We start from the raw sequence: 140,458 nt of genomic DNA, 5'->3' as shown, positions 1-140,458 counted from the left end.
GTGCAGGACGGGAGGCGCTCGTGCCTGTGTCCTGAGAGGGAGGGTTGGATCTGAGTAGCAGGTTGGGGCACAGGGGGAGAGGCAGTGGTGCGACCCGGAGGCGGTGAACGGCCTTCGTCCCACCTTGTGGGGTGCTTGGCCATCATATGTCTGCACATGCTGCTGGTGGTGAGTCTGGTACTGGTGGCTCCGTGCTCTAACTGAAAAACATCCACACCTTTGAAGACCTAGGCCTCTGCAGGGTGGCTTGGCGCGAGGGGGTGCTTTGGGAAACAGTTGGGGGAGTCTTCGCTCTGGCCCTGCCTCTACCCCTGGCCACCCCACTGCTCTTCCAACCTGTCCGGCTGCTGCACTTGCCTCCCCCTCTAAAGGTCTGTCCTCAGTTGGCTTAGCGAACCAGGTGGGGCTCTTCCTCTGAATCCTCTGTGCGCTCCTCCCTCAGATTTACTGCCCTTACTGCTACCTCCCAGATAGACAACTGTGTCTCATCATCATCATCATCGTCCTCCTCACCCACTGAAAGCTCTTGAGACAGTTGCCGGAAGTCCCCAGCCTCATCACCCGGACACCGGGAACTTTTCAAAGGTTGGGCACGACAAACTCCTCAGGTGAGAGAGGAACCATTTTTTCCCAATCAAGGCAGGGGCCCGAGAACAGTTCCTGGGAGTCTGTCTGCTCATCAGAATGTGTCATTTTCATGGAATGAGGAGGCTGGGAGGAAGGAGGAGCAGCAGCCAGAGGATTCAGAGTTGCAGCAGTGGACGGCAGAAGACTGGGTGGTAGATACATTGCTGGATGCATTTTCTGCCATGCATGACAGGACCTGCTCACACTGCTCTGTTTGTAATAAAGGTGTACCACGTGGACCAAAAAATTGTGATATAAAGCTGGGGACCCCAGAAACCTGCATCTCTCCTAATCCTGCAGCAGCCAGCTGCGATTCACCTGGACCAGGAACTTGGCCTGTGCCCACACACTCACTTGTACCTCCGCGTCCATGCCCGCGTCCACGTCCACGTCCTCTAGCCCTACCCCTCAGCATTGTGTATTACGAATAGAGCAGACACTGAGTGGTGTGAATAATTATGGAATTATTGGCGTACACTTTCACGCTGACAGCGGTTATGTAACGCTAACTCCAGGCAGAAACAAAGAATAAGGAAGGCTGCAAACAGGCCTAACCGTGCAGTAGTGATTCACTACAACTCCCAGCAGCCAGGCAGTAAAATGCAAACGGTCACAGGTAGCCCAAAGAAGGAGTTTTTAAAAAAATGTTTTTGAAGAAGAATACAGGCTATATAGCATGTATATGACTTTCCCTGTATCAGGGGCTGTCCCCGTACGCTGTGCGTGAAGTTGACGGCAGACATAGAGCGGTGGGAATAATTATGGAATTATTGGCGTACACTTTCACGCTGACAGCGGTTATGTAACGCTAACTCCAGGCAGAAACAAAGAATAAGGAAAGCTGCAAACAGGCCTAGCCATGCAATAGTGATTCACTACAACTCCCAGCAGCCAGGCAGTAAAATGCACTCGGTCACAGGTAGCCCAACGAAGGAACTTTTATTTAAATTTTTTGAAAAAGAATACAGGCTATATAGTGTGTATATGACTTTTCCTATATCAGGGGCTGTCGCCGCACGCTGTGCGTGAAGTTGACGGCACACACAGAGCGGTGTAAAAAAATTATGGAAATATTGGCATCCAGTTGGAGGCTGACAGCGGTTATGTAACGCAAACTGCAGTCAGAAATAAATTATACGCAAGGCTGCAGAAAGGCCTAGCTGGGTAATAGTGAGGCACTACAACTCCCAGCAGCCAGGCAGTAAAATGCACATGGTCACAGGTAGCCCTAAGAAGGAGCTTTTTTAAAGATTTTTTTAAAAAAAGAATACATTCTATATAGCGTGTATATGACTTTCCCTATATCAGGGGCTGTCGCCGCACGCTGTGCGTGAAGTTGACGACTCACACAGAGCGGTGTAAAAAATTATGGAATTATTGGCGTACAGTTGGAGGCTGACAGCGGTTATGTAACGCAAACTGCAGTCAGAAAAAAATTATACGCAATGCTGCAGAAAGGCCTAGCTGGGTAATAGTGAGGCGCTACAACTCCCAGCAGCCAGGCAGTAAAATGCACACGGTCACAGGTAGCCCTAAGAAGGAGCTTTTTTGGGGGTTCTTGTAGACAGGATTCTACACTACCACTGTCCCTGCCTCACCAGTACTGTCCCTATACTCTGTATAATTGACTGCAGACTGAGAACGCTATAGCTGTAATAGCCTGCACAGCCCGAGATGAAAAAAAATTTTTTTGGTGCAAAACTGCTCCCAGCAGCCACAACAGTAATGCACACGGTCAGATGTGGCCCTAATAAGGACCGTTGGGGTTCTTGTAGACAGGATTCTACATTACCACTGTCCCTGCCTCACAAGTACTGCCACTATACTCTGTATAATTGACTGCAGACTGAGAACGCTATAGCCTGCACAGCCCGAGATGAAAAAAAAAATTTGTGCAAAACTGCTCCCAGCAGCCACAACAGTAAAGCACACAGTCAGATGTGGCACTAAGAAGGACCGTTGGGGTTCTTGAGGACGCCAACACTCTCACTATAGCACCAAGCAGCACCCTCCCTAATCTCTGCCAGCATGTGTCTGAGGCGAGCCGCGGGTGGGACTCCTTTAAATACTCGGTGGTCACTTGATCTCACCAGCCACTCACTGCAGGGGGGTGGGATAGGGTTGGCACATCACAGGAGGAAGTTGTAATGCCTTCCCTGCATGTCTATTGGCCAGAAAATGGCACTAAACATGCAGGGAAGGAAATGGAATTCACTCGAGTACCGCGTGGTGCTCGTCTCGACTAATGAGCATCTCAAACACCCTAATACTCGAGCGAGCATCAAGCTCGGACGAGTACGTTCGCTCATCTCTATCCATAACCTCTCACGTCTACTTTGTCTAATTTCAGATCTTTAAAAGGGTTTGCCACATGTGATTTTTATCACCCATTCTATGAATAAATGAAAAAAATCTTTTCAGTGGGGGTCTCACCAATGAGACCCTGCCAATCCTGAGAACAGGGTTCCAGTACTACCGTCTTCTTCTCAGTGCAGGGTCACTGCTACCCCTATAGTGAGGAGATTGAAGGGAGGGGCAGTCGCGCATCCATTGTCATTCCATTTATCTTCATCAGGACTGCTGGAAATAGTTGAGTTCTTGTACTTGACTGTCATTCCCATAGAAATTAATGGAGCTGTTGTGCTGCACATGTGTGATCATTACTAAATTCACGGTGGGTGGGTGTGGTTAGCCCATAGTGAGGAAAAGAGGGGGACACAGGACCTCAGGAGTGGTTGGAGTCTCAGCAGTGTTATCCCCACTGATCAGGCGTTTATCACCTATCCAGTGGATAGGTGGTAAAATTCAATAGGGGTACAACTCTTAAAGGGGCTTTACCCCAATAAAAAGTTATCCCCTATCCACAGAATATCCACAGGACTGGTAATAACCTGCTGATTGGTTCTCACTGCTGAAACCCCTGGTGATCTCGAGAATAGGACTCCCATGTCCCATTCTCCTGTCATTGCATTGGTTGTATCTTCCCCAGAAGTGACATGACTTCGAAAGGAGTGTTGGCAGAATATGTGCCATCAGTGCTCCATTCACTTCAGTGGGCGTTATGGAAATACCTAAGTGATGTTGCAAGAAAGAAAAAACTGTAGCATGTTCTATTTTTGGGGAAGGTGCAACCCCCTTCAGTGACAGGAGAAGGGGATATAAGAGTGCCATTCTCGAGATGGGGGGGGGGGTCTCAGCAGTGAGACCACCACCAATCAACAAGTTATCTCCAATACTATGGATAGCGGATAACTTATTGTTGGTAAAACCCCTTCAAGTATTGTTCACAAGGAGATGGCTAAAGAGAAAAAGGCTACTTCCTTCGACAAACATACAACTAGACATCATTTAATACAGCAATAATGTTTTATGAAGTCTTCTTGAATGGTTCTGATAATTGTAGTATCAGATTTGTTCTCAGTATTTCTATTTTGCTGCAGTATTATTTTCTGATCATGTATTTTCTTCTCCAGATTCAGGGGATAGTACAAGGATGATCTTCACTAGTGCTACCCTGGATAAAACAACTAAATTAAAAAACCAATATTTGTGGTCCAGAAATTAAACACATCTGTGAACGTATCAATATTTAATACATTTCAAATATAATTCCAAAGACAATAATGTCTATTTTTTCCCAAAAATATTTCCATATCCGCCTCCATTTTGTGCACATCTTGAGCATCGTCCTTCACATCCGCCCCCAAAACACTCTCCGCATCCGTCACATGAAAATAGATCTGTAAAGAAATCGAAGAACCCTGGTGGGACAAATAAATTATTTTTATTTTATACCTCAAAAAGAGAAATAAAGTTGATCTATTACTGCTAAAAGGATTTTTTTTCCAGAAATGAACATGCCCATAAGACAGAGTTCAACTTCATGGTAACCCAATACTAATGGCCTCCAACCAAGAAAATGACTATGGTAAAAAATGTTGCAACCCAACAACAGCTATGTTGCAATGCATAACCCTTTCGGTAGACAAAACAATGTTTTTGCTTTTAGAGGTATGGCTGATCATCAGGTTAGCCCTCTTCCACATAAGATAACACCAGTAATATAAATAACTTTAAGTAGGCAGGGCACAGCTACAGATTTTGCATTGGGGCCTAGGAACTACAATTTTCACCTCTGTCCATATATAAAATGGTTATAGGTGTATTCTGGGCTTTTAATATCGATGCCCTATCCTCAGGATAGGTCATCAATAGCTGACCAGCAGTGGTCCTCCAGCCCACTGTCAGTACAGTGGGACTAAATGTTGGCATCAGTAATCAGGGCCAGAAGTGAAAATCAATTAGAGCGATGCGTCCTATCACATTTTTGTCTCCTTATTTCAGTCAGAGTTGAAAGTATAATAGGAGGCATTGCTCTCATTGATTTAAATAAGAGTGAAGTCAACTACTACGTTTCTGGCCCTGACGAGGACATCCTGCTGCACTGATAAAAGGCCAGAGGCTGAGAGGAGATCCTGAGCAGTAACCAACTATTAATGACATCAATAGTTAAAGCCTATAATATCACTTTATATAGTCAATAGATTCTTTGAATTGTCCCCTTCGTATTATGTATGGAGAGACAAATGTTACTAAAACCTGTTATTACTCCTAAACTGTTGTATACAGTATCTTACAATCTCTCTTTAGTCGATATTACCACCCTTTGCCACAGAAAGTAACAAACCAAGAAGATATTAGCACATGCTCACTCTTGGCTTTGTAGTGACCTGGATTAGGGTCAACACTTACATGGTCACTTCATGGTCAAATGTGTTTATTGCTGTAGGTGTTAAATAAGTGTTAAAAGTTATGTTTTTGCCATTCATATTCTACTTCACCACTGTTCTAATGATAAATAGCTCCCCTATTCTCATTGAATTTCAATCACTTAGCAACAGCCTGAGGAGGGGTTAGTCAGGTGGTAGGAAGAAAGAGGTCCTGTGATTGGAGGATAATCTCTTCACACAGGTTGGGTGAGAGGATGGAGATAAAAGGTTAGAGAGAGTGGGGTTAAAAGAGAAGAGAGTGAAGTCTAGTTGAAGTCAAGACTAGTCAGACAAGAAAGAACATCAAGAGAAAGCCAGTGCAGTGAGAAGAAGGAAAGAAAGGCTTGTTCATTTTATTTTATTTTTATATTTTATTTATTATATTTTTATTTTGTCTGGAGTAGCTTTTGGCCTACATAGGGACTGACGTCACGAATTTTACAAACCACCATCTTACACTGCCCAACTTTACAGGTAGCACCCAACGCCAAACGCAGAACACTGTTCATACTGTGGCATTTCTCCATAAGTTGCGTTTTTGTCGCATATGTGAGAGAGAGAGTAGCGGAGCCAATGCTGCTGCCGTTTGCTGTCACCCACACCCCTCCGCGGCCTATGGGTGCCACATCTTGATTGCGAAAAGAATGGAGTTGATGTGGTATGAGCATGGTACGAGCATGATATGCTATTACTTGAAGACAATAGTCGAATGGATTTAGTAACCTGATACTGCCAAAGCCCCAATCCTTCTTACCGTGACTGTACGCGAGATATTGCAAGTCAAAACACCCAACAACCCTAACCATAACCCAATTCCTAACCCCAACTCCTTAATCTATACAAATGCTATACCAATATAATCCAAGACATTTATAAATGAATGTGAGAGAAACATGTCAACATGTGGAGTAATAATCTTTGAGAAGAAGGCACTTACCCCTAATGGAATAGCAAATGGAACCGCATCCACTATCACAACAACTCTGACTGCTTAAACAATCAGTATTTATCCGGCATGGACGAACCCGAACTGATGGACAGTTAGTACGAGATACAACTGAAGGACATTCTACAAAAAAAGAGAGAAAGCTGTTTTTTATGTGACACTTACAATTAAGGTGCCTGAAAGAAGAAATGTTGGATTTACTAGCTCTACGACCCTTCACATTCCCACTCATTCCCATCCATGCTCAGTGACTTCCATTGGTGAGGGGTCACGATCACGAATTTACAAAACAGTCTTTTACTTAGTGACGGATCATGTATTCTTTGGACTACTTTGATGTCTGCCCGTATAATAATGTTGGAGTCTTTTCCCTGTAAAGAAACAGTTGCAGACCAAAATAGGTTAAAACAGAAGACTCAGATTCTTAAAGGGGTTGTCTCGCGGCAGCAAGTGGAGTTATACACTTCTGTATGGCCATATTAATGCACTTTGTAATGTACATCGTGCATTAAATATGAGCCATACAGAAGTTATTCACTTACCTGCTCCGTTGCTGGCGTCCCCGTCGCCATGGATCCGTCTAATTCTAATGTCTTCTTGCTTTTTTAGACGCGCTTGCGCTGTGCGGTCTTCTTCCTGGTGAATGGGGCTGCTCGTGCCGGAGAGCTGGTCCTCGTAGCTCCGCCCCGTCACGTGTGCCGATTCCAGCCAATCAGGAGGCTGGAATCAGCAATGGACCGCACAGAGCCCACAGTGCACCATGGGAGAAGACCCGCGGTGCATCGTGGGTGAAGATCCCGGCGGCCATCTTGGTGAAGGAAGAAGGAAGACGTCGCAGAGCGGGGATTCGGGTAAGTAATACATTTTTTTTTTTTTTAACACATCCTTTGGGGTTGTCCTGCGCCGAACGGGGGGCCTATGGAAAAAAAAAACCCGTTTCGGCGCGAGACAACCCCTTTAAGCTTCAGCCCTGTTGCACTGAATGCACTACCCTCCGCATCCAGAACTGGATGCATTACTGCTACACCAGTTAGAGGCTGTACAGCTAATGATGCAGAATGAAAATGCCTGGGGTCCCTCTGGCATCTGCGGGCAGCATATTTTGTAAGGGCAGCTTCAGAGAGATGTACTTGCACACATTTTTATGTGTGCAAACTATACGAACGCAATACGCAGAGAATATAACCCATTTATGTCAATGGGTTCTTTCCTGGGTATTTGGGCACCAGGACCCCATAGAAATTTATGGGAGGTGCGCAAATATGTACGAAATATGCAAGGACATGTGCAATACGCTACGCAAAACAGTGGAAAAAAATAACATATATAGAACACAACAGACTAAATAGCCTTTTAAATTAGAGCGAGAACGTGTTGTGTGCATATGAACCTGCCCTGTTTAAGCAAAAACTTACAGTACTATGCGCAGACACCTGAGCAAATCAACCTCATTCACTGTGCAAATAAATTGCACTGAAATGTGCGTATTTGTGGAAACTCCCATATAAAGCAGCCCTAAGGGCGGCTTTACACGGGCGTATGCACTTTTGCATATGATTTAACGCTTTTTTGTGGGTGTGTCTGCATACTTTACTGTCTTGCGTGCGGGACACGGCCACACCTCAATTTACATTCATTTAATGATGTGTTCTTTTTCCAGTGCAATTGTGCAGTATTTCATGCATACCCTTGCGTACCGCGTGCGCATTTGTGCATCCCCCCCCTTGATTTTTATTGGGAGCTTTGGTGCACAAAAGTAGAGCAAGCTGCGTTTTTTCTGCACATGCAAAATAGGTTAATTTGTACAAACCCAATTGTAATCAAAGGGTTCTATTCTCTGCATATTGCGCATGCAGATACACCCATGTGAAGACTCCGTTAGGGTGCACTTACACGGGCAATTTTCACTCGTGATTTCTGTGCGATGCTGTGGGAGCAAAGAAAAAAAATCGCAATGCTTCTGTATGTAAATGTTATATTCTTGCGAGTGCAATGCAGTTTTCTCTAGTCTTACTACTGGAAAAACGTGCGAATTACAGTTGCATTTTTAAGCATCTGAATATCACAAATGCAGTGATGCGATGCGTTTTTCTTGCAAAATGCGTCGCCATCGCACAACAGATTACTGGTTTACTGTGGTATCAGCCCAAGTTTCTTGGATCGATACTGCACTCATCGTATGTGCAAATGTGAGTGTGATTTTAAATTTTTTTGCTCCCATAGAGAAGAATGGGCGATCCTAAAACAGACCTGCCCAAAAATAGGGCGTGCAACATCACGAACGGGTGCATTTATGTGGGTTCTTTCCCCTTGTGATTTCTGTGCATTTCTCGTGTAAGTGCACCAAAAAAGCGTCTTCTCACAAGCATATTCACAAAAATGCAATGTATTTGTGCAGCGAATGAGGTTGATTTGCACGTGTATCTGTGCATAGTACTGTACTTTTCTGCACACGTAAGACATGTTCATATGCACATTTGACACCCTCACCCTGATTTAAAATGCTATTTTGCTTAATGAGGTCCAGATGTGTTATTTTCCTTGCAATTTTGCGCAGCGTATTGTGCATCTCATTACGTATTGAGTGTCCATTTGCACATCTCACGTAGACTTCTATGGGGCCCTTTGGTGCACAAATACATAGAAGAATAGAAAAGGTCCTATTGTTTTGCGGAGACCAAAATGCACACAAAAAAATCATTAATGTGAATGTGTGATTCTCTGCATATCCCGCTCATACATATATATTGCTAGAGCTAAAACGCACACAAATCCATATTTCTGAAGCCGCCCAAAGGCGGCATCACATGGGTGTATTTGTGCACGCAAAATTTGCGGATGCTATATTGATAATAGCGCCCAGTGCTCTCAATAGTTTCCTTCACATGTGTGTATCTTTTACTTGCCCATTTTGGTCATGCAAAAAAAACTGCAGCATGCTCCATTTTCACTTATTTACCCATAGACCCCATAGAAGTCAATGGGGATGCACGAATGCACACAAAATACGTTAGGAGATACGTGAAACACGGCGTAATTGTGCAGGAAAAAGAACACATCTGGAACTCATTAGACTAATTAGTAATTTGAAGCATATTTTTTTGACATGCCCTATGGGTGCAAAAAGTACAGTAAATATGGTGCTACACGTACAAAAAACCTTGTTCATTCTGCATATACGCATGCGATCGTTTGAAGGGGGTTAATACAAAGTGAAAAGCAACTTTTCCCTATACACATCTTATTCAGAAGCCTTCGCTCCTCTCTAACCCTCGAAATACAGTATATAAATTCAGCTTATCAGCAAACTTTAGAGACTTCATGTGGAAATACAAAACTAAATATGGATTATGCAATTGATATATTATTAGAATATGGAAACTATACAATCTCTCTACTACTATGCATCGAATAAACTAAAGAAAAAAATTACACAGCAAATTACTATAATAAGAAATATAATAAGCTATGCAATAAGTTACAAATATTCTTATAAGCATATTAGTAATCCTTTACTGCAGACCTCCCCTATTAACCATATGACATATACAGCACATCGGCACTATACATTAATGCCGGATCTGTACAGACATGCAGTTATTAAAGTAATTGCTGTTAGTTCTAAGTTACAGACAGATCAGTGACGCGCTGGGTCAGGTCTCTTGATTCTTACTTGGTCTTTGCATATAATATCCCGATGCTGGGGATAATAGTGTGACGACCAGGAAAAAAAGCAGCAGGTATCCCAGAGATGGCATCTTGTGTCTTTGATGCACTGCCACCACCCTGCCACCTTTATACCATTGTTTATGCAAGGATCTAGGGTGTAGTCTGATGACTAAGATATGGCCTTATCTTGATAACATATGATTTCATTGAATAATGCATTATTGCAATAATCTGCATGATAAGATAGTAGCGATATGATGGGAAAGTCTTTTGCACTAGTGCTAGACAAGGGATAGGTAGGAAAGGCAGCTGCGTAAAAGGGAACCTGTCACCAGGTTTGAGCTCCTTCAACGAAGTTTTGGTGCTTGTACAGTAGATTCCCTGGAGTTCAGGGAGGTATTTCTTACCCAGCTCCCCCATCCAGTGCTGTCACTCACGAAGATCATCACATGGCCCGTTGGACTCCACACATTGACCGCAGTGGTAGCATACAGCTTCCAGTCTGGCTGCATGGTCCACGCTTACTTTTGAGGACAACAGCGCTAAATACCAATAGTGCAAACAAAACCAGTGAAATCTTATTGAAATATGTGGTTTTGCTTTGTCCCATTGTGATTATCATGGCCGTATAAAGGGAGAAAAACACGCGCATCTGTTTTTGCCCTTAAAGTACAGATATGCTCCAATTTCCCACCCTAACTGGTTAAAGCGGCCATCTGGTCCTGGACAAACAAAGATAAGGCTTTTTTGACTACCTGATGCCCTGTGCATTACTATGCATCATTAGTCTAAGTCATGTGAGCAGTACGGGCCAGCTAGAGCGGCATGTAGTCTTTGACTACTGATGCATTCCAGGTGCTGTCATCTTTGTTTGTCCAGAAATAGAGGGTCACTATAACCAAAGAGCTGGTGAGAGTGCCACTGGCCGCTCACCTACAACTTCGAGTGTGTCAGGGCCCATAAGCAAGGTGAGAGCAAGCAGCAACTCTTGCAGCTTGAGCTCATGACCACTGTGGCTAGCAGTAAGGAGAACCTTCTGGCTAGTATTCATGGAGGCATGGGTCTTGAACTAGGGTTGGTACACAAAGAGGACACTGAAGCTGGCACTAACAGGGGGGATAGCATTTGGCATTGAGTGGGCACTGAAACAAGCAGTTATGGGGCACTATACTTAGTACTCATGGGGACAATATGACATATCACTAAGATTGCTACTGGTGCACTTTGAGCAAGCATTATGGCTAATACTTATGTGGGGCACTTGCAACTTACACTTATTGGTGTGGCACTGCTATGTGAATTCTGCACCATAACACTGCTTTTCAAGCTATGATACTGAAATTGTTATAGAGGCACTGTGGCTGCTACTCTTATGGGGGCCCCATATAGTGCTTTTAGGAGTAGGTTGCAATGTTACAAAACAACTTTAGCTTGCACAAAATTGTCACTCCTTGTAGGCATAGAAGGTGGCATTCTTATGGGGTTATTCTTATTAATATTTTGCTGGTCACTATAGCTGGTATTACTGGGGGGAGCACTATGACTTGCCATTATATTGAAGCAAGGCATTGTGGCATGAGCATATAAGCCCTGTTACTTGCTCTCTTAGGTAGCTAGTGGCTAGTTGTTACGGCACTCTGCCCCCCCGAGCGCCAGATGGGGTGCCCTGATCTTCCCGCACCCCACTGTCCCTGCCTACTTGCCTCGGCCCTGGCTAACCCCAGGCGGACAACTGGGCGGCGGTCCCTGCGCTGACTAGGGACCTGGCGACTACCTAGATGGAACTACTAACAGGGGACAGAGTGCCGACAGAAGAGGCAGGTGGAACAAACCAACAAAACTTACAAGTACAAGCAGGGCTGGAGATGGAGCGCACAGGCAGATAGACAGGACCTGAATAGCAACTAGTGCTGACTGGGACAGACCAGACTAGGGGCTAACAGGACCAACCGAAACAGGCTGAGAAAGGATAGCAGGGCTGACAGACAACTAGGGACTGGCTGAGATAAACTGCAGACAGACTGACCAGATGAAAGCAGAACCAATAACTGGCAGTGAGCTCACATCACTGCCAGTCTCTTAACCACAAGGTTCCGCCCCCGGGCGGAGAGTGGGAGGAGGCAACTCCACCCACTGCTGTACAAGAAGAACGGAGGAGTGCGGGCGGCACCCTATGGGCGGACACGCCCACGCCGCCGCCCACCGGCCGTCCCAAGCTGCTGGGATAACCTCGACACAGGGCTCCAGGCTGCTGGAGCCGACGCCGGAGCGACGCGCGCCGACCGCGGGACCCCGTGCCGCGCTGTATGGTAACACTAGTAGTCTTACAGGGGCAGTTTATGATGTTTATCGGGATACGTTGCATTCTTGTAGAGGCATTGTGACTAACAGTCTTGAAGGACACTGTGGGTAGTAGTGATAAGTAATTAGTGGAATAATTGGTTCGTGTTGGTATTAGGGCCATTTTATGAAAATCATCATGAATTGGGACAGTTGATTTTAAGTCCCATTAATGTCAACAGGAGTAAAAATCAGCTTCACTAATTCTCCCTTTAGAAGGTTCCTAATAAAGCCAACCCTCCCCCACATTGCATGGAAATACAGCCACATATCTGGAGAACACAGTTCTTCTCCCAAAAATTGGGCAAAATAGTGTACAGTGGTGTAGCGGTTAATTGTAGCACATGGGTGTCACTGAAAACAAAAGAAAGCTCACATAGGGTCTCTCTCCAAAAATTGTGCCACATAAGTCAGCATATGTGCTACTTGTTTAAAAAGCAATGTCAAAGGTGAACAGAACAGCCAAGCACGGATCTCCTCCAAGGAACAGCTGTAAAGCTACAGTTGTTTCTTCTGTTTCAGCCAATTTTCATTTTGAGAGAAGGAGAATGAGGAGGAAACACGGCAGAAGCAGGAGAAGAAGAGCAGTAGAACTTCCACCACCACCAGCAACAGCACCTTGAGGGCAGAGTGTGCTCTTCATGGAAGATGAGAGCTGTGGCTCCGTATTTCCATATTGACATATCTTTAATTTTGGGGTAAATAGGAGAAGAAAAAATGGCAAAAGCAGAAGTAGGAGAAAGAGAGCAGCATCACCAGCAGCAACAGCACCTTGAGGCCATAGTGTGGTATTTGATAGAGATCTATGCTCAGTCATATGAGAGTAAAAATATGCAGCGTACTAACTAATCAGTGGAATCTGCCATGGGAGTGTCAGGTGATCCACATTGTCTGTGGACAGGTGGATGTGTCTGTCAGTTATCACACCCCCAGCTGTGCTGAGCACCCTTTCTGATAACACACTGGCAGTGGGGCAGGCAAGCACCTCTAAAGCATGTTGTAGAAGCTCTGGTCACTTGTCCAGCTTAGACATCCAGAAGTCAAAATGTGCGGGGAATTTTACATGAGATGAAGTAGAGCATTGATGCTCAAGGCCAACTGGTGCAGACTGATTGCTGAGTGCCTGCGACTGGGAGGAAGAGGAGGTGATGGTACTTGAGGCATGTTGTGTCATCTATTCTGTGTGCTGCAGATGTAATACATGGTCAGAATCAATTCTAAGGAATGGCAGCAGACATGCCTCGCCCCCTGCAGAACGTGGAGTTATTGTTTTAGTGGGAGCTGCTTGAAGTGCCAACTTGGCCTGTCCTCTGCTGTATCGATCGACAATCACAACTGACACGTCCCCTATGCCTTGCTTTTTTCATGTTTGCATGTCGTTTTTTATTCAGATTTTACTGTTCAGTGTAGTTTTATGTTACTTATCAGCCAACTTTGTAGCTTGCAGAAAACCACTGCTAGCTGTGAAAGGTCTGCAAAAAATTTTGGGTAGCTGGACTGGCGGTTTTGACCGACGCCTAAGACTGGTGACGCCCACTGTGTGTATTTGCTGTTTTCCTATTTGCTTTTATTTTTATTTTTTAATATTAACAAAAAAAAAACTACCTCCAACTAAATAATCTGCAACGCCTGGGAGACATGATATGTGAGAACAGAAGGCCACTGAATACAGCTTGCATCTTTGTAATTAACTGCTAGCTATGTGTGGCCTAAGATAATTTGTAATGGATGGACTGGTGACCTTGAATGACAGCTGGAGTTACAGAGAATCGAAGAGAACAGAGACCTGCAGTTTTTTTTTAACAACAGACAACAGATTATTTAGGCATATAGCTTCTGTGTCTTGTGCTCAACTGTAAAATAAATGTTGGTTACATTGTGCCTACGTTATCTATGGCTAGGTCATGAAGCATTATAGTTGGGGGTCCTATCACAGAGTGACACTGAAGAGTGGCAGCTTCAAGTTACACCTCTGAGCCATAGTGGCATCAACACCAGTTCCATTAACCCCTTAGTGACCACCCTATAGTGTTTTTACATCCTGCAGCTGCAGGACGTGTATGGAGGGAGGTAGCGCCGCTATCTCCCTCCATACAGCACGGGCATCAGCTGTTTATTACAGCTGACACCCGCGGGCAACAGCTGTGCTCGGCCGTTCGGCCGATCGCGGCTATTAACCCTTTAAATGCCATTGTCAATTCTGATAGCGGCATTTAAATTCCCCGAACGCTTTTTGGGGGTCCCGCACGGCCCCCCCCCCCCCCCGCGGTGAGATTGGGGGATCCGTGCAGGTGTCAGGCTTGCCATCTACACAGGGTGGCTTCATAGACTGCCTGTAAAAAAGCAGTATGACGTAATGCTATAGCATTACGTCATACTGCAGGAGTGATCAAAGCATCACATGTTAAAGATCCCTAGGGGGACTTCAAAGTAAAGTAAAAAAAAAGATCAATAAAGTTTTTTAAATTGTAAAAAAAAAAAAGTTCTAAAAGTTTAAATCACCCCCCTTTAGCCATATCTATTATTTAAAAATCTAAATCATAAAATAAAAATATGTATTTGATATCGCCGCGTCCATAAAAGTCCGATCTATCAAAGTAGTGCATTATTTTTTCTGCACGGTGAACGTCGTCTGAAAAAAAAAAAAAGAACGCCAGAAATGTATTTTTTTAGTTACCCTGTCTCCCAGAAAAAACGCAATAAAAAGCGATCAAAAATTCGTATGTATTCCAAATTGATACTAGCGGAAACTTCAGGACATCCCGCAAAAAATGAGCCCTTGCTCAACTACGTCAACGGAAAAATAAAAAAGTTATCGTGCGCACAATATGACCACAGAAAATAATTGAAAAAAATTAAATATCTTAAAAAAAAAATACAAGTACTACAGCAAAAACAATACTATAAAAGTTTGGTATCGTAGTAATCATACTGACCCATAGAATAAAAATATTAGGTCGTTTTTGTTGCAGTTTGTGCGCCGTAGAAACAGGACGCACCGAAAGATGGTGGAATGTTGTTTTTTTTCCATTTCTCTCCGCTAAGAATTTTTAAAAGGTTTTTCAGTACATTATATGGTACAATAAATAGTGCCATTGAAAAATACAACTCGTCCCGCAAAAAGCAAGCCCTCATACAGTGACGTCGATGGATAAATAAAGGAGCTACGATTTTTTAAAAGGGAGGAGGAAAAAACAAAAATGGAAAAAAAGCAAAAAAGCCTAGTCACTAAGGGGTTAATCCCAATGAGCTTGTGGTGACATACAAATGTTTTTTATCTTAGCGTTGCCTTGATCTGTAACCACAGTTTGCTAAAAATACTATGATGAACATCCCTATTACAGGCTAATTTGACTGACAATATTTTTTTAGTTTAGTTATTTTCCCCACTTAGGCCTTAGTTAGACGGGCGTTCTTTCGCACAATTTGCGCATGCGCATGCGTCCGGCGATTTTTTAAAACCATTGCTTTGCAATGGTATCGGACACATGAGCGCTTTTTATGCGCTCGTCCGATAAATTATAGAACTGAAATCGCAGATCGCACCTGTCTGCGATCTGCGATTCCTGTTCTCTTCTCTATATGCGCTCAATGGGGCCGGCGGCAGCAGCGCCGACCCCATTGAGAACATATAGAAGACAAATCATTCTCCTCTGCCACAGCTGTAACACCTGTGGCAGAGAAGAACGATGTTTGCCCATTGAATTCAATGGAGCCGGCAATACAGCCGGCTCCATTGAAAGCAATGTGCAGCAAAGACTAGGCAGCATCAGATGGATCTTCAAAACAATGGAAAATTGTTTTGAAGATCCATCTGATGCTGCCTAGTCTTTGCTGCATATTTCTACTGATTAGTTGGTCGTGATCCTGACTAAGCTGGGCTGCTGCATCCACCTGCTCCTCACCTGCATTGTTTGCAGTGGAATGAATGAGACTGGTCTGGAGTGAATCCATGTGAGTGCTGCTGTTGCCTTTATTATTCACTTCCATTGAAAGCAATGAATTCATGAATGGGTGTGAGTCAGACCTGCCTCTGATTGGCTCAGCGCTGAGCCAATCAGGGGGCAGGTCTGACTCACACCCCCTTCACACCCACTGCAGGCCGGCCGCGCGGAACTCCGGCTGCCGGGAGCAGGTGAGTATATATATTTTTTTATTTTAACACTTTTCTGGATGAATTGCAGGGAAGGGCTTATATATTTAAGCCCTTCCCGACAATTCATCCCACACTCGCCCGCAGCGCATTGCTTTCAATGGAGCCGTCTGTATTGCCGGCTCCATTGAATGCAATGCGCTGGACACCTCCGGCCCGTTTCTAATGAAACGTGGCTAGGAGCAGATTTTCGTGCACCGGTCACGCGATTTGCGGCTGCGCATCCGTCATGCAATCCGCAAATCGCGCGAAAAAACGCCCGTCTGACTAAGGCCTTAAAGTGACCCTTTGGTTTCCAAACAAAATTTTATCCTGGAGCCAGAAGGGGAGGAGAGTATATTACTTGCAGTTGTTCTTCTCTGCCATCTATGTGAATTGTCTTTGCTTTAAGTATAAGAATAGACTTGATTTGGCTAATGGACTGTTTGTTTTCTGGGCAGTATCTTCTTCAACCAGTATTAGGACTTGAATACTTTTCAAGTCTACATTACTGTTAAATTCCTATTCAATAAGCACAAAATGACCATAGCCTGGACAATCCTAAGTGTGCGAAGGTTCTTTCTGGCTGTTCCCGTTGATGTTCTATCTAGTGGAAACCTATATAACTGGTAATGATGGCTAGTTTGTTGTCTTTATTGTGTGAAGTGAATTAATTTCTTCCATCCTTCCAATGATACAGATACTTAGCCATCTGCCTATTGAAAGGGTTAAAAAAAGTTAATGGATTAAAGTTTTAGTAAACTATCAGAATTTAAAGCATTTCATGTATGTTTGTGGTTATAGTGGGACAGTTATTTTATGACAGAAGGTGGATTCTTATACATCAAGGACATATATACCATAGAGGTAGCCAATGAAGCTGCTATGGGGCTCATAAAACTAGTGAGCCGTCTGTAGCTCAGGCTAGCCTCATCCATTTTACCTAAATGCAACGTACTCTCCAGTTACCACAATTTAGCTAACACATTAGATGTAACTGACCAGTGGCCCATACGACCCTTCTCTACTTCAAGGTATGGCACACGGTAAAGGGGGAACCAGTATCTGGTCTTCCTTTCCCAAAATTTCGCATCAGCTGCTCTTATGCAAGTCTATAGCATGATACTATGTTAGCGCCTTTCATTTACTTCCTATCATACTATATGCAGGTTCAAAAGAAATTGATAGCAGAGAGAATGGGGTAACATTTGACTACAGGATAAAACTACATACAGTGCATATTTATTTATTGTTTGTACATGGGAACACATATCCCAGTGTAGTAGCTGAGTAGACAACACAGTATTATATTTTTTAATCCAGGATTAAAATCATTGCCTCAACACAATGGATATGTTATGGATTTAGCTGCCATTTTCTCTAAATTAAAGGGGTTGTCTCGCGAAACCAAGTGGGGTTATACACTTCTGTATGGCCATATTAATGCACTTTGTAATATACATCGTGCATTAAATATGAGCCATACAGAAGTTATTCACTTACCTGCTCCGTTGCTAGCGTCCTCATCTCCATGGTTCCGTCTAAATTCGCTGGCGGCTTGCTTTTTTAGACGCGCTTGTGCAGTCCGGTCTTCTGTTCTGAGCACGAGCCGCTTCAGTGTGCTCGCCGCTACAGCTCTTCTGTGCATGCGCAGACGAGCTGTAACTTCTCGGGAGCGCGCTGGAGCGGCCATTCTGCTACCATCCTCTCTTAGAGGAAGGTGCAGAGCCGCCCAGCAGAGCCGCCCAGCCGCCCAGCAGAGCCGCCCAGGTAAGTGATGGGTGACGGACTGACTGCCGCTGTGGCCCCGGAGCCTAACGCTGTGGCTCCAGGGCCTACCGCTGTGGCCCCGGAGCCTACCGCTGGGCCCCGGAGCCTACCGCTGGGCCCCGGGGCCTACTGCTGGGCCCTGGAGCCTACCGCTGGGCCCCGGAGCCTACCGCTGGGCCCCGGAGCCTACCGCTGGGCCCCGGAGCCTACCGCTGGGCCCCGGGGCCTACCGCTGTGGCCCCGGAGCCTAGCGCTGGGGAGCCGGGGCGTAGCGCTGGGGAGCCGGGGCGTAGCGCTGGGGAGCCAGGGCGTAGCGCGGGGGAGCCGGGGCGTAGCGCTGGGGAGCCGGGGCCTAGCGCGGGGGAGCCGGGGCCTAGCGCGGGGGAGCCGGGGCCTAGCGCCGGTTACCTGCTGCCTGGCGGTGGGTGACTGTGGCCCAAGAGTGTGTGCCGTGGTCGGCGGCCACGGTGGGTCCGGTCGGCGGCTGCGGGGCGTCTGGTTGTCAGGGAGACACAGCTGGTAGCGTCTCGGGAGCGTGCACGTCGGGCTACAGCAAGCGACGGGAAAAGAGCCGGCGGCCATCTTGGAGAAACTTTTTATAAGTTGCTGAAACGCTGCAACTGTAAGTAGAAACCGGCTAGAAAAGTAATTTACAGGGGGGCTTAGTAATGTATGCTTACTAAGGGGGACTGGGCAAAAAAAAATACTTCACTGCTTCCTCGAGACAACCCCTTTAAATAGTTTTGCAGCGAGCCAGAGGTAGCTCGAGTTGGTGGTGCCAGTTTACACTTGGTCACAGTGGCAGCTACTCTGACAGATATGGCGACCCATGCAGCAGGCGGCTGGTAAGAGTCTCTGCGTAGTTTAGGTATTGACTGCTGATATCTGTATGTGACGCCAATGCCTTTATATGAGAAAAACCTTACTTGTAGTGAAATAACGAGACCAGTCTAATTGGATGCCAGTATTCTGGAGGCATACAATTTACTCTGTAATGGGCCTCATGTGGTAGAGTTTGTTAAGGCAGCAGTATGCAGTCCTAAGCTCTTGCTCCTGACCTGAAGGTTGTGAGTTCAATCCCTGCATGGTTCAGGTAGCTGACTCATGGTTGACCCAGCCTTCCATCCTTCCAAGGTCAGTAAAATGAGTACCCAGTTTTTTTTACTTAGAAAAACCCTTTAAGAATTCATGTGGATTGCTGTTTAAACTGCAATTTAGCCTTTGGTTTCAATGCATATGTTTAAAATTATTTTAGCATTGTGTTGATTTGTTTTTTATTTTTCGTTTGTGTTCTCAAAATGTACTGTAATTATAGTAATAAAAGTTCTTTAGAGCATTTCAGCAATTTTATTTATACAAATGGATGCAGACTAAGCATTTGTTTTTGTAAATGTACACATATTACATCTGCCTATTTTAGTATAAAGATTCTGCCTGTATATTTCAATTTCAGGAACTTTTCTAGAGTCAAAGGATGTTACAAAAGCAAAAATAATCTACGGAAGTGCTAAACCCTTGGTCAAAATGTCTATTGAGATAGACAAAGCTATTTTAGCAGTAATATTTGAACTTCTAGGCATTTAATACAATTTTTAAATTGTTCAAAAGAAACGAATGTCTATTTTTTCTTCCCCCAAGCTCCTGGTCCGAATCCTCCTTGTCCGAATCCTCCTTGTCCGAATCCTCCTGGTCCGTATCCTCCTTGTCCGACTCCTCCTGGTCCGTATCCTCCTGGTCCGTATCCTCCTGGTCTGTATCCTCCTTGTCCGTATCCTCCTCCTCCTCCACTACTTTGTCCACATCTGCTGCCACCTGAACATCCTGAACATCCTCCTCCACCACTCAAGCACGGAAATAAATTTTTAAAAAAGTCAAGAAATCCTTGTGGAAAAAAGAAAAAGAACATTAAAATAAAGCAAAATTCAATTGGTCTACCTCTATTAGTCCATAAAATGCTGGATTAGTATAAATTTGCGATGTATAATTTTTAAAATAGTCTATATAATATACTAATCAGCATACAGTAGGTGAAATATTAATAAAGGGGTTTCTAAGATTCCAAACCGCCATTTATTACACTCTTTATGGTATATTTACAATTTAGTCCCATTTACAAAAATGTCCTTTTTTATAAATCACAACTATTGTCACACGATTCCACTGTGCAAATTCCACTGACATCATGTACACAGACCACCAAGTGCCTTTAGGTATAGATATCTTAGTAACTACATCAATCTTTGCGGATTGTCGGCTCATTTGCATGTACCCTGCAAGCACTGATGTCCTTCAGTCTAAAAGCTGGGCATGCGCAGTACATGCAAATGAAAGGAAGGCCCACAGAGTCTGATGTAGTCATTGCTGTACCTGTATTCTGAGCTGTGAAAGCTTTTGGGTTCTGTGTATGCGACATCAGCAACATTTATTTAGAATGCATAGCAGTATCACAATTGGGAAAATGGAATACTTTTGCAAAAGCGAGTAAATTGCAAATATACTCAGAGTAAGGCTGCATTCCCACGAACGTATATCGGCTCGGTTTTCACGCCGAGCCGATATACGTCCTCCTCATCTGCAGGGGGGGGGGTGGAAGAGCCAGGAGCAGGAACTGAGCTCCCGCACCCTCTCTGCCTCCTCTCCGCCCCTCTGCACTATTTGCAATGAGGAGAGGCGGAACGGGGGTGGGGCTAATTAGCAGAACTTAGCCCCGCCCCCGTCCCACCTCTTCCCATTCCAAATAGTGCAGAGGGGTGGAGAGGAGGCGGAGAGGCGGGCGGAAGCTCAGTTCCTGCTCCTGGCTCTTCCATCCTCCCCCCCTGTACACGAGGACAACGTATATCGGCTCGGCGTGAAAACCGAGCCGATATATGTTCGTGTGACTTCACCCTAATATAAAGAGTATGATAAACATCCGAACAACTCCTTTAAATATGATGAATTGTTCAGTATGGAATTCTCAAGATTCAAACTTTTATCTATGGGAAATAATTGCCTATTTTATATGTTTTAGCAAGGGTTTCCAGAATTTTACAAAATTGTATGTAATAATATGTTTTTCTTTGGGGGTGGAGGTATTTTCTGATATTAACATAATAATATGTAAAATCCCTTGCCAGGTTAATGCTGATTAATAATAATAACAATAGGCCATTAATAGTAGACTGGAACCCCTACTGATAAGCTGAGAAGAAGCTGCTACAGAGGGATGAAAAGCTTATAGTATTTATTTGGGAATGTCCTGGTTTGATATTGCAGCTCATTTTCATTGAAGTGAATGGAACAGAACAGCACAATCAAAGTGGGCCTTTGTGGTATGGATAATGTTATGAGCTTTCCAGCCTTCTGCAGCAACTTCATATCAGCTTAAGGGTTCGCCTGGAAAACCTGTCTAAGTATTGTGAGTATCTGCACCTCAAAAAGAAAAAAATATTGATCTATTACTGCAAATTAAAAATCAAATAGGAGCTTGAAATTCCCAATATTCACTTCATAACATTTCAATTCAAGCATGACCCAACTCTAAAATTGGCCACGATACTCTAAGGCAACTAGTGCTACTGTGACAGAGGGCTACCTGGAGAAGCGTCTCAACAGCTCAGTGATGGGTAACATTTTGATAATGTTTTCTTTTTGAGGTGTGTTTATTTCTAGGATTAACATCATAGGTCAGAATTTTAGTGTAAAAGATTAAAAAAGGCAAAAATCCAACAAATAGTTATGAACATCGAGTGTCGATTACAAGTTTTAAGCAGTTTAGTCCTTCCTGTACAGTCGCAGTAGTGGATAATTCCACCACCGTAAGTAAAAAGAACCACAAATGATACCACAAAATAATCAGACATTTACAAATTACAAAAAGATTTAAGTAGAGAGCGAACACTTACCAGTACCGACGCACCGTAGACCACATGGACTACTACAACAACTCTGCCCCGATGAGCAGTCTCGCTGCGTTCCACATTTTTTCATAGACTGGCAACGACTAACAGTTTGAGGACATTCTATAACAGAGAGAGAATTGTTACACTCCAGGGTTGTATGTGTTCTTTCTACATGTGTTTGCCCCTATGTGGGTGAGCTATCAAGTGGGTAGTACTCTGCTTTTTTACTTATCTATGCTGTTGACTGAATCAGATTGTTTGATTTCCAAAGTCAATAACTAACGTTTTGTCTTTCAAAGAAAAGTTTTGGACTTGCTGTACATGTTCCTTCAGAATTCTGAAACTGGTTGGACTATAAAGCAGTGTACAACCAAAGTTTAAGACTTGCAGTGATTGGAATTGGCGAGGGTTCATTAGGTGGAAAAACAGCTTCCCATTACTGACTTCATAGAGGTTGATAAGTTTTTAAAGGTCTTTTCATATATTCTCACTGCACATACAGTATTTGCAAACTCTTTACCATGGTCGGGCATTTAGGGGGGAGATTTATGAAACTGTCTAAAAGAAAAACTATCTTAGTTGCCCATAGCAATCAATCACAACACAGCTTCATTTTGTATACTGCGCTGGTAAAATGAAAGCTCAGCTCTGATTGGTTGCTGTGGGCAACAAAAATAGTTTTTCTTTTAGTTGTATAAATCTGCCCCTTTACATCTTGGAGAACCCCTATAGCTGTCTTTTGCCTATTGCAATAGTGATGGGTCTTGCTGTCTTTAGTGGATCGTTTTAGGTCAAGTATATTACACATTTTATTATTCTTCAAAATAGGGAATATCCAAGATTTTTTTAAACTGCACTTTTAATGTCGTTTGAACCAGCATTAACTTTTAACACCTATCTATAGGATAGGTAATAAAAGTCAGATTGGTGGGGATATCACTGCAGAGACTTGCACTGATCACGAGAACAGTGATCTGTGCCCCCCTCCTCCTTACTGTGGGCAGACTGCACCCCCCACATTCAGGAAGAAATTAAATGGACCAATGTCTGTGCATGCATAGTGCCGTTCCATTAATTTTCAACGGGACTAAGTATAAGCACTCAGCTATTTCCATCAGCCCCATTGAAATAAATGAAGCAGCAGCTGCACATGCGTGGCCATCACTCCATTCAATGTGACATCATTCCAAGTGGAAGAAGCATAGCTGCAGTGACGGAAGTGGGGGACAAGGGACCCTCATTCTCGGAATCGGTGGGGCTCTCAGCGGCGAAACCTCCACTAATCAGACTTTTATCACGCCCTTTAGATAACCCCTTTGGAATATTTTAGAATTGTATTTCCCTTATCTCTACTGTATTGCTATGTCATACATGTTATGTGCCGATAATATGTCATACAACTTAATCAGTTTTTGTTGGAAACATCAGAACAACATAAACAAAGTTACAATTGCTTTATGTCCATGGAGCATAGCAAGGAACATTAGGAATTATAAGTTATCCATCCCTAACTTTTTTTTTTGATAGTTTCCAACAGTCTAGAGATATGGCCCATGTCCCATAAGAAGATTATAACATGCAGTGAGCTCCATAAGCAGCCATAGAATATAAAGAATATACAGATGTAGCAAACATTAACTTGACACTTCATACATTCTGATAACTTAACCACAATGTACTGTAAATCAAGTAATCAAGATGTGCAGGCATAAAGGATTGCCACATCAATACGTTAGAGAGTTGCACATGACTGGCAACTAGAGATGAGCGAACGTACTCGGTAAGGGCGATTTCGCAATCGAGCACCATGATTTTCGAGTACTTCACTACTCGGGTGAAAAGTACTCGGGTGCGCTGGGGGTGAGCGGGGGGTTGCAGAGGGGAGTGGGGGGAAAGGGAGAGAGAGAGGGCTCCCCCCTGTTCCCCGCTGCTACCCCCCGCGCTGCCACGCCTCCCCTGCCCCCCGGCGCACCCGAGTACTTTTCACCCGAGTAGTGAAGTACTCGAAAATCGCGGTGCTCGATTGCGAAATCGCCCTTACCGAGTACGTTCGCTCATCTCTACTGGCAACCTTAAAATCTGAATTATCCTAATGCAGCTGATGTCTCCTACAATACATAAAAACTCTAGACCTTGGACTTAACATATTCCAATGTCTTTACTATTCTTGAATCCAACAAAATATACAATAAAATGCATGACATAGTAAAACAACGTAGGGAAATATTTTAAATAATACAATACCTTTACAAAACTTGCTTCTTATAAGCAGATTAGTAATCATTTACCATACAGATACTACACTTGATCTTAGCCAAAAGGCCGAGAAGCGATCATTTACCAGACAGATGACAACATCCCCATATTAAACATGCTATATGTAATACTAGCCTGATATATGCAGTACATGATCAGACACTGAGCATATTTAATTGTATTAGTTCTAAGTTACAGACAGAACTGTGAAGTTGTTTGTCTGGTCTCTTGATTCTTACGTGATGTCGGGGATACTAGTGCAGCGACCAGACAGAACAGCAGCAGGTAGCTTAGAGACGGCATCTTGTGACTTTGTTGTACTAGCACCACCCTGCAGCTTTTATACCCTTCTTTATTCAAGAAACTAGGGTGTTGTCCATTAAAAAAAGATACAGCTTTATTTTTTTTCTCATATAACTCCCTTGATTATTGCATAATAACATGTATCTGTAAAATAACATGGTAGAAATATAATGAGAAGCAGTCTTTCCCAATGTGAAAAAGTAGTTAATATATGCATCTATTATTCTGATAGTAGAGTTTAACATAATTGCTTGTTGCAGTACAGTAGGAAACTATGACAAATTAGGTTAAACAAATCCTCCAACAGCCATGCCCTATTCTCAGCAAGGAGTTGCATCTAATAGGTTACAGTGACAAAAACATTCAGTGCTCTTGCTCAATCTTGGGTCATATTTTGCCATTTTTCCTTTTTGTTCCAAGTGCCGAAGGTCTGAAATTACTTCCATGAATGATGACATTTAGTCGTGTCAAGATCATTCAAATACCTTATGTGCACTGAACTTCCTAATCATTCCCAAATGGCAGATGATAGAGAAAATGAGGACTGGACTGGATTAAAAGATGTCTGAACCATTATATCAAATAGGCCGCCGCTAGCGGTGTCTTATTTCCCCTCCCCTATTGAGATACAAAGGGAGGCTGAAAAGTTCTCGACCCAATCCTTTTTTCTGAGATGCATGCAAAATTTTGTCACTGTTGCTACAGTGTGTTCTTTTATAGACTTACCTACATAGTATGTTAGACTGAAAAATGACAAATTTCCATTTAGTTCAGCCTGTTTCCGCCTGTTGTCGATGTAGAGGAAGGAAAAAAAATTCAATGAGGCAGAAGCCAATTTAACCCATTTTTGGGGAAAAAAATTCCTTCTCAACTCCATAATAGCAGTCAGAATAATCCCTGGATCAACATTTGAAAAGTTCCTACTTGACTCCAAGACCGTCAATCGGAAGATACCTGATAATTTTCATGATAGTAGCACTCATCTTTCCTTTTTTACACTACCATAAGCCTGGCAAAAAAATGTGGAATTCTCCAGCACTGAACTGTGAGGCATCATGATGTTCCTGTTCGTGCAAAATAAACCACCAAAGGAAATTCATGAGTGAATGATGGAAAATTGGGTGACCAGTGCCCATCATACTTAACTATGAAGAAATAGTGTGCCCATTTTCAGCAGGGTGATTTTTTTAACCCAAGATACTGAAAGATCTAGACCCATCACATTGTCAACACCTGAAATTATTGAATGTGTTCATGACAAGGTTTTGGAAGGAAGGTGAATCTCGCTGTAAACAATGGCTGAAGCACTACACATATCTAAGCAACATGTGTGGAGTGCAATTCATGTACAAGTGGGCGTCAAAATGTTTGGATGCTGATTAGAAGCAGAGTGAGCACTTCCAAGGTGATTTTGTAGCATTTTTTCAGGGAATCCAGTGCTAATTTGTTGGAATGGTTGGTGAATGTTTATGAAACTAAGTTACACCACCACGATCATGGGACCAAACAACAGTCCTCACAATGGTGGCACTCTGAGTCTCCATAGCTAAAGAAATACAAGACACAGAGGTCACCGGGAAAGGACATGGTTACAGGTATTTTATTAACAGTCTATTTTCAGAAAGGCGAAGCCATCAATGTAGAATACTACTGTCATGTGCTGGGCAAACTAAAGGCCACACTTAACGAAAAAAGATGTAGAAAGCTGCAAAAAAGGTGTGCCTCTTCATCAGGACATGCTCCTTCACAAAAGGTGCCAAGACAATGGATCTTTTGAAGGATTTGGGGATTCAGGGTGTGGACCATTCACCCTTCTTATCAGATCTTGCACCATCAGTCTACTACCTATTTTTAAACCTCTAAAAACTTGAAGAGATGTGAAATTTTGAATGATTCACAGGTGATGGCAGGTACATAGCAGTTTTTCAAGCATCTGATTTCTTTTTGGAAGAGTTATAGAAACTACAGAAATGATGTATCAAGTGTGAGGAACTTCCAGGGTAATAGCATTAAAGGGGTGGTCTCGCGAAACCAAGTGGGGGTATACACTTCCGTATGGCCATATTAATGCACTTTGTAATATACATCGTGCATTAAATATGAGCCATACAGAAGTTATTCCACTTACCTGCTCCGTTGCTAGCGTCCTCGTCTCCATGGTTCCGTCTAAATTCGCTGGCAGCTTGCTTTTTTAGACGCGCTTGCGCAGTCCGGTCTTCTCCTTTCAGCACGAGCCGCTTCAGTGTGCTCCCCGCTACAGCTCTTCTGCGCATGCGCAGATGAGCTGTCACTGCTCGGGAGCGCGCTGGAGCGGCCATTCTGTACCTTCCTCTGTTAGAGGAAGGTGCAGAGCCGCCCAGCTGTCCGGAGAAGCCGCCCAGCTGTCCTGCCGTCCAGCTGTCCTGCCGTCCAGGTAAGTGATGGGCCGGGGGGGGGGCTGCCGTCGCTGCCGCTGCGATGGGGGGGCTGTCGCTAGGCCGGGGGGGGGGGCTGCCGCTGCGATGGGGGGGCTGCCACTGCGATGGGGGGGGCTGTCGCTAGGCCGGGGGGGGGGCTGCCGCTGCGATGGGGGGGCTGTCGCTAGGCCGGGGGGGCTGTCGCTGCGATGGGGGGGCTGTCGCTAGGCCGGGGGGGCTGTCGCTGCGATGGGGGGGCTGTCGCTAGGCCGGGGGGGGCTGTCGCTAGGCCGGGGGAACTAGCGCTGGGCCAGGGGGGTAAGTGATGGGTCGGGGGTGATGTTCACTGACAGGTGAAGGCCCCGGAGCCCAGCGCTGGGCTCCGGGGCCTTCACCTGGGCTCCGGAACCTAGCGCTGGGCTCCGGGGCCTTCACCTGGGCTGAGGGTCTAGCGCTGGGGAGCCGGGAGCGTAGCGCTGGGGAGCCGGGGGCTAGCGCCGGTTACCTGCTGCCTGGCGGTGGGTGACTGGTCGGCGGCTGCGGGGCGTCTGGTCGGCGGCTGCGCGGCGTCTGGTCGGCGGCTGCGCGGCGTCCGGTTGCCATGGAGACACAGCTGGCAGCGTCTCGGGAGCGCGCACGTCGGGCTGCAGCGAGCGACGGGGAAAGAGCCGGCGGCCATCTTGGGGAAACTTTTATAAGTTGCTGGAACGGTAAGTACAAACCAGCTAGGAAAGTCATTTACTGGGGTAATTAGTAATGTATGTTTAATTAGGGGGACTGGGCAAAAAAAAAAAATCACTGCTTCCTCGAGACATCTCCTTTAAGGTTTCATGTCCCTAGCTCATTTCCTTCTTGTTCAGGCTGAGAACTTTTCAGCCCCCCCACCCCCTTCCAAATTTGCATGCTTGGATAGGTATATATCTTTATGGTGGAGTCAACTGAAATAGCTGCTGGGCAAATGAGCACTCTGTCAACAGCAATTGCATTTTTATGGTCAGATTTACTTTTACTGTAGAAGTCAGTCAAAATCTGACTTTGTAGGAGCTGAAAATGAGTATTCATATCAGGCAGTGGGAAAGTATTTTGTGAATATGGTCACTTAGCTTATACAGGGCTGCTTGGAGGAGGGTACTGGTTCCCATTAAGGAGACCTATCCTATCTGTGGTATTGAGTCTGGCAACGCTTCATGGGAAAAAAAAGTGTACAAATAGACTTCTGGATTGGCTAATAGCCCTGGTCATGTTTCAAGGCTTGTTAAAGAGTTGACCGTTGCCTTACAGGGTAATGAGTACCAAAAGGCAGCATTACCAAGCAAGGCAGTTTTCTTCCTTCTTGAAGAAAATATGTGCATACTTTTACAGGACCAAAATATTTTAATTATCTTAATATTGATACTAAGATATCATGTATATCTTTGTATATTTAACCCCAGCACTGATTGTATAAGGGTACATTCATTACAGCAGCAGTGACATGGAAGGAAGCCAAAAAAGCATGCTAATTCCTATGGATTTTGCCAAAACTTTGGCCCAATGAGTGACTGCAAGGGACAATAATGTCATGCTAGATCTTATTAAAGGGGTTGTTTGTCCTCTTTTCCAATGATGACGTATTCTCTGTATTGGTTATCAGTAGTTGATGGACAGGGGTCCGTCACTCAGATGTTGTCATGAGTGGTTAGCACAGGAAGCGTTGGCACCAGCTTAATTCTCATTGAAATCAATGAGAGAGCTGCGCTTCTCCTTCACTTCCTGCTTCTCCGCTGGTCAGGATGTCACATCCAGTCCTGACCAGGAGAGGAGCAGGATGTGGAGTAGCAGTGCAGTGCTCCCATTGGATTTAATGGGAATAAACCCTCCAACCAAACTTCCTTCCCTGTCCATTGATGACTGCACTGAGCAATGGGCTGGACTTACAGCTAATTAACAAGGATACCGAGCGGTGGACCCCTGTCCATCAACTACTGATGACCTATCTAAAGCATAGATCATTAGTGGAAAAGAGGGCAGACAACCCCTTTATGCAGAAATATTTTACAGAAAATGCATACTACATTTTTCCTGCAGCAGACGTTGCAGAGGACATAGGACATGTGTGGCTGGTTGCAGCTTTCCCCAACAAAATCATCTGTTTGCTAGGGATATTGGGAACGAGACACAGAAAAATCTGCTTTTTGCCCAGGGTGCCACATTCAAGGGGTCGTGTTAGATGGCATATCCCCTTTAATGCATCTAGCTCAGGGCTGTGACCAGAGACATAAATTGAAGCTCCTGGGCCCCAATGCAAAACTTGTAACAGGGCTCTTCAGCTATAATGCTTTATTCATAATATGGGGCTTCCTATATGGAGAAGAGAGGCCTTATGGGCCCCCTAAGGATACTGGGCCCGGGTACAACTGCATTCCCTGCATCCCCTATAGTTACACTCCTGGCTGTGACCCCTCTTTGGCTATGAAGCCTTGGACATTGCCCTGTTGCCCACATGATCAATTTATTTGTGAACTTTGCCTAGATACAATGGCAAATTGCTAAAATATGCCTGTGATTTGTGACTAGTGGAATTCCAAGCTCTAGGATCCCCAGCAATCCTGAAAATCAGGGAGTCACAGTGTTAATTCAGTGCGATGGCCACTTCAGGCTTGGACAAGCCCAGAGGAAACATCCTACATTCATTTGAATGGGGCCATGCTGCATTACTCTTCACCATTGGATGGCCAAGGGCCACTGTCTAAGCAAAAAGCAGTCAAGGGGATGCAGAACTACATCTTCATTCTTAGCATCGATAGAGCTCCAAGTTGGTAGATCTGTACCGATCATAAAATGATGGCATTTACTATTGATATGCCTTCACTTTATGAGAGAGGAAAAGGCCTTTTGAGAAGCTGTTCCTCTCTAAAGGAACTAGAAAGCCATTTTCTTAAGATGATTGTGTTCCCGGTAGTTGGAATAAAGTACTTTATGTATTACATGAACCCTCTTTATTATAGCTATAGAAAACTATTCAGAATTCGATGTCGGCTGAAATGTAGTGCTGCATATGTCCTTTCATCTACGAATATAGTTGTCAAAGCATTTCTCAGCTGAAAAGATTTTAAAAAATGTCCATTTTAGTAAGACTTATTTGTTAACTCCTTAAGCACATGGTTCCTTTTTTATTTTTGCTTTAGTTTTTTCCTCCCCACTTTCAAAAAATTATAACTCTTTTATATATCCATCAAAATAGCTGTCTGAGGCTAGTTTCAGACGACCGAGAAACTCATGTGAGATTTGTGCATTGCAAGAAGTGTGAATATAAATGTCATATAATAATAATCTTTATTTAAATAGCGTCAACATATTCTGCAGTGCTTACAAGACAGGGGATATAAAAACAAGACCATGGTTACATGAAGTAATCAATGGATGGAAACAGTAGGGGTGAGGGTCCTGCTCCAACGAGCTTAAATACTACAGATAATGGGGTAATACAGAAGGTAAAGGGGCTGGAGATGTGCCCGGTATGGCGAAGTGGAGAGTGAGGGATGCTATACACACAGAAAATGGTCAGGCCGTATAGTGGCTGAATCGGTATGACTGCAGGTCCCGGTTGATTACGGCTAGCAGGAATTGCAGTCGGTAGGACAGGGAGCATGTTATCTATTAGGGGTTGATCCAGGGAACAGTCTGATTGCCATTAGGGAGTCGGGAAGGAATTTTTCCCCCAAAAGGGCTAATTGGCTTCTGGCCTTGGGGTTTTTTGCCTTCCTCTGGATCAACACAGTAGGATAGACAGGCTGGACTAGATGGACAATGTCTTCATTCGGCCTTACATACTATGTATCAGGCAGAGTACAGAGGGATATGGTTTAGGGGATATAGTATGCCTCCCTGAAGAGGTGCGTTTTTAGAGCATGCCTGAAGTTTAGTGTGTCAGTGATTGCTCGGATAGCTTTTGGAAATACATTCCAGAGGACTGGTGCTACTGTAGAGAAGTCTTGAAGGCAAGAATGAGATGTTTAAATTAAACCTTGTCTTGCACTTAGTCTGATTTTGTTAGTGGAGCTGAGGGCATGGGCTGGGTGGTAAATTGAAATGAGGGAAGCAATGTAGGGTGGTGCTGTGCTGTGGAGAGCTTTGTGAATGAGGTTAGTGAGTTTAAATTGTATTCTGTATTTGACGGGTAGCCAATGCAGTGACTGGCACAGGGCAGAGGTATCTGAGTAGCGCCTGGACAGGAAGATGAGCCTGGCTGCCGCATTCAGGATGGTCTGGAGAGGGTAGAGTCTGGCGCGGGGGAGGCCAATCAGCAACGAGTTGCAATAATCATGGCAGGAGTGGATGAGGGCAACAGTGAGCATTTTTAGCGTGTTCACAGTGAGAAAAAGGCATATTTTGTGATGTTCGTGAGGTGCAGCTGACATATTCGGGCAAGAGATTGGATATAGGGTATAAAGGAGAGATTGAAGTCGAATATAATCCCAAGGCAGCGGACGTGCTGTCTGGGAGTAATGGAGGTGCCACACACTAAGATGGAGATGTCAGGATGAGGTCGGTTAGTAGACGGCGAAAACAGGAGAAGGTCAGTTTTTGAGAGGTTCAGTTTTAGGTAGAGAGAGGACATAGTGTTAGAGACAGTGGAAAGAAAGTCAGTGGCGTTCTGCAGGAATGTTGCTGTGATGTCCCGGGAAGAGGTGTATAACTAGGTATCGTCAGAATAGAGATGGTACTGAAAGCTAAATCTCCTAATGGTCTGTCCAATAGGGGCTGTGTAGATGGAGAAGAGGAAGGGGCTGAGAACCAAGCCCTGGGGGACCTCAACAGCAAGGGTAAGAGGAGGGGAGGTAGAGCCAGCAAAGCAGACACTGAAGAAGCAGTCAGATAGATAGGAGGAGATCCAGGAGAGGGCAGTGTCCTTTAGTCCAATGCAGGGAAGCATACTGAGAAGATTGTGGTCAACAGTGTCAAATGCTGCAGAGAGATCAAGGAGGATCAGTAGGGAGTAATCATCCCTCGATTTGGCTATCAGGAGATCGTTTGACACTTTAGTCAGGGTGGTTTCTGTCGAGTGTAGAGGGTGTAGGTGTTAAAGGAGAGAGTTTTCTGAGAGATAGTTTATAATACGGCAGTAAACCAGGCATTCTAGTAATTTGGAGATGAAGGGGAGGTTAGAGATGGGTCGGTAGTTGGCAGCATTGGCCAAGTCAATAGTTGGTTTCTTTAGCAGTAGGGATATGATAGCGTATTTGAATTAGGAGGGGAAAATGTCAGAGGTCAGAGATAGTGGTGAGTTGGGGATGACCACCGGAAAGAGGGACTGGAGGAGGTGTGAGGGAAGAGGGTCACTAGCGCAAGCGGTGGGGCGAGCAGAGGAAAGCAGTCTGGAGACTTCTTCCTCTGTTGTTGGTGTAAGTACAGAGAATGAACAGGAGCTTGATGCAGTACTGACTAGGGCCTGGACTAGTTTGGTATTGGGAGGTTATTTCCTGACGGATGTGGTCAATTTTCTTTTTGAAGTAAGTAGCCAGCTCTTCAGCACTGAGATCCGTCACTAGGGGCTGCCATTTTGGGCTGAGAAGGGAGTGGAAAGTATCAAAGAGTAGTTTAGAGTTATGGGATAGTGAGGAGATGAGAGAGGTGAAGTAGACTTGTTTGGCGTGGTGGAGGGTGAGGTTGTATGTTCTGAGCATGAATTTAAAGTGGAGAAAGTCTGCAGACTTTTGAGACTTCCTCCACAGCCGTTCAGCACACCTAGAGTACCGCCGGATGAATCGCGTTTGAGGCATGAGCCAGGGTTGCCGCGGTTTATATTGGATGGCTTGGGTTATGGGGGGCGCTGCTTCATCCAGGGCATGTTTAGAGTTGTGTTGTAATGTGTGGCAGCCAGGTTGGGGCAGGAGAGGAGAGAGATAGGGGACGGAGAAGAATGTAGAGACTCAGCAAAGTTTTGGGTGTGAATGGCCTGAAGGTTCCTGTACATATGGAAGATAGGAGAGGCTGGGGAGATACTCGGAAGCTTGACAGAGAGAGAGAGAGGAGGTTATGGTCTGTGAGTGGGAGAGGGGAGTTAGTAAAGTTGGAAGCAGAGCAGAGACGTAGGAAGACCAGATCAAGAGTATTGCCATCCCTGTGAGTGGGAGAGGCTGTGAGTTGTGAGAGACCAAGGGAGGAGGTAAGCAATAGAAACTGAGAGGCAGATGGGGAGATGGGGCTATTAGTGGGAATGTTAAAGTCTCCTAGGATGAGGGTTGGGATTTTACAGGATAGGAAGTGGGGATCCAGGCAGCAAAGTGGTCCAGAAACAGGCGAGGAGCACCTGGGTGGCAGTAGATAACTGCTAGTTGCATGGACAGTGGACGGAAAAGTACCCTCAAACGATGGGAAAGTAAGTGAGGGTACTGGGGGGATGACCTGGAAGGTGCATCGTGGGAGGAGAAGATCACCTACTTGTCCCCCTCACCTGTCTCCCCATCTCAGGGTATGGGAGAACTGCAGGCCATTTTAAGACAGTGCAGCAGAGAAGGCCGTGTCAGACTGCTGCATCCACGTTTCTGTTACAGCTAGAAGGTTTAGGGATTTAGCAGTGAAAAAGTCATAGATGGTGGGGAGTTTGTTGCATGCTGACTGGCAGTTCCAGAGCAAACATTGGAAGGAAACCGAGGAGGGTATGCATGGACTAGTGGTTGGGCTAGAAGGGTGCCTCAGTGGGGCAGGTGGGGAGTAATAGTTAGGAGCACTAGAGGGTGGGCCAGGATTGGGAGACATGTTCCCTGCTGCTAGTAACAGCAGGAAAGCGAGGGTGAGCAGGTGGGTAGGGGATTTATGAGGGCAATAGTTATGTTTCACTGTGGCTTCTGGGGGATTGAGGTGTTTTAGGAAAGTGAAGAGTACGTTCGAACTGTTCATGGGTAACTAAAGTAGAGAGGGGCTGATATGGATAGAGTGCACCACAGGAGGGTGCTGGACGTAGGTTTAATAGAAAACAGTAAGGATAAGAATAGAGAATACAGTAGTAGTGATGGTCAGGAAGTGCAGGGTTTTAAGACAATTTATGCGGCACACATGTCACTTGCCCTGTTGAACTGCCATGTTAAATTGCATAAAAGTTACACTTGATCACGGTCACACTTCATCATAGGGAACAGCCACATGCGTACACTGCCACATGTGTGTCATGAACGGATACTACATTTAAAACCAAGCAACAGCTCATGTACATATCAGTTTAATACTACCAGCCTACCATCAAGTCTGTTGGTCTGCCGCTCCACCATTTTCCTTATTTTTTTGATTTGATTTCTTTTCTCTTATTATTACTGCTGAGCTATCTACAATTAGGAGGCAATCTGAGGGAATTAGAAATTAAAAGTATCAGACAGGAAAATCATTAGACAGTATTAAAAAACTGAAGGGTGAACAACAATTGGGTGTAGCAGTCTCCATTATCACAAAGGAGACTGAGCTGCTGGCAGACAGCGATTGCTTTCAAAAACATAGGCAATTTAATTGAGTATCTAAGAAAATATTGAGTACAAGATATTAGAGCATTGCAGTAGAAAGAAGGGCTCCTAGCAGATTAATGAGGGTAGTGATAAGATATGCTATTTATTTTACAACATTATTCTTGCTTTTATTCACCCTAGCAAGAACAAGATAATACGATATCCCTTTATCATTAGGGGGATATATGGTTTATTATCCATTATCCAACCCTCACCATCAAAGCTGCATGTGAGCTTTTCTTAACCAATTATTGTATTGCTGATATGCAATTGTTTTTTGAAAGTCACCAATTCATGTTTTATTGAGGCACATCGGGGTCCCTGAAGAGCTCCCTGGCGAGCAAAATGCATCGGACCAGGACCAATTTACTGTTAAGAGTATCATTTTCTCTTCTTCACCTTTTGGGGCGTGATCCGATTTATGCCCCCTGTGGCCTCAAGGGGGCGGGGGGGGGGGGGGGGCATATAAAAAACCATATCTTTGGTACAGTGACACCAAACACAACCACATACTTAGATTCTGACTTCATCACTCACTATAAGTGAGAAGTGTTCTAAGGTTTTAATAACTCATCACTATGAGATGTTTGCTTGTTTGTGAGTTTTGTGAGAATTTTTTTTTAACAATAATTCTGTGCCCTGCTTTTAAAGAGTTATAATAAAATGCAGTATAATGTAATACTATGGTATTACATTATACTGTGATCTGCAGTCTATCAAGCTATCAGCCATGGCAGTACTAGGGGCTTTCAGAAGGCCCCAAGCTGCCATGGCAACTAAGCGGCACCTCGTGATCTCAGCACAGAGTGTATGCACGCACATGGGTTTTTTATTAACTTGGACAGAAAGTAAAAAAAATGCAGCATGTCCTATTTTTGTCTCATTCTCGGACGGAAATTACACATTTACATGTGCCTGATCCTGTACATCAGACAGCACATGGATGGGATGTCCGTCTGATGCACAAGCTGAGTTGTGCTGGAAAAACGTGGGTTCAACTTTTTAACAGTCTGTGTGCATGTACCCTAAAAGAGTGAACATATTCAGCTTTACAGGTTATGGACACCTTTGGGTGACAATACCTTTTCATTTATATGCATGTGTTTTGGGTTGACAATCATTATTGGGATACTGTTTGGGTAAAACATTTTACACCATTCGTCTTCTGCAGTTTCTACATACCAGTGTACATAGAAACTGCAGAATAATTTCCAATAGGAGATCTGTCAGTATGCAGACGGATGGCTTAGGGTTCTTATTAGGGATGAGCGAGTACACTCGCTAAAGCACTACTCGCTCGAGTAATGTGCTTTAGCCGAGTATCTCCCTGCTCGTCCCGGAAGATTCGGGGGCCGGGGCGGGGAGCTGCCGGGGAGAGTGGGGTGGAACGGATGGGAGATCTCTCTCTCCCTCTCTCCCGCCCGCTCTCCCCCGCTCCCCGCCGCAAATCACCTGTCAGTTGCAGCAGCTCCCAAATCTTCAGGGACGAGCAGGGAGAAACTCGGCTAAAGCACATTACTCGAGCGAGTAGTGCCTTAGCGAGTATACTCGCTCATCCCTAGTTCTTATACATGGAGCGAAAAATTGTTTGAAGACTGAACGATCGAACGATGACAGTTGTTTGCTTTAAAATTCTGTCATTTTATACATGTAGAGAATTGTTTACATTTTTTGCTCATTCATTGGTCGTTCAGAGCACTGTACCAGTGCATGTCAATGACTGAAGATGGCTTTTTACACCGAATAACTTGCGAATGACTGAAAGATGATTTTTACGTCTGCATAAAATGAACGATGATGAATTATCGCTCATTCTTCAATTGTTGGCTGTTTTTACACTGAACGGTTTTGGTTCTAATTTGCGCGATCCATTAATTTTCTTTTGAACCATAACTGTTCAGTATAAGTTGATCTTTTTGTGCTGCAGTTTCTATATTGAAACTAAATTCTATATGGAGAATCTACAGAAGACTTATCGTGCAACATTTTGAATTAAACCATATTGCAAAAATATCTGTCAGCCCAAAATACATACATTCAATTGAAAAAAAAATTGGTACCCCAAAGGTACCCATAGCCTCGAAGACCTGAGAGAACTTCACACACTAAAATGCTCAATCTGTTTTATACATGCAGAGTTGGACCAATTTTAGGAATACAAAGTTATAAGCCTATGTAGTAACTTTATTGTTATTATAACAAGCAGCATGCATTACATAGGTGGTGGTTACTATCTGGGTGTCTACTGATTATGATAATAGGTGTGAACAGGACTGTTGAGCTATACACCTACTTTTTTGGCACGGCAGATAAAAGTGTGTGACAAAATACTTTACAACTATGGAAACTTTGTAATTATGTATTCCTTCTAACAAGTTAAGACAAGCAAAGGTGGATAGAACTGGGAATCCTAGAATATAATATAGATGTTTAATCTGTTCGTAAATCTACTGTGCCCATAATTGCTGCTGTGTCATTAGGCCCGAGACTTTAATAAAGTACTAAAAGATTTCATTAACAATCTTGCTTTAGAAACCAATATCAAGGCTTATATATTCAGAGTTGTTCTGGAAAATGTATAGTTGATTAACATTTTTGAAATAGGGTTTTTATTAAGCATTTTGCAGTGTTTGGCTTCTGCAGCTTCTGTATATCACAGTACACAGCAAGCTGCAGAATGTTTTCCCATATGGCATCGTGATAAGATGCTATGCAGGAAACAAACCGCAGCATTTTCTATCTGACTGTGTGATCTCGCATTACAGCCCCATTGCCTTCAATGGGGCCGGCGGTAGCAGCGCTAGCCCCATTGAAATCAATGGGAGAATTCCACCATCCCCGAAGTGATGTGAGTCTGTTTTCAAATGAAAACGCCTTGCATCCCTATAGAGACCCTGCGCAGGTCCAAAAGCTCGCTATAACATCATGTATTTTTGTTGGTGATTAAAAGGTATCAAAATTACAAGATTGCTTTATTTCTTTTACTGAGAACAGTAAATTTCTAAGAGATGCTATCCTGGTGTACCTCAAGGAAAGTAGCTATATAACTCTGTATCAGCATGGGTTTATGAGAGACCGCTCCTGTCAAACCAGTCTGATCAGCTTCTATGAGGAGGTAAGTTCTAGACTGGAATGGGGAAAGTCACTAGATCTTGTGCATCTGGACTTTTCCAAAGTGTTTGATACTGTGCCGCATAAGGCCTCATGTCCGCGGGGAAAATCAGGGCCGCCGCGGATTCTTCATGGAGAATCCGTAGTGGGTCCCTCCTGCCCCGCGGACATGAGGCCAAAAAATAAGAATAAACTCACCTCTCCTGACGCTGCGGTTCTTCCTTCCTTCCCGCCTGGATCTTCTTTCTTCGGGCCGGCGGATGTGCTCGGCACGCTGACAGGTTCTTTCCGGACGCTGCGGTTCTTCCTTCCTTCCCGCCTGGATCTTCTTTCTTCGGCCCGGCGGATGTGCTCGGCACGCTGACAGCATGCCGCGCGCATGCGCCGGGCACATCCGCTGGACCGAAGAAAGAAGATCCAGCCGGGAAGCAAGGGAGACCTGCAGCGTCCAGGACAGGTGAGTTTTAATTATGGTACGGGTGTTACGCGGATCCGCACGGCTTCCATAGGCATCAATAGAAGCCTGCGGGAGCCGTCCCCACGGGAGACCCGCACTAAAATGGAGCATGTCCGGAGTTTTTCCCGCACGCGGATCCGCGCCTGGGGGGAAAAAATGACATCCGCAGGTATTTAACTACCTGCGGGTGTCCAATGCATCCCTATAGGGCGCGGATCCGCGTGCGGGAAAAACGCTGCGGATTTTAACCCCGTGGACATGAGGCCTAAAAGGTGGGTACATAAAATGAGAATGCTTGGTCTGGGCGAGAATGTGTGTAAGTGGGTAAGTCACTTACTCAATGATACAAAGCAGAAGTTCGTTACTAATGGTACCACAGGGGGCTGTATTGCTCCCTATTCTATTTAATATATTGATTAATGGCCTGGTAGAAGAATTGCATAGCAAAATAGCAATATTTTCAGATACATAATTATGTAAAGAAATTAACACACGAGAGGACACAATGTGGTTGCAAATGCATCTGGATAAGTTAAGGTTTTGGGCAGAAAAAGGGTAAATGAGGTTCAACACTGATAAATGTAAAGTAATGCACATGGGCAGAGGAAATACATGTTACCATTACACACTAAATGAGAAACCACTGGGTAACACTGACATGGAAAAGGACTTGGCGATCTTAGTTAACTGAAAACTTCACTGGAGCAACCAGTGTCAGGGAGCTGCTGTCAAGGCAAATAGGATCATGGGGTGCATCAAAAGAGGCCTAGGGGCACATGATGAGAACATTTTTTTGCTCTTTGCAGATCACTGGTCAGACCACACATGGAATATTGTAGACAGTGTTGGAAATCGGTACTAAAGAAGGACATATCAGAGCTTGACGGGTACAAAGGCGGGCAACTAAGGTAACAAATGGATTGGACTACAATATGAAGAGAGGTATCAAATTTGGGGTTATTTAGTTTAGAAAAAATATGGCTGAGGGGCGACCTAATAACTATGTATAATATATCAGGGGACAATACAAAGATCTCTCCCATTACTTATTTAGACCCAGGACTGTAACTGTAAGAAGGTGGCGTCGTCTATGTCTAGAGGAAAGAAGGTCTCTACACCAACATAGAAGGGGGTTCTTTGCTGTAACAGCAGTGAGACTGTGGAACTCTCTGCCTGAGGACGTGGTGATGGCGAACTCACTAATGGGGTACAAGAGGGCCTGGATGCCTTTTTTGAGCGATACATTACATGTTATAGTCACTAATTACTTCAGAAGGGTTGCTAATCCGGGGATTACTCTGATTGCCAATTTGGAGTCGGGAAGGATTTTTTTCTCTTAAATGAAGAAAATTGGCTTCTACCTGATGTTTTTTTTTGCCTTCCTCTGTATCAACATTGGGAGTAATAGACTAAACTGGCTGGACATATGTAATTTTTCGGCCTTACATACTATGTTATGTTATGTTACTATGCTCAGTGAACTTAGTAATATGCCAAAAAATAGTCAGATGGGATATGTCTATAGCTCATATGTCAAACTCTAGGCTCGCAAGCTGAACCCGGCCTAGCATTTTATTTTTTGCGGCACGCAATGAGGTCCAGATGCAGAGGGACAGGCTGCTGACATTTTTCAGAAGATGCAGCCAGTACTCGTCTGAGGGGGCAGCGTCAGTATAGGGAGCTAATATAATATTGGATTCTGAGCTCCAGCATGCACCTCTAAACCGCTCTGCTTAGAAATTGACAGGCTGTGACACAGCCATGACAGCCACTACTAGCCACCCATCAAGGTAGGAAGCTTGGTGCTAAAAAGGTGGAAGAGGAGAAACACCATCATAGTGCATAGAGGTCCATAGCTATATTAAGGAGTAGTTACATTTAGGGCTCAATCACACAGGTCCATGCATTTTTGGCTCTTGAAATATGTAGCGTTTCTACAGAAGATATAAAACTGTGCGTATCCACTGCATATTTGGACCGTTTTTGCTCGCACATATACTACGCTTTTCACGTGCACAAAAGGATGCAAGAATGTCCCATAGATTTCTGCTGCCTTTTTGCTGAAGGAGCCTCCAGGCCATTGCATTAAACTTAGTCTCACTGCAGTGGCAGCTGGCACAGACAGGTCAGAGTCTCCTGATGGCCACGACTGGCAGAGAGGCCAAGGCACTGTTGGCTGCGGCCAGTGGCCATAAGAATATCTAGACATTTCATTTCACATAGCTGGTGCTTTATTTCTTTAACAATGTCTCTCAGAAGTTTAAGGGCTAGTTTAGGCTCTTTCAAACTGATGTCTTATCCTCTGAGTAGGCCGTCAGCAGTTGATGGCCGGGGTCCACTGCTCGAGACCTTCATCCATCAGATGATCGTCTGGCCTGCTGTCGAGAGCCATATGTTGTCATTAGAGGACAGGGGAGGAACTGAGAGTGCCGGTTTCCCTCCCATTGAAATCAATGGGAGCATTGTGCTGCTATCCCACTACCAGGCTGGAAAGAATATCAGTAATGACAAAAAAAGAAAAAATAGGCTCAGAAACCAATCCAGCCCTATTATGATCAAAATCAAAAACGTTCTTGCCATAAGCATTAACTAGGAATTGGATGCCTTTAAAATATAACTTTTATTGAATTATACAAAGATTGCACATAGAAACGAAAACAGTTGAAAGCCCAGTATATGCTGCAGACATATATATATATTATTGTGGTTTATTACTATCCACATTGCCAATGTTATCCCATACTCAGATGGATATTGTTATATACTGGAGAGGATGATCAGATGGTCACAAAATAATAACCGAGGTGCTCGTTCCCCATAGAGACCAATATCACCAAGTAAATTCTCCTAGCTGGAGGTGCAGGGAAGCCTCCAGAGCACTGCCTATTAGAGATGAGCGAGCGTACTCGCTAAGGCAAATTACTCGAGCGAGTACTGCCTTTTGCAAGTACCTGCCCGCTCGTCTCAAAAGATTCAGGTGCTGGCGCGGGTAAGTTGTAGGAGTGAGCAGGTGGGAGCGGGTGGGGAGAGAGAGATCTCCCTCCCCCCTTTCCTTACTGCTCTTCTCCGCCGGCACCCGAATCTTTAAAAACGAGTGGGAAAGTACTCGCAAAAGGCAATACTTGCTCGAGTAATTTGCCTTAGCGAGTACACTCGCTCATCTCTACTGCCTATAGCATCTGACTAAATGATCTGATCGTCAGAACCTGCTACACCATCCTCCGGCATTTAATATGAAGGAAACTGCATGACTGTTTAGCTATGTTCTGAGTAATAGCAATGACCCAAAGGGTTAATAGCATGGGATAGTAGTGCCTGTGGTCTAATACCGATATTGAAAGATGAAACGGAGCTCTTCCAACATTTTCCACCACCTAAGTATATAGGAGCTGATGTCAGTAACAGCAGCAAGAAGTGAAATTGAAGCGCAGCGCTCTAATTGATTTCAGTGAGAGTGAAGCTGGTGCTCTCACGCCTTTCCTGTTTGCTGATGACAATATCCAGCCCTCCTGCACTGGACAGTTAATCAGTGGATGGACACAATGCTTCTTTTGCGTGCGCATTTGATGCTACTTTCACCACTATAGGGTGAATGCCCACGGACGGAATTGCTACGCGTTTCCTGCTGCAGAAAAACACCCATGATTTCCTCAGCTATTAGGTTCTATTGAACCTAATATGTTTCTGTCTGCCAATGCTCACATGTGAAATTCTGCCGTGAATTTCTGCAGCAGGAAAAACATTGCGGCATGTTCTATTTTCCACAGATTTATGCCACGGGAGGTCTCCATTAATAAGGCATAATGGAGACTACGGAAACCCATGCAGAATTCCGCACTTGCAGGCACTTTTTTGTTTATAATCGTGGTACTCCCGCGGCGTAAATCCACGCCCGTGGGCATGAACCCATAGTAATTCAAGTATCATCTTCACCATTAATCATTGAAAAACACTTTTAATCATATGTACTGGTCCTTTGTAAAGCCCCATGTACACGCAATGATTATTGCTCAAAATTCATTCAAACAATGGCTTATGAGTGATAATTGTTGCGTGTAAATGCTTCCATCTTTCACTCTTCGGCTGATCAATGATTTTAGGTGAGAGTAAAATTCATTGTTCAGCCGGAGAGAGGGCCGCAAGCTGTGTTGTCCATGGGAGCAGCTGATTACATTGTATTCCACATGCTGGAATTTGCAAACAGCTACTGAAAGTTCATTTGTATGCAAATGAAGCTGATAAAGTGCTAATGGGCATTAGTGCCCATTAGTACTTTATGCAAAATGATCACTAGAACTGTCAATTTTTCAATTATTTGAAATATTGTCTTTGTGTGTAAATGAGCCTTAAGTCCTGCTGTTCTCGCTAACTGATTGTTCTATAAAGTCACTATTTTATTATCACCGCTGACTTCATTTTATTTGAAAGACTTTAATTGCATCTCCTCTACAATGCATGTCCACCTACATAATCATTGAGAGTATGATATTGACAGTCAACACTAAGTTTTTAGCTTTTGAGAAGAGTTGGATTTTTTTTTAAATAAAAAGTTCTCTATAATCTACAATTAAAACTATTATTTTTTTAAAATCATGTTCTCCTATTCCAGATACATTATATAACCTACAGTATATTCTGCATACTAAAATACATGTCTCTGCTCCTGTAAATCCAGTATTTCTTCTGCTCCATGATGCAGAGATTATGAAACAGGAGTGTAGGCTGATATTCTCGCTCATAAAATTTGCTCATGAAATTATCTATTTAATATCATGGGAATCTCTGTGGAAAAGTACCCAAAGAGACATAGAAATGGGAAGACCAGGACAGTTCTCAGCCTCTTCACCAGTTCCCAAAATAACCGAAAACCAGATTTACAATACCTTGGCTAAGGGCGCCTTCACATGGGCATATTTGCGCACGGAAATAGCTCACACAAACCATACAGAACAGAACTCATTGGTCTCAATGGGTTTGCTCACATTACTCGTTTTTGCATGCTCATTTCTGTCGGCCCGAAAAAATATGCGTCATGCTCTATTTTCTGCGCACCATTGGTCCTCATAGGAGTTTATGGAGGTGCCCAAATGCGCACAAATTATACATAAGCATGCGTAAAAACCAACGTAGTTTTGCAGCCACCTGTCATGATGCTATAAAGTTTGCAGCTAATTGCAGGAAAGGCACAACAGACATTTTGGAGATGGTTTATGATAATCTCATTTGGGATGCACATTTAACCAAGTTGAGATGGAGATACTCATCAATTTAAGCAGAGGCTGGCACTCTGGGATGCTAGAGGATGAACCTCAAACCACTGACTCCTCCTTCTAGGAACAACTACCGCCATCTCCCATTACTGCCCAACTCTGCGTAACAGCATGTAAGGAAAAAGAACATCCTCGTCATCAGAAGATGTCTCCAACCTCAGCTGGAGTCTCACAAACCCAGAAAGTATCAGAAGCACCGCAGGATGGTGTCACGCCGCACATGGGGAATATTTATGGGTGATTACAGGGGGCTGGGTCAATGATGACAGCATGATATAGTGCTAGCGCGTTTTTACGCACACGCAAATGCAAATGTGAACGAAAAAAAAAGCTGTTGTGCAAAAAAGACAGTTCACCATGCAAATATGTGCACAGGAGTGAGTGTATTTGTGCTTATGCTCATCTGCAGGAGACGTAGTAGATGAAAGGTTTAAATAGGACTCACAGACTAATAAATAATTTCACTCCTTTGCGAAGTGCAAAAATCTCAAGCATGCAACAATTTACTTAACTGTACCCTAGAAAGTGAGATTCTTACAGCAGAATGTACCGGATTTTTCAAGATTATATCAGAATTCCCAGCTTTGCCAAAATTTGTAATACAGATGTCTTTCCTTAACTTGTTCCTTAATATGTCTGAAGATGTGTGGGTTGAGATGATCAGCTTTTCAAAAAAGTATGACTTTGTGATATCCTGTCATGAGATCTCTATCCTATATGTGTCCTTTGTAGCCATCTAGTGGTTGTATTGTGCATTGCACTAATGACTCTGGCGATACCACATTTCTATAGTTTATTTCATGTTGTACTACTTAATATAAAAAAAGTTATTTATTTAATTGTTTTTATCACAATTTATTGCCACCTATAACTCTTTTATTTTTTAGTCAATAAGCTCGTGTAAAGGCTTACTTTTCATAGGGCAAGCTCAGGTTACCATTGTCCCTATATGGTTTTTAATCCCTTTATATTCAATTATTTTTTTGTTGACCAAAAAGCATAATTTCTGGCATAGTGTATTTTTTTTATGGCTTTCACCATGCAGGATAATTATTGAATATGATTACAGTTGTGGCTACACCAATTATATAACATTTTCATCGTGTTCATTTGTGTTTATGTGAATACTGGTAAAATATATTTTAAAATTTTTCTAAATATTTAAAAAAATATATTAATCTTATTTTCCTTTTTTGGTTCCACTAGGGGGCTTGAACTTGCAAGGGCAGTTCTTAATAGGCTAAAATCCATGGCAGGCCTGAGCACCTTCACAAGCCCAGGCTACCATTACAAATGATGCCACCTCATGAACTCACAGGGTGGGGGTAGAGCATTCAGTGGACAGTGGTAGCCCCCTCCCTCTGCCAAGCCATTTAAATTTGTCATGAAGGAGAAAACTGGACTGCTATGCAATGGTTGTCTTCAGCAACGTATCCAGGTTTAGTTTGGGCACTGATGTTCATGTCTGGAGACCTTTGGTTGAACGCTTCAGTCCTGCCTTTGCTGTGCAGTGGCATGCTACCCCAAATGCTGGTGTAATGGGCTGGGGTGCCATCGCATATGACATTTGGTCTCCCCTAGTAGTAGTATGGGGGACAATGACAGTTTAGCGATATGTTCAGGACATCCTGCAGCCACATAGAATCCCTAGAAGGGACCTCCAGGGTCATCTGATCAAATTCCCTGCTCAATATGTTCCTCTCATGGCAGTGGTTGCAAGAGGCATTGTCCAGCAGGTTAATGCTCGGCTGCACACACAAGGGTCTCACCAGAATGCCTCCACAACATTGTCACACTTCCGTGGCCACCCAGTCACCAGATTTATCCCCAATAGAACTTGTATGGTGCCATCTGTGACTTCAACTTCGACAACCTATGTATTTATGATCTAGAGACACAGGTACAGCAAATGTGGATCGATATGCTGCCGGATATCATACAGAACGTGTATGGCTCCATGCTCGCCATATCACATTTTGTATTCAAGCTAGTGGTAGCCCAACAGGGTTCTAGAGCCTCAATGCCTTCCTGCATCACATCTCTTATGCAAACTATAGACTGTCCAACAGGGTACTAGAGCCTCCATGCCCTCTGTAAAACATCTTGTATCCAAGCTACAGGCAGTACAAAAGAGTAGTAGAGCTTCCATGCCCACTCGTATCACATCCTGTATCCAAGCTAGAGGCAGTACAAAAGTGTACTACAGCCTCCATGCCCGTCCATATCACATCTTGTATTCAAGCTAGAGATGGTACAACAGGGTACTAGAGCCTTCAAGTCTGCCTGTATCACATCTTGTATCCAAGATAGAGGTGATACAACAGGGTAGTAGAGCCTCCATGCCCACCTGTATCACATCTTGTATCCAAGCTAGAGGTAGCCCAAAAGGGTGCAAGAGCCTCCATGCCCACCCATATCACATCATATAACCAAGCTAGAGGTGGTACAAAATGCTACTAGAGCCTCTATGCCCACCCATATTACATCTTGTATCCACACTAGAGGCACCCCAATGGGGTGCTAGAGCCACCATGCCACCCATATCACATCTTGTATCCAAACTAGAGGCAGCCCAACAGGGTACTAGAACCTCCATGCCCACTTGTATCACATCTTGTATCCAAGCTAGAGGCGTTATAACAGGGTACCAGAGCCTCCCTTCAAGGGGTCAGTTTTCCACAATAAATTCTTTTGTTCTCATATTGTAGTCACTAATTTATATCAATGTTAGAATCACACAGAAAAAGTTTCATTCTATTCCGAAAACTTCTAAGGGAGAGATTGTTTTTTCAGGAGTGTATTTGGTTTACATGTTGTACAATCATGGAGTCACAAGAACCTCAAAATAAAGAGGAAGAAATTCATACAATTACTTGCATGAGAAATTACAGCCAAGCCGAGAGAAAAGTAATGTTGATTGTTAATGTATACATGTATGTTCATTAGAGATGAGCGAACGCGTTCGTCCGAGCTTGCTATTCGTGCGAATATTAGGGTGTTCGGGATGTTCGTTATTCGTAACGAACACCATGCGGTGTTCTGGTAAATTAAACTTTCTTCCCTGAGACGTTAGCGCTTTTTTTTGGCCAATATAAAGACAGGGAAGGCATTACAACTTCCCCCTGCAACGTTTAAGCCCTATACCACCCCCCTGCTGTGAGTGGCTGGGGAGATAAGGTGTCCGCCTGATATGAAAGTCTGCCCCTCCCGCTGCTCGCTATGGATGCATTCTATATGCGCTCAATGGGGCCAGCGGCAGCAGCGCTGACCCCATTGAGAACATATAGAAGACAAATCCTTCTTCTCTGGCACAGCTGTAACAGCTGTAGCAGAGAAGAACGATGTTTGCCCATTGAATTCAATGGAACCGGCAATACAGCCGACTCCACTGAATGCAATGGGCTGCCGGCGATCGCAGGATGAATGGTCGGAAAGGGGTTAAATATATAACCCCTTTCCTGCAATTCATCCAGAAATGTGTTACACTAAAAATATATACCGGCGTTTAAGGCGACGGGGCGTATAAGACGACCCCCCAACTGTCACCTTATACGCCGGTAATACAGTGGAGCAAAGAATAAAAAGCATTACTTACGTTTTTAGATGATCTGCGGTGCTCCTGCAGGCTGTCACTCCCTCCTGGTCCACGGCAGACAAGCTTTCTCCACGAAAGACTTTAAATCCCTGCCTCCAGAAGCACATGTGCCTTCAGCCAATCACAGCCAATGACAATGATGTCATTGAATGGCTGTGATTGGCTGTGTTTCTGGAGGCGGGGATTTCAAGGCTTGAAATCCCCGCCTCCAGAAACACAGCCAATCACAGCCATTCAATGACATCATTGTCATTGGCTGTGATTGGCTGAAGGCACATGTGCTTCTGGAGGCAGGGATTTAAAGTCTTTCGTGGAGAAAGCTTGTCTGCCGTGGACCAGGAGGGAGTGACAGCCTGCAGGAGCGCCGCAGATCATCTAAAAACGTAAGTAATGCTTTTTATTCTTTGCTCCACTGTATTACCGGCGTATAAGGTGACAGTTGGGGGGTCGTCTTATACGCCCGGTCGCCTTATACGCCGGTATATATTTTTAGTGTAACACATTTCTGGATGAATTGCAGGAAAGGGGTTATATATTTAACCCCTTTCCGACCATTCATCCTGCGATCGCCGGCAGCCCATTGCATTCAGTGGAGTCGGCTGTATTGCCGGTTCCATTGAATTCAATGGGCAAACATCGTTCTTCTCTGCTACAGCTGTTACAGCTGTGCCAGAGGAGGACGATCTTTATGCTGACAGTGGGGGGGGGGGGGGGGGGGCACTCTTGCCGCTATTGTGGCTTAATAGTGGGACCTGTGAACTTGAGATGCAGCCCACCATGTAGCCCCTCGCCTGCCCTATCCGTCACTGTGTCATTCCCATCACTTTCCTGAATTGCCCAGATTTTCACACATGAAAACCTTAGCGAGCATCGGCGAAATACAAAAATGTTCCGGTCGCCCATTGACTTCAATGGGGTTCGTTGTTCGAAACGAACCCTCGAGCATCACGGGAAGTTCGTTACGAATAACGAACACCCGAACATTTTGGTGTTCGCTCATCTCTAATGTTCATGTATTTGTAAGCCAGAAACCTGTACAAATTAATGTCTGCTGTGTACAGGAGTTCACCACTACAAATACCCATGCTCTGCTGCCCTCTAGTGTCATTTTTTGTGTAAGCGCATGAGAGTCAGCACTCTAAGAAGATTTGCATTAGAGCAGAATGATTCAGCAGTTTTTTCTATTTCCAGTCTGTTCCTGCGGCAAAATCTTTAGTCCTGACATGAGGATGAAGAAGCCTAGACCTGGAACAAAGTGTGTGGCAGTTAGATGGCTGATCAACCAAGAGAAGAAACCCTGAGAGGACAGAGAGGTAGGGACCAAGCAGTGCCACTTGGCAAGGATGCAACAGAGTGGTTTGCCTGCAAAAGCTGATATTACTTTAAATGGGAAATAGACGAGAGGACCGAGAGCGAAGAAATGCCAAAAGGTTATTCAGCCATGTGGGCACACAATAACACCTACCAAGCAAAACAAAACAAAAAAGTTACTTACATTGTGAGGAAAGTAAATACATCTTTGTCACCAATGTATAATATTGATCTCCTCTTTCAAGGATGAAAATAGCCTCATTAAAACATTAGAGGTTGATAATTTTCCAATTTGCCCCAATGGAAAGCCCTGAAAGGAACCACGGGGTAATGGAGAACCATTCAACATTCAAATTTCTGGTTGATGAAAATGAACTAAATCCTTTTGCTGCGACATTTTGTTACACAGAGCCACGTGATTTAGGGGCTTTTGGAAGCTATAACCGACGCCTATGGCGCATGCGCCTTGTTTACATGAGGCGTGACAGGCATGGTAATGCCCTTGGGCAGTACTATTCACTGCATACTGAGGAGACTGACACCTGATGAGTTTTACATAGCGTGACCTTAGGTCAGGCGCTCCATGATGATCATTTGGGAGACACAGACTGATGACGTCTTCCCACCAGCTGCTAATTAATTCTTTTAATTAGTATTGTTATTTAAGTCTGTAGTGTGAGTAGTAGCAGATAGGCTTGAGAAAGGTCCGGCATGGATTAAAACGTCGCCGCTGCTGTGAATTCCATTTATGTATGCTATTGGAACCATAATGGATTAAAGTTCTGGTGGGGAGGGGCCAAAACAGGCTCGTCACAGCGGGGAGGAGGCAAAAACTGGGGCGGGGTAGAACACGGCTTGATGCTCGTTCGAGTAATGAGCACCATCGAGTACGCTAATACTCAAAAGAGCATCAAACTCGACAGAGTATGTTCGCTCATCTCTAATCCCCATTATTACAAGATGTAGATCCACAGATCCCAATGCCACCTTAAATATATGTTGCCATATAAAAGAGCAACTTTCAAATACTAACATCCTCATAGATAAATCGATTAGTAGACAACATTGAGATTACTAATGTATATTTTAATGAGGGATTGCCTTACACTTGGATATTGCTGTAATTCATATCCCTACAACATGTCAAACGTTTTCAGAAAGCACAGTTACACATTACTGCAATGCAGCCATAAGGGACAATAAGTGTGTCAAATAGCAAATTCTGCTACGTTGTAGTGACAGTCTCATTTTACCACATTTGAATCAATGCCAATAAATAATATTTAATTTGGTTTTACAAATAAAAAACAAAAACTACGTAACTCAAGCATCTTGGAAACACATTTGAAATATACTGGGGGTTCCTAAGCTATTTCTGAATATGCGTAAAATTGGGCTTCTCAGTGAATTCTTCTTTTATACTGAAGACATGCATAAAGTGTCCTGAGTACATAAAGCTATCATAGTGTATGAGCCAGGAAATACTGCTAGAACTACCGTACTACTACTACTACCACTACATGTGATAATATATCCAGGAAGACTGTACAACACTGACCTCTTGTGGACAATCATTCCTGCATAGAAAACTAGGATGACTTCCTTAAGAAACCAGCTCAGAATTAAAAAAACATAATCATACTAAAAAGTCAGAGGGTAAATTACATAGCCCCCTACCGCCTTACGTAAAAGGCTGTGTATAGATGTCGTAATTGTTAACATGACTAGCACATTCTGATAACTCAACTTACGGCATTAAATGCCAAGTTAAAGTTTGCTACATCTGTATATCCTTTTAAGAACGTGTTCATTTACTGTATGTTACTATTCTTTTGATACTTGCACACCAGTATTTACTTTAATTGGGTTGCATTATTAATCTAAAACTGTTATGTGCACTTTCACTATCCAAGCTATTTAGTACAGCAATTTATCTTGTGATTTTTCTCATAACTCCTTCCTCCACCCCTCGCCCTTTCAGCTTAGGGAATATCGGAGAAAAACTTAGGGTCAGGGTTGCCCTTTTCAGAGTGGATACTCTGATTAGATAGTGTGAAACACCAGGGCAATTATAGGGTCCCCCTATATTTTTCCTTTTTAGGGCAGCTTCACATGAGCGTATGCACAAATACACTCACCTCAGTGAGGGCCATTTCAAATGCGAGTATGATACACCCCTTCCATGGATTAAAAGGCTATGAGCCTAATGAGAACCGGATGTGTTTGTTTCCCTATGCAGTGTTTCATGCATCCCCTTGCATATTTGCACACTTCCTATAGACTTCTATGGGGCAAAACACTCATGAAAACAAACCCATTGACATCAATGAGTTCTAGTCTCTTCACGTTGTACGCGAAAACATGTGCAAATCCGGTCATGTAAAAAAGACCTTCATTACATTTATTAAAGGTTAATTTTTAAAGGTATCATATGACAAGAGTTTTTTCTTCAAGAAGGTCTCTTAAACATATCTGGGTTTTCTTTGAAAAATTGCAGGAAGGGGTGGCAGCATTGGTGCGGTATCTGTAGGTGCTCAGTGTTGATGTATGTAGAGAGTGCTGTGGTCCTGATTTGCTGCACCATAGTGTTGTAAGGTGTGAGTAAGATTGTAAACATGCGCTGTCTGTGTAATTTGTTAGGCTTGGGGTTCATCCATCTGGTGAGTGTTGGTGAGTTGGAGATGTAAGTGGGCTTGTTTATAGGGGGACATCAGTGGAGATCAGAGCAGCTTGTTCATTGCAGGGGAGGTGGTTGATTGAAGGCTGCAGTGTGCGAAATGTGGCCTGCAGAACACTACACAGTGGGGTGCTTGGACCACTTTCTGGTGGCCATGGGTGAAGGCTGTCATCCTGATATCTCTGAGCCTGGCTTAGAGGGTTACAGAGCAGATGATAAGCTGACTTGGGGAAGCTTTTTCATGTTAACGTAGTGGGTTGGGAGAGTCTGGCCTTAGAAGTGGACAGCTTGCAGGGCTGAATTTCTTTTGCAATGTCTGAGTAAATGTTACCAGTCTAAGGAGTGTCTAGTTTTCAGGGAGTCTGCTGGGGCTGTGGGAGATGTCACTTTGGGAAGGTGCCAAAGAGTGTTTGATGTGTTAGGCTGTGACTGAAAGGGAACGGTGCACTGTGCAGCAGGAGGCTGGCTGCCCTGAGGCCTGTAGCGTGTCCTGGATGATCAGTTCTTGGACATCAGATGACTCAAAAGTGTGGTATGAAGAATCCACTGAAAAGAGACTCTTTGGAACTGAATTAGGAGGGTGTGGAGTAGCCCTCCTCCTGAGTAAGGATTGTGTTAAGTGTTGTAAGTTATGTCACAAGCTCAAGATACGTTTTGTTGCGTTATGGTGGCCTGTGTGAGAGTGGTAATAGCTGTGGCACTATGAAGTTAACATGTACCTGGCTGGCGTTAGAGTGTTAGTGTGTGAAAAACCGAGTGAAGACCAGAGTTCCGTGTATGAGTAACAGTATTTTGAAGAGTATTTGAGTGATCACCATTGGATCTTAAAAGCTGATAAATGTCATGTTCTAGTATGTATATAAAAATATTATCAACATATAGCACAATTTAGAATGAACTGCAGCTATTATGTATGTTGAAACCTATTAAATAGACTGTAACCATAAAGAGCTGTTGTGCTACTGTTGCGTGACCAAGTAACAAAGCTGGCTGGCAACGTTTAGAAAGGGGGGTGCAAATACACAGCACAAGCCCATAAGTAGCGTCCACCCTAAGAATGGAAATACATGATGTGGCTGGCTACACACCCAAACCATGGCCACACAAATTACTGATAAATTTGCGTGGCCATTGGCTACTGCCGGTGGATGTGGTCCAACTGTTTGCAGTCTGTCACACAACCTCCTTCCAACCTTAACCCTTTCCAATCCACTGTCTGACGTCTGAAGACATTCTGATTGAAGGCTGTACAGCTCCGATGACGGAAGACGTCCGGCAGGGTATTCTTACTGTATATTACTGGCTGCTCTGTTGTTGGGGGCCTCTCCAGCATGTACCATACTTCAGTACTGGCTCTAGCCAGCAGATGCCGCGATTATATAATGGCAGAAAGAGAAAGCCGCCTAGGAAACCCTGAATCCAAAATTGGATTGCAAAGGGTTAACTTGTTTATCTCTTTAACATAAATACAGCACTAGAAATAACTTTAGTACATACTTGTGAGAAGGTACAGGTCCATAAAATGGAAGAATCTGTCTCAAAATGGCCGCTAGATACAAAATGGAGCATTATAAGATGTAAATAAGCTTGTGTGTAGTGAAACAATAATTAAAGCAGAAATAACTTTAGAGCATGACATTCGGTGCAATGTCTAATGATTTTTTCTATTCATCCGAGAACATTTGCCTGGTACAGTCACTATCAGAAGAGACTCCCCCACGTCCTGAGCTTTGGGAAAAGAGCAAATCGTGCTGATAAGATGCTGCGATCATCCAAACTCACAAGGGAGGAATAATCATTTGAAGGACATTTCACATAGATATTCTCACTACACTGATTGTTGAACAATACACGATTCTTGATGTTTTTCTAACCCAATAAGATTAACCCCATGACTAATGACGTATTCCTTTCCTGTATTAGAACTATACCAAGTGAATAAACTTTCAGTGTACGCGCCTTAAGCAGAGTGGGCTGTATACTTGCCGCGGCTCATCTATACGTATCTGTGGGAGCTAATTACTAGAAATCATATAGTTTTTGGCCTCCCTGATGCATCCAGGTACGAACTAATTTGGAACCCAAGGCTTGAAAGGTTAATGTGACCGGTCATGTGTAACGGTCCTTAACACTTGTAACACCATAACCGAGCTCATTACGTGAATAGAGCACCAGAACCATGATCTTAACATAAATACAAAAACAGAGCAAAACTCATAAAATAAATACTGCTGTAGAACCAAGGTCATAACATTAATACAGAACTAATTCATAACATACAGACAGCATCAGAATCAAGCTCAGTCCATAAATATGGCATGAGATCTAACTTCAGTACATAAAGTACAAGAACCAAGCTCATAAACTCAATACAGTACCAGAGCAATGCTGATAGCATAAATACAGCCCAAGAACTAAACTGTTATCATAAATATATCACCAAATTAAGCTCATACATAAATACATATCTCAGTTGTATGGAGCCATGCTATTGTGGGATCCTAATGTAGTTCTCTATTAGAGATGAGCGATCACCAAAATGCTCGGGTGCTCGTTACTCGAGACGAACTTTTCGCGATGCTCGAGGGTTCGTTTCCAGTAACGAACCCCATTGAAGTCAATGGGCGACCCGAGCATTTTTGTATATCGCCGATGCTCGCTAAGGTTTCCATTTGTGAAAATCTGGGCAATTCAAGAAAGTGATGGGAACGACACAGAAACGGATAGGGCAGGCGAGGGGCTACATGTTGGGCTGCATCTCAAGTTCCCAGGTCTCACTATTAAGCCACAATAGCGGCAAGAGTGGGCCCCCCCCTCCCAACAACTTTGACTTCTGAAAAACCCTCATTAGCAAGGCATACCTTAGCTAAGCACCACACTACCTCCAACAAAGCACAATCACTGCCTGCATGACACTCGGCTGCCACTTCTCCTGGGTAATATGCTGTCCAACCCCCCCCCCGCACGACCCAGTGTCCACAGCGCACACCAAAGTGTCCCTGCGCAGCCTTCGGCTGCCCTCATGCCACATGCTGGCCTCATAGCCACACCACCCTCATGTCTATTTATAAGTGCGTCTGCCATGAGGAGGAACCGGAGGCACACACTGCAGAGGGTTGGCAGGGCCAGGCAGCGACCCTCTTTAAAAGGGGCGTGGCGATAGCCCATAATGCTGTACAGAAGCAATGAGAAATCCAATCCTGTGCCACCTCCATCAGGAGCTGCACACGTGGGCATAGCAATGGGGAACCCATGTGCCACACAATATTCATTCTGTCAAGGGGTCTGCATGCCCCAGTCAGACCGGGGTTTTTTGTAAATAGTCACAGGCAGGTACAACTCCGCAATGGGAATTCTGTGTGCACCCACAGCATGGGTGGCTCCCTGGAACCCATCGGCTGTACATAAATGTATCCCATTGCAGTGCCCTGGACAGCAGAGCTAACGTCAGATTAAATGCAGGTGGGCTTCGGCCCACACTGCATGCCCCAGTCAGACTGGGGTTCTTTATAAGTAGACACATGCAGTTACAACTCCGTGTGGACCGACAGCATGGGTGGGTCCCAGGAAGCCACCGGCGGTGCATAAATATATCCCATTGCATTGCCCATCACAGCTGAGGTAACGTCCGATTAAATGCAGGTGGTCTTCGGCCCACACTGCATGCCCCAGTCAGACTGGGGTTTTTAATACATAGACACTGGCAGGTACAAATCCCTAATGTGAAGTCCCTGTGGACCCACAGCATGGGTGGCTCCCTGGAACCCATCGGCTGTACATAAACGTATCCCATTGCAGTGCCCTGCTCAGCAGAGCTAACGTCACATACAATACAGGTGTGCTTCGGCCCACAGTGCATGCCCCAGTCAGAGTGGTAATATGTACCTTAACAGTAACCGCGTTGGTGGGAATGTGGTGGCGACTGCGGACCTAGTAGCGTGGTTTTATTTAGTTGGTTTTCAGAATGTGGCCAGGATTAAGTGGGCCGTGGCGGGGGGATGGTGGGTGGGCTCTCTTGTGTCGGTAAAGGTGAAATTCTTGGACTGCCACCAGACGGACCAATGCACAGGTATTTGGCAAGAATGTTTTCATTGTTGGAGGAGGAGGGGGATGTTTTTGAGGCACTACGTGTCCTCTCCACCTGTCCGTGGTTAAATGCACCTTAACAGTAACCGCGTTGGTGGGAAATGGCCTCGCCACCATCATGTCTTTGGGAAGCCTCCGTTTCCACACCCCAGTGACATAGCATTAGCAGCGGTATAGGCAGAGCCTAGAATTAGTAACATTTCAGCGGTAGCATTAGGGACAGGCCCCAGTAACATATTACTAGCAGCATTATAGGGGGAGCACAGTATTAGTTCCATTTTAGTAGTAGTAGCAGTCCAGACAGGCCCCAGTAACAATTCCGAAGCAGCAGTATAGGGGGAGCACAGTCTTAGTTCCATTTCAGTAATAGTAGCAGTCAAGACAGGCCCCAGTAACAATTCCGAAGCAGCAGTATAGGGGGAGAACAGTATTAGTTCCTTTTCAGTAGTAGTAGCAGTCAAGACAGGCCCCAGTAACAATTCCGAAGCAGCAGTATAGGGGGAGCACAGTATTAGTTCCATTTCAGTAGTAGTAGCAGTCAAGACAGGCCCCAGTAACAATTCCGAAGCAGCAGTATAGGGGGAGCACAGTATTAGTTCCATTTCAGTAGTAGTAGCAGTCAAGACAGGCCCCAGTAACAATTCCGAAGCAGCAGTATAGGGGGAGCACAGTATTAGTTCCATTTCAGTAATAGTAGCAGTCAAGACAGGCCACAGTAACATTCCCATTGCAGCAGTTTAGGGAGATAACAGTCCCTTTCACATTTCAGTAGTTGCAGTATAGACAAGGCCCCAGTTACATTTATGTAGCAAAAGTGTGGGCTAACCCCACACACCTTGCTGTACCATGAGTGCAGGCGAAGCCCATAAAAATTACCAGGATTACACTGTAGGCGAGGGCCCCAAAAAATTGGTGTACCAACAGTTCTAATGTACCTCAGAAAAATTGCCCATGCCCAACCAAGAGGGCAGGTGACCCCCATTAATCGCTTTGGTTAATGTGGCTTAATTTGTAACTAGGCCTGGAGGCAGCCCAGTTTAAATAAAAATTGGTTCAGGTGCAAGTTTCAACGCTTTAATGAGAATTGAAACGTTTAAACATTGTTTACTAAAGTAATATGACTGAGCCTTGTGGGCCTAAGAAAAATTGCCCGTTTGGCGTGATTACGTGAGGTTTCAGGAGGAGGAGCAGGAGGAGGAGGATGAATATAATACACAGATTGATGAAGCTAAAAGGTCCCCGTTTTTGATGGTGATAGAGAACGATGCTTCCATCCGCGGGTGCAGCCTACGTATTGTTTAGGTATCGCTGCTGTCCGCTGGTGGAGAAGAGAAGTCTGGGGAAATCCAGGCTTTGTTCATCTTCATGAGTGTAAGCCTGTCGGCACTGTCGGTTGACAGGCGGGTACGCTTATCCGTGATGATTCCCCCAGCCACACTAAACACCCTCTCTGACAAGACGCTAGCCGCAGGACAAGCAAGCACCTCCAGGGCATACAGCGCGAGTTCAGGCCACGTGTCCAGCTTCGACACCCAGTAGTTGTAGGGGGCAGAGGCATCACGGAGGACGGTCGTGCGATCGGCTACGTACTCCCTCACCATCCTTTTACAGTGCTCCCGCCGACTCAGCCTTGACTGGGGAGCGGTGACACAGTCTTGCTGGGGAGCCATAAAGCTGGCAAAGGCCTTGGATAATGTTCCCCTACCTGCGCTGTACATGCTGCCTGTTCTTTGTGCCTCCCCTGCTACCTTGCCCTCGGAACTGCGCCTTCTGCCACTAGCGCTGTCGGATGGGAATTTTACCAGTTTTATCAGTTTGTCCGCCATGGTCCTGTGGTATAGCATCACTCTCGAACCCCTTTCCTCTTCGGGTATGAGAGTGGAAAGGTTCTCCTTATACAGTGGGTCGAGCAGTGTGTACACCCAGTAATCCATAGTGGCCAGAATGCGTGTAACACGAGGGTCACGAGAAAGGCATCCTAACATGAAGTCCGCCATGTGTGCCAGGGTACCTGTACACAACACATGGCTGTCCTCACTCGGAAGATCACTTTCAGAATCCTCCTCCTCCTCGCCTCAGGCCATACACGCTGAAAGGATGACAGGCAAGCAGCATGTGTGCCCTCAGCAGTGGGCCAAGCTGTCTCTTCCCCCTCCTCCTCATGCTCCTCCCCCTCCTTAACGCGCTGAGATCTTGACATGAGGGTGCTCTGACTATCAAGCAACATACTGTCTTCCCCCACCTCCGTTTCCGAGCGCAAAGCGTCTGCCTTTATACTTTGCAGGGAACCTCTGAAGAAGCATAGCAGAGGAATGGTGACGCTAATGATTGCAGCATCGCCGCTCACCATCTGGGTAGACTCCTCAAAGTTTCCAAGGACCTGGCAGATGTCTGCCAACCAGGCCCACTCTTCTGTAAAGAATTGAGGAGGCTGACTCCCACTACGCCGCCCATGTTGGAGTTGGAATTCCACTATAGCTCTACGCTGCTCATAGAGCCTGGCCAACATGTGGAGCGTAGAGTTCCACCAAGTGGGCATGTCGCACAGCAGTCGGTGCACTGGCAGATTAAACCGATGTTGCAGGGTCCGCAGGGTGGCAGCTGAGCCGGCGCACCTTTCCGAGCAGGTCTGACAAGCGTGGGTAGCTTTTCAGAAAGCGCTGAACCACCATATTAAAGACGTGGGCTAGGCATGGCACGTGCGTGAGGCTGCCGAGCTGCAGAGCCGCGACCAGGTTACGGCCGTTGTCACACACGACCATGCCCGGTTGGAGGCTCAGCGGCGAAAGCCAGCGGTCGGTCTGCTCTGTCAGACCCTGCAGCAGTTCGTGGGCCGTGTGCCTCTTCTCTCCTAAGCTGAGTAGTTTCAGCACGGCCTGCTGGCGCTTGCCCACCGCTGTACTGCCACCCCGCACGACACCGACTGGTGGCGATGTGCTGCTGCTGACACATCTTGATTGCGAGACAGAGGTTGCGTAGGAGGAGGAGGAGGGTGGTTTAGTGGAGGAAGCATACACCGCCGCAGATACCAGCACCGAGCTGGGGCCCGCAATTCTGGGGGTGGGTAGGATGTGAGCGGTCCCAGGCTCTGACTCGGTCCCAGCCTGCACTAAATTCACCCAATGTGCCGTCAGGGAGATATAGTGGCCCTGCCCGCCTGTGCTTGTCCACGTGTTTGTTGTTAAGTGGACTTTGCCAGTAACCGCATTGGTGAGGGTGCGTACAATGTTACGGGAGACATGGTCGTGCAGGGATGGGACGGCACATCGGGAAAAGTAGTGGCGACTGGGAACCGAGTAGCGCGGGGCCGCCGCCACCATCATGTTTTTGAAAGCCTCCGTTTCCACAAGCCTATACGGCAGCATCTCCAGGCTGATCAATTTGGCTATGTGCATGTTTAAAGCTTGAGCGTGCGGGTGCGTGGCGGCGTACTTGCGCTTGCGCTCAAACAGTTGCGCTAGCGACGGCTGGATGCTGCGCTGAGAGACATTGGTGGATGGGGCCGAGGACAGCGGAGGTGAGGGTGTGGGTGCAGGCCGGGAGACGGTCGTGCCTGTGTCCTGAGAGGGGGGTTGGATCTCAGTGGCAGGTTGGGGCACAGGGGGAGAGGCAGTGGTGCAAACCGGAGGCGGTGAACGGCCTTCGTCCCACCTTGTGGGGTGCTTGGCCATCATATGCCTGCGCATGCTGGTGGTGGTGAGGCTGGTGGTGGTGGCTCCCCGGCTGATCTTGGCGCGACAAACCTTGCACACCACAGTTCGTCGGTCGTCTGCACTCTCAGTGAAAAACTGCCAGACCTTTGAGCACCTCGGCCTCTGCAGGGTGGCATGGCGCGAGGGGGCGCTTTGAGAAACAGTTGGTGGATTATTCGGTCTGGCCCTGCCTCTACCCCTGGCCACCGCACTGCCTCTTCCAACCTGCCCTGCTGCTGCACTTGCCTCCCCCTCTGAAGACCTGTCCTCAGTAGGCTTAGCAAAACAGGTGGGGTCAGTCACCTCATCGTCCAGCTGCTCTTCCTCCGTATCCTCTGTGCGCTCCTCCCTCGGACTTACTGCAATTACTACTACCTGAGTTATAGACAACTGTGTCTCATCGTCATCGTCCTCCTCACCCACTGAAAGCTCTTGAGACAGTTGCCAGAAGTCCCCAGCCTCATCCCCCGGACCCCGGGAACTTTCCAAAGTTGGGCATCGGTCACGACAAACTCCTCCGGTGGGAGAGGAACCATTGCTGCCCATTCTTGGCAGGGGCCCGAGGACAGTTCCTGGGAGTCTGCCTGCTCCTCAGAATGTGTCATTGTAATGGAGTGAGGAGGCTGGGAGGAAGGAGGAGCAGCAGCCAGAGGATTCAGAGTTGCAGCAGTGGACGGCGTAGAACTCTGGGTGGTCGATAGATTGCTGGATGCACTTTCTGCCATCCACGACAGGACCTGCTCACACTGCTCATTTCTAATAAAGGTCTACCGTGTGGACCCATTAATTGTGAGATGAATCTGGGGACCCCTGAAACTTGCCTCTCTCCTAATCCCGCAGCAGTCGGCTGCGATACACCTGGATCAGGAGCTCGGCCTGTGGCCACACCCTGACTTGGGCCTCCGCGTCCTCGCCCGCGTCCTCTAGGCCTACCCCTACCCCTCAGCATGGTGTATTACGAGTAGAGCAGAAACAGAACGCTGTAATTAAATGTGCCGCTTATTGGCCTGTGGTTGGAGGCTGACTTCGCTTACGAAACGCCCAGCAGAGCCAGGAAACAATTTTGCGCACGCCTGTAGTGAGACGTAGGTGAGTAGGACGGAGCTAGTGGAATTCAAGTTGCCAAAGGGCAGTGGTACGCCTTAAGTATTTGGCTTCCCTTTTTTAAATGGTGGGCTGAAACAGCAGACAGATACTGTATGCAGCGTATATTATGTTTACTGTTTCCCCTTTGGCGCTATGACGGCGGTGATGTAACGGAGACAGCAGAGCCAGGAAACAATTTTGCGCATGCCTGTAGTGAGACCTAGGTGCGTAGGACTGAGCTAGTGGAATTCACAGCGCAGAAGCAGTCAAGTGGCCAAAGGGCAGTGGTACACCTTAAGTATTTGGCTTCCCTTTTTTAAAATGGTGAGCTGAAGCACCAGACAGATACTGTATGCAGCGTATATATTGTATACTCTTTCCCTCTGGCGCTATGACGGCGGTGATGTAACGGGCACAGCAGAGCCAGTAAACAATTTTGCGTACGCCTGCTGTAACGCTTAGCTGCGTATTAATTAGGACTACTACCCCCCAGCAGACATGCAGTACACTGAAGACTGTCACAGGCAGCCCAAAGATAGTATTTTCCCCCAATTTTTTTGAAAAGGCCCACTGCCTATATAGACAGTATATCTCTTTCACCTTTCCCTCTTTCCCTGCCTCACCAGTACTGCCCCTATACTCTGTACAATGACTGCAGACTGAGGACGCAATGGTCTGCACGCCCGATATACAAAAAAATAATAATTGTGCAACACTGCTAAAAGCAGCCTCAACAGTACTGCACACGGTCAGATGTGGCCCTAAGAAGGACCGTTGGGGTTCTTGAAGACGAATATAACAGCCTAACACTCTCCCTATAGCAGCTACAGCAAGACGGCACTTTCCCTGATCTCTGTCACCATGCATCTGTGGGGAGCCGCGGGCGGGGCCGATTTTAATACTAGGGTGTCACCTGATCTCCCCAGCCACTCACTGCAGGGGGGTGGTATAGGGCTGGAACGTCACAGGAGGAAGTTGTAATGCCTTCCATGTCTTTCTATTGGCCAGAAAAGCGCGCTAACGTCTCAGAGATGAAAGTGAAAGTAACCCGAACATCGCGTGGTACTCGTCTCGAGTAACGAGCATCTTGAACACCCTAATACTCGAATGAGCATCAAGCTCGGACGAGTACGCTCGCTCATCTCTATTCTCTATGTCTCTCTAATTTCATACTAAAGGTGAACATATCCGCAATAGGGCGCTACATGCCTGCATATATGGTTCTTATGGCCACTCTATAGAATGGAGACTAAAGAACTTCATGTATCTCCTTGCAGGGTCATGGTGCTACCAAACTGTCTGAATAGCAGTGGGGAAGAAGAAAATTTGCTTCCATAACGTAGCAAAAAAGAGAATGTTTTGCAATAGGTGATAATAGTCTATTAGGAATTAAAGGGCGCTGTGGCCTACAAATCTTTTTTCTCACCTATGTTGAGGGATGTGGGGCCTATTTTTTAATCCAAATGTTGGAACCTAATTTATAGTAGCCAACTCATAAGATCACAGTAGATGCTATTTATATGGCCATGGTTTTTATTTCCCTACTATATGAAGTTTTGAACACACTTAGGTTATCCCAGTACACTTCTCCTTGATGTTTATTGTCTGTGGTATAATCCTGCTTACATATGCACCATCAGCACAATAGTTATTCTCTCAACAATTTTTTTTCACAAATACGGGAGGTATTATTTATGAGCCCCCTTACTGTGGTCCCTCATGCTGTCATGAAAATACTGCATAAAGCACAAACTAAACATCCTTCAGCTGCCAGACTCACTAAGTATGAGACTGCCCTACTAGTATCCTCACATCACAATCAAGAGGTGTACAGTTCTAAATCCAGTTTCATTTAGACATGGTGAGGTAGGGGCAGACCATGACATTGATCTCAAGCACATGCTTGTCTGGCATTAATTGAAAGTGAAACTAGGGTTCTTAGAAATGTTGTTGAAACTTCCATTGCTAATGCAGACTTTGAGTTTTTTGTAGATAGCTCCAGATAGCATGAAAATGGACAGCAAAGCAGGTTATGCAGGGGTAACCAGCAATGACGTACTTTTAAAACAACTATTCTCTCCTGGAAAGTCTGCTTGGGAAGCAGAGCTGATAGCGCTTCCTGAAGCATGTAATTCAGCTTGCAGGTAAGACTGTTAATGTCTACACTGACTCAAGGTATGCATTTGGAATTGCACACGATTTTGCATCTTTTATGGTGCTGTTGAAATTTCATGGGGTCCTAAGGTAAGCCAAACCATAATTCAGAGGCAGTGTTTTTGTTGTACAAGTTTTTAGCTTTTCCTGCACAAATTGCCATCATCAAAGTCCAGGCTCATACCAAAGAGACAATTCGTAAAGCTCTAGGGAACTGGAGAGCAGCCACAGCAGCTAAAGCTGCAGCCCAACTCCCCTTGAATGAGATAACGGCTGTTAACCTGGTTGCACACAAAGCGAGTATGGATACCTCTCTGTTGCTTAAACTGCAGGAACAGACTTTAAAGGGGGAAAAGGAAGAGTGGTAAAAGAAAGGAGCAGAACAAGGGGTCTGGAGGAAAGATAAGTTCCTGTGTCTCCCTCGCATGTTCTACACCATGATATCATAACTTAACCATGGGCCAACCCATCAATCCAAGGAAGTATTGTGTGGTACAGTGTCTTCTGCTTGGCTTGCCCCCGGGTTTAACACTGCTGCGACCCAGTTTGTACAGGTCTGCATGATATGTGCCCATCATAACCTAGGCTAATTGGTCAAGGTACCTTCCTGCTACGAGCCGCAGCCAGACTATCCATTTCAGCAACTGCAAATTGACTACATACAGCTGCCAAAGGTAGGCGTTTTGGAGTTTGTGTTGGTTTGCATAGACCTCTTCTCACATTAGCAAGAGGCTTGGTTTGTGAAATAAAATAAAATGCCAACGCTGGGGGCGTGGCCAGCGACCAACATAAGCAGTCGCACGTGAGGAGAGCTCCCTAGGGGAAAGCCTAAAATCCTGAAAAAATCCTGGCCAGATTCAAATCCTGGGACCCCAGACATCATCTAGGACCTTTTAAATCCTGAGGGGACGTTGGGACCGCGTCCGGAAGAGATTAGAGCCTCCCGTACCCATAACGGAGCCGCGGGCCGAGGAAGAGAGGGAGCGGCGCCGGTGCCTGTTTTCCCGCTCTCGCTCCGACGCGGACCTCCCCAGCCTCCTACCTAAAGAGCCGGGTAAGGACCTGGGAGCCTGCCTCTGCTAGCCGGGATCGGCCCGGCGAGCCTCCCCCAAGACCCGGTTACCCCGCTCGAGCCGATCCTCCCCCCTGACTACCGCCGGCCGGGCGCGACCCGAGCGGAGGAGGACCCCCCCCCCTGTCGGACCCCGAGACGGAGCGGCTTGCCCCCCTGGAGGAGGGAAAAATCTGCTGCGCTGGGACGGAGGGGAGAGCCACGGCTCGCAAGCCGCTTCGGCCGCCCCGCCACCCCGAGACCTCCGCTGCTGCCTGCCCGCGCCGACGCGCGGACCGCACGGGACCCATCCCTCCGGGCTGGGGAGCCCGCCCCGCGATCCTGGGAGAAGCAGTACCTGCTGTTGGGACTCCGACCGGGGCCGCGGCACGCTCCAACGTCCAGCCCCGAACAGCTGAGGATCCTCTGCAGCCGGCGGGAGATTAACCCTTCCCGGATGGGAGGGGCTGCCTGGCTCACAGCCTCCGATCCTCTCTCTTCTGTGCAGAGGCTGTGCGGGCAATACAGCTTGGCAGACCGTCCTGCAATATCCCACTACTGCCCCCCAGTGGTGCTGGGCATCACATAGAGCCCTGATCTCAGCCTTAACAGCACTTCAACCACAGACCGGCGGGCTGGGAGTCTCCTTGGCCGGTGCGGCTACCGAGCAGATGGCGACGTACCCAACCGGAGCCGCGGCCGGCCCGACCACACCATCGGTCAGCTACCTGCGGACCAGTTCGTGACACCCGGTGGCCTCGGGAATTCCGTGCCGCAACATTCTCCTTCCCGGACCCGGCCCTGCGGAGCCGGCAGCTAAATTGTAAGTAATTAGCGGAGGGATAACGCACTCATCAAGAGACATTGACCCCTCCGGGACTATACACCGGGCATATAGCCTACAACAATAGACCCCTACTACCCCCCCAGGGGAAAAAAACATCTTTAGCTGTTTACACTACTACATAACAACATCCCGGGGAGTGCGTGAGGAGCGGACTGTTTAAGCTCATAACTCCACCTATCCGACCCTCTGCCCGCGGCGAATAGTGTCGTGACAAGGAGCCAGCGCCACCTTCTATTTTTCTAATACAACCGGACATAGACTTGACCAAATCCTATATAATTACGATCCCGGTTGCGGGACCCTCGCCCTCTAACAATTACGACAACCACACAACTGCAAGAACTGGATAACTAACCACATCTAAATCCCACAAAGTCGCATCAAAACTGTCGGCTCTACCATTAGACGCCTGCCACAAGTAACATCTCTGATACCCTTTATATTATACTACACTGAACGGGAAAAGACAGAAACTTTCGCTTCCTAACAGCCAGTATAAGCGCAAAATTATAAGGACTGTATAACCATCAACATCTAAGTGTTGCAAAGTCACACTAAACTACCGGAATTGCCCTCTGGCCTTTATCACAAGCAATAACCCTTGATACTTCATATACCACATTACGCTAAGCGGGAAAAGACCCTTACCCTCTAATAACCATCGCAATTGCATAATTACAAAGACTCTAGCCGATAACATCTAAATTCTGTATGAGGCGCATTAACCCATTGAAACTTCAAATCTCAGGACGGAGAAGAAGAGGGGCCACCCACTCCCATAAACCACTACACCAATTTACGTCCCTCACCATGAGCACACGAGCCAAAAGTGGCAGCAGAAAAGCTAAAAGAGTTTGCCCACTCTAAGACCCCAGATCATACGCCGTGGCCAATACGACCTACCCAGATGAGGGAGCCCGAAGACGAGAGCAGGCAGCCGCCGGAACCGACCATGCGACAGCTCCTCGAAGCAATCAATATCTGCAAGTCCTCTCTCACTAATAAAATAGAAGAGATAAAGTCTGACGTCTCGCTACTGAGACAGGACTTGCAGAACATGAGAGGTAGAATGCGGGAAATGGAAGATCGCATTTCCAACGCAGAAGACTCCTTACGTCCGCTCTCTGTGGCAGTTAGGAAAGCCATGCGCGTAGCAGAATATTGCCAGTCCAAGACGGACGACCTAGAAAATAGGTCGCGCCGTAATAATCTACGGATAATTGGCCTGCCCGAGAAGTCAGAAGGCTCCCACCCAGAAACATTCGCTGAAACCTGGCTGAAGTCTTTACTAAGTGACGAAACCTTCTCTACGCATTTTACAGTGGAAGGAGCCCACCGGGTCCCAACAAAACCACCACAACCGGGAGCCCCCCCGCGCCCTTTCCTAGTGAGGATTCTGAACTGCAGAGACCGCGACGCGGCGCTTCGTCAAGCTAGACTAAAGGGCCCATTAAAGCATAATAACGCAACAATCTCCATATTCCCTGACTTTTCCGCCGAGCTACAAAAGCAAAGGGCTACATTCATAGAAGCCAAGAGAAAGTTCAAAGAAAGAAACATCCCTTACTCAATGGCGTACCCAGCCCGCTTGCGTATTGTGGCCCAAGGAAAAGTGGTTTTTCTTCAATCTCCCACCGAGGCCTCGGAATGGCTGGACATGCACCCGCAAACACCGAAAGACGATTGAACCCGTAACATCTATGGCAGGACTCTAAACTCTGTCATAATTTTATGCGACTGATACCCCTCTGACCTATAGACGCTGAAGCATGGGGCGACATTATCTTTGAATCGCCAACAGATCTGGCAAACGCCCATGACCCTCTGTAGGCCACCGGGATATTCCCCCCCCCCCATACTAGAGAAACATCTGCTACTTCTGAGTAGATTGTAGCTAAATTGTTTTATTTTTGTTTGATGTTTTTGATATTTATGCCGAAATTAAGCAAAATGTCAAAGGTTAAAGGTTTAAACTGTTGTAATCTGCTCTTTAACAATATTTTCAGCAGGTCTGCACTGACACAACCCCCCTCCCTACACCCACCGATCTTCCCCCTTTCTCCCTACCCCAGGGATACAGAGGCAATACTTCAACTATACACCCACACAACCAGCAATGACTCTAAAATGTCTTAGTTGGAACGTCCGGGGCCTTGGCACCGCCCTTAAGCGAAGAGCGGTCTTTACTTATATTCGACAAACTAACTCACACATTATAAGTTTGCAAGAGACCCACCTTATTAAAGAAAAGGCTGACGCCCTTGCAAAACCGTGGGTGCAATGGGCTGCTCACTCCTTTCACACCTCCTCTTCTAGGGGCGTCTCTGTGCTTATTCATAGTTCATTGCGTTGGAACCCTATCAATGTTCGCAGGGACCCCCGAAGGAAGGTTCATATTCATATTCGGAGAAATAGACTCCAAACCTTATATTATCCTATCTATCTATAACCCACCACATAATAACCTCCACCTTCTACAATCCGCCATAACATACGCACATCAATACCCCTCGGCGGGGGTGATTTGCCTGGGTGACTTTAATATGGTAATGGACTCAGCCGTAGACAGATTCTACATATCCCCTAACACTACCCCCACTCAAAGCTCTTCCCTTAAACAATTAATCGAAAGTGTTGGCTGGATCGATCTCTGGCGATTTAAACACCCTGACGTGCGGGAGTTCACCTGTGATTCCCCGGGACATAGCGCGCTGGCAAGGATTGACTATATATTTAGCTCAGCGGAACTGGCAATATTCCTTTCCAACATCACGCACTGTCCGCGCGGCATATCCGATCACAGCCCCATATTGTTAACGCTGAAATTCCCTCAACAAAATATAGTACCCACTTGGAGGCTCCATCCCTTTTGGTTGAAGCTAATCGGACCAGACGACCAAATGCCTTTCCATATATCCCTGTTCCTAGAGGCTCACAGTGAGAATACCCATCCCGCCCTGAAATGGGACACCCTGAAGGCCTATGTAAGGGGATTCCTTAAATCCGCCATCTCATACATTAAAAAATCGACAGCCCAGGCCGACAGAGAACTAGAAACCCAGACAATAGAGGCCGAAAAGATATACACATCCAACCCCATAGATGCCAATAAAACAGCCTGGCTCAGCCTACTTCGACTTCACAAACACCAAATATATGCTAAAGCTAAGCGCAAATTATGCTTTACCAAGCAACATTATTTTGAGCTGGGAAATCAATCCAGTCACCTACTGGCCAGCCTCATTAGACGGGGAAATAAAACTAACACGGTCCTTAAGATCAAAAACCAAGGCGGGGCGGAGCTGACTGACGGGCCATCTATTACAAACTGTTTTAAAGATTTTTACAGTAATCTATACAACTCCTCCTCTCAGAGCACAGTGGCGGATATCCTGAGCTACTTGGAGGATCTAAACTTCCCAACCTTATCCGTAGATCAGGTCGAACTTCTGGAAGCTCCTATCACGCTGGAGGAGATCCAGCAGGTAATTAGGGATATGGCCCCTAATAAATCACCTGGCCCAGACGGTCTCCCAATAGAGACATACCGGAAATACAGTGAACAATTAATCCCGCTACTACTTGAGACACTAAATCAAGCCCAAATAGACAACACCCTCCCACCCTCATTCTACAAAGCCTCCATAGTAGTGATACAGAAACCTGGAAAGGATCCGACAGACTGTAGCTCCTACCGCACAATCTCACTGGTAAATGCCGATTACAAAATCCTAACCAAAATCCTAGCAACTAGATTAAATCAAGTGATTCTATCCATTGTCCATCCGGACCAGACGGGTTTCATGCCTGGGAAATCTACAACAATAAATATCCGTAGAGTCCAGACGGCCATGCAACTGGGAAAGCAATACAATATGCCCTGGGCTTTAGTCTCACTGGACATGGCAAAGGCCTTTGACTCACTGGAGTGGGCTTTTCTCGAGGCCTGTCTGGCCCGCTTTGGATTTGGACCCAAATTCCAACAATGGATCAAAATCATATATAAATCCCCGAGTGCAAATGTGGTAGTAAATGGCATTCCATCACCCGAATTCCAATTGGCAAGAGGTACCCGACAGGGATGCCCTCTATCCCCGGCCCTATTTGCCATAGCCATTGAGGCGTTGGCGATACGTCTGAGAGGCACCCCCAATGTAAAAGGTATTAGATGGACGGACCCCGAGAGTAAGGTGGGACTATATGCGGATGATACAATTCTTTTTCTATCAGACCCAATGAACTCATTTTCCCAAGCCATGACCCACATAGATAGGTTCTCCAGTTTCTCGGGTCTACATGTCAACTGGTCTAAATCGACAATCCTATACACAAACTCCAACCCCGAAAACGACCCCTGCGTAACTAAGTATGGGCTAAAACCAGTCCAGACATTTAAATATCTGGGGATACTAATGCCGTATGACCACAATAACGCTATAGCAGAAAATCTGGACCCGCTGCTGGATGACATAAAACACACATTAAAAGAGTGGACCAAACTACCGCTCTCTGTGGCGGGGCGCATAAATCTCATTAAAATGGCCATCCAGCCTAAATGTTTGTATATACTACAGCACATGCCAGTAACAGTTCCCAAACGTTTCTTTCAGACACTAAACTCCTTGATCACCTCCTTTGTATGGAACTCCACTCGCTCCAAACTAAGCCTGTCGACATTACAAAGGCCCAAAAAGCAAGCTGGAATGGCCCTCCCGGACCTCCGACTCTATTACTTGGCAGGACAACTGAGGAACATACGGACCTGGGTCCTGAATAGGGAGCTCCCCATAGCAGACAAACAACTGGCGGAGCAAGTAAAAGGCAATAATCTTCTAAATTACCTAGAATTCCCGCAATACACCAACCCCTCCGACGTGGTCCCGCTCCATAGACTAGCCCTTGGAGTGTGGAGGGAGGTGAAGGCGCTGCAACAATACCAAGACATAATACTCAAGCTTTGTCTCTGGAATAACTTTGGTCTCACCGCCCTACAATCAATCCCAGACCCACAATATTGGATGGCCCAAGGGATACACACACTAAACGACATATACACAGACAAAATATTCCCTACATTTTCAGAACTACGTGACAGGTTGCAGTCCCCACATCTCCAACTATTCAGATACTTCCAGCTAAGACACGCTCTAAACTCCCAATTCCCACCCACATCAACACATATATCTAAATTCCCTACAATTGGCATCCTCAAATCTCAGGGACCCAGGGGGCTAATTTCGGTCCTATATACGCATCTCCTCTCGGCAAAAATAGCCCCTAATCCACCCACAGCATATGATAAATGGAAGCAAGTTATTCCATCCCTCACACCCGAGGAATGGCAGGACATCTCCGAATCCCACCTGGTAGTTTCCCCCGCTGTAAACAATAAACTAATCCAATTATACATAACGTACCAGGCCTATCTTACCCCTAGCCGCTTATACAGAATGGGCACTGCATCCTCAAATGCTTGCCACAGATGCCGTCAACCAGAGGCGAACTTCTGGCACTTGATATGGGAATGCCCCCCAATTAATGAATACTGGTCGGAAATCACCAACCTTATAAACACACTATTGCCTCCCCCACTGACTATTGAACTAGACCCCAAGGTGGCGCTGTTTAGCCTACTGGAGGAGGAGGTATGGCCACACTATACCCGCACCTTTCTTGAAAAGGTCCTGTTCCTGGCCCGCAAGACAGTAGCCATGAAGTGGATGGCGGTGGAAACTCCCTCTATCCTACACTGGACTCGAATGGTAAACACTGTAATCCCCTACGAGAAGATCATCTATCAAAACAGAGGATGCCCGGCCAAATTTGGGAAAATATGGGGGATATGGATCGACTCCCACTCCACCTTACATATGGAATGAGCCTCGAACCCTGACTTACACCTCCCCTCCCCAGATAAGTGTCAGCAGACCTGCATTACAGTTCTTCTACTAAAACCGAAATAAATTAGAGCAGAACCGTTTTGAAAAAAGTTAAAAAGTTTATTGTTGTCAAGTTATCCGACGAAAACAGTAACAAGCTATATTGATTCAAATATAATGGAAATGTATGTATGAACAATGACACACCTAACAAATCCTCTTCATTCTGTATTCTTCAATGCTTATGTTTGCTCAAAATAAAACGAATTTAAAAAAAAATAAAATGCCAACGCCAAGAATACGGCTAAGAAATTGTTGAACAAAGTAATTTGTACATATTGTGTACCAGAAGCCATAGAAAATATTAGAGATAAACATTTTTTTAGTCCCTCTACTGAGTCAGAATCACGCCTAATTGTAATACTAAGTTGAGCCCCTGTGGAGGTTTGTTTGGTAGGGTCCCTGTAAACTTGTCCAGGCCCAACATTGAGACCTTACCTCCCACATGAGCGCCTTATATCAGGAGTTAACTGTCAATCATAAAAATGTATTTTCCTCAATTCCAGATCCAGACTCAAAAAGGGGTCACAGAGTTTGCTTTCAGGTGACTGGGTTGTCCTTATATCAGAAAAAATCTGGCACCAAGATTTGATCTACCAAATCAAGTGTTGCTGATGACCTCCACATCTACAAAGCTCGAAGGGAAAGAGAATTGGATCCACGCTAATCATTGTAAAAAGATCTCCCCAGAGAAATAATAAGTTTAGCAGTATGAGCTATAACCTTTCTTGATATTGTACTTTGGCCCAAACATAAGGACGCTGAATGATGTCCCCAAGGAGAACTGGGATAGCAAGTTTATAAAACATGAGGTCCTAGTGGGTAGTTTCTAGGATTAACAGGGCTTGTGGTGGAATGATGTTTTCTCTATTTTTAATTCTTCTAACTGGATCAAATCAATTGGAGAGCGGTTCATGGTTATAATGTAGGCCTTTTTCCAAATACTGCTGCTATGTCTTGCTGCATGCATTATTTTTAGATTGATTCTCTCTTATGTACCCTACCTATGCAAGATAGGTAAAAACAAATAATGGGGAGAACCTCATTAGAAATGTACATGCTTGCTATAATCAGCCATCTTACGATGACCTGCTACATGGCTACTCCTTGAGGTGGTTGTGATCAGTTTTCATCTCTCATACGTAGCATAATTTTGTTTGCCATTTGACTTCCCCAGTTTAGGTAAAGTATAGGTCCAAGGTAGGAGAAGTGGGGCCGCCTTATCAGGGCGATCTCTCCCACATGTAGTTGGTCATATTCTGGGTAAAAAGGGGGTTTGATGGCAATAGGTTATTAACCTCATCAATCAAGGTAACAATATGGAAACATTCACAAAAGGGGGAATATTAGTGAAATGACAAATGAAGTATTATCAATTTCGTCTTAAGCTACTTTATTATTATTATTATTTGTGCCTTAAGGAAGTTTCGTTCAGATACATATAAACTCCTTTATGAGAACTGGAACTGCAACTGGAATATTATACCCTCCAACCCTGCACACTAAGACTGCTGTTTAGTTTTTGTTCCTTATCTAATGAGAGAAGAAAGAAGTTTTAACATAAAACAATACTGGATCGTGGACAATGGTGACAGCTTCTGCCTATAGAGGGATGACTTAAGGCCCATTTAGACACAACGATTATCGCTCAAAAGTCGCTCAAAAGCCATCAGTTCAGCGGGACACAGCTGACAACTGCGAGAACAAAGCAGCTGTTTTGTATATGCAAACAGCTGCTTTGGTGCAGTATCCTGCTCCACCTGCATTTAACTCTTTAGGTAGCTAATTAGCTACTTAAGAGTTATGCAAAGATAATCGCTCAAAACTGTCACTCAAACTGCCCTTTGAGTGATTTTTGAGCGATCAACTTTCAGTCTAAATGCACCTTTATCTTCAGCATGATATTTTTCTATTCTACAGAAGAAGAATCATTTCAAACCAGCAGTATAGTATGCCATAAAAAGATTCCAGGTAACATGGGAAACTTATGTCCCATTCACAGGGGATGAGCTGTTGGGCAAGCGATGCCCTACAGCTCACCCCAGTGAGTCTTTCTCCTATTCTGTTACACAGCAGCGAGTATTGCTGGCATTGCTGAAAGCGCTGCCTGCATGGAGGCGGCGTGGCTGGGGAGCGCTTTCTCCTCACCTGCCTCCATTCACAGTAAAGAGACAGTTGTTCCGAATTACTGCGCAGGATGATTATCATTGAAATTCCAATGGGAGCATGAGAAATTTAAAGATTCTAAAGGATAATCGTCTTATGTAAATGGCCCTTTAATCTTAAATAATTGCTGAGTAAAAACAAACAAAATGTTCATGGGTCAATGCTAATTGGTTATATGCTAATAGGTTAAATGCTGAATTGATACATATACAAGTTGCAACTGGTTGTATATTATCACAGAAATTGTTATTTTTGTGAGTGGTCCTTTGCAGGGCATTGTTTCTCCTCAAAATAATGTATAAATGGACACCTATCTATGATAAAAGTAAAGTCAACTTATGGAACACCTTTCCTGATGTGTTAAGTGTGTTGATTTCTCCAAGCTTGTACCAACCAAATCTAATATGGCACCCACAGTACATCATATAGCACAATTGCACTAACAATAGGAATCTATGATGCTCGTAATTTGTATCAGGAGACCTGTAGTCAGGCTGGGTGTCACGGCTTACTAGCAATGTTGTAGGATTGGAACTGGGGTGACATCACGTTGTTAGCTTCGGTCCTCCTGATCCTCACACCGGTACATGCTTATTGTCATTTTTACATGGGACACTGGCAGGGACATTTCTTTGCTGGTGCATAGATGGATTGGTTAGCTGGGAAGTGTGCAATGCAATCAGTCAATCAGCTTTAGTTTGTACACATTTATTCCAGCACATAGGGAACCAGTTATAGTCATTCTAAAGGTATTTCTGGTCTAGTCAGCAGTTTAAGGGCCTCTCCTGTGTCTCAGTTCAGATAAGTCTGTCTGGGGTTTTACTTTTTCTGACATGCTATTACACCTTATCCCCTGTACATTTGTGGTTCATATATTTGTGGAACGTCCAGCTTATGCTAAATATTCTGTCACCACCTAGGGAAAGTCAGGGTCACCCCACGATCCTGATGTGGGGTCACTCTCATCAGGGTTAGCACTCTGCTTTTAGGAAGGGTCTTCTTACATCAGTAGGATAGGATCAGATTTCCCATTTCTCCACTTTTATTTTCCTTATTCTATGTTGTGCTACCCATGCTTGTACTCTGTGTGTATATTTGTCCTTTAAGGACATATTAATTGTAGCCAGCTCGGATGTAACATTAGGACACACTTCTGTCTTATGTATGTATAAATACAGCTAGAATAAGCTTGTGTGTCCCTGGCCTAAAATTATAATTTCGATCCCAAAAAACTAAAAAATGGAGTACATAGATATGAAATAGATTCCAGTCCTTGATATCCTCTTGATGTAAAAAATAGTGAAATAGGCAGCACTTCAAAGATTCAACCTACCTTTATCACTGAATCTATCAAGAATATAGATATTATAGATAGGTAGATAGATAGATTTTTTTTCCATGAATATTTTGTAAGTTCCATTCAGATAACGTTCTGCTTAGTCAATTAAGCATTCAATTAAACTTCCTGAGTAAACAGTTTTATTCTTTATCTGCAGTGATGAACTGAGACATACAAATCCCCATTGTTATAGAATAAAGGCAATGTTTATTTATCAGTCCTGGCCATAAACTCATGTTCTCCACACATAGAATACAAGGTACATTGTGAGGTCTCATCACTGAGTAGTGTGCATGAAGTAGAGATGCGGATTCTGTAGAACTACATTGCATCTGGAACCTTTTCAGGATGTTACAGGTCCAGTATTTGGTTCTGCTCATCATTGAATCTTTGGCTTTGGTGACTTATATTCCAGGAAACATATTTATTATTGTCAAGAACATTCAAGACTGGATCAAGAACAGAAGGCATTCTCCTTTTCTTCAGCTCATCCTTGGTGTCAGTGGAATAAACATTGTACAAGGACTCTTAAAGCTCATATCACCCTTCATCATGACAAATATCGAGAGTACGATTCTCACCAAGATCTACATCACTCTTTTCTTGGTTCTTACATCTTGTAACCTTTGGTTTTCTACCTGGCTTTGTATATATTACTGTCTGCAAACTGTTCAGATAAAGCTCAAGTTTTACCGCTCCTTACAGAAAACATTTCCTAAGATGGTCACTTGGCTGCACTTTTTATCTATCTTGGTGTCCTCAATATTGAGCATTCCATTTGCATGGAAGACCTCAGAAGACCAATCTTCAAATACAACATTTTCTACTTTGCCATCAAATGCAACTTCAAATATTACTTTAGATGGTTCGATAAGTTCTATACACTCCATCTCAGTGCATACTTCATATGTGGTTTCATCATTGGGATTCCTGCTCATGTTCAGCTCTTCAACGGCCATCATCATCTCTTTGTGTGCAACCCTAAGACATGTCAAGTTAAAGACTGGAAGACAACGGAGTCAAGATGCAGAAGCTTGCTTGAAGGCTTCAGCTTTGCATATCGATGCTGCTAAAGCTGTGTCTTGTATTGTAGGTGTTAATGTAGTTTTACAAGCTGCTGTTCACATTCTGACCTCTGCAGGAGGTGGCGCTATTTGGACATCTGCATTTTCCATAGCAAATACGATTTTTCAAATGTTTAGTTGTCTGCACCTGATAAAAGGACATGTTAATATAAGTAAAATGTCTATTTGCTGTCTTTGTAATGAGAAAGAATTTAATGAAATTGAAAACTGATTTACCTGTCATTTAAAATGGAACATAATACAAAGTACATTTTTTCATTTTTGTTATACCAGTCTACATTTTATTTGCATAGTCATTGGTCACTCTTGTATCATTGAGTAGCTTAAAATTGGCTATCTAGGATTAGAAAAGAGGGATTACTTTTTCTCCAAAAACAGAATGGCTCTTGTCCACGGGCTGTATATGATATTGCCAATCAGCTCCATTCATTTTCAAATAGGGAAGGGTTAAATAGGCATGAATTTCTGCTTTGCTGAGAGAAATAGAGATAAAGCTAAAATAATTTAAATATCTTACCCAAACAGGGAGATACAAGCTGTGTGTCTGTGAATATTTAATTGCTACTTTATAAAGTCCTTGGATCACAGCAGCATCAGCATTGATTCAAGTAGGTCATCTCTCACTCTTTGTATGATATAAGGAAAGGTGTAATGTGTGTTAGAAATAGTGACTGAAGGCAGCTTTCCATTGATTTAAATGGGTTTTTTTTTCATTTCTTTTATTTGCGTGTGTATTTCACATATGCACTAAACCTTCCCCATAGAAGTCTATTGGCTGTGCACAAATGTGCACTCAATGTACAATATGCTGCACAATTCGGGTAAAAAAAAGAACACATCTGGACCTCATTAAGTTAAATAGTCATTTAAATCAGGGCATGTCCGTCTGCTGTGTGCAAATGAACATGACCTGTGTGTGCACAAAGTACTTTAAAATGTTCCGATATGCATGAAAATCTACCCCGTTCATAGCAGAATTACGTTGTACTAAAGCATGCACAATTGTGCATTTGTCTGCGTGAAGCCACCCTAAGACTGGACTGCAGGTCCACTGTGTCTGTAACACGGCAGACAAGATAACTTATTGCTCGTGAATTAGGAGATAAGAGAGGTCTGCAAAAGAAAAATTACTCTTCAAAGTTAGCGTACATTGGGATCAAAGAGCATTGACAGGTTTGTATTTTTTTGCTACATGTACACTTTAGGCTAAGTAAAAAAAAATAGTAAATATGCTAACTACTAGAGATAAGCGAGCATACTCGTCTGAGCTTGATGCTCGTTCCAGTATTAGGGTGCTTGAGATGTTCGTTACTCGAGACGAGCACCACGCGGTACTCGTCTCGATTAAACGAGCACTGACCATTGAAAGCAATGGCCTGCCAGCGAGCGCGGGATGAATTGTCGGGAAGGGCTTAAATATATAAGTCCTTCCCTGCAATTCATCCAGAAATGTGTAAAAAAAAAAATATATATATACTCACCTTGTCCCGGCAGAACGATGTTAGCCCATTGAATTCAATGGAGCCGACAATACAGCCGGCTCCATTAAAAGCAATGGGCTGCTGGCGATCGTGGGATAAATTGTCAGGAAGGGGTTAAATATATAAGCCCTTCCCTGCAATTCATCCAGAAATGTGTAAAAATAAAAAATATATATATACTCACCTGGTCCCGGCAGACGGAGTTCAGCGCGGCCAGCGGCAGTCCTCCTGAACTGCTCTGAACAGCTGTGAGTAGTATTCAGCAGCCGGGGATTTAAAATCCCCGCCTGCTGAATGAGCTGCCTCTAATTGGTCACAGCCTGAGGGTGCATTCACACGAACGTATATCGGCTCGGTTTTCACGCCGAGCCGATATACGTTGTCCTCGGGTGCAGAGGGGGGAGGATGGAATAGCCAGGGCCAGGAACTGAGGCTCCCGCCCCCTCTCTGCCTCCTCTCCGCCCCTCTGCACTATTTGCAATGAGAGGAGGCGGGATGGGGGCGGGGCTAAAGTTCGGGAATTGGCCCCGCCCCCGTCCCGCCTCTCCCCATTGCAAATCGTGCAGAGGGGCGGAGAGGAGGCAGAGAGGGGGCGGGAGCCTCAGTTCGTGGCCCTGGCTATTCCATCCTCCCCCCTCTGCACCCGAGGACAACGTATATCGGCTCGGCGTGAAAACCGAGCCGATAGACGTTCGTGTGAATGCACCCTGAGAATCAGAGGCAGATTCCACTCACACACCCATTCATGAATTTATAAATGGGTGTGTGACTGCTGCCTCTGATTGGCTCAGCGGGACCAATCAGATGAGAGGCAGCAGTCACTCACCCATTCATAAATTCATGAATGGGTGTGTGAGTGGAATCTGCCTCTGATTGGTCACAGCCTGACCAATCAGAGGCAGCTCATTCAGCAGGCGGGGATTTTAAACCCCCGGCTGCTGAATACTACTCACAGCTGTTCAGAGCAGTTCAGGAGGACTGCCGCTGGCCACGCTGAACTCCGTCTGCCGGGACCAGGTGAGTATATAAATATTTTTTATTTTTACACATTTCTGGATGAATTGCAGGGAAGGGCTTATATATTGAACCCCTTCCCGACAATTCATCCCGCGATCGCCGGCAGCCCATTGCTTTCAATGGAGCCAGCTGTATTGCTGGCTCCATTGAATTCAATGGGCTAACATCGTTCTGCCGGGACAAGGTGAGTATATATTTTTTTAATTTTTACACATTTCTGGATGAATTGCAGGGAAGGGCTTATATATTTAAGCCCTTCCCGACAATTCATCCCGCGATCGCCGGCAGCCCATTGCTTTCAATGGAGCCAGCTGTATTGCCGGCTCCATTGAATTCAATGGGCTAACATCGTTCTTCTCTGCCACAGCTGTTACAGCTGTGGCAGAGGAGAACGATCTTTATGCTGACAGTGTGTGTGTGTGTGTGTGTGTGTGTGTGGGGGGGGGTCTCACTATTGTGGCTTAATAGTGGGACCTGGGAACTTGAGATGCAGCCCAACATGTAGCCCCTCGCCTGCCCTATCCGTTTCTGTGTCGTTCCCATCACTTTCTTGAATTTCCCAGGTTTTCACAAATGAAAACCTTAGCGAGCATCGGCGATATACAAAAATGCTCGAGTCGCCCATTGACTTCAATGGGGTTCGTTACTCGAAACGAACTCTCGAGCATCACTGAACGTTCGACTCGAGTAACGAGCACCCGAGCATTTTGGTGCTCGCTCATCTCTACTAACTACATATGCAAACTTCTTCTACCTCCTTCTCCTTCTTCTCCCTCTTCATCCCTCCTCGTTCATCAACTTATTCTCACTACTTCTTCATTTTCTCCCTCCTTTGCCTACCTACATCTGCTTCTCCTCCTTGCTTCTCCTTCCTCCTTCTCCCTCCGCCTTCATCTCCTTCTCCTTCCGCCTTCATCTCTTTCTCCTCCTTCCATCTGCTTTCCCACCGTCATTCTCCTGCTTTTCGCTCCTCATCCCTCCTTCATCTTTCTTTCCTCCCTCCTTCTCCTTCCTCCACCTGCTTATCCTCCCTCATTCTTCTTCTCATCCTACTTCCTGCATTTGCTTCTGCTCCTTCCTTTTCCTTCTTCCTTCTCCCTCCACCTTCATCTCCTTCTCCGCTTTCTCACTCCTTCTCCTCCTTCCATCTGCTTTTCCCCCTTCATTCTCCTGCTTCTCGCTCCTCATCCCTCCTCCTTCATCTCTTTTTCCTCCCTTTTTCTTCTTCTCCTCCTTCTTGAATCTGATTCTGCTCCTTCCTTCTCCTTCCCCATTCTCCCTCCTAATCCATCCTCCTTCATCTCCTTCTCCTCACTACTCCTTTTTTCCCCTCCTTCTCCTCCCTCCACCTGTTTCTCCTCTCTCCCACTCCTTTTTCTCATCCCTCCATTTGCTTCCTGCTTGTCTTCCCTCCTTCCTCTTTCTTCTTTCTTTTCCTCGAGGAAGTTTAGTGAAGTTAGATTTGACTTCAATAAGATTGGGAGATGGCAGGGCTACAGTAACATATATGTAGGATGTTTGAATGGTGACATACACTATTTTAATATATTTATAGCTAGAGGGATGCATATACACTCAAAACCGGACCCAGAGATCACCAAACAGAGAAAACAAGAAACAAAGTACGGAAAAAGGGGAAGTCTGACCCCACACCATAGAAGTAGGGGAAACCCTGCCAAAAGGTAGGTGATCATCCCAACAAGGACGGCCCCACACAGAAACCAAGGGTAAACCTGACTCTCCCTGAATGGAATTAGGAAAAGAGGCAGAAGACTCAGATCAGGCAGGGGACACCAGACAGGGTCAGAGCAGCTCCATATACAGCAAACTGCAAACAGGATATAGTTCAGACACAGGCATCCTCATGACTACGGACGGTGAGGATTCAGACATGAACCAAGTAGGAGTAATGTAAACCTTCTATCTCCATGGAAATAGAATCTTCCACTGGTAACCACCATACATAGTGACGACTCAGAAATGTGTCACTTCATATTCCTTACTTAGTGAAGTGAGGATCTACATAACCAGCGCCAACCACAATAATGTCCGTATGAATATCTCCCAGAAACAACAAGGCAGATACTGGGAGAAGGACCCAACATGTAAGTGTACAGTGAGGATGTGTAACGGTTCTATAGTAAAATGGCTTTAATCCAGTATAAAACAAGCCTGACAGACAGATTTACACATATGTAACATTACCGGTAGTCACAGAAAAATAGATAAAAGTCACTCATAAAGGTAAAGATTCTTTACCTTTATGAGTGAACTTAAACTTTGCTCAGCTGAATTTAATAATATTCTCCATTTTCTCCACTATCATCTGCCTGTCCTGTTGAAGACGGACTAAAAAGGAGAAGAACACTGAAGTATTAGGGCGCCTACCCACTGGGGAATTTTTTTCCTGAGATGTTTTGCGTTTTTTCTCAAGAGCAATTAGTATAGAATGTGTTCTTGTCCAACTGGGGTTTTTTTTCCGTTTCGTGGGGTTTTTTCACATAGGAACTGTCAGTTGCATATATGTGTCCTTATTTTTCTCTTAATGCACCCATGATTGTCAATGGAGGGCTGCAAAAAACGCGCGAAAATCGGCAAGGCAAGTGGGTAGGCGCCCTAAGGGTGACTACCCACTGGCGTTTTTTTTCACTGCGAAATTTGCAGCGTTTTTTTTTTCTGCAGGGGTCTATGGGACTTGTAATGTTAAAATTGCGATCGCGCCAAATTGCGATTTACCGCAAAATCGCGATTTTAGCTTTACAAGTCCCATAGACCCCTGCAGAAAAAAAAACCGCTGCAAATTTCGCAGTAAAAAAAACGCCAGTGGGTAGTCACTAGAGATGAGCGAGCATACTCGTCCGAGCTTGATACTCGTTCGAGTATTAGGGTTTTCGAGATGCTCGTTACTCGAGACGAGCACCACGCGGTGCTCGACTCCATTACATTTCCTTCCCTGAGAAATTAGCGTGCTTTTCTGGCCAATAGAAGCACAGGGAAGGCATTACAACTTCCTCCTGTAACGTTCCAGCCCTATCCCACCCCCTGCAGTGAGTGGCTGGAGAGATCAGATGACACTGAGTATTTAAATCTGCCCCTCCCGCGGCTCACCACAGATGCGTTCTGACATAGAGGAGGGAAAGTGCTGTCTTGCTGTAGCTGCTATAGGGAGAGTGTTAGGTGTTATATTCGTCTTCAAGAACCCCAACGGTCCTTCTTAGGGCCACATCTGACAGTGTGCAGTACTGTTGAGGCTGCTTTTAGCAGTGTTGCACAATTTTTTTTTTTTTGTATATCGGGCGTGCAGACCATAGCGTCCTGAGTCTGCAGTCATTTTACTGAGTATAGGGGCTGGTGAGGCAGGGACAGTGGTACAGGGAAAGAGGTATACTGGCTATATAGGCAGTGGGCTTTTTAAAAAAAATTGGGGAAAAATACTATATTTGGGCTGCCTGTGACTGTCTTCAGTTTACTGCGTGTCTGCTGGGGGTAGTAGTTGCTAATTAATACCCAGCTAAGCGTTACAGCAGGCTTGCGCATAATTGTTTCCTGGCTCTGCTGCGCCTGTTACATGACCGCCGTCATCCCGCCACAGGGAAACAGTACACATTATATCCGCTGCATGCGGTGTCTCTGGTTTTTCACCTCACCATTTTAAAAAATTGAGGCAAAATACTTAAGGCCTACCACTGGGCTTTGTCCACTTCACTGGTTCTGCGCTGTGCATTGCAGCAGCTCAGTCATACACACCTAGGTCTCACTACAGGCTTGCGCATAATTGTTTCCTGGCTCTGCTGTGCATTCCGTAACATCATTGTCGTCATCCCGCCACAGGGAAACAGTACACAATATATCCGCTGCATGCGGTGTCTCTGGTTTTTCACCTCACCATTTAAAAAAATTGAGGCAAAATACTTAAGGCCTACCACTGGGCTTTGTCCACTTCACTGGTTCTGCGCTGTGAATTGCAGCAGCTTAGTCATACGCACCTAGGTCTCACTACAGGCTTGCGGATAATTGTTTCCTGGCTCTGCTGCGCCCGTTACATGACCGCCGTCATCCCGCCACAGGGAAACAGTATACATAATATACGCTGCATGCGGTGTCTGCTGGGGGTAGTAGTTGCTAATTAATACCCAGCTAAGCGTTACAGCAGGCTTGCGCATAATTGTTTCCTGGCTCTGCTGTGCCTGTTACATGACCGCCGTCATCCCGCCACAGGGAAACAGTACACATTATATCCGCTGCATGCGGTGTCTCTGGTTTTTCACCTCACCATTTTAAAAAATTGAGGCAAAATACTTAAGGCCTACCACTGGGCTTTGTCCACTTCCCTGGTTCTGCGCTGTGAATTGCAGCAGCTCAGTCATACATACCTAGGTCTCACTACAGGCTTGCGCATAATTGTTTCCTGGCTCTGCTGTGTGTTCCGTAAGCGAAGTCAGCTTCCAACCACAGGCCAATAAGCGGCACATTTAATTACAGCGTTCTGTTTCTGCTCTACTCGTAATACACCATGCTGAGGGTTAAGGGTAGGCCTAGAGGACGTGGACGCGGGCGAGGACGCGGAGGCCCAAGTAAGGGTGTGGGCACAGGCCGAGCTCCTGGTCCAGGTGTATCGCAGCCGACTGCTGCGGGATTAGGAGAGAGGCAAGTTTCTGGGGTCCCCAGATTCATCTCACAATTAATGGGTCCCCGCGGTAGACCTTTATTAGAAACTGAGCGGTGTGAGCAGGTCCTGTCGTGGATGGCAGAAAGTGCATCCAGCAATCTATCGACCACCCAGTCTTCTACGCCGTTCACAGCTGCAACTCCAGGAACTGCTCTCGGGCCCCTGCCCAGATTAGGCAGCAATGGTTCCTCTCCCACCGGAGAAGTTTGTCGTGACCGATGCCCAACCTTTGGAAAGTTCCCGGGGTCCGGGGGATGAGGCTGGGGACTTCCGGCAACTGTCTCAAGAGCTTTCAGCGGGTGAGGAGGACGATGACGGTGAGACACAGTTGTCTATCAGTGAGGTAGTAGTAAGGGCAGTAAGTCCCAGGGAGGAGCGCACAGAGGATTTGGAGGAAGAGACGCTGGACGATGAGGTGAGTGACCCCACCTGGGGTGATAAGCCAACTGAGGACCGGTCTTCAGAGGGGGAGGCAATTGCAGCCGCAGGACAGGTTGGAAGAGGCAGTGGGGTGGCCAGGGGTAGAGGCAGGGCCAGACCGAATAATCCACCAACTGTTTCCCAAAGCGCCGCCTCGCGCCATGCCACCCTGCAGAGGCCGAGGTGCTCAAAGGTGTGGCAGTTTTTCACTGAGAGTGCAGACGACCGACGAACTGTGGTGTGCAAGGTTTGTCGCGTCAAGATCAGCCGGGGAGCCACCACCACCAGCCTCACCACCACCAGCATGCGCAGGCATATGATGGCCAAGCACCCCACAAGGTGGGACGAAGGCCGTTCACCGCCTCCGGTTTGCACCACTGCCTCTCCCCCTGTGCCCCAACCTGCCACTGAGATCCAACCCCCCTTTCAGGACACAGGCACTACAGTCTCCCGGCCTGCACACACACGCCCACATCCGCTGTCCTCGGCCCCATCCAGCAATGTCTCTCAGCGTCCAGCCGTCGCTAGCGCAACTGTTTGAGCACAAGCGCAAGTACGCTGCCACGCACCCGCACGCTCAAGCGTTAAACGTGCACATAGCCAAATTGATCAGCCTGGAGATGCTGCCGTATAGGATTGTGGAAACGGAGGCTTTCAAAAACATGATGGCGGCGGCGTCCCCGCGCTATTCAGTTCCCAGTAGCCACTACTTTTCCCGATGTGCCGTCCCAGCCCTGCACGACCACGTCTCCCGCAACATTGTACGCGCCCTCACCAACGCGGTTACTGGCAAGGTCCACTTAACAACGGACACGTGGACAAGCACAGGTGGGCAGGGCCACTATATCTCCCTGACGGCACATTGGGTGAATTTAGTGAAGGCTGGGACCGAGTCAGAGCCTGGGACCGCTCACGTCCTACCCACCCCCAGAATTGCGGGCCCCAGCTCAGTGCTGGTATCTGCGGCGGTGTATGCTTCCTCCACTAAACCACCCTCCTCCTCCTACGCAACCTCTGTCTCGCAATCAAGATGTGTCAGCAGCAGCACGTCGCCAGCAGTCGGTGTCGCGGGGCGTGGCAGCATAGCGGTGGGCAAGCGTCAGCAGGCCGTGCTGAAACTCCTCAGCTTAGGAGAGAAGAGGCATACGGCCCACGAACTGCTGCAGGGTCTGACAGAGCAGACCGACCGCTGGCTTCCGCCGCTGAGCCTCCAACCGGGCATGGTCGTGTGTGACAACGGCCGTAACCTGGTGGCGGCTCTGCAGCTCGGCAGCCTCACGCACGTGCCATGCATGGCCCACGTCTTTAATTTGGTGGTTCAGCGGTTTCTGAAAAGCTACCCACGCTTGTCAGACCTGCTCGGAAAGGCGCCCCGGGTCAGCGCACATTTCCGCAAGTCCAACACGGACGCTGCCACCCTGCAGACCCTGCAACATCGGTTTAATCTGCCAGTGCACCGACTGCTGTGCGATGTGCCCACACGGGGGAACTCTACGCTCCACATGTTGGCCAGGCTCTATGAGCAGCGTAGAGCTATTGTGGAATACCAACTCCAACATGGGCGGCGTAGTGGGAGTCAGCCTCCTTAATTCTTTACAGAAGAGTGGGCCTGGTTGGCAGACATCTGCCAGGTCCTTGGAAACTTTGAGGAGTCTACCCAGATGGTGAGCGGCGATGCTGCAATCATTAGCGTCACCATTCCTCTGCTATGCCTCTTGAGAAGTTCCCTGCAAAGCATAAAGGCAGACGCTTTGCGCTCGGAAACAGAGGCGGGGAAGACAGTATGTCGCTGGATAGTCAGAGAACCCTCATGTCTAGGTTTGAGGAGGAGGAGGAGGAGGGGGAGGAGCATGAGGAGGAGGGGGAAGAGACAGCTTGGCCCACTGCTGAGGGTACCCATGCTGCTTGCCTGTCATCCTTTCAGCGTGTATGGCCTGAGGAGGAGGAGGAGGATCCTGAAAGTGATCTTCCGAGTGAGGACAGCCATGTGTTGCGTACAGGTACCCTGGCACACATGGCGGACTTCATGTTAGGATGCCTTTCTCGTGACCCTCGCGTTACACGCATTCTGGCCACTACGGATTACTGGGTATACACACTGCTCGACCCACGGTATAAGAAGAACCTTTCCACTCTCATACCCGAAGAGGAAAGGGGTTCGAGAGTGATTCTATACCACAGGACCCTGGTGAACAAACTGATGGTAAAATTCCCATCCGACAGCACTAGTGGCAGAAGGCGCAGTTCCGAGGGCCAGGTAGCAGGGGAGGCGCGGAGATCAGGCAGCATGTACAGCGCAGGCAGCGGAACACTCTCCAAGGCCTTTGCCAGCTTTATGGCTCCCCAGCAAGACTGTGTCACCACTGCCCAGTCAAGGCTGAGTTGGCAGGAGCAATGTAAAAGGATGGTGAGGGAGTACGTAGCCGATCGCACGACCATTCTCCGTGACGCCTCTGCTCCCTACAACTACTGGGTGTCGAAGCTGGACAAGTGGCCTGAACTCGCGCTGTATGCCCTGGAGGTGCTTGCTTGCCCTGCGGCTAGCGTCTTGTCAGAGAGGGTATTTAGTGCAGCTGGGGGAATCATCAAGGATAAGCGTAGCCGCCTGTCAACCGACAGTGCCGACAGGCTTACACTCATAAAGATGAACAAAGCCTGGATTTCCCCAGACTTCTCTTCTCCACCAGCGGACAGCAGCGGTACCTAAACAATACGTAGGCTGCACCCGCGGATGGAAGCATCGTTCTCTATCACCATAAAAAACCGAGACCTTTTAGCTTCATCAATCTGTGTATTATATTCATCCTCCTCCTCCTGCTCCTCCTCCTCCTGAAACCTCACGTAATCACGCCGAATGGGCAATTTTTCTTAGGCCCACAAGGCTCAGTCATATGACTTTTGTAAACAATGTTTATACGTTTCAATTCTCATTAAAGCGTTGAAACTTGCACCTGAACCAATTTTTATTTTAACTGGGCTGCCTCCAGGCCTAGTTACAAATTAAGCCACAGTAACCAAAGCGATTAATGGGTTTCACCTGACCTCTTGGTTGGGCATGGGCAATTTTTCTGAGGTACATTAGTACTGTTGGTACACCAATTTTTTGGGGCCCTCGCCTACAGTGTAATCCTAGTAATTTTTATGGGCTTCGCCTGCACTCATGCTACAGCAAGGTGTGTGGGGTTGGCCTACACTTTTGCTACATAAATGTAACTGGGGCCTTGGCTATACTGCAACTACTGAAATGTGAAAGAGACTGTTATCTTCCTAAACTGCTGCAACAGGAATGTTACTGTAGCCTGTCTTGACTGCTACTACTACTGAAATGGAACTAAGACTGTGCTCCCCCTATACTGCTGCTAGTGATATGTTACTGGGGCCTGTCCCTAATGCTACCGCTGAAATGTTACTAATTCTGGGCTCTGACTACACCGCTGCTAATGCTATGTCACTGTGGTGTGGAAGCGGAGGCTTCCCAAAGACATGATGGTGGCGAGGCCGTTTCCCACCAACGCGGTTACTGTTAAGGTACATATTATCAGTCTGACTGGGGCATGCGCTGTGGGCCGAAGCCCACCTGTATTGTATGTGACGTTAGCTTTGCTGAGCAGGGCACTGCAATGGGATACATTTATGTATCGCCGGTGGGTTCCAGGGAGCCACCCATGCTGTGGGTCCACAGGGACTTCACATTAGTGATTTGTACCTGCCAGTGTCTATGTATTAAAAACCCCGGTCAGACTGGGGCCCACCTGCATTTAATGTGACGTTACCTCAGCTGTGCTGGGCACTGCAATGGGATTTGTTTATGTTCCAGGGAACCACCCATGCTGTGGGTGCACACGGAATTCCCATTGCGGAGTTGTACCTACCTGTGACTATTTATAAAAAACCCCGGTCTGACTGGGGCATGCAGTGTAGGCCGAAGCCCACCTGCATTTCATCTGACGTTACCTCAGCTGTGCTGGGCAATGCAATTATGTATCGCCGGTGGCTTCCTGGGACCCACCTATGCTGTCGGTCCACACGGAGTTGTAACTGCATGTGTCTAATTATAAAGAACCCCAGTCTGACTGGGCATGCAGTGTGGGCCGAAGCCCACCTGCATTTAATGTGACGTTACCTCAGCTGTGCTGGGCACTGCAATGGGATTTGTTTATGTACCGCCGGTGGGTTCCAGGGAGCCACCCATGCTGTTGGGGGCACACGGAATTCCCATTGCGGAGTTGTACCTGCCTGTGACTATTTTTAAAAATATGAGGCCAGCGTGTGGCATGAGGGCAGCTGAAGGCTGCGCAGGGACACTTTGGTGTGCGCTGTGGGCACTGGGTCGTGCGGGGGGGTTGGGGGGTTGTAACCCAGGAGAAGTGGCAGCGGAGTGTCATGCAGGCAGTAATTGTGCTTTGTTGGAGGTAGTGTGGTGCTTAGCTAAGGTATGCCTTGCTAATGAGGGTTTTTCAGAAATAAAAATTGTTGGGGGGGGGGGGGCACTCTTGCCGCTATTGTGGCTTAATAGTGGGACCTGGGAACTTGAGATGCAGCCCAACATGTAGCCCCTCGCCTGCCCTATCCATTTCTGTGTCGTTCCCATCAGTTTTTTGAATTTCCCAGATTTTCACAAATGAAAACCTTAGCAAGCATCGGCGATATACAAAAATGCTCGAGTCGCCCATTGACTTCAATGGGGTTCGTTACTCGAAACGAACCCTCGAGCATCGCGGAAAGTTTGACTCGAGCAACGAGCACCTGAGCATTTTGGTGCTCGCTCATCTCTAGTAGTCACCCTTAAATGGAGCAAGCTGCAGAACTCCCAGAGTTTGGGGAGCCTGCGCTAGAAATAAAGATCCCAGTATATACTAGTAAGTCACTATTTGTATAGTACAAGACTATAGTACAGGGCCTACAGATTTAATGCATCTTCTATTGGGCATTATCTCTTGACTCTGGCCCTATTGAAAGCAAACTAGTATATTATTTAAGGTTTCTCACTTGAGCATGGTATTTACTGTACTTCCATGGGTCTGAATGTATTTAAGGGTTTGGATTAATCTTGGGTCTAGTTTGAGTTCTGTGCTTATTATGGGGTCTCCTCTGCCAGGTATAATCGGACATACAGTATAACGCTGAAGGCTTATGTCTGCACTGTAACTCTCTGGATGCACTATTTAGATAATGATGATGATCAATTGTCAGACACGCTGGAAGTTCAACTTTTTTTACTCAGTCTGCAAACTTCTCACCATTCACTGTTTCATCTAAATAGATTGGAGTGTTTTGTCCTGGTTGGGCTGATGCCTACAGAGAGGAATGTTGAATAGGAGCCCAGAGAACCTGACCAGTGTGTTACTCTCTACAATATCGCAATGTAACATTCCATGATCCTGATATCCTACTTCTTGTCTGTTATTCATATTTAACGTCAGAATTTGTTATTTTTTAGGCCTGAACGATGAAATAAGGAGGAGACTAAGTCATAGAGCAGCAGTTGCCATCTATGAGCTGCCTTCTGAGAAGAAGCCAAAACTGGACCATTAGTGATGAGGTAATACAGAGCACTATGGTGTGTTCTCACTTTAATGGGGGAAGGGAGATGACATTTTCATTAAATTGTATTTAAAATGTTTTCTTGTTCTAGGTGGTCACTTCCCCAAAGGATCTCAAAAAAGAGCAACAGTCATCACCCATTACTAAACCACCACATGCTGCCGTGACAATATGATCAACTATTACCATCAGTTTTCAACATCTGCCATAAACCATCACCAGCTATCAACATGAGCCATGAACCAGCATCAGACTTCCACTAATTTCCACCAGTCGCATCATATTATCACCTGCCGATTCCAACTATTACAAACCGTCAACAACTAGAGTACCACCAGCCGCCACAAACTATAACAAAATGCCACCAAAAGGCCAATGGAAGTGTTCAAACAAAGGCTGAACAAATATCTGTCTGGGATGATTTAGTGATCCTGCACTGAGCAGGGGGTTGGACCCGATGACCCCAAAGGTCCCTTCCAATTCCACCATTCTATGATATAGGCTGCCTGCAGACGGGCGGGTCGGATCCAGCAGCAAGAATTCTCGCCGCGGGACCCGACCCAAGCGCCTGCAGGGACCAGCGCGTACTCACCCGCACCCGCGGCTGTTTGATGTGCCGGCGCATGCACAGACCGGAGCTGGCGGCGGGTGAGTGACGAGCCCCGCACAGAAACAGAACATGCCGTGGTTTGTTTGCCGCACGAGATTTCGCGCGGCCAAACCGTGGCCATCTGCATAGGATTGCGTTTTCTAACGCAATCCAATGCAGGCTTCCAGCAGCGGAAATCCCACGGGAAATCCTGCCGCGGAATTTCCGCTCGTGTGCAGGCGCTCATAAGAGGACATTATTAGTGAACATAGGCATGAGGGAAATTATTACTGAATGGGGGCACATAAGTGGGCATTATTACTAAATGGTGGCCTTAGAAGGTATTATAACTAAGTGAGGACATTAAAACTAATTGGAGGCATATAAAGGGGCATTATTACTGAGTGGGGCAAAAGGAAGCATTATAATGGAATAGGGCAAATGTGAGCTTAATAACTGAGTGCGTGCATAAGAGGGATATTATGACTGAATGAGGGCCTAAAAAGGGTATTATGTATGAGTGAGGACATAAAAGGGGGCTTTATTACTGAGTTGCGACATAAAGAAAGCCTTGGCACTTTTACTGTATGGGGCACTTTCTATGTGGGGTCTACAGGAGGCACAAAAATGCTATTACTACGTGGGTACCATAATTGGCATTATTATTATCTGGGAAGTGCGCATAGGTGCATAATCTTACACCATTTGGGTTAGCGTACACTTAGTTCCTAGCCAACCAGTATATGGCAGTATATAATGCACAACTGAGCTGTGGTCTGGTGTGCATGAGCACGTACTAGCGGGGAAAAAAATCTTGAGCTACTGCAGGTATATGAGTTATGTACTGTCTGAGAAGTTCATACCACCTACAATCAGGCAAAGTCATAACCTGCTGATCAGCCAAGATTGGAAATACCCACTATCCCCCAAAATAAACAGGAAGAGCATTAGTTGCTCTGAACGCATCAATACGCAAACCCTACTATAGATGAGCTTCTGAATGGTGTATTTATCAGAGTACATAGGCTATTATACACTATTAACGAGCCTATACCACATGCCATGTGACAGTACCTTCTCTTGATATAGCAGAGATTTACCTAAGATATAAACAAGATATTCATCGTTGATACACATCTTATTGGCCGATAATTTGGTATGTTCTGGTACGCGTGTGGTATGTCATATTTGTTCTAGCCCAGTTTAGGATCAATCACACGTTATCTGTTACTGTGGTTTCTGTGCCCATTATGTGAATGTTTTTTAAGAGATATTTAATAAAGTTAAAGATTTTATAATGTCTTTTCTGTGAAGGGCCTTTATATATATAGTAAGGACTTCTTCTGACACTGCGACTTTAATTATAGGTTTTGTTGCTAATAAAGCTAAAGTTGCGCAAAAGCCAAACTTGCTTTATTTTTAGAATTAAAACCAGCAAAGTACTGCATTTCGAGGTTTGCAGACCTCTTCATTAGACAGCTGGGTATAAGCTAGTGTTAGTGCAAAATAATATGCAGAGTGGGGGAAAAGCTAAAGTTTAAAATAAATTTAAAACAGAACAAAATTTTAAAAGAAAGAATAGGAAAATAATTGAATTAAATATAATTCACAATTAAAATACTTCCACAGAATCAGTAAAACAACTGAATCAGGTGTCAAAAATTCAGTTCATTTTCATGCAATATTTGCCATATATTAATTGTGTTACATACATAAATAAAATGAAATAGGAGTGAGTTTAAAAGAAATGATGTGGCAGCGTTGTGTCATTTCTCCTGTGTATACTGAAAAGAATATATAAAATTAGAGAATATAAACGGAATGATTAGGAAACTGAATGATCAAAATGTCGGAAGTTGTGGGCAATTCATTTCCTTAAAATAATCAACATACAATTAAGGGCTTATTTAGATGAGCGTAGTTTTTGTGATGCTAGCAGCACACAGAACTCGCTTATATAGGTAAGGGTGGATTCAGACGAACGTATATCGGCTGGGTTTTCACGCCCAGCCGATATACGTTGTCTCTCTCTGCAGGGGGGGAGCCTGGAAGGGCCAGGAGCAGTGGTCTGAGCTCCCGCCCCTTCTCTGCCTCCTCTCCACCCCCCTGCACTATTTGCAATGAGGAGAGGCGGGACGGGGCTAATTTGCGGAACTTAGCCCTGCCCCGCCTCCTTTCATTGCAAATAGTGCAGAGGGGCGGAGAGGGGGTGGAGAGGAGGCAGAGAGCGGGTGGGAGCTCAGTTCCTGCTCCTGGCTCTCCCATCCTTCCTCCCCCTGCACATGAGGACGACGTATATCGGCTTGGCATGAAAACCGAGCCGATATACAGTCGTCTGAATCCACCCTAACCAATAGGTTCCTATAGAATCGTTCACATGGATGATTGTTAGACGCACGTAACAGCACGCACCTACCAAAGATAGGACAAGCAAAGTCGAATGCAGCTTCGTGGTGCGTTGAAAAGTTAGGACCTGTCCTATCTTTGCTGCGTGCTTTCCATAGGCTCATAGCCTGACAGCACACAGCACGCACCTAGGATCGTGTGAATGAGCTGCTTCAAGTACCCCGTTCGTGCATTCTTTACAGCACTATAGCCACGATCTTTTTGCGCCGCTAGCAGCACGAAAACTACGCTCGTCTGAATGAGCCCTAAATTATATGAGATACGTATAGAGAAAACATTAAAGATAAAAGATGCCAGTGTAGTGTGAGATTTACAGCGGTATGTAATCATTTGATTTTTCAATTTGAAATGGCACTTTTTTTTTTAACTTAAAAAAAACTGAACACATATATTTGAAATTTTAAACATTCTTGAGCAATGATCAATAAAGCAAATGGATCATATGGATAACATCTTGGTCTGAATATGATAAAGCAAATAGACGTATAATAGCAAAGGATGGTGCAGCCTCCGAGGAGTGGGCCCACAGCCGAGGAGATAGCGAGGTAGGTTGAGGCCTTGTCACGGGGCTCTACCATTTTTTCCCCTAGGGATAGCAGGGGATCCGTCCAAGTTACTACTAAGCAAGTTTCACAGGGTAACCCAAGATGTGGTTTACATTAAGACCGTTTTGTCACTTGTGAGGCCACCATTCCGAACTCTGCAGTAAATCTGAATGATTGAATAAAATAGTTTACACACAGGAAAATGTTTCAGAGCAAAACCGGGAATGATCGGTGGAGCTTGTTTACTTGTAAAGAAAATTATTTACAGTCCATAAACTTCACACACGCCATCATATCACGTGTACACAGAATAGTGGTGCGACAGGGAGGATTCACAGGATGTCAGACAAGTCCACAGCCTTAGTTATCTGTGGGGTTCTGCTCCCAGACACTCTCCAGCTCTCTACCGGCCAACACTCACATTTAGCAGAAGCTCTCAGAATTGCATGGTGGTTCCTCTCACTCTCTCTCTCTCTCTCTCTCTCTCTCTCGGTCCTCCATATTAAAAGCAGTGATGCCTGGGTGAATAGGGCACGGGCACACATCAGGCCATTGCTCAGCCTCTTCCATCCTGGGGGCTCCTTGTAGGATAAGGCACAGTTTCTGCTACTCACTGAAAGTCTCTCAACTCCCACGACTCTAAGTTAGACCGACTGTCTTGCAGAAGTCCAACCAACTAACTCACAGGCTTGCATAGACTACTCTCTAACTCTGCACCTTGCGCACACATATATCAAGCGTGATCATGTGACATACAATAAGATACATTTTTCAGACATAACCCAGACATTAACCGATTTAGTGCTGTAGAGATACAATATACATCAAATTCATGCACATAGAAGACAGTAACACGACAAATGCACAAGACAAACCCCCGTTAACTCTGGGCCACTAACACAGCATTGTAAAATAGCAAAATAAAGAGAGGATAAGGGAGTTAATAACTTCTGTAGTACGGCAGGAGACTCAGCTGGTAGTTCAGTAGAAGTAAAACCTGAGGAGCGGTAATTATCAAAGCCCACCAGTACACCAATCCTATCCAGGGGTGTAACTATAGGGGATGTAGTTGTACCTGGGCCTAGGAGCCTTAAGAGGCCCATAAGAACACTTTTCTCCATATAGGGAGCCAAGTACTGTGATTAAAGCATTATATTTGCTCTCTGCTTAAATCATCTGTGCTGATTGCGCTGTGACCTGTGTAAACTGCATTTTTACTGTGGGCATTTAGTATGTTTTCCTGGCTAAATGAAACTTTACTTTTAGTCATTTCTGCCATGCACCTCCCCCAATAGCTTCTTCACTCATCCTTGTTGGAGATGCTTGCCTTATCTAAAGAGAGCACTAAATCCCCCCCCCCCCCCCTTACACTATACAATCAGTGTAAGCATGATAGCTAGTGTGAGCTGGATCAAGTGTTTTACGCAGATTAAAAATGGTAGTTTGAAAGGGCAGGAGATGGGGAGGCCACAAACTCTGCCTAAATGCCTTGCATTTCAAAGCTATCGCTAATGCTGTCACCTCTGTCCTCATCCCCACCATCCACGACTTTTTTACTGCAAAATCTCTAAACCTGCTAGCTCTCACAGAGACGTGAATACAGCAGTCTGACGTGGCCTTCCATGCTGCATTGTCTTACAATGGTCTGCAGTTCTCCCATATCCCAAGCATGGTGGAGGAGTAGGTGCTCTTCTCTCCCTGAAATGTACCTACCAGGTCTTCTGCCCTGTACCCTCACTCACTTTTTGATCATTTGAGGTACATATGCCAAGACTTTTTTATCCACTGTCCATGCAAGTGGCAGTTATCTACCATCCCCCAGGTCCTCCTCACCTGTTTCTGGACCACCTTGCTGCCTGGCTCCCCCACTTCCTATCCTGAGAAATTCCAACCCTTATCTTAGGTGGCTTTAACATCCCTATAAATGACCCCATCTGCCTCTCAGCTTCTATAGCTCACATCCTCCCTTGGTCTCTCACAACTCACAGCCTCTCCCACTTATAAGGATGGAAATACTCTGGATCTGGTCTTCCTCCATCTCTGCTCTGCTTCCCACTTCTCTAATTTTCCTCTCCCACTCCCTGACCAAAACCTCCTTTCTCTCTTTGTCAAGCTTCCTTGACCCTCCTACCTACTGTACATTATGGAAACTTCAGGCAGTTCACACCCAATACTTTGAGTCCCTACAGTCCTCTCTGTCCCCTATCTCTTTCCTCTTCTGCCGCACACTACAACACCACTCTCAAACATGCCCTGGATGAAGCGGTGCCCCCTGTGACCCAAGCCATCCGATACAGACTTTGGCAACCCTGGCTCATGCCTCAAGCGCACTTCATCTGGGCGTGCTCTACATGTGCTGAACGGCTATGGAGAAAGTCGCAAACGTTCGTGGACCTTCTCCATTATAAATTCATGCTCAGAACCTACAACCTAGCCCTCCATTATGCCAAACAAGTCTACTTCACCTCTCTCGTCTCCTCACTATCTCACAACCCTTTCAACCCTTTTGATACTTTTACCTTTCTTCTCAGCCTTAAACCGCAGCCCCAAGTAATGGATCTCGGTGTCGAAGAGCTGGCTGCCTATGTCAAACAGAAAATCGACAACATCCAGCAGGAAATAACTTTCAAATCTCAGACTAACCCCGACCCTAGTCTTGTCAGTAACAGTCCCTGCTCACTGTCTATACTCAGACCAATGACAGAGGAAGAAGTCTTCAGATTGCTTTCTTCTGCTCGCCCCACCAACTGCGCTAGCGACCCTCTCCCCTCACACCTCAGGTCCCTCTTCCCGGTGGTTATCTCCCATCTCACCACTATATTCAACCTCTCTCTGACCTCTGACATTTTTTCCTCCTTTTTCAAACATGACATCAAATTCCCCCTTGCTAAAGAAATCGACTCTGGATTCAATTGATGCTGCCAACTACCGACCCATTTCCAACCTCCCGTTCATCTCCAAACTACTAGAATGCCTGGTTTACTCCCACCTTATAAGCTATCTATCAGAAAACTCTCTTCTTGACTCCATACAGTCCGTCTTCTGCCCCCAACATGCAACAGAAACTGCCCTTACAAAGGTGTCAAATGACCTCCTGACAGCCAAATGGAGGGGTGACTACTCTCTATTGATCCTTCTCGATCTCTCCACAGCATTTGACACTGTTAACCACAAGCTCCTCCTCAGTATGCTTCGCTCCATTGGCCTAAAGGACACTGCTCTCTCCTAGTTCTCCTCCTACCTATCTGACTACTCATTCAGTGTCTCCTTTGCTAGTTCTACCTTCCCTCCTCTTCCCCTTGCTGTTGGGGTCCCCCAGGGCTGGGATTTTGGCTCCCTCCTTCTCTCCATCTACACAGCACCTATTGGACAAACCATTAGGAGATTTGGCCTCCAATACCACCTCTATGCTGAGGACACCCAGCTATACACCTCTTCCCATGACATCTCTGCACTTTTCCTCCAAAACATCACCGATTGTCTGTCCGCTATCTCTAACACTATGTCCTCTCTCGACCTAAAACTGAACCTCTCAAAAACTGACCTACTGGTGTTTCTGGCCTCTACTAACTGACCTCATCCTGACATCTCCATCTCAGTGTGTGGCACCACCATAACTCCCAGACAGCACGCCCTCTGCTTTGGGGCCATATTCAACACTGATCTCTCCTTTACCTCCCCCATCCAATCTGTGTCCTGAACATGTCAGCTGCACCTCAAGAACATTGCAAGAATCAACCCTTTCCCCACTGTGGACATGCTGAAAACGCTCACTGTTGCCCTCATCCACTCTCACCTTGATTATTGTAACTCACTTCTGATCAGCCTTCCCTGCGGCAGACTCTATCCCCTCCAATCCATCCTGAATGCGGCAGCCAGGCTCATCTTCCTGTCCAGCCGCTACTCGGACGCCTCTGCCCTCTGCCAGTCACTGCACTCGCTGCCCGTCAAATACAGAATTCAATTTAAACTCACTACTTTCATCCATAAAGCTCTCCATAGCACTGCTCCCCCCTACATTGCCTCCCTCATCTCAATCCACCAGCCAGCCTGGGCCCTCCGCTATGCTAACGAAATCTGACTGAGTGCCACTTTAATTTGAACCTCTCATTCCCACCTCCAAGACTTCTCCAGAGCAGCACCAGTCCTCTGGAATGCGCTACCCAAAACTATCTGCGCAATCCCGGATTCACAAAACTTCAGGTGTGCTCTAAAAACGCACATCTTTAGGGATGCATACCATATCCGCTAAACCAAACCCCTCTGTACTCCGTCTGATAATGTGCTTCCTGTCCTAGTGACTGCAATCCCTGCTAGCCGCCATCAACCGCCCCCTGCAGTCACACTGATTCAGCCACTACACCGCTTAATGTCTGACCATTGGTTATGTGTATAGCACCCCTCACTCTCCACCTCGCCATACCGTGCACATCTCCAACCCCTTTACCTTCTGTATCACCCCATTATTTGTAGTATGTAAGCTTGTTGGAGCAGGACCCTCACCCCTACTGTTTCCAGCAACTGAATACTATGTAACTGTGGTTTTTGTATTTTTGTACTTTTGTCTTTCTGTATCCCCCTGTTTTTGCAAGCGCTGTGGAATATGTTTGGCGCTATATAAATAAAGATTATTATTATTATATTTAGGGACCCAGTTACAGATTTTGCATGGGGAGCCAGAAGCTTCAAGTTAAGCCTCTATTCCTATCTATTCCTTCCTGGCGACACTCTGCCTGTTGTTTCCTTTTTCTTCCCCCTAAAGATGTCTGTGTTTTGTTCTGCACAGAGAGATGTGACTGTCATCATGATGGTCTGGTTCAGATGGAGAAGAAAAGAGAAAGTGAACTACTCCAGTCAGAGGGGATGTCACCTGTTATCATTGAAAATAATGGTACTATAATTACTCACATGGTCTGCAGAATGCCTATGTAGATCTGGTATTTACTGCTGTATAGTCACTATATGGGAGTAATATTGGTCTTATGGTGGTCTAGTTCCATCACAACATGGTGGGAATGAGTGATCAAGATGTGAAGGCATTATTCAGCCCTTAGATAATGTTGGTTTTAGTGTAATGGGTCTTGCTCATTAACATGAATGGTTGTAATATTTGCATAGCTAAATCCCCCTCCCCCACCACCACCACCACAGTAAAGGGGGCATATCCTCCATCTGGAGAAAAACAGGTATAGTCTGCAGAATTATGAAGGCTTCTTTAGCATAAGAGCTGTGAATCTGTGGAGCAGCCATCACAGGAACTTGAAACTGCAGTAACAGGTGATTGCTTAAAAAAGGCTAAAATGATTTCTTAGAACAAAATATCATTAACAGTTATGGAAATGTATAAAATCCTTGTTTACCATGCCACTTTCCCCTCAGCCATGTCCTTTCACGTCCCCTTGTTGAACTTGACGGACTATGCGAGTCAATGAGTCAACTCCAGAAGATGCTTCCTATTGTCCATATGTCTATGGTAAAGCATATCTCTGAGTTCTGTTAACAGCAGTACAGGAATGATAGCTGCACTCATCATCATACTGCAGAAAATAGAATATAAAAACAACAATCAGAAAATAAAAAAGGAATAGGTCTCAGTATTCGGTTTTAGTTTGTAAAACAAGCTAGAAGAAACAGTCGCTTAAAAAAGTGCCTTTCAATGGGATACCAGAACATGCTGTGAGATAGAACAAAGCCACAACAAGTCATGTCAAAGTTATAAAAAGTTATTTACTTAAAATTTCAAAAAATCACGAAACTTTTTCTTGTGGTCTTGCTTTGATTTCTACACTTTATTTCTGCATTAATCAATCATTTTCTTATCATGGCTGCTTTTCTCCTTCAGGCCAGGTGGCATAACCACTATCTAATTTCATGCAAATCTTATTTGCATGTAGCTCAGTATCAGATAATAGGATTGACGTTCAGTTTGTGAATCTAAATTCTATTCTAGCAGAGGGAGAATGCTGCTCTTGGATATATTTAATATAATTGTGGTCATCATAAATTTATTTTTCTTATTTCCATGCAGCACCCTTATCCTTATTGTTTGTATTCTGGACTGGAAGAAGAGCCAAGCTCTCCAGGAAAGTCAGCTGATTATATTTTGCATGAGTTTGTGCAACCTCATTAAAGGGGTGTTTACCATTTTACAGTATGTGAGTAACATGGTCAATATATCTGAAACAAATATAACCTATCACACAATCAGTCTTACAGTAATCCTATGTAATAGTTGGTTCTCCACATGGCTCTGTGTTCATTTCTGCTTGAAGATTGTCAAGTTCAACCAAAAATTTTACATCTATCTTCAGAGGACTTTTCATAAGAATATCACCTATATCCTCATGTTAACTGCTGTTGGATCTGTGATCGTGAGTCTTTCTGTTGCATTTAACGCATCGGAGAACCCATCATCAACTACTCAACTCAACAATTCTACAACGTCACAGAACATGTTTTTCTGGACAAAAACGTACCTATTGATATTTTTCATTCTATCCTTACTTTCAATTGCCCTATGCGCCGTCTCATGTTTCACCATTGCTTATACTCTTCATAGACATATTAAAACTACACAAAACAATTCCAGCAGTTTTAGAAGTCCCAGTGCAGAGGCTCACATTCGTGCAACCAAACTTGTAATCTCTCTTTTCTTTATTAGTCTGATATTTTTTATTAATGCTATGATACAAAAATTGAAAGTAGCTGATCCTATTTTGATGCAGATTACATTTACTTCCAATAGTCTATGTGCAGTGTTTGGCTACTATTGGCTGATAAAAGGAAATCGCAAAATTGACAAAGTACTAAGTGATATAATTCATTATTTCCAAAAGAAAAGAACAAGTACTGATTATCTACCGTAAGATAAGTTAAAGGACTATAGCCAGCTAAGAATGTTATGGTTTATTACTAGGATACACCCTAACATACTGATTTGGGTGGTCTGACCTCAGAGACCCCCACCATGTCCAAAAAGGAAGGGACATTTTTCCTGCTCTCTCCAGCCTCTCCTGTGTCGTTAACTATAGCCCAACTCCACTAAAGGGTATGTGGATGTGTTGTAGTTCCTGCATGGTAAAAGATCTAGAGCATTCGGATAGTGTCACACAGTTTTTCACAAAAATGCCATGTTTTGAATGCCATTTTCTGGGCATTTTGTCACATTTTTTGTAGCAAAATGCAATGCAACCAGATAATAGCTGCAGGTTGATAGATAATTAAAAGGCCTTTTCCACACGGGCGACAGCGATATCGCCTCAACAAAAATCGCTGTGATATCGCAGCTGCATTTCTGCGATTTCTGTGTGTAATCGCTGCATTTTCTTGAGGTCATATTACAATTTAGTCAAGCTGTGCAACTTCATAACGCTCTTTTGCCGGTATTTTCAGGGGTATGGGGGGTGCAGGCTTGAAATATTAACCCTCCCCTGAAAATAAACCCTAGCTGCATTTAAAAAATAAAAAAACAATACATTACCTAACAGGCACTGTCTGCTCTGCCACACTTCTCCTTCCAAAGCTCCGCTGCACTTGTTTGCAGTCTTCAGTTACTGCTTCCTGGTTAGGAGGCTCATAAATCCCACCTCTAGGAAGCTCTGCCTCTGATTGGTTCTTGAGCACCGCAGTTTAGCTAATCAATGCAGCGCTCGATGAACCAATCACAGCCATTCAATGAACCCCCTGACCAGGAAGCAGGTGGCTGAAAACTGCAAATAAGTGCCGTGGAGCTCTGGAAAGAGAAGCGCGGCGGAGCGGACAGCACCTGTAAAATGTAAAAGTTTCTCTGCACCACAGGAAAACCGTGATTTTGTGCGATGTGATGCAACACAAAGGAAGGCTCCATAGGAAAACATGGGCTACAAAACATAGCAAAGTGTGGCTGTATAGAGCATGCTGCAATTTTTTTCCTCTCAATGTAGCAGCCTATAAAACATCGCTAATGTGAAGGAACCCATTGGAAAGCATGGGCTTTACATAGATGCGACTTGTAGAGCTGTTGCATCGCAAGAAAATTGCGCAATTTTATTACCCTTGTGAAAGTGGCCTAAAACACACTACATTTAGTGCATTTTGAATCTTTGAATTGGAGTATATGAAATGTTCTATAGTAATATAGATAAACTGGCTTGTAATGCTCAAATACCGTATATAATTTTGTGTGCTGCAGCAACAACTCATTTCAATAGAGTTGTGCACATATAACTATATATAAGCAGCAAATAAATGTCATTAGTGGGCTGCATTCACATGAACGTATATAGGCTCGGTTTTCACGCCGAGCCAATATACGTCGTCCTCATCTGCAGGGGGGAAAGGATGGAAGAGCCAGGAGCAGGAACTGAGCTCCCGCCCCCTCTCTGTCTCCTCTTCGCCCCTCTGCACTATTTGCAATGAAAGGAGGCAGGACGGGGGCGGGAGCTCCGCCCCTGTCCCACCTCTCCCCATTGCAAATAGTACAGAGGGGCGGAGAGAAGGCAGAGAGGGGGCGGGAGCTCAGTTCCTGCTCATGGCTCTTCCATCCTCCCCCCCTGCAGATGAGGACGACGTATATCGGCTCGGCGTGAAAATCGAGCCGATATACGTTCGTGTGAACGCACCCTTAGTGCTACAATAATAAAATGTTTGAGCAATAAAATTAATGGAACTATACCCATGATAGCTGCAAATATGCAAAGAGGCTATAATAGTATCCTATTGTCATATGCGCTATAATATTCAGCCCTTACATACATGGTGCGCACAAAATACGTAGATGGAGGTAATTTCTATGAGCACAAAAGGTACTTATTGGTCTGTATTACGTGAATATCTTTTTGTGTTCATAGAAATTGTCTTCATGGATGTATTTTTATTAACCGTGAAAGTACGGGCTGTTAATCATGGGTATAGTTCCATCATTTTTTTGTTCTAATATTTTTTTCATTTTGATACTTCTAAAGATGACTTAATTATGTTTTTATGTGTGCATAGTTCTATTGGAGTAGGCTTTATGAGATATTGTTTAGTATATTGCTACTTTGACTAATTGCTGCAAATATTGTTAGTTATGATATGCAAAATGTATCACAGTGTTGGAGCTTTGCATTTACTTAGTTGTGGTGTTCATTTGTCACCTGATACTATATATTTTTATTGTGTTATTCTGCATTAATAAATATTACACACAATTATGTGTCCGCGGATCCCCCACAATGTATACTCCTGAAGACCAAGTATACTGTATACTATGTAATTGTGTTCAACCCATGTTGTATTTTGTACTTGATATATTGTAATGCTTAAGATGTGAACCTGTATATAGACAGCACTCTAAAGGTTAACTTCCCCCTCTCAGGGCTTGGTCACCTGTTAAACCCTGCAAACCTGTTAGAAAGGACAGAACAGACTGCTTCTCATGCTAATTGCTAGTGTGCAGGAGAGGAGACACACAACTAGGACCAGAGGCGTAACTTGAAGCTCCTGGGCCCCATTGCAAAACCTGTAACAGGACCCCCAACTATAATGCTTTATTCATAGTACTGGGCTCCCTATATGAAGAAGAGAGGCCTTATGGGCCCCCTAAGGCTCCCGTGCCCGGGTGCAACCGCATCCTCCTATAGTTATGCCCCTGACTAGGGCTGAGAGTTGTAGCCTAGCCTCTGATGAGGTATGAGGTGTTTTGCTTCTGCTTATGGCTCTAAAGAAGAATGCCAGCTCAAGCAGAAGAAAGGATGGAAGTGGAAAGTCTGGGCTTAGCTGCCAAGAAGCCAGATGTGGATATATGATGACAGACCCTGAAATTTATGAGGACTAGTGAAGTAGGCCAGTGAGCCAGACCCACTTTGGAGTACAAGCTGTTACCCCAGGATCCATAAGCTCACCCTAAGTATACATAGTCATTAATGTCATAGAAAATTGGTCATTAAAGCAAATGCAAAGTGGCAAGCATAAAAGAAAACAGGTTGGAGTGTGTGAAAAGTCCTACTGCTATAAAAGTGAAAACCAAGTTAGTTGGTAAACTACCAGTAGAGAGAGAGAAAAAAATAGAGAGGGGGACTGCTATTGTTTTATAGAGGAGAATTAACCTGAAGAGTCTGTTTAAGTATATGCTGTTGTCTGAAGCTGACTGTCCACTCTACTTAGATTGTTTATGCACTGTATTACAAAATTCTCTTCAGTAAACCTGACTTACTTGTTTTTAAAATTGCCAAGTGCCCAGCTCATCATTACTGCACTTGACATAATCTTCTGCTAGGATGTCACATTACATGTAGAGATGAGCGAGCACCAAAATGCTCGGGTGCTCGTTGCTCGAGTCGAACTTTCCGCGATGCTCGAGAGTTCGTTTCGAGTAACAAACCCCATTGAAGTCAATGGGCGACTCGAGCATTTTTGTATATGACCCATGCTCCGCTAAGGTTTTCATTTGTAAAAATCTGGAAAACCTACGAAAGTGATGGAAACGACACAGAAACGGATAGGGCAGGCGAGGGGCAACATGCAGGGCTGCATCTCAGGTTCCCAGGTCTCACTATTAAGCCACAATAGCGGCAAGAGTGGGCCCCCCCCCTAACAATTTTTACTTCGGACAAACCCTCATTAGCAAGGCACACCTTAGCTAAGCACCACACTACCTCCAACCAAGCACAATCACTGCCTGCGGGACACACCGCTGCCTCTTCTCCTGGGTTACATTCTGCCCAACCCTCCCGCACGACCCTGCGTCCGCAGCACATACAAAAGTGTCCCTGCGCAGCCTTCAGCTGCCCTCATGCCACACGCTGGCTTCATAGCCACATCACCCTCATGTCTATTTATAAGTGCGTCTGCCATGAGGAGGAACCGGAGGCACACACTGCAGAGGGTTGGCAGGGCCAGGCAGCGACCCTCTTTGAAAGTGTGGGTGATAGCCCACAATGCTGTTGAGAATTGATAATAGATTGGTGTTCAATCTTCATTCCAATCCTGTGCCACCTATGTCAGGAGCTGCAAATGTGGGCATAAAGGGGACTCAGCTGCCAGCCCAGCACTTCTACACATCTCCACAATGCAGCAATACTCGGTGTGGGAAGTATGATAGCGGGCCCTGGGTCTGCCTCTGTCCCAGCAAACACCTTGTGTGGCCCAAGGTGCTGCGAGTGACATAGCAATGGGGACTCCATATGTCCACACACTACTCATTCTGTTTGGGTGTCGGATACCTCATCGACAACGCAAGGGGTAAACCATCTGCACTCTGCACCCTACCCAAGTCTGTCAGTGTTTTGGGGACAGACAGGTAAAACACCTCTATGGGAAGTCTGTGTGCACCCACAGCATGGGTGGCTCCCAGGAACCCACCGACGGTACAGAAAGAAATCCCATTGCAGTGCCCCGGATAGCTGAGGTTACGTGAGAGAAAATACATGTTGGCTTCGGTCCACACTCCATGCCCTAGTTAGTCTGGGTTTTTTTCGGACAAGGCAGGTACAACTCCGCGATGGCAAGTCTGTGTGCACCCACAGCATGGGTGGCTGGCAGGAACCCACAGACGGTACATAAAGAAATCCGATTGCAGTGCCCTGGATAGCTGTGGTAACATGAGGGAAAATACATGTTGGCCTCGGCCCACAATCCATGCCCTAGTCAGTCTGGGTTATTTTTGGGTCAGATAGGTAGAGCACCGTGATGGGAAGACTTAGTGCACCCATAGTATACACAGACCCCTGTAATATTCCTGTAGCAAAGGTATAAGCTGACCCCAGTAACAGTTATGTTGCAGAAGTCTAGGGAGACGCCAGTAACATTTCTGTAGTAACAGTATACACAGACCCCAGTAACATTTCATTAGCAGAAGTATAGGCAGACCCCAGTAACATCCTAGTGGCAGCATTATAGGCAGACCCCTGTAAAATTTACGTGGCAGCAATATACGCAGACCCCTGTAACATTTACGTGGCAGAAGTATACGCAGACCCCAGTAACATCCTTGTGGCAGCAGTAGAGGCAGACCCCAGTAACATTTTAGTAGCAGAAGTATATGCAGACCCCATAGTAACATTTATGTAGCAGCAGTATTGGCAGACCCCTGTAACATTTCAGTAGCAGCAGTACAGGCAGAGCCCAGTATTTGTAACATTTCAGTAGTAACAGTATAGGCAGAGCCGAGTAACATTTCTGTAGTAACAGTATAGGCAGACCCCAGTAACATTTATGTAGCAGCAGTACAGGCAGAGCCCAGTATTTGTAACATTTCAGTAGTAATAGTATAGACAGACCCCAGCAACATTTCTGTAGTAACAGTATAGAAAGAGCTGAGTAACATTTCTGTAGTAACAGTATAGGCAGACCCCAGTAATATTTATGTAGCAGCAGTATAGGCAGACCCCTGTAACATTTCTGTAGCAGCAGTATAGGCAGAGCCCAGTATTAGTAACATTTCAGTTGTAACAGTATAGACAGACCCCAGCAACATTTCTGTAGTAACAGTATAGGCAGAGCTGAGTAACATTTCTGTAGTAACAGTATTGGCAGACCACAGTAACATTTATGTAGCAGCAGTATTGGCAGACCCCTGTAACAGTTTTGTAGCAGCAGTACAGGCAGAGCCCAGTATTTGTAACATTTCAGTGGTAACAGTATAGAGAGACCCCACCAACATTTCTGTAGTAACATTATAGACAGAGCCGAGTGACATTTCAGTAGTAACAGTATAGACAGACCCCAGCAACATTTCTGTAGTAACAGTATAGGCAGAGCTGAGTAACATTTCTGTAGTAGCAGTATTGGCAGACCCCAGTAACATTTATGTAGCAGCAGTATTGGCAGACCCCTGTAACAGTTTTGTAGCAGCAGTACAGGCAGAGCCCAGTATTTGTAACATTTCAGTGGTAACAGTATAGACAGACCCCACCAACATTTCTGTAGTAACAGTATAGAAAGAGCCGAGTAACATGTCTGTAGTAACAGTATAGGCAGACCCCAGTAATATTTATGTAGCAGCAGTATAGGCAGACCCCTGTAACATTTCTGTAGCAGCAGTATAGGCAGGCCCCTGTAACATTCCTGTAGTAGAAGTATAGAGGGACCCCAGTAGCATTTCAGTAGTAACAGTATAGACAGACTCCAGTAACATTTCTGTAGTAACAGTATAGACAAAGCCGAGTGACATTTCAGTAGTAACAGTATAGACTGACCCCAGCAACATTTCTGTAGTAACAGTATAGGCAGAGCCGAGTAACATTTCTGTAGTAACAGTATAGGCAGACCCCAGTAACATTTATGTAACAACAGTATAGGCAGACCCCTGTAACATTTCAGTAGCAGCAGTACAGGCAGAGCCCAGTATTTGTAACATTTCAGTAGTAACAGTATAGACAGACCCCATCAACATTTCTGTAGTAACAGTATAGACAGAGCCGAGTAACATTTCTGTAGTAACAGTATAGGTTTTGAAGAAACGATGAGGACAGCAGTTTGCGGTGCAAAGCAATGAAAATTCCTTTATTCTTCCCAAGACAAATAAACACTGTTTATTTGTCTTGGGAAGTATAAAGAAATCTTCATTGCTTTGCACCGCAAACTGCTGTCCTCATCGTTTCTTCAAAACCTATACCTGGAATGGTTTGGTCTGGATCCCAACCCTAGTGGGCGTGCAGGATATTTGTTCAACCTTATTGGACTTACACAGTGCTGCTGACATCTCCTTTCTCTTTTGTAGTAACAGTATAGGCAGATCCCAGTAACATTTATGTAGCAGCAGTATAGGCAGACCCCTGTAACATTTCAGTAGCAGCAGTATAGGCAGAGCCCAGTATTAGTAACATTTCAGTAGTAACAGTATAGACAGACCCCAGTAACATTTCTGTAGTAACAGTATAGACAGAGTCGAGTAACATTTCTGTAGCAGAAGTATAGGCGGACCCCAGTAACATCCTAGTGGCAGCATTATAGGCAGACCCCTGTAAAATTTACGTGGCAGCAATATACGCAGACCCCTGTAACATTTACGTGGCAGAAGTATACGCAGACCCCAGTAACATCCTTGTGGCAGCAGTAGAGGCAGACCCCTGTAACACTTAAGTGGTAGCAATATAGGCAGACCCCAGTAACATCCTTGTGGCAGCAGTATAGGCAAACCCCTGTAAAATTTATATGGCAGCAGTATAGGCAGACCCCAGTAACATTTTTGTAGAAGAAGTATACGCAGACCCCTGTAACATTTCTGTAGCAGAAGAATAGGCAGACCTCTGTAACATTTACGTGGCAGCAGTATAGGCAGACCCCAGTAACATCCTTGTGGCAGCAGTATAGGCAAACCCCTGTAAAATTGACGTGGCAGCTGTATAGGCAGACCCCAGTAACATCCTTGTGGCAGCAGTATAGGAAGACCCCAGAAACATTTAAGTGGCAGCAGTATAGGCAGACACCAGTAACATCCTTGTGGCAGCAGTATAGACAAACCCTTGTAAAATTTACGTGGCAGCAGTATAGGCAGACCCCAGTAACATTTTTGTAGCAAAAGTATACGCAGACCCCTGTAACATTTCTGTAGTAACAGTATAGACAGATCCCAGTAACATTTCTGTAGAGGAAGTATAGGCAGACCCCTGTAACATTTACGTGGCAGCAGTATAAGCAGACCCCAGTAACATGCTTGTGGCAGCTGTATAGGCAAACCCCTGTAAAATTGACGAGGCAGCTGTACAGGCAGACCCCAGTAACATCCTTGTGGCAGCAGTATAGGAAGACCCCAGAAACATTTAAGTGGCAGCAGTATAGGCAGACACCAGTAACATCCTTGTGGCAGCAGTATAGACAAACCCTTGTAAAATTTACGTGGCAGCAGTATAGGCAGACCCCAGTAACATTTTTGTAGCAAAAGTATACGCAGACCCCTGTAACATTTCTGTAGTAACAGTATAGACAGATCCCAGTAACATTTCTGTAGAGGAAGTATAGGCAGACCCCTGTAACATTTACGTGGCAGCAGTATAAGCAGACCCCAGTAACATGCTTGTGGCAGCTGTATAGGCAAACCCCTGTAAAATTGACGAGGCAGCTGTACAGGCAGACCCCAGGAACATCCTTGTGGCAGCAGTATAGGAAGACCCCTGTAAAATTTATGTGGCAGAAGTATAGGCAGACCACGCTAACATTTAAGTGGCAGCAGTATAGACAGACCCTATTAACATCCTTGTGGCAGCAGTATAGACAGACCCCTGTAACATTTAAGTTGCAGCAGTATAGGAAGACCCCTGTAACTTTCTTGTAGCAGAAGTATAGGCAGGCAGACCACAGTAAAATTTCTGTAGTAATAGTATAGGCCAACCTCTAAAACATTGGGGTACCATGAGCGTAGGCGAAGGCCGGAAAAATTAGTTGGATAAGAGTGTAGGCGTGGGCCCGAAAAATAGGTGTACCAAGAGTACAAGTGTACCTCTGAAACATTTATCAACTGAGAGGGCAGGTGAAAGCCATAAATATTTTTTGAAAGATACAGCTCACTGTTGCTTAATTTGTAACAGAGCCTGTAGGCAGCAGTGTTGAAAAAATTGGTTCATGTTACAGTATCAATACTTTTGAAACTTTGAAAAATTGTAAAAACATTGGTAGATGTAGATGAGCCTTTTGGGCCGCAGAAAAATTGGCCGTTCAGCGCGATGACATGTTGTTTCTGGAGGAGGAGTAGCAGGAGGAGGACTAATGTCAGAGACAGATTGACAAAGAGAAATCCCCCGTTTTCCCGGTGATAGAGAAGAGTGCTTTTATCTGCGGTTGCAGCGAAAAGAATGTTTAGGTTCCCGCTGCTCTCCGCTGGTGGAGAAGAGAAGTCTGGGGAAATCCAGGCTTTGTTCATCTTTATGAGTGTAAGCATGTCGGCACTGGCAGTTGACAGGCGGGTACGCTTGTCCGTGATGATTCCCCCAGCTGCACTAAACAGCCTCTCTGACAAGACGCTAGCACCAGAGTTTTCCCCTGCCTGCGCTGAACATGCTGCCTGATCTCCGAGCCTCCCCTGCTACTTGGCCCTCAGAACTGCGCCTTCTGCCGCTAGCGCTGTCAGATGGGAAGTTTACCATCAGTTTGTCCACCAGGGCCCTGTGGTATTGCATCACTCTCAAACCCCTTTCCTCTTCGGGAATGAGAGTGGAAAGGTTTTCCTTATACCGTGGGTCGAGCAGGGTGTACACCCAGTAATCCGTAGTGTCCAGAATGCGTCTAACGCGAGGGTCACGAGAAAGGCAGCCTAACATGAAGTCAGCCATGTGTGCCAGTGTACCAGTATGCAACACATCGCTGTCCTCACTAGGAAGATCACTTTCAGGATCCTCCTCGTCCACAGGCCATACACGCTGAACAGATGGGAGGCAAGCAGCATGGGTACCCTCTGCAGTGGGCCCAGCTGTCTCTTCCCCCTCCTCCTCCTGCTCCTCCCCCTCCTCCTCCTCCCCTTCCTCCTCCAAAACACGCTGAGATATAGACATTAGGGTGCTCTGACTATCAAGCGACATACTCTCTTCCCCCGTCTTCTGTTCCGAGCGCAAAGCGTCAGCCTTTATGCTTTGCAGCGAACTTCTCAGCAGGCATAGCAGAGGAATGGTGACGCTAATGTTTGCAGCATCGCCGCTCACCATCTGGGTAGACTCCTCAAAGTTTCCGAGGACCTGGCAGATGTCTGCCATCCAGGCCCACTCCTCAGTAAAGAATTGGGGAGGCTGACTACCACTACGCAGCCCATGTTGGAGTTGGTATTCCACTATTGCTCTACGCTGCTCATACAGCCTGGCCAACATGTGGAGCGTAGAATTCCACTGTGTGGGCACGTCGCACAGCAGTCGGTGCTCTGGCAGATTAAACCGATGTTGCAGGGTCCGCAGGGTGGCAGCGTCCGTGGTGGACTTGCGGAAATGTGTGCAGACACGGCGCACCTTGCCGAGCAGGTCAGATAAGTGTGGGTAGCTTTTCAGAAACCACCAGATTGAAGACGTGGCCCAGGCATGGCAGGTGTGTAAGGCTGCCGAGCTGCGGAGCTGCCACCAGGTTACGGCCGTTGTCACACACGACCATGCCCGGTTGGAGGCTCAGTGGCGAAAGCCAGAGGTTGGTCTGCTCTGTCAGACCCTGCAACAGCTCGGGGGTCATGTGCCTCTTGTCACCTAGGCTGAGTAGTTTCAGCACGGCCTGCTGACTCTTGCCCACCGCTGTTCTGCCGTGCTGCATCACATCGACTGCTGGCGATGTGCTGCTCACATTTCTTAATTGAGAGGTAGGGGTTGCGTAGGAGGAGGAGGGTTTAGAGGAGGTGGCATAGACCGCCGCAGATACCAGAAGCGAGGAAGGACACGCTTTTCTGGGTGTGGGTAGGACGTGTGCGGTCCCAGGCTCTGCCTCGGTCCCAGCCTCCACCAAATTCACCCAATGTGCCATCAGGGAGATATAGTGGCCCTGCCTGCCAGTACTTGTCCACGTGTCCGTGGTTAAGTGGACCTTCCCAGTAACCGCGCTGGTGAGGGCACGATTGATGTTGTGGGAGACGTGCTGGTGTAGGGCTGGGACGGCACACCGGAAAAATAGTGGCGACTGGGGACCGAGTAGCATGGGACCGCCGCCGCCATCATGTTTTTGAAAGCCTCTGCTTCCACAAGCTTGTACGGCAGCATCTCCAGGCTGATCAATTTGGCAATGTGCACGTTTAAAGCTTGAGTGTGCGGGTGCGTGGTGGCGTATTTTCGCTTGCACTCCAACGCTTGCGCTAGCGACAGCTGGACACTGCACTGAGAGACATTGCTGGATGGGGTCGAGGACAGCGGAGGTGAGGGTGTGGGTGCAGGCCGGGAGGCACTCGTGCCTGTGTCCTGAGAGGGGGTTGGATCTGAGTGGCAGGTTGGGGCACAGGGGGAAAGGCAGTGGTGCGACCCGGAGGCGGTGAACGGCCTTCGTCCCACCTTGTGGGGTGCTTGGCCATCATATGCCTGCGCATGCTGGTGGTGATGAGGCTGGTAGTGGTGGCTCCCCGGCTGATCTTGGTGCGACACAGGTTGCACACCACTGTTCGTTGGTCGTCCGCGCTCTCACTGAAAAACATCCACAGCTTTGATCACCTAGGCCTCTGCACGGTGGCTTGGCGCGAGGGGGCGCTTTGGAAAACAGTTGGGGGATTCTTCGCTCTGGCCCTGCCTCTACCCCTGGCCACCCCACTGCCTGTTCCTACCTGTCCTGCTGTTGCACTAGCCTCCCACTCTGAAGATCTGTCCTCAGTTGGCTTAGCAAACCAGATGGGGTCAGTCACCTCATCGTCCAGCGGCTCTTCCTCCGAATCCTCTGTGCGCTCCCCTCTCAGACTTACTGCCCTTACTACTACCTCACTGATAGACAACTGTGTCTCATCATCATCGTCCTTCTCACCCACTGAAAGCTCTTGAGACAGTTGCCGGACATCCCCAGCCTCATCACCCGGACCCCGGGAACTTTCCAAAGGTTGGGCATCAGTCACGACAAACTCCTCAGGCAAGAGAGGAACCATTTTTTCCCAATCAAGGCAAGGGCCCGAGAACAGTTCCTGGGAGTCTGTCTGCTCATCAGAATATGTCATTTTCATGGAGTGAGGAGGCTAGGAGGAAGGAGGAGCAGCAGCGAGAGGATTCAGAGTTGCAGCAGTGGACGGCGTAGAAGACTGGGTGGTCGATACATTGCTGGATGCATTTTCTGCCTTCCACGACAGGACCTGCTCACACTGCTCTGTTTGTAATAAAGGTCTACCACGTAGACCCAAAAATTGTGATATGAAGCTGAGGACCCCAGAAACTTGCCTCTCTCCTAATTCAGCAGCAGCCGACTGCGATTCACCTGGAACAGGAACTCGGCCTGTGCCCACACCCTCACTTGGACATTTGTGTCCTCGCCCACGTCCACGTCCTCTAGCCCTACCCCTACCCCTCAGCATAGTGGATTACGAATAGAGCAGACACAGAGCGGTGTAAATAATTATGGAATTATTTGCGTATAGTTGGAGGCTGAAGGCGGTATTGTTACGCTATCTCCAGGCAGAAACAAAGAATACAGAAGGCTGCAAACAGGCCTAGCCATGCAATAGTGATTCACTACAACTCCCACCAGACACACAGTAAATTTCAGACGGACAGAGCTAGCCGTAAAAATGAGCTTTTATTTAAATTTTTTAAAAAAAGAATACAGGCTATGTAGCGTGTATATGACTTTCCCTCTATCAGTGGCTGTCGCCGCACACTGTGCGTTAAGTTGACGGTAGACACAGAGCGGTGTAAATTATTATGGAATTATTTGCGTACAGTTGGAGGCTGACAGCGGTATTGTAACGCGAACTCCAGGTAGAAACAAAGAATACAGAAGGCTGCAAACAGGCCTAGCCGTGCAATAGTGATTCACTTCAACTCCCACCAGACACACAGTAAATTTCAGATGGACAGAGCTAGCCATAAAAAGGAGCTTTTATTTAAATTTTTTTGAAAAAGAATACAGGCTATATAGCGTGTATATGACTTTCCCTCTATCAGGGGCTGTCGCCGTACGCTGTGCATGAAGCTGACGGCAGACACAGAGCAGTGTAAAAGATTAGGGAATTATTGGCGTACAGTTGGAGGCTGACAGTGGTTATGTAAGGCAAACTGCAGCCAGAAAAAAATTATACGTAAGGCTGCAAAAAGGCCTAGCTGTGTAATAGTGAAGCACTACAACTCCCAGCAGCCACGTAGTAAAATGCAGACGGTCACAGGTAGCCCTAAGAAGGAGCTTTTAAAAAAATTTTTTTGAAAAAGAATACAGGCTATATAGTGTGTATATGACTTTCCCTCTATCAGGGGCTGTCGCCGTATGCTGTGCGTGAAGCTGACGGCAGACACAGAGCGGTGTATAAAATTAGGGAATTATTGGCGTACAGTTGGAGGCTGACAGCGGTTATGTAACGCAAACTGCAGCCAGAAAAAAATTATACGCAAGGCTGCAAAAAGGTCTGCTCTGCAATAGTGATGCACTACAACTCCCAGCAGCCACGCAGTAAAATGCACACGGTCACAGGTAGCCCTAAGAAGGACCATTGGGGTTCTTGTAGACAGGATTCTACACTACCACTGTCCCTGTCTCACCTGCACTGTCCCTATACTCTGTATAATACATTGCAGACTGAGAACGCTATAGCTGTAATAGCCTGCACATCTGAAGATGAAAAAAACATTTTTTGGTGCAAAACTGCTCCCAGCAGCCACAACAGTAATGCACACGGTCAGATGTGGCCCTAAGAAGGACCATTGGGGTTCTTGAAGATGCTAACACTCTCCCTATAGCACCAGCAGCACCCTCCCTAATCTCTGCCAGCGTGTGTCTGAGGCGAGCCGCGGGCGGGACCGCTTTAAAGGGGTTCTGACACAAATAATGTTTTTATGCTTTAGCAGCCTTTGTTCCCTGGTCTGCCTAATGGACCCAGGGAACCCATGGTTTAATGGCTGCTAAAGCATAAAAAGATAATACTTACTGTTCTTCTGTTGTTGTTGACATCGGGGGGGTCATCTCCGGGCAGGCGCTGTTCCTCCTCTTCTGTCTGCACGAGCCGCGCCGCTCCGGGATCGCGTGCATGCGCAGTGGAGAGGTGCCCTCTGGAGTCAGGACTGGCTGCGTCTCCACTGCGCATGCGCAGCACTCCGGAGTTCAGCAGGACGGACGGGCCGCCCACAGCAAGCACTGCTTATGACGTGCTTGCTGTGGGCGGTCCGTCCGTTCACCTCGGAAGTGCCTGACGGACGGACCAGAGCAGGAAGCGGTCTTTTTGACTGCTCTGCTTTAAAGGCACAGAAGAAGATGCCGGCTGGAGGGGACATGCCTGGCGATCGTGCCAGGCCAAGCAAGGTGAGTACAATTTTTTTTTTTGATGTCAGAACCCCTTTAAATACTCTGCAGTCACTTGATCTCACCAGCCACTCACTGCAGGGGGGTGGGATAGGGCTGGAACGTCACAGGAGGAAGTTGTAATGCCTTCCCTGCATGTCTATTGGCCAGAAAATGGCGCTAAACATGCAGGGAAGGAAATGGAATTGACTCGAGTACCGCGTGGTGCTCGTCTCGAGTCCCCTAATACTTGACGAGTATGCTCGCTCATCTCTAACCATATGTATGTATTCTAGCACACCTCAACTTCCCTGGGCACTGTCGGACTGTCTGTCAGAACCTGGTTTAATGCAACATTATGGTTTTACATTTTACTGTATGAGTAATCAAATGATTACAAGTTCAAACCCCCTATGTTGACTAAAAAAAGTAAAAATTAATACAAAATTATTGTTATTTCTTCATTGTAGAAAAAATAAAAGGTGACACATTTTTTAAAATTTAAATAAAAAAACTTTTCCCCATATTTATAATAAAAAATCAAAACAAAGTAAGAAAAAAAACCTAAAATATTTTTGGTATGACTGTGTCTGTAAAAGTTCAATATGTAAAAGAAACACGTTATTTAACCCGCACAGTGAGCGCTGTCAGAAAAAAAAAGAATTTCACTTTTTTGGTCACTCTGTCTCCACGAAAAAAAATGTAATAAGAAGCAAGCAAAAAGTCATATGAACTCCAAAATAGTACTAATAGAAACCACTGGCCATCTAAAAAAAATGAGCCCTCGGACAACTATATATCGACTGAAAAATAAAAGAGTTATGGCTGTTCCCTCACATGCCATAGGCTAGGGCTACATGGCAACTTTAGTCATGTGACACAAAGTTGATCAATATTTGAGACTTGCCATTGCATTAATGTCATGCATCTATACTAGGGTCTGATTTAGATATGCGGGGTGTGTGAATTAATCTTTGCAACAGCCATTGTATGTAAAATGGTGGGAGGGGTTAGCATAATTAATGATACACTTATAATAAAAAGTGGCCAAAAAGCATTAAAATGCATGCTAACTAATGCTGCAGATCTGATCAATACCATTGACAAACTGTAAGTAATAAAGTTTGAGAAAAAGTATGGTAGTGGGAATAACTGAGACCTGGTTGGATAAAAGCTGTGAATGGGTGGTTAATAGAGATGAGGGAGCGTACTCGCTAAGGCAAATTACTCGACCGAGTATTGCCATTTTTCGAGTACATGCCCGCTCGTGCCTAAAGATACGGGAACCGGCCGGGGTGGCGGGGGAGAGCGGGAAGGAACTCGCAACTCACCGCTCACCCCCGCCGGCCCCCGAATCTTTTGGCACAAGCGGGCATGTACTCAAAAATGGCAATACTCACTCGAGTAATTAATACAGGAGTTTACAGTCCACTCTATGGGATGATATATGTGAGGGAAATGAATACGTGGAGTCTCTTTGTTAGAAATACATGGAGGGCAAAACAATAATAAAATCCTCATAGGGGTTTGCTAAAAGCCATCAAATATAACGGTAAATAAATCACAGAAGCAGAGGGGATTACTTGATTTCAAAAGCTCTTCCCAGAAGACACAATTCTAGCATACTTTAATTTGATTTTGTCAATGCCTATAGTGAAAGTGTCAATTTAAAGTTTGTTGCAACTGTGTATTTTATGTGTTAAATGTTAATGTTTGCTAGATTTTTAGAGAAAAGTCATATCTTCATTAGAGTTGAGTGATGCCGAGCTTGATGCTCGTTCGAGTATTAGCGTACTCGATGGTGCTCGTTACGAGAGAGAGAGAGAGAGAGAGAGAGACGAATGAACCGAATTTTACGGAAAGCTCGACTCGAATAACGCGGACCCGAGCATTTGGGTGCTCGCTCATCTCTAATTTTCATCCAACTCTCGATCTTCATCGGCAGGCACAGCAAGACGGAGAATATAAAAATTATATCCCCGACCTTCTGTCACCTACAAGAATAGCACCATAACTTAGTTTATGGTGCTGTTCCGACATGACAGGTTCCCTTTAAGGGATTTAGTTTGCAAAATATTGTCTCTGCAAATGGCATCCAAAATATTATTCAAGAAAAATCTGAACTGCTTCCCTTCTGAGGCCCCCCATGAGCCCAAACAGAAGTGTTCAGCCACATATAGGGCATTTTTGTACTTATGAAATTGATTACAAAATTCTGGGGTAAATTTTCTCTTATTACTAGAGATGAGCGAGCACCAAAATGCTCGGGTGCTCGTTACTCGGGACGAAATTATCGCGATGCTCGAGGGTTCGTTTCGAGTAACGAACCCCATTGAAGTCAATGGGCGACCAGAGCATTTTTGTATTTCGCCGATGCTCGCTAAGGTTTCCATTTGTGAAAATCTGGGCACTTCAAGAAAGTGATAGGAACGACACAGCAACGGATAGGGCAGGAGAGGGGCTACATGATGGGCTGCATCTCAAGTTCCCAGGTCCCACTATTAAGCCACAATAGTGGCAAGAGTGGGCCCCCCCCCTCCCAACAACTTTTACTTCTGAAAAGCCCTCATTAGCAATGCATACCTTAGCTAAGCACCACACTACCTCCAACAAAGCACAATCACTGCCTGCATGACACTCCGCTGCCACTTCTCCTGGGTTACATGCTGCCCACCCCCCCTCCCGCATGACGCAGTGTCCACAGCGCACACCAAAGTGTCCCTGCGCAGCCTTCAGCTGCACTCATGCCACACCACCCTCATGTCTATTTATAAGTGTGTCTGCCATGAGGAGGAACCGCAAGCACACACTGCAGAGGGTTGGCATGGCTAGGCAGCGACCCTCTTTAAAAGGGGCGGGGCGATAGCCCACAATGCTGTACAGAAGCAATGAGAAATATAATCCTGTGCCACCGCCATCAGGAGCTGCACACGTGGGCATAGCAATGGGGAACCTATGTGCCACACACTATTCATTCTGTCAAGGTGTCTGCATGCCCCAGTCAGACCGCGTTTTTTTATAAATAGTCACAGGCAGGTACAACTCCGCAATGGGAATTCCGTGTGCACCCACAGCATAGGTGGCTCCCTGGAACCCACCGGCTGTACATTAATGTATCCTATTGCAGTGCTCATCACAGCTGAGGTAACGTCCGATTAAATGCATGCCCCAACCTGACCGGGGTTTTCAATTCATAGACACAGGCAGGTACAACTCCCTATTGTGAATTCCGTGTGGACCCACAGCATGGGTGGGTGCCAGGAAGCCACCGGCGGTACATAAATATATCCCATTGCATTGCCCATCACAGCTGAGGTAATGTCATGTTTAATGCAGGTGGGCTTCGGCCCACACTGCATGGCCCAGTCAGACTGGGGTTCTTTAGAAGTGGACACATGCAGTTACAACTCCCTGTGGACCCACAGCATGGGTGGCTCCCTGGAACCCACCGGCTGTACATAAATGTATCCCATTGCAGTGCCCATCACAGCTGAGGTAACGTCCGATTAAATGCAGGTGGGCTTCGGCCCACACTGCATGCCCCAGTCAGACTGGGGTTCTTTAGAGGTGGACACATGCAGTTACAACTCCCTGTGGACCCACAGCATGGGTGGCTCCCTGGAACCCACCGGCGGTACATAAATATATCCCATTGCAGTGCCCAGCACAGCTGATGTAACATCAGCTTTAATGCAGGTGGGCAAAAAATTAATTGGATTACACTGTAGGCGAGGGCCCCAAAAAATTGGTGTACCAACAGTACTAATGTACGTCAGAAAAATTGCCCATGCCCAACTAAGAGGGCAGGTGAAACCCATTAATCGCTTTGGTTAATGTGGCTTAATTTGTAACTAGGCCTGTAGGCAGCCCAGTTAAAATAAAAATTGGTTCAGGTGCAAGTTTCAACGCTTTAATGAGCATTGAAACGTATAAAAATTGTTTACAAAAATTATATGACTGAGCCTTGTGGGCCTAAGAAAAATTGCCCGTTCGGCGTGATTACATCAGGTTTCAGGAGGAGGAGGATGAATATTATACACAGATTGATGAAGCTAAAAGGTCCACGTTTTTGATGGTGATAGAGAACAATGCTTCCATCCGCGGGTGCAGCCTACGTATTGTTTAGGTATCGCTGCTGTCCGCTGGTGGAGAAGAGAAGTCTGGGGAAATCCAGGCTTTGTTCATCTTGATGAGTGTAAGCCTGTCGGCACTGTCGGTTGACAGGCGGGTACGCTTATCCGTGATGATTCCCCCAGCCGCACTAAACACCCTCTCTGACAAGACGCTAGCCGCAGGACAAGCAGGCACCTCCAGGGCATACAGTGCGAGTTCAGGCCACGTGTCCAGCTTCGACACCCAGTAGTTGTAGGGGGCAGAGGCGTCACGGAGGACGGTCGTGCGATCGGCTACGTACTCCCTCACCATCCTTTTACAGTGCTCCCGTCGACTCAGCCTTGACTGGGAAGCAGTGACACAGTCTTGCTGGGGAGCCAGAAAGCTGTCAAAGGCCTTAGAGAGTGTTCCCCTGCCTGTGCTGTACATGCTGCCTGATCTCTGCGCCTACCCTGCTACCTGGCCCTCGGAACTGCGCCTTCGGCCACTAGCACTGTCGGATGGGAATTTTACCATCAGTTTGTCCGCTAGGGTCCTGTGGTATAGCATCACTCTCGAACCCCTTTCCTCTTCGGGTATGAGAGTGGAAAGGTTCTCCTTATACAGTGGATCGAGCAGTGTGTACACCCAGTAATCCGTAGTGGCCAGAATGCGTGTAACGCGAGGGTCACGAGAAAGGCATCCTAACATGAAGTCAGCCATGTGTGCCAGGGTACCTGTACGCAACACATGGCTGTCCTCACTAGGAAGATCACTTTCAGGATCCTCCTCCTCCTCCTCCTCAGGCTATACACGCTGAAAGGATGACAGGCAAGCAGCATTGGGTACCCTCAGCAGTGGGCCAAGCTGTCTCTTCCCCCTCCTCCTCATCCTCCACATGCTCCTCCTCCTCCTCCCCAACGCGCGTCACCGAGGATGGTCGTGCGATCCGCTACGTACTCCCTCACCATCCTTTTACAGTGCTCCCGCCGACTCAGCCTTGACTGGGGAGCGGTGACACAGTCTTGCTGGGGAGCCATAAAGCTGGCCAGGCCCTTAAAGACTGTTGCACTGTCTGGGCTGTACATGCTGCTCGATCTACGCACCTCCCCTGCTACCTGGCCCTCGGAACTGCGGCTTCTGCCACTAGCGCTGTCGGATGGGAATTTTACCATCAGCTTGTCCGCCAGGGTCCTGTGGTATAGCAACACTCTCGAACCCCTTTCCTCTTCGGGAATGAGACTGGGAAGGTTCTCCTTATAGCGTGGGTCGAGCAGTGTGTACACCCAGTAATCCGTAGTGGCCAGAATGCGTTGAATGCGAGGGTCACGAGAAAGGCATCCTAACATGAAGTCAGCCATGTGTGCCAGGGTACCTGTACGCAACACATGGCTGTCCGCACTAGGAAGATCACTTTCAGGATCCTCCTCCTCCTCAGGCCATACACGCTGAAATGATGACAGGCAAGCAGCATGGGTACCGTCAGCAGTGGGCCAAGCTGTCTCTTCCCCCTCCTCCTCATCCTCCACATCCTCCTCCTCCTCCTCCTGAACGCGCTGAGATATAGACAGGAGGGTGCTCTGACTATCCAGCGACATAGTGTCTTCCTCCGCCTCTGTTTCCGAGCGCAAAGTGTCTGCCTTTATGGTTTGCAGGGAACTTCTCAAGAGGCATAGAAGAGGAATGGTGACGCTAATGATTGCAGCATCGCCGCTCACCATCTGGGTAGACTCCTCAAAGTTTCCAAGGACCTGACAGATGTCTGCCAACCAGGCCAACTCTTCTGTAAAGAATTGAGGAGGCTGACTCCCACTGCGCCGCCCATGTTGGAGTTGGTATTCCACTATAGCTCTACGCTGCTCATAGAGCCTGGCCAACATGTGGAGCGTAGAGTTCCACCGTGTGGGCACGTCGCACAGCAGTCGGTGCACTGGCAGATGAAACAGATGTTGCAGGGTGCGCAGGGTGGCAGCGTCCGTGTGGGACTTGCGGAAATGTGCGCAGAGCCGGCGCACCTTTCTGAGCAGGTCTGACAAGCGTGGGTAGCTTTTCAGAAAGCGCTGAACCACCAAATTAAAGACGTGGGCCAGGCATGGCACGTGCGTGAGGCTGCCGAGCTGCAGAGCCGCCACCAGGTTATGGCCGTTGTCACACACGACCATGCCCGGTTGGAGGCTCAGCGGTGCAAGCCAGCGGTCGGTCTGCTCTGTCAGACCCTGCAGCAGTTCGTGGGCCGTGTACCTCTTCTCTCCTAAGCTGAGTAGTTTCAGCACGGCCTGCTGACGCTTGCCCACCGCTGTGCTGCCACGCCGCGCGACACCGACTGCTGGCGACGTGCTGCTGCTGACACATCTTGATTGCGAGACAGAGGTTGCGTAGGAGGAGGAGGAGGGTGGTTTAGTGGAGGAAGCATACACCACCGCAGATACCACCACCGAGCTGGGGCCCGCAATTCTGGGGGTGGGTAGGACGTGAGCGGTCCCAGGCTCTGACTCTGTCCCAGCCTCCACTAAATTCACCCAATGTGCCATCAGGGAGATATAGTGGCCCTGCCCGCCTGTGCTTGTCCACGTGTCCGTTGTTAAGTGGACCTGGGCAGTAACCGTGTTGGTGAGGGCGCGTACAATGTTGCAGGAGACGTGGTCGTGCAGGGCTGGGACGGCACATCGGGAAAAGTAGTGGCGACTGGGAACTGAGTAGCGCGGGGGCGCCGCCGCCATCATACCTTTGAAAGCCTCCGTTTCCACAACCCTATACGGCAGCATCTCCAGGCTGATAAATTTGGCTATGTGCACGTTTAACGCTTAAGCGTGCGGGTGCGTGGCGGCGTACTTGCACTTGCGCTCCAACACTTGCGCTAGCGACGGCTGGACGGTGCGCTGAGAGACATTGGTGGATGGGGCCGAGGACAGCAGAGGTGAGGGTGTGAGTGCAGGCCAGCAGACGGTAGTGCCTGTGTCCTGAGAGGCGGGTTGGATCTCAGTGGCAGGTTGGGGCACAGGGGGAGAGGCAGCGGTGCAAACCGGAGGCGGTGAACGGCCTTCGTCCCACCTTGTGGGGTGCTTGGCCATCATATGTCTGCGCATGCTGGTGGTGGTGAGGCTGTTGGTGGTGGCTCCCCGGCTGATCTTGGCGCGACACAGGTTGCACACCACTGTTCGTCGGTCGTCTGCACTCTCAGTGAAAAACTGCCAGACCTTTGAGCACCTCGGCCTCTGCAGGGTGGCATGGCGCGAGGGGGCAATTTGGGAAACAGTTGGTGGATTATTCGGTCTGGCCCTGCCTCTACCCCTGGCCACCGCACTGCCTCTTCCAACCTGCCCTGCTGCTGCACTTGCCTCCCCCTCTGAAGACCTGTCCTCAGTAGGCGTAGCAAACCAGGTGGGGTCAGTCACCTCATCGTCCTGCTGCTCTTCCTCCGAATCCTCTGTGCGCTCCTCCCTCGTACTTACTCCAATTACTACTACCTGAGTGATAGACAACTGTGTCTCATCGTCATCGTCCTCCTCACCCACTGAAAGCTCTTGAGACAGTTGCCGGAAGTCCCCAGCCTCATCCCCCGGACCCCGGGAACTTTCCAAAGGTTGGGCATCGGTCGCGACAAACTCCTCCAGTGGGAGAGGATTCGGAACCATTGCTGCCCATTCTGGGCAGGGGCCCGAGAACAGTTCCTGGGAGTCTGCCTGCTCCTCAGAATGTGTCATTGTAATGGAGTGAGGAGGCTGGGAGGAAGGAGGAGCAGCAACCAGAGGATTCAGAGTTGCAGCAGTGGACGGCGTAGAACTCTGGGTGGTCGATAGATTGCTGGATGCACTTTCTGCCATCCACGACAGGACCTGCTCACACTGCTCATTTTCTAATAAAGGTCTCCCGCGTGGACCCATTAATTGTGAGATGAATGTGGGGACGCCAAAAACGTGCCTCTCTCCTAATCCCGCAGCAGTCGGCTGCGATACACCGGGATCAGGAGCTCGGCCTGTGCCCACACCCTGACTTGGGCCTCCGCGTCCTCGCCCGCGTCCACGTCCTCTAGGCCTACCCCTACCCCTCAGCATGCTGTATTACCAGTAGTGCAGAAACAGAACGCTGTAATTAAATGTGCCGCTTATTGGCCTGTGGTTGGAGGCTGACTTCCCTAACGGAACGCACAGCAGAGCCAGGAAACAGTTTTGCGCACGCCTGTAGTGAGACGTAGGTGCGTATGACTGAGCTAGTGGAATTCACAGTGCAGAAGCAGTCATGTGGCCAAAGGCCAGTAGTAGGCCTTAAGTATTTTGCTCCTATTTTTTTAAAATGCTGAGCTGATACAGCAGACAGATACTGTAGGCAGCGTATAATATTATGTATACTGTTTCCCTCTGGCGGGATGACGGCGATCATGTAACAGAGACAGCAGATCCAGGAAACAATTTTGCGAAAGCCTGCTGTAACGCTTAGCTGCGTATTAATTACGACTACTACCCCCAGCAGATAGATACTGTAGGCAGCGTATAATATTATGTATACTCTTTCCCTCTGGCGGGATGACGGCGATCATGTAACAGAGACAGCAGATCCAGGAAACAATTTTGCGCAAGCCTGCTGTAACGCTTAGCTGCGTATTAATTAGGACTACTACCCCCAGCAGACACGCAGTAAACTGAAGATGGTCACAGGCAGCCCAAATATAGTATTTTTCCCCAACTTTTTGGAAAAAGCCCACTGCCTATATAGCCTGAATATCTCTTTCCCTGCCTCACCAGTACTGGCCCTATACTCTGTACAATGACTGCAGACTGCGGACGCAATGCTCTGCACGGCCGATATACAAAAAAAAAAAAAATTGTGCAACACTGCTAAAAGCAGTCTCAACAGTACTGCACACGGTCAGATGTGGCCCTAAGAAGGACCATTGGGGTTCTTGAAGCCTAAAATAACTCCTAACGCTCTCCCTGTAGCAGCTCCGGCACCAGCAGCACTTTCCCTGATCTATGTCAGAATGCATCTGTGGCGAGCTGCGGGAGGGGCCGATTTATATACTCGGGTGTCACCTGATCTCGCCAGCCACTCACTGTGGGGGGGTGGTATAGGGCTTGAACGTCGCAGGGGGAAGTTGTAATGCCTTCCCTGTCTTTCTATTGGCCAGAAAAGCGCGCTAACGTCTCAGAGATGAAAGTGAAAGTAACTCGAACATCGCGTGGTACTCGCCTCGAGTAACGAGCATCTCGAACACGCTAATACTCGAACGAGTATCAAGCTCGGACGAGTACGTTCGCTCATCTCTACTTATTACCAATTAAAATGACACATTTGGTACTAAACATAGAGATTATTAAGAGATTATAACCGCCGGGGGTCCTGAAAATGCAACATGTCATCTAAACATTATTCCAGCAAAATTTGCGCTTCCTCCCTTATGAGCTCTGCCATACAACCTAGCAGCAGTTTATGTTACTAATGAGGAAGTTTGCATATTTAGGAGAAATTGAAGAGCAAAATTTTTATCTTTACTCCTGTTTTTTACATTTGAAAATAAAAAAATGGATTCAAACCTATGTATTGTTGAAAAAAAAATATTTTCACCTTCATAGCCTAAAGCTAACAACTACAGTCAAACACTTTACAAAAATTGTAATTGTACTTCAAGGGCTCTGCAAATGGGATATGTTTTTCAAAAATTATTCCAGCAGAATTTGCTCTCCAAAAACCAAGTGACCCTACCCTTTTGCTATGTGCCCTATGTGCCCAAATTAAATGAATTAATTCCTTGAAAAATAGGTTTTGCATATTTTTTTCAAGATTAGAAAAATTACCCTTGTAAACTTTCTAAGGGTACGTTCACACGAGCGTGTTTTTGTGCGTACTTAGGTGTGTACATATGTCCGCACCTAGGTACGAACAAAAACACGCGTGAATACAGCTGCGTGCTTGTTGTCAATGGAGCCGTGGCTGCTGCCGGCGGCTCCATTGAAAACAATGCTCTGCCGGCCCCCTGCATTTTTTTTCAGGGAAGGGCTTTACATATAAGCACTTCCGTGAAAAAAAAGCATTTTAGTGCAAAACAAAAAAAAAATAAAAAAAACTTACTCTCAGCTGCTGCCGTGACCCCTGCGAGCATGAAGAACATATCTGCCGCATGCGGCAGGTGTTTCCTTCACCCCCGCTAGTTAAAAGAATCCCCTGCTGCTACATCTGCCACATCTGTGGCAGATGCAGCAAAGGGAATTCTTCAATTCTCTACCACAGCTGTGACACAAGTGACAACATGGGGAGAAATTTAAGAGCAGCGGCTCCATTGAAGAGAATGCCTGCATTTGTTTTTTTACACTAAAATTTTTCTTGTTTAGGAAAGAGCTTATATGTAAAGCTCTTCCCTGAAAAAGAATACAGGGAGACGGTAGACCATTGTTTTCAATGGAGCCGCCGGCAGCAGCCACGGCTCCATTGAAAACAATGCGTGCATTCCCTATGGTGCATGCATGTCCTATCTTTGCAGGCACGCACCTGCAAAGTATGGACATGTGAACACACCATAGGGAATGCATTGTTGTAAATACAAGCGTGTTTTTGTGTGTGCGTATATACGCACAAAAACACGCTTGTGTGAACGCACCCTTACATGCAAAAAAAAAGACTCTGTAAAATGATGCGAAAATAGAGTGGGCATATGCTAAATGTTTTCTTTCTAACTATTTTGTGTGGTATCACTATTTGTCTTACAAGCAGAAAAATTAAGTTTAAAGTAAATTAAAGTATAAGTAAAATGTAGAGATGAGTGAGCATACTCGTCCGAGCTTGATGCTCGTTCGAGTATTAGGGTGCTCGAGATGCTCGTTACTAGAGACGAGCACCACGCAGTACTCGTCTCGATTAAACGAGCACTGACCATTGAATTCAATGGAGCCGGCAATACAGCCGGCTCCATTAAAAAGCAATGGGCTGCGGCGATCTCAGGATGAATTTTCGGGAAGGACTTAAAAATATAAGCCCTTACCTGAAAATCATCCTAAAATGTGTAAAAAAAACAAACAAAAAAATGTCAGCATAAAGATCGTTCTCCTCTGCCAGAACTGTAACAGCTGTGGCAGTTGAAGAACGATGTTAGCCCATTGAATTCAATGGACCTGGCAATACAGCCGGCTCCATTGAAAGCAATGGGCTGCCGGTGAGCACGGGGAGTGAGCCCCCCCCCCCCCGCACTGTCAGCATAAAGATCGTTCTCCTCTGCCACAGCTGTAACAGCTGTGGCAGAGAAGAACGCTGTTAGCCCATTGAATTCAATGAAGCTGGCAATACAGCCGGCTCCATTGAAAGCAATGGGCTGCCGGCGAGCGCGGGATGAATTTTCAGGAAGGGCTTAAAAATATAAGCCCTTACCTGAAAATCATCCTAAAATGTGTAAAAATAAAAAATAAAATTTATGTCAGCATAAAGATCGTTCTCCTCTGCATAGCTGTAACAGCTGTGGCAGAGAAGAACGATGTTAGCCCATTGAATTCAATGGAGCCGGCAATACAGCCGGCTCCATTGAAAGCAATGGGCTGCCGGCGAGCGCAGGATGAATTTTCGGGAAGGGCTTAAAAATATAAGCCCTTACCTGAAAATCATCCTAAAATGTGTAAAAAAAAAAAAAAAAATGTATACTCACCTTTCCGCTGCAGCCGGAGTTCAGCCGCGTCTGGCTGGCAGTTCTCCTGAACTGCTTTCTGTAGTATTCAGCAGGTGGGGATTTTAAATCCCCACCTGCTGAATGAGCTGCCTCTGATTGGTCACAGCCTCACCAATCAGAGGCAGCTCTCACTCACACCCATTCATGAATTCATGAATGGGTGAGTGCTGCCTCTGGTTGGCTCAGCGCAAGGACCAATCAGGGGCAGCTCTCACTCACACCCATTCATGAATTCATGAATGGGTGTGAGTGAGAGCTGCCTCTGATTAGTGAGGCTGTGACCAATCAGAGGCAGCTCATTTAGCAGGCGGGGATTTTAAATCCCTACGTGCTGAATTCTACAGAGAGCAGTTCAGGAGAACTGCCGGCCAGACGCGGCTGAACTCCGGCTTCAGCGGAAAGGTGAGTATACATTTTTTTTTTTTTTTTACACATTTTAGGATGATTTTCAGGTAAGGGCTTATATTTTTAAGCCCTTCCCGAAAATTCATCCCGCGCTCGCCGGCAGCCCATTGCTTTCAATGGGGCCGGCTGTACTGCCGGCTCCATTGAATTCAATGGGTTAACATTAGAGATGAGCGAACGTACTCGTCCGAGCTTGATATTCGTGCGAATATTAGGGTGTTCGGGATGCTCGTTACTCGAAACGAATACCACGCGGTGTTCTGGTTACTTTCAGTTTCCTCTCTGAGACGTTAGCGCGCTTTTCTGGCCAATTGAAAGACAGGGAAGGCATTACAACTTCCCCCTGTGACGTTCAAGCCTTATACCACCCCCCTGCTGTGAGTGGCTGGCGATCAGATGTCACCCGAGTATAAAAGTCGGCCCCTCCCGTGGCTCGCCACACATGCCTTGTGAGTTAGCTGAGGGAAAGTACTATCGTGCTGGTGCTGCTGTAGGGAGAGCGTTAGGAGTCAGTGTAGGCTTCAAGAACCCCAAAGGTCCTTCTTAGGGCCACATCTACCTGTGTGCAGGCTGCTGCTAGCAGTGTTTTTTTTTTTCTTTCTCAAAATCGGCAGTGCAGAGCATTGCACCCGGCATTAGGGACAGAAGTGGTGCATAGGCAGGGAGAGTGTTAGGAGTGAGTGTAGCCTTCAAGAACCTCAACGGTCCTTTCTAGGGCCAAATTTAAGCGTGTGCAGTACTGTGCTGGCTGCTGTTAGCAGCGTTGCATTTTTTTTTTTTCTAAAAATCGTCTGTGCAGAGCATTGCACCCTCCATTGATACTACAGGGACAGAATTGTGTAGGCAGGGCCACAACACAGTTATTGTTCATTGAATATACGCAGTGGGTCCTTCCCTTTGCAATAAAGGAAAAGAAATTATATTTGGCCTGCCTGTGTCAGTCCTAAGGTCTCCGTGTACGTGTGTGCTGCGTGGACAACGTACAAAAATCAGACGCAACCAGCTACGGTTTACTGCAGGCTTGCGCCTTTGTCTTTCCTGACTGGCAAATACCTGCTCTGCTAGAGTTAATAACTCTGCTACACTAAAGTTGTGTGTCACTTTTTCAGGGGCACACTACAGTTCTAAAAGTTATTGTTCATTGAATATACGCAGTGGGTCCTTCCCTTTGCAATAAAGGAAAAGAAATTATATTTGGCCTGCCTGTGTCAGTCCTAAGGTCTCCGTGTACGGGTGTGCTGCGTGGACAACGTACAAAAATCAGACGCAACCAGCTACGGTTTACTGCAGGCTTGCGCCTTTGTCTTTCCTGACTGGCAAATACCTGCTCTGCTAGAGTTAATAACTCTGCTACACTAAAGTTGTGTGTCACTTTTTCAGGGGCACACTACAGTTCTAAAAGTTATTGTTCATTGAATATACGCAGTGGGTCCTTCCCTTTGCAATAAAGGAAAAGAAATTATATTTGGCCTGCCTGTGTCAGTCCTAAGGTCTCCGTGTACGTGTGTGCTGCGTGGACAACGTACAAAAATCAGACGCAACCAGCTACGGTTTACTGCAGGCTTGCGCCTTTGTCTTTCCTGACTGGCAAATACCTGCTCTGCTAGAGTTAATAACTCTGCTACACTAAAGTTGTGTGTCACTTTTTCAGGGGCACACTACAGTTCTAAAAGTTATTGTTCATTGAATATACGCAGTGGGTCCTTCCCTTTGCAATAAAGGAAAAGAAATTATATTTGGCCTGCCTGTGTCAGTCCTAAGGTCTCCGTGTACGTGTGTGCTGCGTGGACAACGTACAAAAATCAGACGCAACCAGCTACGGTTTACTGCAGGCTTGCGCCTTTGTCTTTCCTGACTGGCAAATACCTGCTCTGCTAGAGTTAATAACTCTGCTACACTAAAGTTGTGTGTCACTTTTTCAGGGGCACACTACAGTTCTAAAAGTTATTGTTCATTGAATATACGCAGTGGGTCCTTCCCTTTGCAAAAAAGCGAAAACATTATATTTGGCCTGCAGGCTTGCGCTAATTTATTTCCTGCCTGGGAAATCAAATCACTGGTAATACAGCAAGCTGAGGGGTAGGGGTAAGCCTAGAGGACGTGGACGTGGCCGAGGACGCGTAGGCCCAAGTGAGGGTGTGGGCACAGGCCGAGCTCCTGATCCAGGTGTGTCGCAGCCGACTGCTGCGCGATTAGGAGAGAGGCACGTTTCTGGCGTCCCCACATTCATCGCCCAGTTAATGGGTCCACGCGGGAGACCTTTATTAGAAAATGAGCAGTGTGAGCAGGTCCTGTCCTGGATGGCAGAAAGTGTTTCGAGCAACCTATCGTCCAGCCACAGTTCTGCGCCGTCCACTGCTGCAAATCCGAATCCTCTGTCTGCTGCTCCTCCTTCCTCCCAGCCTCCTCACTCCACTACAATGACACCTGCTCAGGAGCGGGAACACTCCCAGGAACTGTTCTCGGGCCCCTGCTTAGATTGGGCAGCAGTGGTTCCTCTCCCACCAGAGGAGTTTTATCGTCACTGATGCCCAACCATTTGAAAGTTCCCGGGGTCCGGGGGAAGAGGCTGGGGACTTCCGCCAACTGTCTCAAGAAGTTTCTGTGGGTGAGGAGGACGATGACGATGAGACACAGTTGTCTTGCAGTGAGGTAGTAGTAAGGGCAGTAAGTCCAAGGGAGCAGCACACAGAGGATTCGGAGGAAGAGCAGCAGGACGATGAGGTGACTGACCCCACCTGGTGTGCAACGCCTACTCAGGACAGGTCTTCAGAGGGGGAGGCAAGGGCATCAGCAGGGCAGGTTGCAAGAGGCAGTGCGGTGGCCAGGGGTAGAGGCAGGGCCAGACCGAATAATCCACCAAGTGTTTCCCAAAGCACACCCTCGCGCCATGCCACCCTGCAGAGGCCTAGGTGCTCTAAGGTCTGGCAGTTTTTCACAGAGACGCCTGACGACCGACGAACAGTGGTGTGCAACCTTTGTCGCGCCAAGATCAGCCGGGGAGCCACCACCAACAGCCTCACCACCACCAGCATGCGCAGACATATGATGGCCAAGCACCCCACAAGGTGGGACGAAGGCCGTTCACCGCCTCCGGTTTGCACCGCTGCCTCTCCCCCTGTGCCCCAACCTGCCACTGAGATCCAACCTCCCTCTCAGGACACAGGCACAACCGTCTCATGGCCTGCACCCACACCCTCACCTCCGCTGTCCTCGGCCCCATCCAGCAATGTCTCGCACCGCACAGTCCAGCCGTCGCTAGCGCAAGTGTTGGAGCGCAAGCGCAAGTACGTCACCACGCACCCGCACGCTCAATCGTTAACCGTCCACATAGCCAAATTTATCAGCCTTGAGATGCTGCCGTATAGGGTTGTGGAAACGGAGTCCTTCAAAGCTATGATGGCGGCGGCGGCCCCGCGCTACTCAGTTCCCAGTCGCCACTAATTTTCCCGATGTGCCGTCCCAGCCCTGCACGACCACGTCTCCCGCAACATTGTACGCGCCCTCACCAATGCGGTTAGTGGCAAGGTCCACTTAACTACGGACACGTGGACAAGCACAGGTGGGCAGGGCCACTATATCTCCCTGACGGCACATTGGGTGAATTTAGTGGAGGCTGGGACAGAGTCAGAGCCTGGGACCGCTCACGTCCTACCCACCCCCAGAATTGCGGGCCCCAGCTCGGTGGTGGTATCTGCGGCGGTGTATGCTTCTTCCACTAAAGCACCCTCCTCCTCCTCCTCCTCCTCAACCTCTGTCTCGCAATCTAGATGTGTCAGCAGCAGCAGGACGTCGCCAGCAGTCGGTGTCGCGCGGCGTGGCAGCACAGCGGTGGGCAAGCGTCAGCAGGCCGTGCTGAAACTACTCAGCTTAGGACATAGGAGGCACACGGCCCACGAATTGCTACAGAGTCTGACAGAGCAGACGGACCGTTGGCTTGCGCCGCTGAGCCTCCAACCGGGCATGGTCATGTGTGACAACGGCCGTAACCTGGTGGCGGCTCTGCAGCTCGGCAGCCTCACGCATGTGCCATGCCTGGCCCACGTCTTTAATTTGGTGGTTCAGCGCTTTCTGAAAAGCTACCCACGCTTGTCAGACCTGCTCGTAAAGGTGCGCCGGCTCTGCGCACATTTCCGCAAGTCCCACACGGACGCTGCCACCCTGCGCACCCTGCAACATCGCTTTAATCTGCCAGTGCACCGACTGCTGTGCGACGTGCCCACACGGTGGAACTCTACGCTCCACATGTTGGCTAGGCTCTATGAGCAGCGTAGAGCTATAGTGGAATACCAACTCCAACATGGGCGGCGCAGTGGGAGTCAGCCTCCTCAATTCTTTTCAGAAGAGTGGGCCTGGTTGGCAGACATCTGCCAGGTCCTTCGAAATTTTGAGCAGTCTACCCAGGTGGTGAGCGGCGATGCTGCAATCATTAGCGTCACCATTCCTCTGCTATGCATCTTGAGAAGTTCCCTGCAAACCATAAAGGCAGCCGCTTTGCGCTCGGAAACAGAGCCGGGGGAAGACAGTATGTCGCTGGATAGTTAGAGCACCCTCCTGTCTATATCTCAGCGCGTTCAGGAGGAGGAGGAGGAGGATGTGGAGGATGAGGAGGAGGGGGAAGAGACAGCTTGGCCCACTGCTGACGGTACCCATGCTGCTTGCCTGTCATCATTTCAGCGTGTATGGCCTGAGGAGGAGGAGGAGGAGGAGGAGGATCCTGAAAGTGATCTTCCTAGTGCGGACAGCCATGTGTTGCGTACAGGTACCCTGGCACACATGGCTGACTTCATGTTAGGATGCCTTTCTCGTGACCCTCGCATTCAACGCATTCTGGCCACTACGGATTACTGGGTGTACACACTGCTCGACCCACGCTATAAGGAGAACCTTCCCAGTCTCATTCCCGAAGAGGAAAGGGGTTCGAGAGTGTTGCTATACCACAGGACCCTGGCGGACAAGCTGATGGTAAAATTCCTATCCGACAGCGCTAGTGGCAGAAGGCGCAGTTCCGAGGGCCAGGTAGCAGGGGAGGTGCGTAGATCGAGCAGCATGTACAGCCCAGACAGTGCAACAGTCTTTAAGGGCCTGGCCAGCTTTATGGCTCCCCAGCAAGACTGTGTCACCGCTCCCCAGTCAAGGCTGAGTCGGCGGGAGCACTGTAAAAGGATGGTGAGGGAGTACATAGCGGATCGCACGACCATCCTCGGTGACGCCTCTGCCCCCTACAACTACTGGGTGTCGAAGCTGGACACGTGGCCTGAACTAGTGCTGTATGCCCTGGAGGTGCTTGCTTGTCCTGCGGCTAGCGTCTTGTCGGAGAGGGTGTTTAGTGCGGCTGGGGGAATCATAACAGATAAGCGTACCCGCCTGTCAACCGACAGTGCCGACAGGCTAACACTCATCAAGATGAACAAAGCCTGGATTTCCCCAGACTTCTCTTCTCCACCAGCGGACAGCAGCGATACGTAAGCAATACGTATTATGCACCCGCGGATGGAAGCTACGTTCTCTCTCACCATCCAAAACGGGGACATTTCTGCTTCATCAATCTGTGCCTAATATTCCTCCTCCTCCTCCTGCTCCTCCTCCTGAAACCTCACGTAATCACGCTGAACGGGCAATTTTTCTTAGGGCCACAAGGCTCACTCATCTAATTTTTCGAAACAATTTTTATTTGTTTCAATGCTCTTAAAAGCGTTGAAACTTTAACTTGAACCAATTTTTCGTTAAACTGGGCTGCCTCCAGGCCTAGTTACCACTTAGGCCACATTAACCAAAGCGATTAATGGGTTTCACCTGTCATCTTGGTTGGGCATGGCCAATTTTTACTGAGGTACATTAGTACTGTTGGTACACCAATTTTTTGGGGCCCTCACCTACAGTGTAATCATAGCAATTTGTATGTTCTTCACCTGCACTCATGGTACAGAAGTGTGTGTGGGGTTGGCCTACACTTTAGCTACATAAATGTAACTTGGGCCTTGGCTATACTGCAGCTACTGAAATGGAACTAAGACTGCGCTCCCACTATACTGCTGCTTCGGAATTGTTACTGGGGCCTGTCTTGAGTGCTACTATTGCTGACATGGAACGAAGACTGCGCTCCCGCTATAATGCTGCTTCGGAATTGTTACTGGGGCCTGTCTTGAGTGCTACTATTGCTGACATGGAACGAAGACTGCGCTCCCGCTATAATGCTGCTTCGGAATTGTTACTGGGGCCTGTATTGAGTGCTACTATTGCTGACATGGAACGAAGACTGCGCTTCCGCTATAATGCTGCTTCGGAATTGTTACTGGGGCCTGTCTTGAGTGCTACTATTGCTGACATGGAACGAAGACTGCGCTCCCGCTATAATGCTGCTAGTGATATGTTAGTGGGGCCTGTCCTAATGCTACGGCTGAAATGTTACGAATTCTGGGCTCTGCCTATACCGCTGCTAATGGTATGTCTCTGGGGTGTGGAAACAGAGGCTTCCCAAAGACATGATGGCGGCGAGGCCATTTCCCACCAATGCGGTTAATGTTAAGGTGCATATAACCACGGACACGTGTAGAGGACACGTAGTGCCTCAAAAACATCCCCCTCCTCCTCCAACAGGGAAAACAAACATTCTTGGCAAATGCCTTTGCATTGGTTCGTCTGGTGGCAGTCCAAGAATTTCACCTTTACCGACACTACAAGAGAGCCCCCCCACCATCCCCCCGCCACGGCCCACTTAATCCTGGCCACATTCCGAAAACCAACAAAATAAAACCGCGCTACTAGGTCCGCAGTCACCACCACATTACCACCAACGCGGTTACTGTTAAGGTGCATATAACCACGGACACGTGTAGAGGACATGTAGTGCCTCAAAAACATCCCCCTCCTCCTCCAACAGGGAAAACAAACATTCTTGGCAAATGCCTTTGCATTGGTTCGTCTGGTGGCAGTCCAAGAATTTCACCTTTACCAACACTACAAGAGAGCCCCCTCCACCATCCCCCCGCCACGGCCCACTTAATCCTGGCCACATTCCGAAAACCAACAAAATAAAACCGCGCTACTAGGTCCGCAGTCACCACCACATTACCACCAACGCGGTTACTGTTAAGGTGCATATAACCACAGACACATGTAGAGGACACGTAGTGCCTCAAAAACATCCCCCTCCTCCTCCAACAGGGAAAACAAACATTCTTGGCAAATGCCTTTGCATTGGTTCGTCTGGTGGCAGTCCAAGAATTTCACCTTTACCGACACTACAAGAGAGCCCCCCCCCCATCCCCCCGCCACGGCCCACTTAATCCTGGCCACATTCCGAAAACCAACAAAATAAAACCGCGCTACTAGGTCCGCAGTCACCACCACATTACCACCAACGCGGTTACTGTTAAGGTGCATATTACCAGTCTGACTGGGGCATGCAGAGACACCTTGACAGAATGAATAGTGTGTGGCACATAGGTTCCCCATTGCTATGCCCACGTGTGCAGCTCCTGATGGCGGTGGCACAGGATTCTATTTATCATTGCTTCTGTACAGCATTGTGGGCTATCGCCCCACCACTTTTAAAGAGGGTCGCTGCCTAGCCGTGCCAACCCCTCTGCAGTGTGTGCCTGCGGTTCCTCCTCATGGCAGACGCACTTCTAAATAGACATGAGGGTGGTGTGGCATGAGGGCCGCTGAAGACTGCGCAGGGACACTTTGGTGTGCGCTGTGGGGGGGAGGGGGGGCGGTTGGTCAGCATGTAACCCAGGAGAAGTGGCAGTGGAGTGTCATGCAGGCAGTGATTGTGCTTTGTTGGAGGTAGTGTGGTGCTTAGCTAAGGTATGCATTGCTAATGAGGGCTTTTCAGAAGTAAAAGTTGTTGGGAGGGGGGGGGGGGCCCACTCTTGCCGCTATTGTGGCTTAATAGTGGGACCTGTGAACTTGAGATGCAGCCCAACATGTAGCCCCTCGCCTGCCCTGTCCATTGCTGTGTCGTTCCCATCACTTTCTTGAATTGCCCAGATTTTCACACAAGGAAACCTTAGCGAGCATCGGCGAAATACAAAAATGCTCGGGTCGCCCATTGACTTCAATGGGGTTCGTTATTCGAAACGAACCCTCGAGCATCGCGAAAAGTTCATTCCGAGTAACGAGCACCCGAGCATTTTGGTGCTCGCTCATCTCTAGTTAACATCGTTCTTCTCTGCCACAGCTGTTACAGCTGTGGCAGAGGAGAACGATCTTTATGCTGACAGTGCGGGGGGGGGGGAGGGTCTCACTCCCACGCTCGCCGGCAGCCCATTGCTTTCAATGGAGCCGGCTGTATTGCTGGCCCCATTGAATTCAATGGGCTAACATCGTTCTTCTCTGTCAGGTGAGATGCAGCGCAACATGTAGCCCCTCGCCTGCACTATCCGTTTCTGTGTCGTTCCCATCACTTTCGTGAATTTACCAGATTTTCACAAATGAAAACCTTAGCGAGCATCGGCGATATACAAAAATGCTCGAGTCGCCCATTGACTTTAATGGGGTTCCATACTCGAAACGAACCCTCGAGCATCGCGGGAAGTTCGACCCGAGTAACGAGCACCCGAGCATTTTGGTGCTCGCTCATCTCTAGTAAAATGTGATTAACATCATGCAGTTATGAATTGATCCGCATTGGTTGATAACAGCTGGGGGTTCTGAAGCTGGGCGTATGCCTGTCAACCGATTGTATGGTCAACTTGAAGCATATGTCTTGGTGGCTACATCTGAATCAAATGAGTAAGTCCTTGCAGACCATAGGCCTAAGATGACTTACATCATACATGGTACAAGATTAAAATAGGAAAAATCAGTTCATGGCCTTGAAAAACTTAAAGGTGGTATGAACCAGATGAATCTATTGTGATGTGTATAGTGGACCTCTTTTTCTGCTTCTGTATAGCTTGTTAACCACTAGACATGCATCTATGATGCAATCAAAGACATTTTGCCCAGGTAACAGAGTTTAAGAGGGGGCGCATTACTGGATGCTTATATCAATGAATTGGTGTCCACCATTCAGACAACAGAACTATTTCCAGGTGCATGGTTAAGGACATTTAGTCTCAGAGCACCCATTAAGTGTACTGCCTTTGACATCCACATACAGTCGCCTCCGTTTGCACGGAACAACGAAACTGGACTGCTACGAAGTGGAACCAGTTTGTCTTAAGCAACAGATGCAGGCTTACTTTGGCCAGTGACAACGGCCATGTTCATGTCTGGAGACCCAGGGGTGAGAGCCTAAATCCTGCCTTTTCTGTGGAGCAACACTCTGTCCCCACTGCTGGTGTGGTATTCTGGGGGGCCATCGCATAAGACAGGCGCTCACTCTTAGTAGTGATACGAGGGAAAATTACACCTCAGTGATATGACATTCTGCAGCCACATATGTTGCCTCTCATGGCAGGGCTTACAAGAGGCATCTTCCAGTTTAGCCATATACAGCAAGGGTGCCTGCACAACATTGCTATACTTCTGTGGCCTGTCCACTCACCAGATTTTTCGTCACATATATAGGACCATTTGGGATGCCATCTTCAACAGTCTACAAATTTGCCTGATCTGGAGGCTCAGCTACAGCAAATGTGGACCGATATGCTGCAGGATACCAATCCTGGATGTCTCTATGCCCGTCTGTATCACATCTTGTATCCAAACTAGAGGCGGCCCAGCGGCGTACTAGAGTCTCCCTTCAGGTGTTCAGGTTTAAAGGGGTTGTCCCGCGCCGAAACGGGTTTTTTTTTTTTTAACCCCCCCCCCCCCGTTCGGCGCGAGACAACCCCGATGCAGGGGTTAAAAAAACAACCCGCACAGCGCTTACCTGAATCCCGGCGGTCCGGCGTCTTCATACTTACCTGCTGAAGATGGCCGCCGGGATCCTCTGTCTCCGTGGACCGCAGGGCTTCTGTGTGGTCCATTGCCGATTCCAGCCTCCTGATTGGCTGGAATTGGCACGTGACGGGGCGGAGCTACACGGAGCCGGCATTCTACACGAGCGGCCCCATAGAAGACTGCAGAAGACCCGGACTGCGCAAGCGCGGCTAATTTGGCCATCGGAGGGCGAAAATTAGTCGGCTCCATGGGAACGAGGACGCCAGCAACGGAGCAGGTAAGTATAAAACTTTTTATAACTTCTGTATGGCTCATAATTAATGCACAATGTACATTACAAAGTGCATTATTATGGCCATACAGAAGTGTATAGACCCACTTGCTGCCGCGGGACAACCCCTTTAAGCAATAAATTATCCTTTTGCTTTGATATTGTTACTTTACATTACAATCATACATATAACGTTTCATTCAATTCTGACAACTCCTTCTAGGGGATGTATTTTTTTTTTGACAGTGAGAGTATATTGTGTCATCTAATCTTTGCCACTAATCTGAGTCACTGTGTAGGGAAAGTCAGGGCCGCCATGTGACAGAAGTAGTAAAATTTAACCCAGCACTGATATTGCTGCAACAAGTTACCTTAACACAACAAAAGCCGTGGAGAAGCAAAGCGAGAAAAAGTTCTGTGCCCTTTAAAGGGGTTGTCCCGCGAAATAAAGTGGGGTTCAGCACTTCTGTATGGCCATATTAATGCACTTTGTAATATACATCGTGCATTAATTATGAGCCATACAGAAGTTATTCACTTACCTGTTCCGTTGCTGGCGTCCTCGTCTCCATGGTGCCGTCTAATTTCAGCGTCTAATCGCCCGATTAGACGCGCTTGCGCAGTCCGGTCTTCTCCCTGGTGAATGGGTCCGCTCGTGCCGGAGAGCTGGTCCTCGTAGCTCCGCCCCGTCACGTGTGCCGATTCCAGCCAATCAGGAGGCTGGAATCGGCAATGGACCGCACAGAGCCCACGGTGCACCATGGGAGAAGACCCGCGGTGCATCGTGGGTGAAGATCCCGGTGGCCATCTTGCTAAGGTAAGAAAGAAGTCGCCGCAGAGCGGGGATTCGGGTAAGTACTAAACAGTTTTTTTTTTAACCCATCCCTTGTGTTTGTCTCGCGCCGACCGGGGGGCCTATTGAAAAAAACAAACCCGTTTCGGCGCGGGACAACCCCTTTAAGTGTCAAGTTACATCACTTCACTACATCTATACATTGTTAGGAACCCTTTCTGATGTTTTTTATATACCTTTTTAGGCAAGTTTTATGTATTCAGCTATTATTAGCTTGGTGTGGCTATTACAGTTTTTCTGATAATACTTCTTAGTCATATTTAACTGTTCATAAAAATGTCATATGTTCATAAAAACTGTAAAATGTCAACAATTTTTGTATTTGTTTAATATTTGATAGAATTAATAAAGGGTATTATATTTGACTGCTTAGTCTTTCATTTAATTTTTGGTTATCCTGTGAGCATATGAATTCAGTAGTATACCAACCAACTGCTAATGTCATGAGTTCATAGGCTGCTAGGCACTGAGCAGACTATAGTAGCAGATAAGTGCCTCAACCATTTACACTTTTTAAGGCCCATTCAGTGAGTTCGCTTGATTTAAACCCTAAGTGACCAAGCCTGTTTGCGCCTTAATGACCAAGCCAAATTTTGGAAATCTGACATGTGTCACTTTAACATAGAATAACTCTGTAAAGGTTTTGCATATCCAAGTAATTCTGACATTGTTTTTTCTCCACATGTTGTACTTCATTTAGGTGGTAAAAATATACTGATAGAATTTGTGTATATTTATTTATTTATTTTTGTAATATATCAAATATGTGCAAACATGCTGTACAAATTTATATATTTTCGTTTGTTTACTTTATTCTGGACGCACATTTGAAGAACTTTCGCTTTTTTTAACTATTTAGGAGACGTACAAATTTAACATTGATTATCAACATTTTGAGGAACACTTTGTTTTCCTATGCCAAGCCAAGATTGCAAAGACTCATAGGAGTCAGAATGATATATACCCCCATAAATGACCCCATGTTAAAAACTACACCCCTTGATGTATCCACTGAGGGGTGTCAGGAGTATTTTAACCCCACAGTTTTTTTTTTCAGGAGTCAGTGCAATTTAGAAGAGAAAAACTAAAATTTCATTTGCAAATATGTCATTTTACAAACAGGACTTTTTTCTATAGTACACATGAAAATGAGGATTTGCACCCCAAAATGGATACCCCTGTTTGTCCTGTGCTCAGAAACATACTCATTGTGGCCCTAGTATTATGTCTGTATGCACAAGGGGGCCCAAAATGAAAGGAGCAACCGGTGGCTTTCGGAACAGAAATTTTGCTTGAAGGAGATTTAGGCCCTATTGCCCACTTGTAGAGCCCTTGAGTGACCAAAACAATGGAGTACCCCCACAAGTGACCCCTTTTTGAAAACTAGATTCCTTACCGAATGTATCTAGGGGTACAATTACTTTTTTGACTTCACAGTTATTAAATGAATCTAAGCAAAGCAGAAGGAAAAAATAACGATTTTCATTTTTTTGGTAATTCTGTCATTTTAAAAGCAGTTTTTCTTGTACAGCACATATATGAATGAAGACTTGCACCTCAAAATGAATACCCCGGTTTGTCCTGTGCTCAGAAACATATCCATTGTGGCCCTAATATTACGTCTGTATGCACAATGGGGCCCAAAATGAAAGGAGCAACTGGTGGTTTTCAGAACAGAAATTTTGCTTGTAGGAGATGTAGACACCATTGCCCACTTGTAGAGCCCTTGAGTGACCAAAATGATGGAGAACCCCCACAAATTACCCCATTTTAAAAACTAGACCCCTTAACAAATTTATCTAGGGGTACGATGACTTTTTTGACTTCACAGTTATTAAATGAATCTAAGCCAAGCAGAAGGAAAAAATTACGATTTTCATTGTTTTGATAATTCTGTCATTTTATAAACAGTTTTTTTGTACAGCACACATATGAATAAAGACTTGCATCCCAAAATGGATACCCCTGTTTGTCCTCTGTTCACAAACATACCCATTGTAGCCCCAATCTTCTTAGAGGACGCATGGCTAGGCCTATAGTGGAGGGAGCACCCATTTGATTTCAGGGTGCAACTGATTAAATTCCAGGCCCCATTGCACACTAGTAGAGACAATAAACTGCCAAAATAATAAAATGCCCCCCACAAGTGACCCAATTTTGACATCAAGACCCCTTAGCTAATTGATCTAGGGGTGTACTGAGCATTCTGACGGCACATTTTTATTTTTTTAATAATTATAATGCGAGTGAAATATAAATGCGATTTCATTTTTTTCACCAAATTTGTCACTTTTATGACCGTTTTGTTTCAAGCAGGTGAAACTGGGGAGACGCACTAATAAAAATAAAATTGACTCCCTAAAAAGAACCCCACCCCCCACCCACACCTTCTTTTGGCATTTCTTATAAATGAAATAAAATTAATAATGTAAAACGGTATGGCAGGTTTCAAAGCAGGGGTAATTACAAAGGCCTGTGTGGGATGGACACATGGGGCAATAAAATCGCGGATCCCTCCTCCTCCCTTGTTTGCTGCAGACGTGACACTTTTTTGGGTGGTATTTTTTGCCTGCAGTCTCAGGGATGGGATGCAGAAAATGGCGCTCTGTGAGCCTTCATACCTCCTCATACTGTAATGCATCCTGAGGTGCAGCAGTCTCTAATAAAAGGTGCTTTACAAGCTCCTCCTGGAACTGGAGGAAGCTCAGCGTGCCCCCGGGTGATTTAAAAATTTAATGCGCGTTGTAGGTAGCGATCTATATCAGGTAGACCGCTACCTTTTTATACCAGGCTCTCGTTTTGATCTTGACAAAACATGGCTGTAGAGCCTGGTCGGACAGATCGACGCCCCCCATAAATTTATTATACTCTGTGACGCAGACTGGTTTAGTTTTCTCCACTGCAGCCCCCCTCTCCCTAACTGTAACGGAGGTGTCTGCGTGCACAGTGGACAGCATAAAAACAGGCTTTCCGTCATGCCATTTTACAGCAAGCAAGGAGTCATTTGCCAGTGCGTAAGACGCTCCTCTGTCTACACGCCTAGAAACCAGGGGTTGTGGGAACCCTACCCTATCTTTGTGGACAGTTCTGCAGGCTCCTGTACCTGCGGCGTGTAACGCTTTATAAAGGGGGATGCTGGTATAGTAATTGTCAGTATAAGGGCGCCCACCCACTGGCGTTTGCGATTTTCGTGCGTGAAAAACGCAGCGTTTTCGTCGCGTTTTTGGCGCGTTTTCCGCGGCTTTTTCGCGGCATTTTCGCGGCTTTTTGCGTTAATTTACATTGACATTCATGGGTGCATTAAGAGAAAAATAAGGACACATATGCAACTGACAGTTCCTATGTTAAAAATTGCAACGGACTGAAACAAAAAACGCCAGTGGACAGGAGTACATTCAAAACTAATTGCTCTTGAGAAAAAACGCAAAACGCAAAGGAAAAAAAAACGCCAGTGGGTGGGCGCCCTTAATGTGGTACCCATTATTTAAAAAGGGAACCACGAGCTCCAACACGATTTCTCCGTTAACACCAATATTTTTGGGACAGTTGGGGGGATTTAGTTGTTGATCCTTGACCTCATAAATAAAAAAAAAAAAATCGCACGTATAACCTGTCACGCTCTCACAAATTTTATATAGCTTTACGCTATATGTAGCGCGTTTCAAGGGAATGAATTGGTGAAATGATAAACGGCCTTTAAAACTCATGAGCGACTCGTCCTCGGCCAAATTTTTTTGGTTGGTATAAATGTTTTTAAAGGCATCTCTTAGGAGTAATATAAGGGGCCTTAATTTGCACAGTATATCATACACCGGGTCACTTCTGGGGTATTCCGTTGGATACCGGCGATCATGGGCTAGGGGACCGCACTCTGCGGTGACATCTCCTATCTCCCAGCTGCTGGAGGTAGCCGGGAGACAGGAGATTTTAAATTTCCCGGGCGATCAGGGCTTCTGCGCATGTGCTGCCATTTACCCTTTGACGTGCATGCGCAGAAGCCCGTGGCAGCTCCAGATCGCCACGGGACATCGCAGAGGACGGGGGTGAGTATTCTCAGCTGCTCTCACGAATCCAATCCATGAGAGCAGCTAAAAAAATTTCCTTTTTTTATCTTTTCCGGATACCGGCGATCAGGGGCTCGGGGACTACTCACTGTGTTTCCCAGTGGCATCTCCTGTCTCCCGGCTACCTTCTGTAGCCAGGAGACAGGAAATTTTAAGTCTCCCGCGCCGATCCACTCTTCTGCGCAAGCGCCGCCATTTTTCCTTTGGCGTGCATGTGCAGAAGATGGCAGAGGGTCCGCTCCAGACCGGATCAGCAGGGAGCAGCGAGCCGGACTTTGGTAAGCATTTTCAGCCCCCCTTATGGAAGCGTTCCGTGAGGGGAGCTGAAAGTCTAACTTTTTAAAAACTTTTATTTACTTTCATGTGATCGTGGGTGATCACGTTACCGGGAAGGGGGGGGGGGGCTCCCTGCGGCTCGGGATGACAGCTTCATGCTGTCGGCTACCTGCGGGCACCGACAGCATGGAGCTATCACATCCAGTGGCTTTAATCCCTGCAGGACACATGTTTTTACATCCTCAGGGAAGAAAGCCCACTTGGGCAGGACGTAAAAAAGGCTACGGGCTGGTCACTAAGGGGTTAAACTACTTCACACAGATGAGGAGAAACAAACAAGAAACAGCTGTCTGTGTATGGATTCTGGCTTGGTTTTCTTTTACCAGTCATTGTTATAAGTTTTGTATAAAAAGTCCAATATTGACTTTCAGGAATGCTGCCTTCCAATAGGTGGCACTGTATTGTTCTATGTTCCTTATTCGCATATTTCCCAGAGGAGCATGGATTGCCTTGTAAGCCTTCTCACTCACCTTCTAGGTGCTCTTCTTAGGGAGAAATGATCCCCTTCCCTACTCACGTCATAATGTAGGCCACTCATTAGCCAAGACAGAAACTTACTGCACAATGATGAGAGGCAAAACCCCTGAAATAGCTGTCTGTTTATGCGGGGATTCTGGCTTGGTTTTCAATTCCCAGTCATTGTTATAAGGTTTGTATAAAAAGTTTAACATTGATTTGCAGGAATGCTGCCTTCCGATAGGTTGCATTGCAGAAGAATTGTTCTATCTTCTGTGAGGGATTAGCGTTTAGGATCGGTAGCAACCTGGGCATAAGCAGTCAGAGACAGTGACACTTGCGATAAAGTCTTTAGTCCAGGCTTTGCCTGGGTTTATTTCCAAGCAAACAAAGGAAAATACAGGCCTTAACATCAGGCAAACATAAAGGAAATCCTGCTCGTCCGAGCACTTACTAAACAGGTAGCGTCCCTGTCTACACTCTGGTAACACAAATGGCTCCTGCACACAGCCAGCCAGGCCTCTCAGACCTGCAGAGGTCTCAGCTCCCTCTCAGGCCCTGTAGGTCCAGGCTTT

General features: G+C 46.3%; 3 long non-coding RNA genes and 1 pseudogene across 3 annotated transcripts; 1 reads left to right on the top strand and 3 right to left on the bottom strand.

Moving 5' to 3' along the window:
- Positions 1 to 4,201: 4,201 nt before the first annotated feature.
- Positions 4,202 to 10,152, bottom strand: LOC136633156 (uncharacterized). The gene is made up of 3 exons (XR_010793237.1): positions 10,016 to 10,152; positions 6,334 to 6,465; positions 4,202 to 4,388 (listed from the first exon to the last, which is right to left on the bottom strand). It is a non-coding gene; the product is annotated as an uncharacterized lncRNA (long non-coding RNA).
- A 9,425-nt stretch (positions 10,153 to 19,577) lies between these two features.
- Positions 19,578 to 24,765, bottom strand: LOC136633155 (uncharacterized). Its single transcript, XR_010793236.1, has 3 exons — positions 24,630 to 24,765; positions 22,138 to 22,254; positions 19,578 to 20,134 (listed from the first exon to the last, which is right to left on the bottom strand). It is a non-coding gene; the product is annotated as an uncharacterized lncRNA (long non-coding RNA).
- LOC136572093 (U2 spliceosomal RNA) lies at positions 24,326 to 24,468 on the bottom strand (annotated as a pseudogene).
- Positions 24,766 to 48,230: 23,465 nt separating the features above from the next.
- LOC136631585 (uncharacterized) lies at positions 48,231 to 87,828 on the top strand. The gene is made up of 3 exons (XR_010793062.1): positions 48,231 to 48,313; positions 87,461 to 87,562; positions 87,656 to 87,828. It is a non-coding gene; the product is annotated as an uncharacterized lncRNA (long non-coding RNA).
- The last annotated feature ends 52,630 nt before the right edge of the window (positions 87,829 to 140,458 follow it).

The sequence above is a fragment of the Eleutherodactylus coqui genome, chromosome 6, assembly GCF_035609145.1.
Source record: "Eleutherodactylus coqui strain aEleCoq1 chromosome 6, aEleCoq1.hap1, whole genome shotgun sequence".
NCBI lineage: Eukaryota > Metazoa > Chordata > Amphibia > Anura > Eleutherodactylidae > Eleutherodactylus > Eleutherodactylus coqui.
This window is presented reverse-complemented; position numbering and strand designations above follow the sequence as displayed.